Source organism: Quercus suber, unplaced genomic scaffold, assembly GCF_002906115.3.
Source record: "Quercus suber isolate HL8 unplaced genomic scaffold, Cork oak 2.0 scaffold_175, whole genome shotgun sequence".
NCBI classification, from domain to species: domain Eukaryota; kingdom Viridiplantae; phylum Streptophyta; class Magnoliopsida; order Fagales; family Fagaceae; genus Quercus; species Quercus suber.
The window spans coordinates 32,598-174,004 of NW_027069635.1; the positions used below are offsets into that span (position 1 = coordinate 32,598).

At 34.6% G+C, this 141,407-nt stretch overlaps 9 protein-coding genes and 3 long non-coding RNA genes across 14 annotated transcripts in view; 8 read left to right on the forward strand and 4 right to left on the reverse strand.

Moving 5' to 3' along the window:
* Positions 1 to 97: 97 nt before the first annotated feature.
* LOC112039101 (transcription factor bHLH78) lies at positions 98 to 2,303 on the forward strand. The gene is given in 4 exon segments (XM_065778171.1): positions 98 to 1,521; positions 1,524 to 1,766; positions 1,864 to 2,088; positions 2,189 to 2,303. Coding segments are annotated over 4 exon segments (1,206 nt in total). The 5' UTR covers positions 98 to 864; the 3' UTR covers positions 2,270 to 2,303.
* A 3,241-nt stretch (positions 2,304 to 5,544) lies between these two features.
* On the forward strand, positions 5,545 to 12,014 carry LOC136061545 (kinesin-like protein KIN-12B). The gene is given in 9 exon segments (XM_065778201.1): positions 5,545 to 5,642; positions 6,553 to 6,702; positions 6,790 to 6,919; positions 7,950 to 9,047; positions 9,140 to 9,238; positions 9,326 to 9,478; positions 9,545 to 9,793; positions 9,796 to 10,341; positions 11,539 to 12,014. Coding segments are annotated over 9 exon segments (2,784 nt in total). The 3' UTR covers positions 11,800 to 12,014.
* Positions 12,015 to 12,889: 875 nt separating this feature from the next.
* Positions 12,890 to 19,812, reverse strand: LOC112039104 (kinesin-like protein KIN-12B). Its single transcript, XM_065778172.1, has 9 exons — positions 19,247 to 19,812; positions 18,823 to 18,960; positions 18,650 to 18,733; positions 18,433 to 18,558; positions 18,277 to 18,336; positions 18,141 to 18,194; positions 17,965 to 18,057; positions 14,296 to 14,391; positions 12,890 to 13,192 (listed from the first exon to the last, which is right to left on the reverse strand). Exons 1-9 carry the CDS (start codon positions 19,544 to 19,546, stop codon positions 12,923 to 12,925), a joined length of 1,221 nt encoding a protein of 406 aa, XP_065634244.1. The 5' UTR covers positions 19,547 to 19,812; the 3' UTR covers positions 12,890 to 12,922.
* A 36,865-nt stretch (positions 19,813 to 56,677) lies between these two features.
* Positions 56,678 to 57,391, forward strand: LOC112039099 (cysteine proteinase inhibitor B). The gene has a single exon (XM_024071947.2). The coding sequence runs from the start codon at positions 56,861 to 56,863 to the stop codon at positions 57,299 to 57,301; it is 441 nt and encodes a 146-aa protein (XP_023927715.1). The 5' UTR covers positions 56,678 to 56,860; the 3' UTR covers positions 57,302 to 57,391.
* Positions 57,392 to 58,010: 619 nt separating this feature from the next.
* LOC112025241 (probable UDP-N-acetylglucosamine--peptide N-acetylglucosaminyltransferase SEC) lies at positions 58,011 to 60,608 on the reverse strand. The gene is made up of 5 exons (XM_065778173.1): positions 60,505 to 60,608; positions 60,139 to 60,355; positions 58,439 to 58,584; positions 58,182 to 58,280; positions 58,011 to 58,091 (listed from the first exon to the last, which is right to left on the reverse strand). The coding sequence occupies exons 2-5, from the start codon at positions 60,341 to 60,343 to the stop codon at positions 58,026 to 58,028; spliced, it is 516 nt and encodes a 171-aa protein (XP_065634245.1). The 5' UTR covers positions 60,344 to 60,355; positions 60,505 to 60,608; the 3' UTR covers positions 58,011 to 58,025.
* Positions 60,609 to 70,836: 10,228 nt separating this feature from the next.
* Positions 70,837 to 71,277, forward strand: LOC112025257 (cysteine proteinase inhibitor B-like). The gene has a single exon (XM_024057915.2). The coding sequence runs from the start codon at positions 70,837 to 70,839 to the stop codon at positions 71,275 to 71,277; it is 441 nt and encodes a 146-aa protein (XP_023913683.2).
* Positions 71,278 to 74,048: 2,771 nt separating this feature from the next.
* LOC136069526 (uncharacterized) lies at positions 74,049 to 74,964 on the reverse strand. The gene is made up of 2 exons (XR_010630740.1): positions 74,797 to 74,964; positions 74,049 to 74,647 (listed from the first exon to the last, which is right to left on the reverse strand). It is a non-coding gene; the product is annotated as an uncharacterized LOC136069526 (long non-coding RNA).
* A 14,898-nt stretch (positions 74,965 to 89,862) lies between these two features.
* On the forward strand, positions 89,863 to 93,434 carry LOC136069527 (uncharacterized). Of its 2 annotated transcripts, XR_010630741.1 has the most exons (5): positions 89,863 to 89,944; positions 90,133 to 90,183; positions 90,285 to 90,317; positions 90,425 to 90,526; positions 93,289 to 93,434. It is a non-coding gene; the product is annotated as an uncharacterized LOC136069527 (long non-coding RNA). The 2 variants fall into 2 exon arrangements; XR_010630742.1 differs by lacking the exon at positions 90,285 to 90,317.
* A 2,816-nt stretch (positions 93,435 to 96,250) lies between these two features.
* On the forward strand, positions 96,251 to 99,822 carry LOC136069528 (uncharacterized). Of its 2 annotated transcripts, XR_010630743.1 has the most exons (5): positions 96,251 to 96,332; positions 96,521 to 96,571; positions 96,673 to 96,705; positions 96,813 to 96,914; positions 99,677 to 99,822. It is a non-coding gene; the product is annotated as an uncharacterized LOC136069528 (long non-coding RNA). The 2 variants fall into 2 exon arrangements; XR_010630744.1 differs by lacking the exon at positions 96,673 to 96,705.
* Positions 99,823 to 104,488: 4,666 nt separating this feature from the next.
* On the forward strand, positions 104,489 to 112,884 carry LOC112025254 (eukaryotic translation initiation factor 3 subunit H). Its single transcript, XM_024057913.2, has 9 exons — positions 104,489 to 104,791; positions 104,889 to 104,992; positions 106,053 to 106,119; positions 109,531 to 109,664; positions 109,750 to 109,798; positions 110,144 to 110,215; positions 110,301 to 110,402; positions 110,479 to 110,546; positions 112,388 to 112,884. Exons 1-9 carry the CDS (start codon positions 104,567 to 104,569, stop codon positions 112,653 to 112,655), a joined length of 1,089 nt encoding a protein of 362 aa, XP_023913681.2. The 5' UTR covers positions 104,489 to 104,566; the 3' UTR covers positions 112,656 to 112,884.
* Positions 112,885 to 115,712: 2,828 nt separating this feature from the next.
* Positions 115,713 to 119,500, reverse strand: LOC112025255 (probably inactive leucine-rich repeat receptor-like protein kinase At3g28040). The gene is made up of 2 exons (XM_024057914.2): positions 117,707 to 119,500; positions 115,713 to 117,390 (listed from the first exon to the last, which is right to left on the reverse strand). The coding sequence occupies exons 1-2, from the start codon at positions 119,257 to 119,259 to the stop codon at positions 115,914 to 115,916; spliced, it is 3,030 nt and encodes a 1,009-aa protein (XP_023913682.1). The 5' UTR covers positions 119,260 to 119,500; the 3' UTR covers positions 115,713 to 115,913.
* Positions 119,501 to 140,707: 21,207 nt separating this feature from the next.
* Positions 140,708 to 141,407, forward strand: part of LOC112025242 (uncharacterized WD repeat-containing protein C2A9.03) — a gene marked incomplete in the record, with an annotated part of 5,753 nt that continues 5,053 nt past the window's right edge. Inside the window, 1 exon segment of the mRNA XM_065778174.1 lies at positions 140,708 to 140,991.

The window sequence follows — 141,407 nt, forward strand, 5'->3', positions numbered from 1 at the left end:
AAAAAAAAAAAAAAAAAAAACTCTTCTTCCTCATAGATCAATCATGGTTAACTAATAAAAGCGACAAAAAAAAAATCACTGATGATTAGCATTTAGCATCATTTTACAACAAACAGGGCCAGTGTTTTTTGGTATCAGAAGCAAGTTTACACCTTCCTATCCCTTTCCCTAAGTCCTTTTCTTCCCTTCCCGTCCCATCCCAACCCAAAAGAACAAACAACATAGAAAGATAAGACAACAGTGCAGAAAAAACCAAAGAAAAATGCAGTTTTTTTTTTCTTTCCTTCTTCATAGTTCTACTTCTACCTTTCATTTAGGCTCTGATGGCTGAGATACAAACAAGTGTGTAAAAATTTCAAAAAAAACAGAGGAGACATGAGCTAGTTTGACGTTTAAGGCCCGGCATTACAACCCTCTCCACCGTCTATTACGGAGTTTTAGGCAGAGATATTTGTAATAACAATCATATCGTACACTATAAAAAAAAAAGGTCAACAGACATTTCCTTGCTTTATCTATCTAGCTTCCGTTCACCTTTCCTCGTCTCTCTCTCTCTTCTCTCTCTCTCCCACACACACGCAAATACACAAAACACATCTCTTTCTTTTAGCCCTTTTTTTTTTTTTTTTTTTTTCTCTCTTTTACTCATTTGAGTGACATTCAAGACTGCAGTATCATCATTACATGTCCTTCGGCACCAATCTACTTTTCTCAACCTTTGCTTCCTTATATGTTATAGTACGAGACACCCCATTAAAGATTTCTCCAACAACATTTCTGGTTATTCTTTTTTCTGATTCTAATTCTTGATCTGGGTCTCCTCCGACTTGTGTGTTCCATTTTCTTGTCTAACTAGATTTTCTCATGGAAAAGGAGAACATGACACAACCCAATTGGGCTAGTTCCACTTTTGGCATGGAAATCCAACCCAATGAACTGAATTATGCCCCTGACCAACTTACCAACTGCTTTTTCAATCCCAATTGGGATAATTCAGTGGATCAGAGCGATCCCTTTGAGTCTGCCTTAAGCTCCATTGTGTCTTCCCCGGCAGCCTCCAATGCCGGTGCTATTCCTGGCGGTGGCGGCGATGGTCTAATGATCAGAGAACTAATTGGAAGACTAGGAAGCATATGCAACTCCGGAGATATTTCACCACAGAATTACATTGCAGGCCACAACAACAACAACAACAGTACTAACACTTCTTGTTATAGTACCCCTTTGAATTCCCCTCCCAAGCTCAACCTCTCAATGATGGACTCACAGATCAGAGGGAATCTGCCAATTCCCGGTAACCATCCAAGTTTGGCACCCTTTTCACCCGACCCTGGATTTGCAGAAAGGGCTGCAAGATTATCATGCTTTGTTAGCAACACAAGTTTTATGGGATTGAATGAGAATGAATTTCCTTATAGATTGATGCCAAGAGTGGAATCAGGCAAGCTGTCCAGAGCTGCCAGTAACCAGTCATTGAAGCTTGCTACTGGATCTCAGATGGGTGTTCAGAAAAACAACAGGAGCTCCCAAAGGAAGCAAATTTAGCTGCAGATAAGAAATTGAGTAGGTTATCAAGGTCTTCCACTCCTGAAAATGCTGAATTGGGTGATTCCAGGGAGGGATCTTCTGTGTCTGAACAGATCCCAGGTGGGGAAGTAAGTAACAAAGTTGACACTGAGACCAATGGCAGGAAAAGGAAATCCATTCCCAGGGGTAAAGCTAAAGAAACTCTCAGTCTCACGACTCCCTCAGCTAAAGATTCCAAGGTAATGCTTTTAATATAGAAGGTGGATTTTCATAGTCAAGATTCCTTTTTTTAATCTTGATAATTCATATTAGGAGTTTGAATCCATGGAATGGCAGGCTGCTCTGGACAACGACGAATCGAATGCAAAAAGAAGCAAACAGGACGAAAATGCTGGAAATGAGAAAGATACTGCAAAGGGAAAGGCGGAGCCAAAAACTGCAGGGGATGTGAATCAGAAACAAAACAAGGATAATTCAAAGCCTCCAGAGGCACCAAAGGACTACATCCATGTCAGAGCCCGGAGGGGCCAAGCTACAGATAGTCATAGTCTTGCCGAAAGAGTACGAACTATGACAGTGTTCTTTGATATTTGTTTTTAGTTTGCTGCATGATTAGATTCCCATTTTGACATGTACCTTTTTGTCATTCATTCTTGGTTAGGTACGAAGAGAGAAAATTAGTGAAAGGATGAAGTTCCTGCAGGATCTTGTTCCTGGTTGCAATAAGGTGGCTTTTTTTTAATATGCAAATTACAGCCTAAATTATACATGTTTAAAAAATTCTAGAAGAAACAAAAATATGAAATTGATCTAACTTGGAATAAAAATAAAAACTAGTAAAAGTTTCAACTTAATAATTATATATATATATATATATATTGTGAAATTTGTTTTATTAGCTGCATTTATAATATTTGATAGTAGGGATGAGAATATAAATGTAATTTTGTATGATCTGCTAGCCCATTCAAAGAAAAATATAATATGTATTGGTGTGACTTTTTACCCCTTTACTCTCTCTTTCAGCCAAAAGGTGAAGATTTTGGTCCCATAGAAATTAGAAAGTCCTTGCATCCAACCACAACCTCTTTTCATCATTTCACTAACCAATAGCAAGAACTTCACTCATTTCTTTTGATTTTCTTTACTTGTTTTCCTACAAGCCAAACACAGTACTTGGGAATATCATTACTATGATATAATTCTCAAGCAACCAATAAGATCAAAAGGTTGTTAGGTATCTGCCTGCATCTTTTCAGCATCAGATTGACGGTGACATTCTTGAAATTATTAGATTAACTAGTCTCATTATCAGTAAAATGACGACCACAAGTTGGAAGAAATTCTTCTAGACTTGGTAGTAAGAATGTGACTTTAATAAGTTCCCATTCGAATGGTAAACTAAAGTTATCTTTATGACAAAAGAGCATTGTGAAAGACAAGCCAATCAAAATTTTAACCAGATAGGGATGAAGGTGTTAATTTATTTTACCAGAAACTTCTAGCTTTGCATAGATAACAACCAAATGTATTTATTAATGTTTTTTTTTTTTTTTTCACAAAAATTTGATCCCAGTTTTTTTTAATTTAGAAAATCAAATAGAGATGAAGGTGTTTGCAAAGAAGGCCAAAGTGCCAGACCAGACACGTGGTCATAATATATATGAGACTGTGACTAGCAACTGACTTCTTCACTCACAAATTCACAAACTAGCACTTCTGTTTCCACAAGTAATGAAGAGAAATGGGGCCCAGTTAGGAAAGTGTGATTAGGAAAGAGTGATGGAATATGTTTGTTTTGTGGGTTAATGATCATTTTTGGGACTGGGTCCGATTACCAGGCTGTCACAGTTTCTTTTCTATCATCGCTCACTCTGCTACACCGGTCCCTTCCTTCCTTCTTCCTTTTTAACCTCAAGAAGAAGGGATTTTGCTTTAACTAATAAGTGGTTGGTGTAATAAGAAAATAGTAAGACCTTTGCTTTTGCTTTGGTGTGTGGTGAGAGAGAGAGAGTGTGAAGAACTATCATTTTGTTTCACCAACCCCATCAATCCCAAAATGCAAACCAACTTGTTATACGTCTCCACAATTTGAGCTTGTGTTTGGGAACCTGAAAACCAATTCATTCCAACCGAATTTACGTGTTCTTACTTCCTAATTTTCAAAGTATGTTTGGTAAGCATAGTCTTGGAGAAAAGTCTGCAGGTCTTAGCTAGCCTCCAGACATCTGATTTCATTTTTCCATATCACTTGGTTTTCTCTTCTGTGGGCCAGCCCTATGTTTTCATTTCAGTTCTTTTTAGTTGTTGTATTGTATGCTACTATTCTTTCTTCTCTCTTTACAATATATACATATATACATACACTGTTAAATTACCGATTATCTCAAAAGTTTAAACTGTTAAAAAATGATAAATTTAATCATTTAACCATAAGTCTAACACATATATATATATATATATGAAAGCAAATACTTGTTGACCATCAGTATGTACGGACACAATTGTGACAACAATTGAGATTTTTTTTTTTTTTTTTTTTTTTTTTTTTTTTTTTTTTCTTAAATGTCCAAGCGAGGGGTATTGGTAATTGTTGTATGCAAACCCCTCCTATGAGAAAGACAGTAGCCTTGCAGCCTTTTTTCTGTCTATTTCTGATCAAACTCCCTTCCTGTCTTCGTATCTTGTGTCAGTAGTTGGAAGCAGAATGAGACTGGATGTAAATGAAGGACAGGGGATATAGGTTTAATATGGCAAAGCACATGTTTAAGTTCACAGTTTGACGTCATTATTATCTATCCACCTTAAGAGTTATTTCAGTAATCCTGTTGTCTCCTAACCAGTGAGTGGAGTTTGATATTATCTTAATTAAATATTGCTGTATGTATACAAAGCCTTCAAAATTAACTATGATCCATTAGGTTTAATATGATGTAACACACGTTTAAGTTCTCAGTTTGATGTCATCATGATCAATCCACCTTAAGAGTTATTTCAGTAATTTTATTGTCTCATAACCGGTGAGTGGAATTTTATATAATCTTAATTAAATGATGAGGTTGACTTCTTTCCTTTTTTTTTTGTTGCTTATTGCTATTTAGGGTGGGGAATGTTTTCAAAAATAAAAATAAAACACTGGGGAAGGCAGCTGTACATAGAAAAGAAGCAAGTACATTATGTACAAGGTAAAAAGAAAAAAGAGAAAAATGCAACTCCTGAACTTTGGGTCAAAATCAAACTGACTCCGTGGTTTTCAAATTTGAAATTAGAAACATTGAACTTTGAGAAATACCTGAATTGATCCTTCTATCTGAATTTCCGTCTCACTACTGTTTCTTTATATTAAAAAATTCATTTAGAATATTTTCTAAGATATTTTTAAACTCAAATTTAAAAATGTTTCCTGGCATCCATTTACTCATAAAAATAAATTTCACATGACAATGCATGTGAACATCAAAGTACATTAAGTAAACTTGTTTTGAGAAAATTTGTAAAACAAAATAGATTTTATAAATTGAATGTCATAAGGGGCAAAACACTTCATATTAATTTTGATACCCCCTTGATTTTATTTATTTTAATTTGAGAGAAAACAAAACAAAACAAAATATAGTAAAAGAGGGAAATGAAAAACGATGAGAAGGGGACCAAAGGAGGTGGTGGAGGAGGGGAAAAGAAAAAAGATGAGAAGTGGACCAAGGAGGAGGTGGTGGAGAAGATAATGAGCTCTAGCTTAACTGGCATCTCCTTCCCTTAGAAGTGCTAGGTGGAGGGTGAGGTCATGGGTTCAAGACCCATCAAGTGCTTGTGTATCTTACCATTAAAAAAGAAAAAAGAAAAAAGAAAACAAGGAGCCCTTGTTAATGGCAAACTGGATTGAGATATCATTGCTCTGAACTTCAATTCCTCATTTCCATGTTTTTGTGGTTCATTAACTGAGGATACTCTGATTTTTGTGGTTATGATTGAGATTAAGATTGACGGTGAGGTTTCAGATTTGAGGGCTTGAAAATAATGACGGTCAAGATTGGAGCAGAGGTACTGAGGGGAGATGCAGGACATGTGGGAATTGAGGGAGAGCTTGAAGAGCATCTCTTCCTGAGCTGCTTGGAGTAGCTTTTCAACCTTCTTGTTATTGAAGAATTGTGTTAAGATAAAAGATGCCTTTTTCTTCTTCTTGATGGCTCTATATAAAACAATTGTGTCTAAATAAATTTTGGAACACGATATGACAAAACATTAATTGTAGCATTTATAAGGCGAAAGTGTGGACATTTTTATTTTGTTCTGAAGCTAATAGTTGTTAGATGTACCACAAAAACAAAGATTTTTTTATGCATGGAATTTCTGTCTTGTGAACTCAGTCATAATATAGATGTTTCAAAAAATGAATTTGACCGTCCTGCAAATTTGTAGCCAAAATATGACCAACTTCAAATATGGAATTTAACTCTTTCAAAACAATCAACCAATTTTTGTATCTATAAAAGAGGGCAAGAAAGAATAGGTGAAACTTTAAATATATTGTTGCAGATAAATTAAGAATTTTGGTTAGTCATTCATCAGAAAAAAAAAAGTAGTCAATATTGCTATGCATATAGCTACTTACACAAAAAGATATGCATATGGCTGTTTTTTGAACTTTTTGAGAATACCACTACCTGACCGCATCTGAGCATACAATTTAGATAATTTTCCTATAGTCACTGCCCAGGCAGGGCTTTTACCAGCATTGTTGACTTCTATTTTTTTAGTTTTTGATTGTACAAGCCAGCATCATCCCATCATATTTGCTAATGATATTGCCACATTTATTTTGTCCGAATTAATGTTTACTCATGACTTTGTTCACTTCTACTATTATATCCTCATGTTGAGCTTCCAGGGAAGAGAGAGAGGAAGGAAGGGGGGGGGGGGGGGGCGGGAGGTGCTTGATGCATTTAGGTTCATTTGTTAATGAGGACTTGTGTGAAAAGAAGCAACTTTTAGTTTTGTTATAATTAGGTTCACTTACTGGTGCAGGAATTTGATAAACATTCTTGCTGAAGTTTCTCAGACGGGAAAGCAGAGGCATATCCCCTATAGAGACTCCAGGCTAACATTTTTGTTGCAGGAGTCTCTTGGGGGAAATGCCAAATTAGCAATGGTCTGTGCTATTTCTCCAGCACAAAGGTAATATTGCTGACCTATTCTTCCCTTGCAGCACCCTTGTTTCTTCTTCTTTTGTGAAATTGAAGTTCACATGCCTCAATATTGCAGCTGTAAGAGTGAAACTTTTAGCACATTGAGATTTGCACAGCGTGCCAAGGCTATTAAGAATAAAGCAGTAGTTAATGAAGTCATGGAGGAAAATGTGAATCACTTGCGTGAAGTGATACGACAACTAAGGGTATATACTTATTCATCTATTTCTATTTCTACTTCTAAATATAAAATTGGATTGTGTACTCTCCAAAATACCCCTAACATACACTTATCATTAATCCTACCCAAAAATAAGAAATGAGATCAAATAACTAAAAACAATTTCACTTCAATATGCATATACCTTTTCTTTTGTGTCATTTTGTTCTCACAAATATGAAGCAACCTTCAAAACACCAACTAGAGGTACTGATACTACTCTCTCTTGCTTTATACATTATATTTAGGTTTAGTTTTGGATTAAATTAGCTCTTCCCACATGGTTGGATATTATTGAGATGGAAATATGGGGGACTTTTGATTGGAGATAGGGATGCTGAAAGGCTAACTTTTATAGCAAATCCATTTAGAGGTCCTTAAGGATTTAATTCTACTTATTTAAATGCTTATGGATTAGGTTAAGCCTACGCACTTTTTTGTGATTGCGTGCATTGATTATTACCTGGACATGGTCCTGCCGCAAATATAAAACCTTGATTTTCTTATTCTATGTATTTCTCTCTTAGTTTTTGTTCTAGAATACCAAGTACTGGCATGTGGAGCCTGCGTGGAACTATTATCATTTATAAGACCAATATCTAATGACTCAAGTGGCATGTCAAACTCATGTAAGATTCACACAGAACATGGTTTTGCTTGCATCTATCGAATCTTATGGGATTCTCACAGCTCATACTTCACAAAATCAGTTGCACAAACTTCATTAAGTTCATATTATGCTCCCCTAATACATGCACATTCACCACATTGTTCTGTATTCATAGCAATTTGGTTGGATGTAATTTTGCAGTTTACTTTTTGATACCCCTATTAGTTTTGGGACTTGAATGGACCAATGCATAAACCCTGAATTGGGATGAAAGGAAAAATATGACAAAGAAAAACAAAAGAGCCTTTGAGCACACATGGGAGGCTGTAGTAATTAATTCTTTTGTGTTTCTCCAATACTCAAAATTAAACATGTGCAGTACATGACTTTGTGTTTGAATCAACAGGATGAACTACATAGGGTTAAGGCAAAAGGCTACAATCCCCATGATTCAGATGGAGGTCATTCAGCGGCATGGATTCGTAGAAGTATGAATCTACTAAAGTCTAGCCTCAGTTGTCCGATAACATTACGTCATGTTGATGATGATGGTGATGAGGAGATGGAAATAGATGAGGAAGCTGTTGAGATTCTCTGTGGGCGAGTGGATAGGCAAATAGCCAGCAGTGATGCTAACAATACAATTGATGTGAGCAAAGAAGAAACAGTAAATTCAGTTTCACAACAGGTTGAGTTTGAAGATTTAAGTGGATGTATCAAGGACCAAATTTCTGAGGATATAGATGTTAAAATGGAAGAAGGAGCATCTGAACAGGATGGCATCATGATTGTTGATTGTGTGGAACCTGTAAATGTGAGGGATAATTCTGTGTGCACTGTCTCTGAACCTCTAAATGGAGTTTCTGCTACCATTTCCAGTGCAGATGCACAGAATGATTTGTCAAATGGATCATTGAATTGTGTGTCTCCTTCTAGCCTCAGCATAGTTCCATCTAATGTATCTCCAGTACTTAAGTCTCCAATTCCAAGTGTTTCACCCAGAATTAGCAGCAGCAGGAAAAGCTTGAGGACTTCATCGATGTTAACTGCTTCCCAAAAAGATCTCGAGGATGACAATAAGTTAGGCCTAGATGCTTCTAATATATCTTTCAAGAAATCTGTGAGAAGCAGCTCCTCTAGTGCTCTGTGTACTCAAAAAAGTAAGAACTTTCTTACACCAACTGCACATTTGGAAGCAAGTATCCGCCAGGGCCTTGAAATTATTGATAGTCAGCGACAAAGTTCAGCACTAAGGCGGTCATCATTCAGATTTCCATTCAAACCTGAAGAATCCAAGCCATTTTTACCCGTTGACAAAGTTGATGTGGGTGTGCAAACCTTTCCTGGTGATATATCAGAAGAAAATTCAGTCATATTTACATGTAGTAGTTGCAAGAATAGAATGCAGCTAGAGGTCAAAGAGGCTTATGACAGTTCAAACCTACAGATAGTACCTGTAGATGGTTCAGAGTCTGCTGACAAATTGAAGAATCACGTTCCCAAAGTAAGTCTAGGGAGAGCAGGGTTTCCAAATATTATTCTGGAATCTTCATATGCATGAGTTGGTTGACCCCCTCTTTTTTCCTTTCCAAACAGGCAGTGGAGAAGGTTTTGGCAGGAGCTATCAGGAGAGAAATGGCACTAGAAGATTTCTGTGCAAAGCAAACTTCTGAGATTGTGCAGCTTAACCGTTTGGTAGGTTTCTTTCAAGTTTTGCCAATACCCAACTATAAGCTTTAGTTTCTTCTGGTGATGCATGACCTCTTCATTTGTCATTTACAGGTGCAACAATACAAGCATGAGAGGGAATGCAATGCCATAATAGCACAGACAAGGGAGGATAAAATTCTTCGCCTCGAGAACCTTATGGATGGTGTTTTACCCACTGAGGAGTTCATGGAGGAAGAGCTAGCATCCCTCACACATGAGCATAAGGTAAAAATTTATTCTCAAAGTTCATTATTCAGTATATTGTGCGTATATCTTACATATCATCTTCAGATTTTAAAGGAGAAATATGAGAATCATCCTGAAGTTTTAAGAACAAAAATCGAGTTAAAAAGAGCTCAAGATGAGCTGGAACATTATCGAAATTTCTTCGATATGGGTGAGAGGGAAGTGTTGTTGGAAGAGATTGAAGATTTGAGAAGCCAGCTACAATATTACATAGACTCTTCATCCACTGCGTCTCGAAAGCAAAGTCCCATACTGCAGTTGACTTATCCATGTGAGCCCAATTCTGCTCCCCCCCTCTTAGTGCGGAGTCAACCGAAGAGAGTGCTGAGGCAAAACTTGAACGGGAAAGAAGTCGTTGGACTGAAGCGGAGAGCAGATGGATTTCTCTTTCTGAAGAATTGAGAGTTGAACTTGAAGCTAGCAGATCTCTAGCCGAAAAGAGAAAGCAAGAACTGGAAACTGAGAGGAAATGTGCTGAAGAGCTAAATGAAGCAATGCAGATGGCCATGGAGGGGCACGCACGCATGCTGGAAGCATATGCAGATTTGGAAGAGAAGCATATTCAGTTGCTTGCAAGGCATAGGAAGATTCAAGAAGGAACAGAGGATGTCAAGAAAGCAGCTGCTAAAGCAGGAGTTAGGGGAGCTGAGTCCAAGTTCATAAATGCCCTTGCTGCAGAAATTTCAGCATTAAGGGTAGAAAAAGAAAAAGAAAGGAGATATCTTAGGGATGAGAACAAAGGACTTCAGGCTCAATTGAGAGACACTGCAGAGGCTGTGCAGGCTGCAGGAGAATTGCTTGCACGGCTAAAAGAATCAGAAGAGGCTGTTGCTGCTTCCCAGGTGAGTTTGTGTAGCTTTTCATTTTTTTTGATACTTTATTACTTTGTCTATTTTTTTATATTAATGTTGAATAAAGTATGTATAGATGCAAAAAAATTTCTCTATAAATGTTTATATGCAATGAGTGTATATATGACTTGGTAATATCCATATCATTGTGCAAACAAAGCATTTATTTGTTTTTATTTGGTAAGCTACCATGTACTCAATCAAACCCCCGTTTGCACCCTCCACCACACTAATACTTACAACCTGAAATTGTTTGTATTGGTAGGTTACACATATACCCAATGGGTTTAACTTTTGAACCCTTGAACCCCCAACCTTACTCTCATCTCTGTTCTGAAGTGGGGAGATGGCATTTGAGTTAGAGCTAATTGGCATAGCACAATGAATGCATTCCCTTTCATGAAAATTTCTATACAATATCTGGGTGAAAGACCATGTAATGATATATGCTTATAGGGTCAAGCACTTCTGTTCAAAATATTGAAACATTCTGCAATCATCAGTGTATTTTCCTCTTCTTCAAAGCTCCATTATTTTGCCTTTCATGTTCTAATAATCTCCTCATGTTGTTTGTTCCCTCTCTCCATCTCATTACTGTTTGGCCAGTAGCATATGGATCCACTCATGCTATCTTTTCTGTACAATAATTTTCTCAATCCAACAGTTACAGTTCAGCTCTCTCAAGCTCATGTTGACCAATAGCTTATGGATCCACTCCTTATACCATCTTTTCTGTACACTTATTTTCTTAATTAATCAGTGACATTTTCTCTCACTTACTCTCTCTGCATTTTACATATGTGCCCTCGTGCATGTTTTTCTTTTTCAACTTTCCCTTTCCATTCTGTAATAAAATTTTATGAATTTGTAAACTTTGTTTAAACACAGAGTTCAGAATTTTACAAGTTTTTTTTTTTTGGTGCTGGGGTTTTACTCAAAAGTAGAGCTGCAAACTCTTGGACTTTAGCTCTATGCTTATTGCTTTATGCTTTAAGAAAACTCTAGGACTCCTGCTCGTGAATTCATATTTGTCATTTCTGCTTATTGCTTTGGATTTGAATGTCTTCATATTTTTGTCTTGGCTTTCTACTTTCCCTAAGTTGGAATTTCCTAAACTCTCTGTGAGTGAAATGAGATTTTTAGTGTGATAAATAAGATTTTACCCTGAATCTTATTAAAAATATGCAGAAGCGAACTATGGAGGCAGAGCAAGAAACTGAGAGGGCCTACAAACAGATTGATAAATTGAAGAAAAATCATGAAAAGGAAATAAGCGCTCTCAATGAGCTCCTTGCGAATTCTCATTTACATAAGGAAGCAAGACAACAACCAGTTTATGATGAGGCATTTGAAGAATATGCATGCGATCATGGTGGTGAAGACGGTGAGTTGCCAAAACTCACAGAAACCTCATCATGGTTCTCTGGTTATGATCGATGCAACATATAGAATGCCTAAAAGTGTAGTTGGTAAAGTTTCTGTTATATAAGTGTACTAACAGTTTCTGTTATATAGCTCCAAAGTCATAGCATAATTTTACTGGTCATCTAGTTGGTAAAGTTTGTGCCAATTTGATTACCAATGTATGTGTTCTCTTATTGACCTTTTCAATTCAGATTCCTGAGTTCATAAGATGTGAATGAATGGTTATATTCTTTTATTCATGCCTACTTGCAGTACAAATTATTTTAACCCTTTTCTTGGTCTCTTGTCCTTATATCCTTCCTGTTCTATCCCACCTGTTGCTTTCTTTGCTTTTGCTGATTGCCAAATCCGTTCACCCTTCATCTTTTTGGCTACGAAATGAGACACGCACATGCAGGTTTTTCATACATTATGCTATGGGTTTTTTTTTAATCCATTTTACTCGCATTCTAAAATGTGGGCTAACCATAATAATTCCAAATTCATAATTGTGGTGGTGTTGATGAATGGAGATGTTATAGCTCGAATGGTTGGATAGGGTGGGACCCAATCTCAGGGACAATGGACCTGTAGGAAGATCTCAAAAATAATAGTAACAAAGTGTTGAAGCTTTAGATTTTATTAATTTGTTTGGTTTGCGTGTCAAGAGGATAGGGGGCAATCGTGAAGTGTATGTCCATGGTTCCTTGGTGTCATACGGAAGGCGGAAACAGAAACTTTACAAGTACTTTACTTAGTAGCCTCCTGATATAGCAGTCTAGTAGTAGTGTATGTCAGGTCAATAGGTCATGGAGACCATTAAACAAGAAGCTTGTGCCATTGTCTTCTCTGATATGTATCTATCCCTACCAGTGGACCATTTCTATTCAAAATGCCAGTTTAACTGGGGATGGATAGATACCAGTAGTAGTGGCTTTTCAAACCCAGCCATTAAATGCCCAATTGGAATTTTGAGAGAGAAGCTGAAACAAGTTAGTTATCGCAATTTAATAAAGGAAAATGGGTTTGAAGGTGACATCTAGGTAAAACCAAGTACCATTTCATTGTAGAGCAGTGATGGGTTGCTCATAAGTGTGTGTGAGGTGTGCAAATAACTGAAACCGTGAGTGTGAGTCGGGTTTCTTTCCGGTTCCAAAATGAGGCAAACCTAATCAATCATAGTTAATTTTGAAGAATTTGTATGTACGGCAATATTGACCAATTGGTAAACTACACCAAAAATGCACCTTTGAATGAAAAACAATAAATGAAAGAGAAATGTTTGACCATACCCAAGTTGTGAAAGTGATCTATTAATATTCCCAGCTTCCTTTAAACGATCCCCTGCTGCACCAGTTAACTTTTGTCGCTCTGAACCAGCTAGATCAACAAGATTTATTCTGCTTGTTTTGCAGGTGCTTAAACCATCTGCCTTGCTCTGCAAAAAGGATGGTTTAATTTAAAATCCCTCCAGCAACTATTCAGGACAGGAACAATAAAGAAACAGAGGCATTTACAGTTTGCATTTTTTGTTAAAGCATCCAATCCAAAATCTAAAATTGTAAGGAAGTGGGTAAAAATATATATTGATTGGGATAAAACGTAACACACCCCCTTGCAGGCAGGCCTGCCTAACAACCAACACCAAATTATGGATATCACAGACAAAAGACATCCTCATTAAGGGTTTCACATGATTTTTTATTTTTATTTTTGGTAAGGTAAAATTTTCCACACAAATTGATACCAATGACATCTCGATCTAACTATGCTCTGATAGCATCTTTTTTGATAAATTAGGCTCTGATAGGATCTTAAAAACAATCCAACCCCAAAGACTGAAGCTGTTTGAAAATGGACCAACCATGTATATGTAGCTCAGTAGCACCAAACATTGTTCTGCAGAATTTTATACCATTCTAATTAGCAAGTTCATTATCAAATACTCAAGTCAATAACTTCACAAAATTCCTTCTCAGTAAGCTAGGAAAATCCTGTGTTTTTTTTCTTTTCTTTTTTATTTTATAAATCTATAACAGAATAAAGTCTGACTCATACTTTAAAAATAGCAATTAATGACCCAATCATCTATGGTTCCAGACACAGGACAAACCAAAACGATACACAATAAAATTGAAAAACAGAAAATAGTGATAGAGAACCTGGGAGTCAGCACGAAGTAAGGGAAAACTGTTTAGATCAACACTTAGAGTTGAATGGAGTTGGCACCATTCAACACTTACAGGGACAATTTCAATAGAAATTTATTCATAAAAATAGTCCCTCCTTCATTGGAGTAAATTCTAACTGACCCTATTTCTAAATTGCTTATTACAAAAATACCCTTGAATTTAAATCAATAATAAACCTAATTAAATACAAGGGCCTAAAATAAAATACAATTAGCCAATAAACATGCAATTGATTCCAAAATTAAACAAGACCAAATAAAAATTTATTTGAGCTTCCCAAATCAGTTCTCATACATTTTTTTTTTTTTGGATAAGTACACATCAGTTCTCAAACATGAATAGTCTTTACCTTGCATCGGGATTCAACAACACAAGTAAAAACAGTATGTGAGCGGGAACTCTCTGCATTAATACTAGTTGCACCTGTCCTCCTGTTTGACAAACCCTGCATTATTTATTCAGTAGTTATAAATATGATGCTTGAAGAAAAATAAACAAATCACAAAATATAAACCATTTTATCTAAATAACAATGCTGAAAAATAGGAAATAAATTGGACCATCTTTGACATTAAATGGATCAAGTTATCAAATGTATGAGCTGTTAGCTTGAAAATATTCTTTCTAAATAACAATACATTTTTTAATTAATCTTGCTAATGGAAAGCCTTATGTGTACACCTCATAAACAAGGAAAGAATCCAGATATGAGATATTTTCTTCATGTTAGCCTTACCTTATCTTTATCTTTATCTCATCTATTAAATAGAGCTTATGGCTTAACATGCTTGAGCCCTACACCTCAACATTCCAGCACTGAGATGCTTGGGGCCTAGGCCACTTTAAGTTTTTAAATGTTCAATACCTCAAAGTGAAGAAGAAAGGTGTGTTTTTAAGAATGACAGCCTTACAATCAAACCTGTGAAATTCCTTTGCCTTTTGGGCTAAAAATTATACAATATGTATATATATATAAAACTTTTAATGCTCACTACCACTTGTTATTGTTAATTAACATAAATCTAAAGTATTAAGCTTCTTAACATAAAGCTGCAGCAACATTCTGAATTACCTAGTTAAGCTTCCTAACATAATGCTGCGGCAACATTCTGCATCAATGCAATCCCTTAATTGAGGATAAGAACGTTGAATTACCTTATTCAGTTAGGTCCTTCCCTTTTTTATTGTTAATAGGTAATTTAGGGAGCAAAGCTAGAAGTTAAAGGCAGTATTTATCCATTCAAAACTTGATCCTGAGCCTAGATAGCAACCACCACCATGATTGAAGTTAATATGGGAAGCATCAATACCAATACAAGATACACAGAGAAATGGAAATTCTTGAAAACCAGGATACATACACACACGCGCACACACACAAGTAAGGTCAGGTATCCAAGAGTAGTGTGTGTGTATTAAAAACCTTTGGATGCCTAGCCTCACTTGTGAGAGGAGGAAGTGTTCATTGGCAAAAATAGGATATATGATAATCAATTAATTAATCTAAATTTTCAGGCATATTTCATGTTATCAAATTTTAAAATAAATAACGAGCATCGAAACCTTCAAAAAAATATAACATTTTCAAAATACGCAAATGCACTTAGCCTAAAATATACTTCATCTCTAATTGACCCTCGATTATAAAACTAAGTGTCAGCCAGGTAAAACTAGTGTTAGTAAATGTGTCAAGCGCACAACCCTCTTGGAGCCTAGGTGCAAAGTGCAATAATGTACCTGATTGAAATGAAGTGCACATTGTTTTAAACATAATATATACTAATTTCTAATAAAAAGATATATAATTATAATTAAAAAAAAATAAGTTAAGAAACTCAAAATAGTAATGTATTTTGCTAATTAGCTTAAATGGATAGTACAACTGCACAATTTATGAGTTCATATTTTATATAATTTATTCAATTTCTTAAAAATGATATAAGTAAAATTGAAAACAAGTATTAAAGAACAACAATATAATAATAATCTACTCAGAAAGTTTAAATATAACATTTTGTATAATTTTCTTGTACTTTAAAAAACATAACCCAAATAGCTAATGATCAAATGAAAATAATCCAAAATGCAAAGACCACAAGAATAGTAAATCATACTTGTTTATGTATTTCGATATGTAAACAAAACATTGTTTGTGTAATACAACACCTTAATAATAATGTTTTTTTAATAAACCAATGTCCATGTCATTTAGGAGTTAATTTTAATGGTTCATACTTTTTTTTTTAGCAAAGAAATAAAAAAGTGCACCAAACATGCAGGGCTGTTAAGAAGCAAAGTCAAGCCAAATATTAAAAGTTCAAGCTTGTTCATTTAATTTTTTTTACAAACAAAATTTTATGTTCAAGCTTGTCTCATTCTCTTGTCAAGCAAGCTCGAGCTTGTTTGCAAGCTTCTTGATTAACTTATTTTTTTCTTATATACAGTGAAACCATAACTAAAATGTTTTACCTCTTCACAATTCCATGAACTTTTACAACAAATAGACTATTTATATCGTCAATAAGCTACAAATAATAATTTAATATCACATGAACCTATTAACAAACTTATACAATCCAATTTCAAGCCTATATAAATACATTTTCAAACAAGTATACATATAAAAATATAATATTATATTATATATAGTCAAATCAAGCCCTCATGTTCACAAGCTTGTTCATGACACATTCTTATATTTGAGCTTGGTTTGTTTAATAATCAAGCATAAACTTAAGGCTTGAACTTGACTTATTTTCTAAACAAACGAACATAAACAAGATTTTTCCCAAGCTAAGCTTGAGTTGTTCATAAACAACTTGGTTCATTTACAACCCTTTCGTGCATTTTGCTTATTCAAAAAGTGCTAGAAAAGCATGCTTCATTAAATGAGCTTCGCTTCGACCAAGCAAAGCTTTAAACCTTAAGGCTTTGATCTATAAGCTTTAAGCGCGCTTTTAATAAAACTAGACTCTAAAAACAGACTCTATTATCTCCCATTTGCATCACAAACTCCTTCAAAGCTCAAGCACAGATGCAACAAAACCCATCAACCCCCATGAGCAGAAAAGCATGATTGGTTGTGAGTAGGTATTAGATCAATGTGTGCGTGTGTATGTGAGAGAGAGAGAGAGAGAGAGAGAGACTGCTGAATAACTAGACAAGGATTTCGACTCTTTCAAAGCGAGTCCAACTAGTTTTTCCCCCCAATTTGAGCAACTCCAGCATCAAGATCGTATCAAGATTTTGAGCAACTCCAGCTTCAAGATTGCATCAAGACAGTGTCTTGACTGTGTCCACAACACATCTAGACTGAATCCAAAATTTAAAATATTTTTTTTAGTCTCCAGCCATATCCGAGGAGAATCCATGTCCAATACGTATCATACACCAACATGCCAAGGGTAATGTCATATCCATACTTCCTGATGCAATTTCTTTCACTTCTTTTTTGATTCATTGAGAAACAGAACTTGCGTTTGTTATTGCCACTCCTTGAATTTCTATTTCTAATGGAGAAATTCATACAATCGAAAATTAATATAAAAAATATTACTCTTGAAGAAGTTTCAAACCATAATTCCTATAAAAAAAATGTTTGAAAAGTTGAAATATCATATGAATAAAAAGGTTTCAACAATTTGACAGTCTAAAAATACTGCTCTTTATTGTAGCAATAATAAAATATAGAGTAACCTATCCTCACACAAAAGTTCAACCCTTTGAGATGTTTTCCATGTAACTGAACATGAATTATCCAATAAAAACTACTGGCTGAGAATCAAGTATCAGTATCTATATTTATCAAATTAACAAAATGAAATTATTTTATTTCATTTGCAAAGCACGTGTGTATGATCAAATGTTTCATTCTCAACAAACAGTTAGGAACAGGACTCTAAATACACTGCTCAAAAAATTCTCTTCTGTGTATACTCACAGTAAAGTCACAAACACCATAACACAAATATGTATTCATGCTATGCCTACAGTAGAAAAAGTATAACAAAGAGCAAACCTTTATCAAGAGCCTCGTCACATCCTTCATTGTACCTACATACTCCTCTGTGAGATTTTCAACATAGACGCCAGATTTGACATCTTCTCTTATCTGGGAGAATGAAAGAAAAGACCTAAGAAGACCAGCTTTGTAGCATAAAAATGATAGGTGAAATATTTATGAGTTCCTTCTACCTGGAGATTTCTTTGATTTGGATCCAACAAATCTGTGATTTGTTCATTGTAAATCTGCAATAAATTGAAAAGTCAAGTGGCATATCCTATAAGCAGGTCCAGTATACCAAAAGGAACCAGTTTATAATCACCCAACCTCAAGAAAAGAACAGTGACATTGATAGTTAAGTTTTTCCTCAGCGCGCTTGATTTGCTCCTATTATAAAAACACAAAAGCACAATTAGGACTATAGTTCAATACTGTGATATACGCTTCAATGGGCTCAATAAATAAGAGAATCAATCAGCTCACCTCATTTATGCGGGCAAATAGTCTCTCAAAAACACGAGGGGTTAACCCTCCTTGATCACTGGATAAGTTTTCTTCCAACAAGGCATTGGCCGGACCCCAAATGGTATAAGTCTTTCCGCTTCCCGTCTAACAAAATTAAGACATAGAGAAAATATTAATAGCATCATTATACATAACACAAAATCCGAAAGAGAAACAAAAGCAATCTAAAAGATACCTGTCCATAAGCAAATACAGAACTATTGAATCCAGCCATACAATTTTCGATAAGAGGTGCTCCTACAAGTTGGAAGATATCTTCCTGCAAATAAGATAACATTTATTCAGCAGTCAAATACCATCAATCATTTAATTCAAACCTGAAAACAATCATATCAATAAGGATCGTGCCTGTGTTGCTTCAACATCAGCAACTGAGTCGAATGTGAAAGTTTGTCCATTAATCAATAACGAATCACCAGAAATCTTCTGAACTATCAAATCACCTTCATCCCGATCCTTGTGTGGTGGACGCATTCGGACTACCACCTAAACATGTTCAACAAAGATCCTCCAGAAATCAGTGAAAATAGTAATGCTATATTCAGCTAATGAAAAAATGTTAGTAAATTCGAAGACATGAAAATCTATAAAGCTCATTCTCATTCTATAACTATTTCTCATCAACAGGAAAAGAAAAAAACAATGGTCATAAAACACAATAAATGATTTCCTCTCTTTTCCTTCGATTTCTAAGCAGCCAAACATAAGTTCAGTAAAAATGAGATTCAAAATTTCTAAGGAAAACCCTAGGGTTCACGATTGGGAGGAGTACCTGAACGCCGGAATCAGAAGCTGAGTTCTCAGTCCCGGACTCAAAGCTGAGCTTCCTTTTGTGAGAATTTGAAGGAGGTGGCCTCGGCGGCAATGGACTCTTCAATTTGGCCGCCATAGCCGGCGATGGCTTGGATTCGGAGGGGATGGAGGTCAGATCGAACGGCGGCGCATTCTCCTTTGCCGATTTAGACTTCCGAGACGGGCGTGGCTTGGCGGAGCTAGGGCTCGGCGACGACGCTGGATCGGCGGAATTTGCCTCCCTCAAGATCGCGTTTCTCGGTAGCATGAAGTGCTTCATCGCGAACACAGATCTCACAGAGAGAAAAAGAACTTTCTAGAGAGAGAGAGAGAGATAATGTGTGTGGAAATGAGAGAGAGTAGGGTTTGGTAGGACAAGGAAGCGAAAGAGAAGGATGGGAGAGATAGATAGATGTAGCCGTTGAAGGAAGAGGGAGAGAGAATTTGAATTTAGGGGAATTGTGAGAAAAGCACGTGTGTAGGGTCTTTTTTATTTACATTTATTTTTTGGTTGAGAGAGAGAGAGATAATAAAACAAATCAAACAAAGTTTTTTGAATTCGTGTTGGATCTGGAGTGGAGCGTTGCGAATTGCGATGGACTTTGGAGGAACCCGTTACGAATAAGTAAGGTAGAAATGCCCTTCATTGATTGCTGGAATGCTTACGTGGACGGCCCAGATTCTAAATGCACTTTTGGTCCGTAATTTTTAGTTACGCCAAAAGCTAAGAATCATGTCTATTTTTGTTCCTGTCATGTGCAAGTAAATGATGACGTGGTTAATATAAAAAATATATATTAATTTTTAAAAAATATTATGTCAGTATTTAAATAAATAAAAAATTACAAAAAAATTAAAAACAAAATTCTGAATTTATAATTTTTTTAAATTTAATTAAGACAGTTAAATTGATTTTTTTATTCCTTCCTTTTTTCGGAAGAACTTATTCATTTTTTTTGTGTTCTTCCCCCTACCTGTACAGGAAATCCAATAAAAATTATAAGATGTGGAAAAAAAAAAAGTAAAAATATAGTAGGTTTCTCTCAAGAGATTAAATGGAAAAAAAAATATTTAATATAGCAAAAATTTTGAGTTATTTATTTTGGGTTATTTTATTCTATTGAAATAACCTAACAATGCCACTAAAAGTTAAAATAAAATAACCTGATCATATCACCATGTCTTAAAAAATAATTTATCTTTTAATTAACCCTCACTTTTTGATATAATTTATTCTCTTTCTTCTTTAATTTGTTAATCATGTCTTTTAAATTTTTGTTTTGAAGAGATTCTTGAAAGAAAGAAAAAAAAAAAATTCCTTGTCGTTTAATGTATATTAAAAACAGGTCTCAAACATCTTTTAATTCGTTGTATTTTTTTTTTAATTTCCATTTAACGTTTTGAGAAAAACCTTTGATTTTTTTATGTAGTTCATTCTCTTTCTTTCTTTTATTTTTCACATCTTATAATTTTTATTGTAATTCTTGTATAGGTAGGCGATTTTGGTCTTGAAGTTTAAGTTGGAAATGAAAAGTTAGGTTAGTTTTGTATTCATATTTTATAATTTGTGATTTTGGCATTGACCAATGGGCTAAAATATTAGATTTTCGTCAACTTTGACCAAGTTTAACCAAGTTTAACCTAAGGTTGACTCTCGATGGCACCAAAAACTCTAATTTTGATTCAACTATCAGAATGGGTTGGAACCAGTGTCATTGCAAAGATTATTGAATTCTTTTTCCAACGACTATTCATGGGTCAAAATCGGAGTTAAAATGGTTGAGATATCTTGAAAATTGTGTTTGATGCAATATTTCGCTTCTTGAGGCCATAACTTCTGATCCAGCCGTTGGAATTTCAATTTTTTAAGTGTTCTGAAAACTAGACATCCATAACTTTCTAGAGACACCAAGATCAGCTTAATCGAAGTTCAGGAAGGCCTTCAAATGAGCAACCAAAGTTGGGACTGAAAAGCTTGAAAATGACGAAATAGTTGACATCAACCAAGCGGCCCTTAAAGGGCCACCAGGCACTTTTTTGCTTATAGAAGGCCTAAAACATCCTCATAATTGGCAGATCTTGATGGGGATGAATTTCGAGGTCTTGGGGTATCTTCTCTGGGCAATTATATCTCTCTTTTTTCTACATTTCTCTCCTAAAAACTTTTGATCTTTCACTTTTCTACACATCAAGAGGTAGTGTTCTTGCTCTCATCTTCCTCTCCTTAGTCTTTGTACCTTGGATTTGAGATTTCGAGCTGTAAATGTAGCTTTTTTGCTAATATCTACACCCATTTAATTTTCTTGCATGTTTATTGTTTTATCTTGCTTCTTAACATGTTTTATTGCTTTCTAGCATGTTTCCTCACTTTGATGATGCTGGTCTAACTTTCTTGGGCTAGGATATGTCTAAATACCTTGTTTTTGCTTAGATCTACATGTTTAGGTGCTCTATGCCTTGTTTCCATGCTTTTTGCCATGCTTGTGCTTAGATCTATGTGTTTATGTGCTCATTGCCATGTTTATGTGTTTAGATTTACATGTTGGACGCTATGTCTAGTGTTTGGCTATGTCTCTATCTCTATGTCTCTTGTTATGCCTTTTTCTTGTGGTGTAGGCCTACATCCTTACACCTAGGACTTTAACAAAGGGTTTGGATCATTTCTTTTATGCATGTATATGCTTGCTTGCTTTTATGTTTTTGATCCATGTTGTCTAACTAGATCTAGGCTCTTGCCATGCTTTGTTCCTTTCGTAGTTTTGTGCTTGTTGGCCTTTGGGACCACTTGCTTGTTTGGTAACATCCACCCTCTTGTGGCTTGTTTGGATGTAACCATTTGTGAGAATGTATCTCCATGATGTTGGTTTGCTCGATGTATACCCTCTTCCACCCCGTGTGATGATCTACTTACATTGCTTGCTCTGTACCATCCCGTTTGGCTCTCTTTGTTTCTTTGCATCTTTGCACATTTGCCTATATGTTCATGGATGCATCTTTATGTGTGCTTCTTAATGTCATCAAGCTTAGTTCCTACAATCTCATGCGGGTTCACACCCGTCCTTGATACACGAGACCCTAAGTCCCTTTTAGGAACTTTGCTTAATGGCACATGTATCATCCATACTCCAATCTCATTGAACTATGGACGCTAGATCCAAACCTACATTTTGTCATCTAAGGACACCCCCTTTGTTTGATAACATGCTTGTTTGCCCTCGTTTGGCTCTCTTTATTAGCTTGTCCTTTCACATGCTTTCTTTCAAGTTGTTTCCTTGCATGTCTGCTAGTTTCATGTTTCTTTTGTTATTGCATATGCACACTTGTAGCTAGGATGCTTGGAGCAAGGATGCAAGCATGCCTGTTTATGGATGATCATGCACTTTGTATGATGGACTCTCGTGCTTAAGAGAGCGACCCTTTCGTAATCATGGTTGCTCTTGACCTTTTAGTGTGGGTGTGCGCTAAAGGCGACTACTGTAGGTGCATATTCACGCTACATTGTGGACATGATCATTGTGGTGTGATTGTCTCAATCCATGTCAGCTAAGTGATTTTGGTTTCCACGTATATGTGACATGCATCAATGTGTTTGATGCTTTGGTGAGCTTTGGCTTGCCCTAGTACGAACACACTAACGCGTGCCATATACACAGGCTCAAAACCCTGTCGGTGCACCATAGCGCACCAAACGCGAAACTCTGCCGAAATTTTTACCGTGAAAATGGAGCACCTTCATTGCCATATTTTCACAGCGAAAGCTTGTTAAGAATAGTGTTTTGTGCGCTATGACGCACCCAGGGCGAAGCACTATTGGATTTCCGACACAAAATAAGGCAAAATGTTGTCAGATTTTTGTCGAGGAAATTTGGCAATGATTCCAAAATATATTAGTGAAGCATTGATTAAGACCACACTCTTTCCAAATCCAAACCTTAAAGCCCAATTCCATTGAAGCCCCAAAAGCTAATGACAATAGCTCATTTTTAATTACCAATGTCCGAAAATTAAGGCTTTACCAAAACACAAGATTGTCTACGAATAGGCATTGTGAAGTGCCTAACACCTTCCCCACATGTAATCATACTTCTGAACTCAAAAATCAAGATTTTTTATCTGTTCATATTAGATTAGGAAAAATGACCATTTTCTTAACTTAGGATTGGTAATAAAATCAAATAGAATCAAGTGACAAATCACACCTTAGAAAAAACTCAATAATTAGTGACGACTTCACTTACCTTTGGTAACCCGATTAAAATTACCCAATTCAGTCAAAAGCTGCCCTTAGGGAGGCACACAATCGTCGCCGTGATGGGTGGTCGACTGCCGCTTGGCATTGACAATAGATTGTTATTGGTTTTAATGTGGGCCCACCATTGACATAACTTCTTTATCCACAAATAACAACCTACCACTTAGAATTTGTTGTGAAAATATTATGGACGGAGAATTATTAATTTTTATCCCAAAATGTACACCATTACCATCTCAACCCCAAATATACACACACACAAATATATGGATTTTTTAGCGAAATTCCAATTATGGTGGCTAGTTCAATTATGAATGCTTATAGTTGGAATTAATGTGCACCCCATAAGCATTCACATCAAGAATGCTAAAAATGGTAAAAATCCAATTTAACAACCAACATACAAAAATACCTACTGCATCAAAGCTGTCAAGTGCTAAAAATTTTGACACTCAGTTAAAGTGGGTTGCCTTCTTTAGTAGCTCATTGTAACTGAATGTTATAATAAGATTATATAAATTTATTTTTCCAATGCGTGCCTCTTTCTTTTCTATCAGGTTTGCCTCTCTCTCTCTCTCTCTCTTTCTCTCTCTCTCTCCGTCATCCTTCCCTTTCTTTTTTTTTTTTCTTTTTTTTTTCTTCTTCTTCTATTATGGTCGAAAGGTTTGAAATGTTGGATTTTGGGTTTGAAAGGTTGGGTTTTGGATTTTGTGGTGATTATTGGTTTGATTTTAGCTTGTGGGCTGCAATGGTTCGACGAGTGTGGATCTGGGTTGATTTTGTGGGTCTCGATGGTTTCAATTGTGGCTAATGGGTCTCTGGTTGTGATGTGGGTTTGGGTTTGAAATGTGGGTTTCAATTTGTACCATGTGTGGTGGTTGTGGCTAGTTTGGCTATAGTGGGTGGTGGTTGTGTAGCGGGTGGGTTTCGTTTTTTCTAGGATGTGCGGTGGGTGATAGGTGGTGGCTACGGTGGCTGTGCAGTGGATAGGTGGTTGTGGCTTGTGGGTGACAGTGGTGGTATGGTGGTGGTGGCTAGTGGTGATCGTGAGTGGTGAGTATTGAGTTTGTTGGTTGTTTTTGCTTTTGCTTGGGATAAGAGAGACAGAGAAAGGGAGAAAAAGATGCAGATTTTAATATAAAAGAATAAAAAAGAATCTTTTAATTAAGTGGTAAAAAAAAATAAAACTTTTAATCATGGTTGTATTATAAAGTGATGTGTTAAAATAAATAAAGTAGTCTTTTGAATTGTTAGAAGCTAAAAAATTTAAAATCTTTGATGTGAATGATTTAAATGATGCATTATTAAATCATAAGTACTAAAGACGTTTTCTTTTTTATTTTATAATTTGATAGTTACATGTTTTATTTATTTATTTTTTAAATTCAAAACAACGTTAGAAACTTTGAATCTACACGGGATACAGTTCAACAGAAACTTAGGGAGTAACGTCAACTTCCAAGTTCTCCTCAAATTAGCAGTGACCATTTTTGCCCGTACATCAAAGGTAAAATTCATGCACTTGAACATATTTTTCCTCATAAATGGCATGTACCAATCAATGTAAAATAATAAAACTGCAAACTGAAAATTTTATTAATAAATTTTAATTAATGTTACTTAAGTTACCTAATGTTCTCTCATCAAAATTAGCACAAGCAATATATATATTGTTAACAAAAAAAATCCAATAGTCTATTAACCACATTTAACCCACACTCTCATTCGATCGAGAATAAGCATGAGTATGAGGAACTGTAATGATAATAAAAATTGTGCTTTGTTCTTCATGGGGTTGCTCATGATATCCACATTGCTTGTGTTCCCATACTACATGCGGCTTGATCAACCTATTGAATTATTATTATTGTTTTTAGCCATCCCTATCTCCATCTTCTTTTATTACCTCATTTTAGTTGTGTTTATATGGTGATCGATGCACTGACTAATGCGCAGTGCAATTATGCTTTCTTAATTTGAATGTAGCACATTGCTGAAGAGACCTTATCTCATCAACTAGCTAGTAGTCCATGTACAAATAGCCCAAAATCTCTTTCATCTTCTTTGGAGCAAAAATTACTTAAATGTGTTTGGAATACAAGGTCTTTTATTTTTATCTGGCACGTTGCTGTAAATAATTCAACTAGATGTCTACATTATATATATATATATATATATATATTCACATTTGAGGGTTGCTGTTTAATGAGATTACATGCAAACAAGAGAGAGAAAGAGAGAGTCATTCATAGCCATATGCAAATTATTCATACAAATTAATACCCACAAATTATTCTTAGTAAAGATGAGATGGGTAAACCAAACAACTAATCAAAAAATATATATATATATATATATCAATTGTGCATGAACATGTTGATTAAAGCATGTAAATCATTCATTTTAATCTAGATCCTAACCTAAACATGCATGTCTATACCCATTTATAAATATCAAATCATACTCACCACATTATTCATAAAAACATGTATTATTTAAGCAAATAAGAACATGATAAGAAAGAAAATTGAGAAAGGAGGTAAAGATTATATACCTAAGAGCTTGATTGGGATGATGGGTATTTAATTGAGAATTTTCCAGTGTGTTTGGAAGAGTTATGTGATGATTTTCATGGTTTTTGGTTGATATTTTCGAGTGGGGAGTGGTGCTGGTTTTATAGATGAACAGTAACTACCTTGCCCACATAAACAGTGAGCATCTTAGGCCGTGCTCGAGGTTATGCTAAGCACGAGCTTTGGCTCCAATTTTCCCACTTTCTTACGCAAATTTATCCCCATTTTTTTACAGTTTCAATGTACTAACTTTGTTCACTTAGTTGGAGGCCTTGTCGAACTCTCATTTGTTCATTCTTGGTATCATTGGAAAGTTTGTGCTACATACTTTCTAAATGTTTTAACTTTTCATAGTTTGATGTAGTGTGAAAAAAGTTATTCAATCCGGAAGTATGGTGGTTTACATAGGAAAATCTTCAAAGTTGATTTTTGTCATTCTTACGTGACCGATATCTAACAATCTAGAGAATCAGAGATGATCTTGAGATGCATTTTTCTCAAGATGCATGTAGATAATCACTTGTAGTTTACAAAAGTAACAAATCTTTGTACCAATTTTTGTGAGTTATGATAAATTTGTATGCAAAGAGGGCCAAAAAACTGGTTTTATCAATTTTGTTGTGAATTTCTCATAATTTTTCCTATTTTTGAGAACTTATGTTTTGACCTTTCTAAGCTCCATTTGGTTCAAATGAGATGTCATTAGGAGTCCAAATCTTCTGTCCCACTTTTCCTGTTCCACTCTATACACCACCAATAAATACTTACCACATGTTCATCTAATTAATTAAATATTATCATTATTGACTTATTAATTCTACAGTTATTAATTAATAGTATCACGTGGCAAGTATTTATTGGTGGAGTATAGAGTGGAGCAGGAAAAGTGGGACAGAAGATTTGGACTCTGTCATTAGAAAGAAATAGCTCACCTTGTACCCAGTGTTGCCAAAAGCACACTTAAAACTCAAAGCTCAAGGCCCAAGGTCTGAGCAATTAGCACTTTGCTTCGTTGTAGCAAAACTAATTAAATAAAGCGCGTCTCAGGCATCTTTTTTTCTTTTAAAAAAAATGCCTTTTGAAGAAGCAAAAAAGCATGCTTAGGTGCGCTGTTTTATTTTTTGCCAAAATGTATTTATAATTAAGGTTAACTTCTTGATGTCTATTATCTAAAGATACCCACTTTTAGCCTATTGTTTCAAATTTGCTAAGCTAGAAGCTAGGGGAAGTGATACTAAAATCAAGCTTTTGTCCTTAAAATTCCACTTTGGTACTTTCATAAATTATTTTCCCAGGTGAAATTTTTGAGATTTGAGCCTACGAATTTCAAATTCATCAAGAAAATTTTCCAATGATACCTTATTCATGCTTGTGGACATTGTCAGAAAATTACTCCCTTTCCAGGAAAAACCCCCCACAATTCCACATTTGGGTTGTTTCTTACCTTTTTATTATTTGAAGCACCACTTGGTTCTTTTTTTTGCTTGTCAACATGTGATGATGTGTGCGTATTTGTGACACTGGCCGGGTGATGTGTGTGCAAGTGAATCTTTTTACTAACTTATTTTTATGGAGTCACCACCAACCATTGGTTTATTCTAGCTGTAATTGGTTACATGTTGTCTAATTCATTTTAATTACCTAACTAAAGGCCATCCTAAGCCAATTAAGGTATAAAAAGTCTTGGGTCAAAGATTGTTCGACTTGAAAGCTTGATTATATGTGGGAAAGGTCTTAGGCACTCCGCATCGCACATTTAAAGGACATTGCCTTATTTTAATTTAATCTCCACAATTCACATTTTGAAAAATAATTTGAATACTTAGATTTTGTGTTTTGAAGGAAGATTTTTGTACAATAATGTATATACGTGACACGTGTGAGTATAATATTTACCAATAGAAAACATTGTGATATTATTTACAAAAGAATATGTACAAACAACAAGAGTGAAAAGAGTTTAAAGAAAAAAAATATTGTAAATAGCAAGAATGTAAAGAACATAAGAACAAGAATATAAAAAGTCTTATTAAATACATCTTGCGTAAATTAATTGAATATATATCCATAGTGTATTTACTAAGAAAAGAAAGAACTTTATGGCTTGTTTGGAAGTTTAGAGAGGAAGAAGAGTAGAGGGGAGTAGAGGGAAGGGGAGTAGTGGGGAGGAGAGTAGAGGAGAATTGAGAATGATTCACCTCCACCTTATTTGGATGTTTTTAAAATTAGTAAGGGGGAAGGGAGTAATTAGCCATTCCCCTTGTGTAATTTTGTTAATATAATAAGGGTAAATTAGGTAATTTACTTGGTCAATAGTTTATGTAATCTACTCCCCCTCCAAATCTCTCCAATTTGGGGGAATTAAAATTGGGGGGTTAGAGGGAGTCCAAACCCCTCCAAACTCCTCCAAACCCCTCCCCCTCATTCTTTAAAAAACTTCCAAACAAGGTAATTGCATTACTCTCCCTCCCTCTACTCTACTCCCCCTCCTTTTTTAAACATCCAAACATGCCATTAGTTGCTTGGATAGAAATCTAGGCTATCAAAGTTATAGAAATGGGTAAGGTGCATAGATACGATTTAGGAGGTTAATTAGGGCTAAAATCTGGGCTGGGATTTTTAGAAAAGGAAATTTTTTTTGGAACCTAGCCTAAGTTGGAAAATACGAAGGAAGTTTTTTGGGGTATAGTGGATGCTTTTACAAATGGGAAAAGGGCGGATATTTAAAGGGGACTGAGGTGGGATTTAGGCTCATTCCCAACATGAGCAAGGTGCATGGTGGGGAGGAATCCTAAATTCTATCTCTTTCTTCCACAAGCTTCTAAAACATTCTACCCCTTTCTAGGCCCCTTTTTTCCTCTTTGAGACCTATTTTGAGCAGCTATTTACAGGTCTTTTAGAAATCGCATTTCTTCATTCTTGATATACCTGGAAAGTTCTAGATGTATAATATCCAGTGGTTCTAGCCCTGTTCAATCTGGAGCAGCGGTCGCAGAGATATTTCATTTTCACCCCGGAAGAGAGGTGACGTAGTGTGGAAATTTAGGAAACTGATTTTTCGCCTATTTTGTGAGTGCAATATCTCCCAATCTATAGATGATATTTTCGAGCCATATTTTCAATGATGTAGACAATTGATCATACTTCAAGAAATTTTAGACTTTTTTCATCAATTGTGACCGAATTAGTTCATTTTAGACACCTTAAAAATCAGCTTTTGACCTGAAAAATAATACTTTGTGCATTTCTTTCCAACTTTGTGAACTTTCTTTATGGTCTTGCCAACCTTCGTTTTGGTCAAGTAAGATGTTGTTGGAAAGGTTGTGATGTCTGTTTTCTAAAGATTCTTTCTTTATTGTCCAAACTTTCCGATTTAGCATGTTGGAAGCCTCGGAAAATGGTGGAAAAACCCACGTTTTAATATAAAGTTCCCAATTTAATATATTTTTGTAAATTCTTTTTATTCAAGTGAGGTTTTTTTGGGCATCAAAGCATGTTAAATCAAAGTTCATCGTGACACCTTTCAATGAGTCCTCACTCAAGCAACTTGGTGATCATTTGATTATAATTTAATCGAAATTAAATTACAATCACAAGTCACAAATATGGCCAAGGCTTTTTAATGACAGTTTTTTTGTTGTTGTTTTGTTTCGATATCTTAACTGTGATCTAACTTGTGAACTGTCATTTTAAAGGATAATTTATGATTTTAAGATGAGCACAAATTCATCATAATCGGATGATTGCACTTTTAGTCAAACTCTGATTAAGTCTTGTCTAAGGTTGATCAAAATTAGTCAAAAATGGTACTTTTGGAAATTTAAACTCTTGGACCATCAAAATGATTTACCTAACATTCAATTAGAAAATAAAATTATTTCTTGTTATTTTTTCCATGTTAAGCCTTTTAAGATTTATTTATTTTAGCACGCAAATCAATGATGAACAAAATATAGTAGTATATATCAACAACTCCAACCCAAGCTCATTAGATCTTCATTGAATTATGACTAAACTATGATCTAGTTTTATGTCACTCTCTCTCAAAAATGGCTAACTAGCAATGTTGAATTCAATTATATTTAATATGAGCTAGGATTTATCAAGATTGAATGGTCAGATTTTTTTGTCAACCTCTCAATCAAACTTTGATTGATTGTGGTCAAACTTGGTCAAGCTTAGGAAAAGTATTTTGAGAGTTGTTTTGGAGTAATATGGTGTAATTCGGTAGTGGGATGAAACTTCTATTCTGTTTGATGGTTGGTCAACGTGATAAAAGTTTGATCAACAATGAGAATTTTGGCTCTTAAATCATGAAATTGGTGTATCCAACATCTGATCAAGATGAATTACTTCAACCCTTGTGATTCCCTTGGCCTCTTATCTCTGTTTTGTGATACAACGTACATGTTCCGAATCCAAAGGAAATTGGAATTAGCATGATGACGGCCGTCTCAATGTGGAAAATTACTAAACTATGAATGCTAAACCCGTTGTGACCCCTGCCATGCAAACTATAAATAAATATATATATATATATATAAACGCCCCATGATCGATCGCCCAAGTTTTAAGTGTGTGATCGATCCCTCAGGCAGGCATATATTTTATACATCGAAATCCGAGATAGATCTCCCATTTTCTTGTTAACGTCATTATTAAGATGGAAGAGTATGGGTGTGGTGCTGTTTCGATAGGTTGTGGCGGCTAGCGCTGTCGCAGTGCTTTTCTTTAATTTTCCCATTGGTATTGGCATTGGTTCCTGTTCACCCATGCACCTTGTGCTCTTAAGACACGTATCCACAACTAACAAAATTCTATCAGGCCAAAACAAGATCGTTTATCATACGCTGCCGTTCTTAATTCTATTACATGCAAGGCTAGTACTGATGATGCATGAACACCAAAGAGTCTGTTGCTCATATTGATTTAGTTAATTTGCTGCAGATCGTTTTTACTTTTTATTGCTGCTACAACGTACACCCTTTTCATCATGCGCGCGGCTTTACATTAATTGAGGAGTCTCCAAGTGGTTCTAAAGCCATCTTACTGATATTTACATCTGCTTAATATTTAAGTTACATAAATATCAGCATGATCATGAAACCAAGTGGCTTTACACTAATTGAGTCTCCAGGTGGTTGTGATTCTTTAGAGAATGTCCTAAAATATTCCTCATCTTACTCATTAAAAAAAAAAAACTATTTTATCTATTTTAGCATATTATTTCACAACACATCCTACATCGATCACATATCTTATTTTTCACATCACAACCAACACTATTCATTTATTTATTAATTTCTCTCTCTCTCTCTCTCTCTCTCTCTCTGAAACCAACGATCCCGCGAAGGTGGTCCTGTTGATTCAATCCAGTGGTCTGGTCTGGTCTGGTTGTCCAATCTAGTGTTCTAATTAAGTGGTCCAGTGAAGAGAAAAGCATGAGAGAGAGAGAGAGAGAAGAGAAAGTGAGAGAGGCAGGGGCCGGGGAGAGGAGAGAGAAGCAGAGACTTGAGAGAGAGAGAGTATATGAGGAGAGAAAAAATTAATAAAAAAGAGTCAGAACTGCTAAAGTAAGTTCTAAAAATAGAGTTTTACTATAGCAGTTATGTAAATTTTTTTAAATATAAGAATCCAAACGTAAGGTGTTTTTTGGTGTTTGAGGTTCCAAAATAGTAACCATTTGTGCAAAGTTTTTTTTATCTAAAAAAGGAGAAATGTAAACTTCTACACTCTTGGTACCCATTGTGCCATTACTTCTAACTTCTAAGTAAGAGCTTCTAAAGTAAGTTCTAAAAGTAGAGTTTTACTGTAGCGGTTATGTAATTTTTTAAATATAAGAATCCAGAGGTAGGGTGTTTTTTTGGGTGTTTCGGGCTCTAAAATAACAATTTGTGCAACGTATGAGGAGAAATGTAAAATCTGGCACTCTTGGTACCCATTGCCATTACCTCTAACATTAGTCAAAGGGATCCAACATCCTCCCTTTAGAGGTGAAGAGTTAGTTTAAGAATCAACCACTATACCACACCTAACCTTATGGTTAGCATTGGAAGTTAAAATTATTTATTCTTAAAAATTTCAAAATATATATGAGATGGGTTCAAGTTATACCTGGTGTAAAGAGTTACACCTTTTTTAAGCCGTAGATTTATGAGAGATCTAACGGATAAAAATAAAACATCATTATCTATTACAACATTAAATACTTACCTAATTAATAGTCTCCTCATTATCTCTCTCATCATTAAATATTTCTTATCTCTTTTTCTTTGCAATTTCTCCTACGTTTCTACGTTCCAAAAAAAAAAAATCATTCACATTAGCGACTAAAATGAAGTAAGACATATAAATTTTGAAACTTTTAAAATTAAGAGAGAAAATTTTAACGTATGTTTTTTTTCATTAAGCCATTCAAGGAGAGGTAGGGTAGATACTTGTGTCATAGCTAAAGGACATGCTCAGTACATAGTGCCATCTCCACCATAATCCTTTGTTTTTGACCAATTAAATAAATAAAAAAAGGAAAAGGAAAAATGGAAAAGAATTAGTAATAATTAAATGTATATGTTTCAGTAAAAATATAGGTTCCATATATTTCACTAAACGCAAAGATATTATTGAAGCACTATGGTGATTTGGTGTCACAAACACAGTCTTCATGATACATAGGATAAAATGTACATGCAATTGAAGTAAATGAACATTAGCTATCAAAAGAATTTGGCAAAAGTCCATTCAAATTCAATAATTGCATATAATATTTATACTGAATCTTCTGCAAAAACATAGGGATTTAAACAAAGACCTGTGATAGAAGAAGGGAATTGCATCGGCATCACATTTTTTCTAAAAACAAAACATAGGTTATGTTTTGCTTCATTTCAGTTGCTTCATCCCTGAATAAAAATGTAGAGAGAAAAGGTAATATTTATAAACTATATGTCTTGCTTCATTTTAGTTGCTTCATCCCTGAATAAAAACGTAGAGGAGAAATTGCAAAAAAATGAAAAGAAAGACTTAATAAGGAGAGAGAAAAAGAGACATAAGAAATATTTAATGAGGAGAAAGATAATGAGGAGACTATTAATTAGATAAGTATTTAATGTTGTAATAGATAATGGTGTTTTGTTTTTATCCGTTGGATCTCTCATAAATCTATGGCTTAAAAAAGGTGTAACTCTTATGGAGTTACACCAGGTGTCCGTGAGGGTCACACCTGAAACCAAAGCGGACAATTCCTTCTTGGGGTAGATTAATCATTCCTCTCACAAAAGACATCATTGCCTTATAAGCATTGAGCCTAAGGAATGGTGTACCAATCATGTGTGAACAAATCCGTGAGGGTCACACCTGGACTCAAAGCGAACAATTCCTTCTTGGGGCAGATTCGTTCCTCTCATAGATACGTTAAAAAAAAGTTTTTGAGTACAAATCAAGATTTAATATTTTAAAAAAACAATAAATGAAATTAATTTTTAAAAGTGGGTAACCTTTATTAAAAAAGTATGCACTAAAATTTAAATAATTTTCAAATATATTGCTTGAGTTAAAATATATATAGTTAATCCTTTAAGTAAATGGCATAATTGCATAAACACAAAAAAAAAAAAAAAAAAAAAAAAAAAAAAAAAAAAAATTTTTTTTTTTTTTTTTTTTTTTTTTTTTTTTTTTTTTTTTTTTTAAGGTAGGAATTTTTTAAGTTATTTTAATAGGTGGTGTGGCAAAGTAAGAGATATGATGTAAAGTGTATATAGAGTGATGTGTTGAAATAGATAAAGTAATTTTTTGTTGTGTAAAAATAAATATTTTTTAGCATATATAGTTGATGATACTCTTACAACTAATTGGTTGTTTCCTAGAAGGTAAAGTCTGGTGCCTTACTTAAACTTATGGGGCGTTATTTTTTTTCAACTAAAATTTTAGCAATACTTTGCATTTTGGTCTTTCCTTATTCCTTATGCTTTATCAAGATGCAAGTGATTGGAAATTTTAATGTAAGACCACTTGTACAATTATCAAGAGTTAGAGCAGGTAACTGTTGAAGCCATTGAAGCTTTTGTTGCTAATGCAGCAGTCCAGTTTGCCAAGGATCTTATCATTCACAATCTTGAAATTGAAGGGGACTCAATATTGGTCATCTCGGTCTTGTGAGACAACAGAACATCCTTTGCTTTGCATGGACATTTTATAGAAGAGACAAAAATCTTGTCAAGATCTTTACGATGGTTTAATTTTAAGTATGTTAAGAGGGGGGACAACTGTTTAGCCCATGCCTTTGCTAGAAGAGTTATTTCATCTTTAGGTTTAGATATTTGGGTAGAAGAGCTCCCATCTAATTTGTTATTCTTAGTTTTTATAATTTTTTTTGAGCACTCATATTTTTTTTATTTACTGATATATATATATGTATATGTATATTTATTTATTTATTACAAGAAATTAATTAGAATGATAGTTTCTTCAAATGATTTTTATTGGTATATAGCTTTGTTATTTATGAATCGAATGATTGCATGTTATATATGTTGGACATCTAGTGTATCTCACAAGTTCCTTTCGCATTGTGAGTGTTCAATGAAGTTATAATTCAAAGTTAAAATTTAAATGTTTAAAAGGTTTTTTAAGTTTCAATAAGAGTAAAAATTATTTCATAACATGTGAATAAAGATAATAATAATTGTGGATAAAACTTAAAGATATTTCAACTACTAAATAATATAAAAATATCTAAACAAAACTTATTGTTTTAAAAAAAAACTATAAAATCAAACTAAATTAAGAAATTTCTCTAAAATTTCATAAAATTACATCTTCATCCTAGAGGTCTTATAATTTTTTTTTTTTTTTACTTTGATAATGAGCTCAAGCTTTAGCTCTTGTTCAAAGTAAAATTAAATAAACTATTAGACATATTAGCTCAATGTAATAGGCTCAAGCTCACCTACTATGTGTGCAAGACAAATCTCCTACTTGTACTAGTAGTCTAGGGTTTAGTCACCTATATATATACTTATGTTATGGTTTATTGTTACACAGCTGTTGTACTATACTTTTACATATATTAAAGATGTAGTCCTTTAGAGTTTCCTCCATAGACGTAAGCCATTAGGCTGGATCACGTAACTCTCATGTTCTCGGTGTTCCTATTCTATACTTCCTCTTCTGCATCTACTCTAACATATACAATATGGTATACACATCACGTTGCTAATATATTTAACATCAACAACACTGAAATTTTGATATTCAACTTAACTCGTTTTGTTTTCAACCCTACTTTGTTTGAGTTGCTTTTGCTATCCATGAAGGAGGCAAGTTGTTTTATCTTTGTTGATTCATAGCTTCCCACCATTTATTTATTAATTTACTTTTGATATATATGATAAGTTTGAACTTATGACATTGACTTCAATTATGATTCAATTTTATTATCAAACCAAGACACTAATTAGTTTTTTGTGTAAATTGAATTTGAATTTAGGTCTTTCATATAATGACAACAACAACAACCAAAAAAAAAAAAAAAATCAATTAAGCTAACTAGGATGCACACCATTTATTGATTTCTAGATGTTTATTTTTAGTTAGCGCTAAATTATGTAGAAGTTCTTCACTATGGAAGTTATTTTTAGTTTTTAGATAATTTTTGTTAGAAATTGTTTTATAAAAATGCCTGTTTCTAGAGAGTTAATTATACATTTGAATTGGGGATTTGGTGTTAGTGGGTTTGCTCACATTCCCATCCATTTAGGAAAAAGAAATGTTATATTCATAACATTTTCATAACAAATCATAAGTAATAGATTGTTATTGGCTATTACGAGTAGGTAAAAAAGTAATTTAAGTTGTGAATTTAAATTAAAACCAATAATAACATACCACCTATGATTTGTCACGAATATATTGTAAAATATTGTGGACGTAGCACTTCTCTTAAAGAAAACACTGATAACCATTTTGGAAAATTGATGAAAAAAAAGTAACCTCAACATGAAGAGTTGGGGCTTCTATACAAACCTATCCAAGTCCACATTGTTTATTTTGTGAGCCCCAAACGTATCGAGGGCCTAAAATGTTTACCTATATGAACTAGGTTTCCAGACAGGACAAGAGAAAGAAAAAGGCTTGAATCAACGCCTTTTTATGTTTTTTTTTTTTTTTAATTTTTAAATGAATTCACTATTATTCATAAACCTAAGCAAGTTTTGTCCTAAAAATAAAATAAGGCAAATTACAACTTATCCACCTGTGATTTGACCGAAATTTAAGTTGTTTACCTGAGATTTGACCAAAATTTAAGTTGCCTACTTGTGGTTTGAAATCTCATGATGCAAGTGTTCCGTTGTATTCTTTTTTTTTTTAATCTTATTTGATCTTGTATTTTTATATTTTTGGTGGAGAGAGACATAAAAGTGGCACAAAATTACATATTTAGCCTTGTTATTAACAAAGTTGGGTTACGAAATTCTAACTAAGCTAACCTTGGGTGGGTAAAATGTCAAATTTCAAACCACAAGTAAACAACTTAAATTTCGGCCAAACCACAGGTAGGTAAGTTGTAATTTGCCCAATAAATAAGTGCATGACTTGTACAACTAACAAAGCAGTATTTTTATTTAATTGGTGATAAGAATTGTATTCCTATAATGCAAAAATAGTTGATCCTCCATGTTCACGACAATTTTGGAAAGGTGAAGAAACAACCTGCAAAGGTCGGCTATTTAAAATCCAATTGGATTTGGGCTCTTTGATTTTTACGCTTAATAATTCATTTGGCACAAAATTAAAAATTAAATAAGGCATGTGACGTAAAATTGAGAATCCAATTAAAATCTAATTAGATTCTTTTTGAACTTTATTTATTAGTGTGTGTGTGTGTGTGTGTGTGTGTGTGTGTGTGTGAGTGTGTACATATACTAGTATTATGCCCGTACGATGCACGGCTTAATAAATGATAGATCACAATCTGAATGACCCCTTGTGATTAACCCTAATTAATTAATTTAGCCAAGTAATTAATTAATCAATTAATCATGCAATTTTATGGAAGTACAAACAAATCACCAATCAACTAAACATGCAGCGAAAAATAAATAACACAGTGATTTGTTTATGAATGGGGAAAACCCTAATGGAAAAAACCCCACCGGGTGATTTTCAGGTCACCACTCCCGAAACTCCACTATTATCAAATCAAGCGGTTATAAGTAAAGGAATTCTAAGTACCTTACAAGCCTACAGTTGAACCCTTACCCCAATACCCAATTGGACTTGATCTGTAGTGACAGTCTCCACCTTTGATGCACGACTCCCAAGTACGTGACTAACCAATGCGCGGATCCAAGTACGCGACTTCAGAACACCAACTGAGGAAGAATGGTTGGCTGCAAAGTTCTTCAGATCATCCTTTATAATGAATAGCAGGAAGATGCTTGGTTACAAAACCCTATGGTGCAAATACACAGCAACTTCTTGATGGAAGATGAACTAGGTCAAGAACTTCGTCTGTTGATCACAATTTGCTTAAACAGAGATTACTCAATGTTAATGCAACTTGTGTCACCCAAAACGGCTCTTAAAATAATCCTTTTATATGTTTAGGGTTAGAAGAAAAGAAAGCCCAAAAACATATTCACAGATCCCAAGAAAATCAGATTGGAAATCTGACTTTTTAAATCTCGAGAGATAGCAGGTGTCGAGGTAGCTGTCGAGCAGGTGTCGAGCTTTAAAAACTGTGCACTTCAGCTTGCTTTCTCTTGGACAGACTTGATGACTTCAACACTTGACCTTGAAATATTGTTTCTTGAAGTATTAAAAACACCTAGAACTACCCAATTACAAGCAGAGTGCGTTTTGTCAAAGGATTAGCCAATTTACATAACTAAGTGACATATGTTCTTAAACAAGTTAAAACATATATGTCCTAACAATCTCTCCCTTTGGCAATCCGTGACAAAACCACAACAAACAAATGAGCATATGAGAGAAGTCATAAATCACTCAACTCATACTCACTTGTTGAATACAATAAAATCTATCCTAACACAAACTCTTGAAAAATTTTGCAAGAAGAGAGCTTATGATAAGTAGACTTTGACAACCTGTATTTCTGAAACACTTTAAACAAAACTCATCAAGGCATCTTGTGTGAAACAGAAATAAATAAATTGCATACAAGTATAAAGAACATGTGTATTAAGATAGAAAAGAAACAACAAATGAAGAGAGAGGTGAAAGAAACATACATCAACATATATAAGAGATAAAATAAGTACAATGTATGTAAAAATGGTCAAAAGACCTCATATACAAGACCAATGTATCTAAGAGATAAGAAAAAAAAATACATATAGCCTCACTACATCCCTCAAAAAAAATGACAACACTCCCCCTATCAAAAATGTCTTATACTAACTCTCCCCCTAAGATGACTACTCTCATAGCCCAAAACTACTCTCCCTTTTTGTCACGAGTGACAAAGGGTAGAGTGTCATGTAGACATCTCATCGGCAGAGCTAGCATCCCCATCATCATCGTCATCATCATCCTCATCATCCTCAGAATCTGACGATGCTGGAGTAGATGATGAAGGAGTAGCCTCTGGAGCAAATCCACCTATGATCGCCTGCCGTCGTGCAATACGACCCACACGAACATTCACCTGATACAACTCAACAGAGAGTGTATCAAGACGAGTGTCTATGCGCTGCAGCTGCGCCATAATATCACCAAGGGATACATCGCTCGAAGAGGAAGAAGGAGCAGATGTAGATGGAGCGGATCTGGATGGCGCTGAACGGGAGGGAAGAGTGGCACCTGGCTGTCTCGACCTGAACTGCGCCTCACTACATTTTACGGTAGCGGCATCTATGGCAGAGATGTGTGTGAAGTGGTCGGACACAGGAAAGGGAACGGAAAAATGGCGTAGAATCCGCGTGATAGCAGAAGGAAAGATGAGCTTATCACGGGATGCCGAATCAAGATAGACCTCTATGATAGACCGGATGAAGTGAGAAGGGAAGTCTATGGTAAGATGCTCAAGCAAAGAAAGCAAAAATCGAGCACGAGGCTCTGTGATAGAGTTATAGTGAGAAAGAGGATGGAGAACAAAAGTCATCACCATGTTAATAAATCTAGGACCTTTAGCAAAAGGCCTACATGATGTAAACTGAGGCTCACCCTAATCAGCAGGGCGCTCACAAAAAGCAGAGATGAGCTCATCTTTGGACACAGTCCTCAGACGCTCACAAGAGGGGTAATCTGGAAACTCTATCGTAGGTACCCTGAGTACATCCGCAACAAGTTGCTGTGTGACAGGAATGTGCATACCTCGAACGCGAGTAACAAAATGAGGTACTGAAAGATCAATCCCGTGCATGTTGGAGTAGAACTCCTGTATCAGCACGAGAGGGCAAGTGACCGGGATGTCACACAGTGACCCCTATCCCCTACTGTTAATGACAGAGGGAAGGTCAGTATCGGCGAAGTCCGCCAGAATAACTTGGCGTTCCGAATGAACACCTCGTTTAGAAAAGTTCTCCGAAAATGCCTTATGAGCATCTCCATCACGGAACCGAATGTTAAATGGAGTAGTATCTGAAGAAGTAGAAGCTCCAGAACGCAGAGGGTTCCGAGCAGGAGTAGATTTACATTTGGGTGCCATAGACACTACTAACGTAAAAGAATGAGAAAAAGATAGAAAGGGAGACAATCAGAAAAGTCCCAACACAGTTCAAATATAACAAATATGTTGAACAACAAGTACGTATGCATGGGAATGCATGAGCATGTGACATGCAAAGAAAAAAAACATCATGGGCTCAGCCCAATCCAATCCTAGCAGCACACAAACATAAAGCACACATCTAAATGCATGTAAATATTGTTATAATGCAAATGAAATGCAATGTATGACATTTTGAAATCATTTAAGTACAAACCCAACCCAAAATTCGAAGAAAAACTCATCAATTTTGAAAAACCCCAAAAATTTTCAAAAAAAATCCCAAAACCTAGGTTTCAAAACATGAAATGCATGAAAAGGAAGGGAAAAGTGATCTTACCAAGAGATTTGAGCAAGAAATGAGCAAGATCCAAGTGGGGTTGAAGATTTGAGTGAGAAAAACAAGTTTAGGAGATGAAAAGCCACTGACAGATCGATAGAGATCGAGAGAAATGAGTGAAAATCGCGATCTGCTCTTAAATAGGCACCTCAGTAATTCTCGACAGCTGAGGTGTCGAGAGGTATCGAGGAAGCTGTCGAGGAAGGTATCGAGGAAAAATGCCTTCGACATATGCAGGTATCGAGAGGTATCGAGGTACAAGGCCAAATGCATATTCAAGAAGCTCGATCGATCGACAAGGTATCGAGAAGCTGTCGAGAAGACAGAAGAAATCTCGATCGATCCACAAGGTATCGAGACAGGTGTCGAGAAAGAAGACTCAAACAGCATAAGTGAATCTCGATCGATCCATCAGGTGTCGAGAAACTATCGAGGGGACAGAGACTTTCTCGATCGATCCATCAGGTGTCGAAGAGGTGTCAAGATTGCGATAAGAAACAACTTGAGAAGCTTGACAGATGATCAGGTATCGAGGAGGTATCGAGGTAGGTGTCGAGCGAGCAGTAAAAGGCAGATTTTCGAGAAAGGAAAACACAAACATGAATGCAATCCAACACACATCTCAACCAAAGATCCACTCAACATATAAACCTCTCAAAAACATCTCTCAACAATAAAATAAGCACAAGGATCATGCAAAACACACACACACACACTAAACAAGTCTAACCAATTTTATATTTCAAAAACAAGTTATGACAGTATAGTGAGTATACATTAGCACATGTAAAATCTTTGTGATGGCCAAATCACATTGTACCTGCACATGTATCAAAAGTAGCAAAGAATATTGCGTGTAGTGTGTGAAAAACATCGCAAGATTGCATATATGTATAAATGTTATGACGATCTGAGATATGAGAAAATAAATTTTAACTCACACACAATCATAACTGTTTGATGGGGACTATCACCTTCGAGGTACATCCTATAACTCCCACATCTCCTAGAATACACGCTTGCAACCTTATATAAAGTATTTTTAATCTTTTTGCTTTTTATTTTCTTTGCATGTTTTCTTTTATTTTAGCATATCATACATGGGTATATAAAAGAGAGAAAAGAAATACCTAAGATGTTAAGCATTTGACATCGCACTTTTGCTATGTCGAAGCATACGAATGTCTTTGACACTGCACTTTTGCTATGCCGAAGCATACAGGTGTCATATTATGATTGGCGGGCAACAGTGGTGAGATGGTTATTTATGCCTTTCTTTTAGGATTTTCTAGTCCTACCCGTCAAACAGAGTGATATGAGTGTTAAGGTTTAAGAGATAACCTAATCTTACTCATCACAAACAAAAGCCACATAGCTCACTTGCTTAGTTGTGCATAGAGATGCTCATCTAAGCTACAAGAGATACAAAGTTTAGAAAATTTTGTTTCATTGGCCATCCAAGGTACACAAGTACCAAAGTACATATAACACAAACTATTTTTGTATTTTTCTGATTTTTCTTTTTTTTTTAATTTTTAAAACAAAAATAAAATAAACAAAACTGAAAGTAAACACATAAAATATGTTAAACAAAAAAAATGCAAAAACTAGATGCATATGCATGAAGAAGAGGGGCAAGAGAAGGATATCAATCCATGGAGATGACACCAATGTTTTGACGAAGAAATTCAAAACGTTTGCTATCAAGGGGTTTGGTAAACAGGTCAGCCTTCTGATCATCAGTGTGAATAAATTCAAGAGTGAGAGTACCATTTTTGACAAGCTCCCTAATGAAGTGATGTCGAATTTCTATGTGTTTGGTTCGAGAATGTTGAACCGGGTTCTTAAAGAGATTAATGGCACTGGTATTGTCACAATAGATAGTGAGATGCTCTTGACTAATACCATAATCATGAAGGAGTTTTTGCATCCAGAGGAGTTGTGTGCAGCAACTACCAGCAGCAATGTATTCAGCTTCCGCAGTGGATAATGAGATGGAGTTCTGCTTTTTGCTCATCCAAGAGACAAGATTGTTACCCACATAAAAACAACCCCCCGAAGTACTCTTTCTATCATCAGCATTACCAGCCCAATCAGCATCAGAGTACCCAGCTAAGACACCATTAGTGTCCTTGCTATACCACACACCAAACTCATGCTGCAAAGTTCTTCAGATCATCCTTTCTGATGAATAGCAGGAAGATGCTTGGTTACAAAACCCTATGGTGCAAATACACAGCAACTTCTTGATGGAAGATGAACTAGGTCAAGAACTTCGTTTGTTGATCACAATTTGCTTAAACAGAGATTGCTCAATGATAATGCAACTTGTGTCACCCAAAACGGCTCTTAAAATAATCCTTTTATATGTTTAGGGTTAGAAGAAAAGAAGGCCCAAAAACATATTCATGGATCCCAAGAAAATCAGATTGGAAATCTGACTTTTTAAATCTCAACAGATAGCAGGTGTCGAGGTAGCTATCGAGAGGTGTCGAGCTTTAAAAATTCTGCACTTCAACTTGCTTTCTCTTGGACAGACTTGATGACTTCAATACTTGACCTTGAAACATTGTTTCTTGAAGTATTAAAAATACCTAGAACTACCCAATTACAAGCAAAGTGCGTTTTGTCAAAGGATTAGCCAATTTACATAACTAAGTGACATATGTTCTTAAACAAGTTAAAACATATATGTCCTAACAGTAACAAATTGCAAGAGTTTAAGAGTGTACAAACCAGAACAGGGATTGCATCGACAAATCGCAGGTCTTCACAGTGGCAGCCACCGCCTAGTTCAGTTTATAAGATAAACTTCGATGGCGCTCTCTTCATGAAGGAATAGCGGGCTGGCATAGGGGTAGTTATTCGAAATAAGTACGAACTCACCATGGCTTCATCCTCTCAACAGATCCCCTTCCCAGGTACAATGGTTGAAGTAGAGGCATTGGCAGCAAGGAAGGCGCTGAAATTAGCTCTTGACTGTGATCTAGATAGAGTAATTCTTGAGGGTGATTGTGAGATTCTTATGAAGACACTACAGATTGACTTTAAGTCCCTAGCACAGTTTGGGAAGATTGTGAAAGATATAAGAGTTTATGCTTCTATGTTTCGAGATGTAAGTTTCTTGCAAGTACGTAGGAATTGTAATTTGGTTGCTCATTCGTTAGCAAGAAGAGCAATTCTTTCACCTCAATATTTAGTCTGGATAGAGGATGTTCCACCAGACGAATTTGTATTTCAGGCTGATTTAAGGAGCCTACCTTAATAAAAGTCCCTGAACTCTTTCTCAAAAAAAAAAAAAAGAAAATCAAATTGTGGACTAACACGAAATGAGCTAAACAGAGTTGCAGAACTCAAGCACCCAGTTTTCAGCAGTGAACCCGACCCCCACCACCGCGAAACATAGCCCTCCAAAACACTCAGCATTAGAGCCAAACTCAAATTAAAGAGAAATGTTATGTCTGTAACATTTTCGCAATACTTTCACAACAAAATTTAAATAAAAAGTTGCTACGTACTATTATTGGTAGGTAAAAAAATAATAATTTCAATGGTAGATTCAAATTAAATCCATTCCCAAAACTCAAAGACTGATAATCCGGTCCCCTGATTTTTGTTTGGATCTTGCTCGAGAAGCTTTTTCAGAGGGACAATATTGTTCTTCAATTTACAGAGGTAATTCCCGGCCAAAGCCTCATCAATCGACCTAATCATTCAGCTTGTCATGGTATGTTACGGCAAGAACAACCCCAGTTGTAAGATATTTCCCTGTCGACTTCTGAGGACATAGTGCCCCAGTTTGATTGATCAGAAGGAATTCAACCAATGCTCAAGAAGTGAAATTTTCACCTGTTGAGTGGGGTAGTAATGGGGCTTCTAAGACTGGACGCTAAAAACTCAGCCATTCAATGTTATTGCAATTGGAAATCAAGACTGCACTATAACTGTTTGGTCCACTGCAAGTCCCCGTCCTCTCTTTTTGACCAAGCATTTCTTCTCTTAAAAGTTTTGTGGATTTATCTTGGTATGTTAGTAATTCCCACAAAGTGTGGAACTATTATATATGTTAGGTTTACATTTTTATTAATTGATTCTTCTTCTCTCTTTGTTCTTCCTCTTTTTAATTTTCCATTCTCTCTTTTTGGAAATTGGTGTTCTTGATTTTTTTAAACCCTAACTTTTTAATCTTTGTTTCTCTTTCTTTCTTTCTTTTTTCTTTTTTCCTTTTTTTCTATTTTTAACTGTAAAAGTAGTGAGATGGATTGCGGAACTTTAACTGAGCTAACTTTAAGAGTTTGTTTGGAAGTTTATAAGGGAATGAAATTGAATGATCATTAAGTGAATAAAGTGACAATTTTAAAACCGCGGGTGGCAAAGTGATACTCAACTTAACCACAGGTACAAAAATTATAATTAACCCTATTTTTTATTTTGAGAGAAAGACTAATTACAATAAACATTCATAAATATATTAATTAGAGTAAAAATTAAAACGAAACCTTATTTATTTTTATTGATATGCTAACTGGCACTATCTAATATTTTAAATGGAGATATTCAAAATTCAAATTTAAAATTCCTGTTTCCATAACTATCCTTTTTTTTAAAAATTCTTTTATTTTTTAAATATCTAAATTTTTAAGAATAAATATTTTTGCTTCCAATGCTAACCATAAAGCAAAGAGTAGTCTAGTAGTTGGTTCTTAGACTAATGACTCATCTTTGGGAGGATGTTCGCTCCCTTGTATTTTAAAAACCAAGCCAAGCTCACATTGTCAAATCATAGAAAGCCTATAAACTTAGATTTAGCATTATTTAGCCAAAAGGCTCACATGTTGAAATAGCTTTCCCACCAACTATTAGAGCATCCACATCCGGATTTCATATCTTATTTTATTTTACCATCCTAAAAAGCTACTTTATCAATTATACCATACAATTTTACAATACACCCTGCATCAAAAAAAAAAAAAAAAACCCAGGCATCAAACCCACTGACCCAAAACTCACTCCAACAGAGCCACAAACACCCACCCCATCGTTAGCCCACCAGCCATAACTACCTCCACCACCTTCGCCGTCAGCCCACCAGCCACAACCACAAACCCCAGTAGCTAAACTAAAAAAAAAAATCCAACGCCAACACAGCGCCACCAACATAGCACAGCCACCACTACCAAACCCACAGCTACCATAAAACAAACCCACAAAACACCACAAAACAAACCCACAACCACAAATCACAAATCAAACCCACGCCAATCAAATCACAAATCAAGCCCAAACACCAAAACCACACACTAATCTCAACCTTGTGGCATCCTTGTTGTTGCGTGAGAGAGGCTAAGCATGAGAGAGGCTGAGCGTGAGATGGAGTGAAAAGTTAAATGGGGCTTGAATGGACTGGCTTGAGATTTTCGAACCCACAAACATTTGAGAACCCTTGAGAGTTCCGACGAAGCTTTGTTTGAGATTTGATTTGAGAGATCGACAGAGCTTCACTTGAGAGGGGCTTGAACGGACTGTGAGGGGAGAAGAGAGCAAAAACAGAGAGAGGGGACTGTAGCGCTATTAAAATACATTATTCGTTGGATGGCATAGCGCTACAGTGCAATCTCACATATGAGATCGCACTGCAGTGCTATGCCAAAAAAATTTGGCATTCAGCATTAATAGCAATCCAGTTGCTAGAGCAATTTGGGCCCAAATGCCAAATATATTTTACAATTTGGCATTTGAGAAGCCAAATGCTGATGCTCTTAGTGTGCTACCCTATTAATATATATATGTGTGTGTGTGTGTGTGTGTGTGTGTGTGTGTGTGTGTGTGTGTGTTTATTAAGCCTTTTTGGGCCAGAGAGAAATTGTCACACAAGAGATGTGTGTGGGAGGAATAGAGGCAACCATACACTCTTTATCTTGCAAGTCTTGTGAGACAGAGATAAGGTTTAATAAGGGTTTGAGCTTTCTTGAGAGTGTTAAAGGCCGTTGGTTGGAGATTTCTAGTATCATTGTATAAAATGATGTGAAAACTGTGGTTTAAAAAGTGTTGTGAAAACAAGTGTTTACAATATTCATAAAGTAAAAAATGTGTTTGGTACCAAGTTTCAAATAACATATTTCAGTGTGTGAAAAAATATAATTGTGTGTAATCATACACATATATATATATATATATAATATTTTTTTTTTTTTAAAACTAACAAGTAGGTCCCCTGGTTGGAATTGAAGAAGGAAGATTTATGTGTTGTCTAATCAAGTAGGCCCCATGGTTTTTAATATATTTACAAAAGTGTCATTACGAAACGTTATTTGAAAACTAAAAGCTGATAAAAAAATTTTTCTAAATTCAGTGTTTAAACATCCTAAAATGGCAACATAACTCAAACATTCCTAAAAAACATTATTACCAAATGTGTTTTTTTTTAAGATCCACAATTTTTAGTGTTTAAACACTAAAAACTGTTGTTTGGAATCACATACCAAATAGGCCCTTATTGTGGCATTGTCATATCTCCCTATTTTTATTATGAAATTTCTCCATGTCGATGTCGATACTGCATTTTGTACTCCTTATGACTCGGGCTCCCATTCCCTAATGATACTGAATTCTAAGACCCAAGGTTGGTTTAGGACCCAATCAGATGTTAAATTGACTTAAGAAACATTAAAATGGAAAATTATAACTTTCAATGAGCAAAAAAATTCTATTTTTAGAAAAGTAAAGTCAAGGAAACTGTTAGGTTTTAAAGACTTAGGATTTCATGTATTTAGAACTCTAATGTGTATTGTTGGCAAACCATGATCAAAACAGGTTGTTTAGTCTTGTTTAGGCTTGCTAAAGTTGTGTCTTTTATGTAAAGTTGGAATCGAGTGGATGCAGAAGTGTTGGTGACTTTCGGCTTGTCTCGATTGATCGAAGCTTAGACTCGATCAATCGAATATCAGGCAGAATGTTTTTTCTGCAGAATTCCAGTTCAGCCCAAACTCTACTTAAATGTCTTGGGGTTCGAGTAAAACACTCCTATATATAAGGGAAACCCTAAAACGTTTTTGAGAGCTTTTAGTGAGATTAAAGTGCCGTGTGTGCCTCTTTTTGTATTTAAGGTTTTGTACCCAAAAGCTCTCTAAAGGTTGTTGCTCATATTGCTGTTTGTGTGAATCTCTTATGAGATCTGTGATGAGCTTTCCTTCACACAAGTTTAGGATTATCAAGAGGAGATTTCTTCAAGAAGTTGATGATCATTCAGTTGCTGCACTAAGGAGCTTAAAGATACGCAAGCATGGGTTCTTGTACTTGTTGGAGAATTCAAGAAAGAAGGAGTTCGTGGTCTCGAAGCTTGCACATGGTCGTGTTAGTAAGTTTCTACTAGTGGGTAGCAATAGAATGTTAGTGGTCTAAATTTTATTGTAAATCTTCAATTCTTTCTATAGTGGATTCAAGTTTACCTTGAGGATAGCTAGGTTAAATCCTCTCTAGATTTTTTACCGGTTTAGTTTTCTTAGGTGATCATATTTTTGTGTTATTTATATTTTTGCTGCTATACTTGATATAATTGTTTGATTGTGATAACCTAGATCTAAAATTTGGACTAAGTAATCACTTGGCTAATTTACTAGGTTAATCCAATTGTGTTTTAAGGGGTCTAAAAAACATACAGAAACCCTCACTATGCACATGCAAGAATTGGCCTGCGCATGCAGCTTTCTACATGCGCACATAGGCACGATCTTGTGCACGCATAGCGGATTCTAGAAACATAAATAAGGCAAGTTTTCTGCATTAATTCTGAGGATTGGAACGAATCCCACATCACCTTAAAGTCGTTCCAAACTCCTATTTTCACACTATAAGTAGCCTTACGCGGTATATTTTTGAAAAATAGAGAAATCCCACAGGAAAACACTAAGATTCACTAGAAATAGTGAATCAAAGAGGGGGGGTTTTCACAAAACATCCTCAAGTCAATTTTCTTTTGATTAGAGCATTTTCTGGCCTTGATCTTTGAGTTTAAGATTACTAATCACCTTTTTATTGAATTGTGAATAGATTTGATTAAGGAGAATGATAAAAAAAATAAAGCTTGAAGAGCTTTTGTTTGAGGTATTTAGTCTAAACTTTTCTTTTCTTTTTTGCACTTTAATGTTTCTGTTACCTTAGTTTCTTTGTTGTGATATGTGTTAATATGTTTATGTAGACTAGGTTTATGTAGTTGTATGCTTTAAAAACATGTTAGGTTGTTAGAATTCATGTTTTGAAACCTTGCTCTATTTGCTGTGTTTCTAGAGTTTTTAGGCAGAAACCCACGTGCGCATAATCTTGCCTACACGTGCAGGCTTGATTATGCGCATGCAGGGTTATTTATGCATGCACATGAACTAGCCTTGAAACACTAATTTTATTTTATCCGATATATATATATATATATATTGATATTGTTTGCTTTCATATGCAACACTCTTGCCTTAGATTTTTTTTCATATGTTCATGCTTTTAAGCTTCTGTTTCACATGTTTAATTATTTGTTTGCCTCTCACATGCTAGAATTAAGGTCTTATTTTTATGCCATGAACATGCATTCACATGCTTATGCATGATGCCATAAGTGCTAAGTTGCAGCAAAGTAAGTGAGGTAAGTCATGCATTAGTATGAACATGCATTTCTATGTTGTTTAATGCTTGATTTTATGCTTAAGAGTTGGAATACATGTTATGACCTATGTTTCATTGCCATGCCTATCTTTCTACCTTGTTTTTGTTGTTGCCTTGTTTAGGATGATATGTTATACCATGATTAGATGCATGCTAGGATAATGTGACATGTATGCTAGATGTGTGTTAGGGTTTATGATGTGAGATAGGAGCATGTTAGGGTTTGTGATTTGATGAGATGCCATGATGACATGACATGTATGCTAGATATTAGGGTATGTCATGATAGATGAATGATAGGCTTTGGTTGCCAAGCATGATAGATGTATGGTTAGGGATGATTGATGACATGTTGTGTACTTAGATGTATGCTACAATGTGTGTAATATAGATGCAATATTGAGTGTGCCTTTAATAGAGTTAAAACATAAGATACAATGAGAGAAAGCCAACTTTAGGGTTGAGCAGTTTTGCATGCCTAACACCTTCCCAAGAGTGTACCATAACTCTGAACCCATATCTTTGGTGGTAACATCAATAGTCTTTCCTCGAAAGGACGCTATGGTTCCTAAACCATTGCAAAAACTAGGTGGCGACTCGACATTCCGTTGTGTCCACAATCGTCGCCTGTGGATGAAGGCAATTTGCCAAACCACAAAAATTTTAGTGTTCTTTATGTGTGCTTGTTATTTATTTTATTGTTTTTACTGTTATTGATTTGAGTCGTGAGGTGTTATTCGCATAACAAGTGGTATCAAAGTAAGGTTATGATTCAATCTTTTGGGTACAGTAAAGATGTCAAGCACAAATTATGACAAAGAGAAGTTTTGTAGTAGGGGAAATTTTTCTCCTAGGCTAACCAAGGAGTTCATAAGGCCTTGTTTGGTTGGGACAAGAAACTTGAAAAGATGAAGGATGAAGAATTGGTAGAAACGGATAAGAATGCAACTAGTGCAATTCATCTTAACCTAGGTGATGAGGTTATTCACAACATCCTAGAAGCAAAGACAGTAAAGGAAATTTGGAATAAATTAGAAGGTCTCTATATAAGAAAGAATTTGACAAAAAGTTGTAAGTGAAGATGCAACCTTATAGTTTTCATATGAACAAAGATTCAGATCAGTTGGAGTATCACAACACATTTAACATGTTCAAAACCCAATTGTCAAGTTTTGGGGTAAATTATGAGGACGAAAATAAATCGTTACTCTTATTAGCATCACTCCCTACAACTTTTCATCATCTAGTGACTACGTTGATGTATGGGAAAAAGACTTGGAGATGACTAGTGCTCTCACCACACATAAATATGAACAAAGATGGTATTAGTTCTTAGGATGATGGACTTATTGTAAATTAGAATTAAGCAATCGCAGTAGAAGCAAGTCAAGAGGAAGGAACTCCAATAGGAACAGATCCCAATCCAGATCACGTGCAAAACAAAGATATAGAGTGCTATTATTGTCACAAAAAAGGGCACTACAAAAATTGATGTAAAGATTTGAAAGACATCTAGAGGAGAAGAAGAATGGAAAAAAGCCCTTAGAATGAGCTAGTGTTGTTGAAGAAAAATCAAATGATGGTGAAGTTGGTACAAATCTACTTCCAGTTTCATTAGGTAGCAATGTTCAACACTGATAACATTATGACATATGCGACTTGGCCATATTGGTGAACATGGTATGTTGGAGTTACACCAAAGAAATTCATTTAAAGGAGTGAAGACATGCAAGCTAGGCTACTACAAGCATTATGTCTATAGGAAGCAACATAGAGTTAGTTTTAAGATACACTCTCATACAAGTAAGGTCTTTTGGACTACTTTTATTCAGATGTTTAGGGTTCAGTTTTAGTTTCTTCTCGTAGAGGTGTTCAATAGTTCATCAATTTAATTGATGACTACTCTAGGAAGGCATGGATTTATTCTAAGAAGCATAAATCTGATGTGTCTGACATATTTTAAAAGTGGAAAGCACGAATTGAAGATCAGACTAGCAGGAAAATAAAATACTTTAGAATTAATAGATACTGGGCTAGAGTATAGATATTAAGAATTCTTCAAATTCTATGTATCAGAAGCTACTACTCACCACTTCACAGTCAATGGAACTCCACAGCAAAATAGGGTTACAAAGATAATGAACAAAACCTCGGCAAAAAGAACTAGGTACGTGAGATTGAATGTAGGGTTGCCTAAGGTGTTCAAGGAAGAGATTGTTAACATAGCGAGCTTCATGATCAATAGGAATCCATCATCAAACATTGAATTCAAGATTCAAGAAGAGGTTTGGTCAAGTAGGGTAGTTGATTACTCAAGTCAAAAAATCATTGGTTGACTAGCTTATGTGCAAGTGCAAAGTGGAGAATGTTCTAAAATGGATTCAAAGTCAAGAAAAATGCATAGTTATTGGTTTTGGAAAAGATGTTAAAGGCTATAGATTTTAGGATCCAATCTCAAAGAAGACAGTGAATAGTTGAGGTGGAGTCTAACGAGAATAGTTCTCCTAGTGATAAAAGTGTTGATGAGATTTATTCACAACAACAACAGTAAAAAGAGCCTTATTCAATTACTAGAGGTAGAGATAAGTGGGTTCACAAAGCACCATAGAGCTAGATATGGCTTTGAAGATATGATTAGCTTTACTCTCGTAACCAGCAGTGAAGATCCATTATCTTACAGGAATGCTACAAACAAAAAGACAATGAAAAATGAGACATTACAGGGAAATAAGACTTGGGAATTAGTAAAATTTCCTAAATGAAAAATGGCTATTGACTACAAGTGGGTATACTGCAAGAAAGAAGCATTGTTAGAAAAATAAGGTGAAAAATCCAAGGCGCAGTTAGTTGCTAAGGGTTACTTACAGAGAAAGGGAATTGATTATAATGAGAATGTCTCTAATATTTTGATGAAGCTAGTTCCAACAAATAAGTTCAAGCATTGCTTGGACTTGGTTGGCGTTTGCAGCTTGTGATAACCCTTAAGGGATAAAGAAGAGGTGATAGAGGAGTTTTGATCGTGTAGCTTGATTAATTCAAGCCAAGGTGAAGATTTGTTGACGTAGGCCCTTGTGGCATGAATTTCCAAGCCCAAGTCAATCAAACAAAATCCAAATACAAGTTGAAATAGCTTTCCCCACTGACTATTAGTGTGCTACCCTATTAATATGTGTGCGTGTGTGTTTTTTATTAAGCATTTTAGTGCTAGAGAGAAATTGTTGTGCAAGAGATGTGTGCAAAAAGAATAGAGGCATCCACATACTCTCAATCTTTCAAGTTTTGTGAGAGACTGTTAAACTATAATCAGGGTTTGGGTTTCTTGAGAGTGTTCTTATTGACCTATCGTACCCTTCTATTTTTATAGTGAAATTTCTCCCTGTCGCTATCTGTAGTATGGCAAACCATGTAAATTTGGAGTTCTTTGTGTATACTTGTTATTTATTTCTATCGCTTTTGTTACTATTGATATGAGTCTTGGAGTGATATTCGCACAACAATAGTGCATACTTTTGTATCTTCACCTTACTCTTACTCTTCTTTGCCTACAACACAATATATACTAAAAGAATTGATATATATCTTGTACTTCCCTTATATCAATTACCATTTCGATCAACTTCTCCCATAATGATAACTATGCTACATAGTTTTGTTATAGTACCGTTCACCTTATTACCAAACATTTCACCACAAATATCACACTTTGAAAATCATAATTTCATTTGTAGCATGCCCCAGTTTTTAGATTAAACTACATGGTAGATAGAAAGTTCTCAAATGATGAAAATTAATCTATGAAGCAAATAAAAGAGTAAATGTTGGCATAGGATAGGAGACAAAGGTGGAATGTTGACATGCTTCAAATTCAAACCATTGAACGAACCAGGGATGGAGCTAGGACTCCGAGTTAGGGGGGGCTGAAGTATAAAAAGAAATTATTATGAAACTCCAATTTTTTTTTTTTTTTTTGATTGAATATTATGAAACTCCAATTAGTATTAATAAATCAAGGTAGTCAATTTGACTAAAGAAACAAAATATTTCTATACTAGTTGATACCAGTGTGTCGTTTTGGAATTACCACTACTTTAATATATATATATATATATATATTTATTGCACATTATATAATATCAATATATTAACCTAATATATGGTAATATAAAAATATATTATACTTGAACTAGAATTATATTATCTTTCAGTAATTATGGACCAATTTACTTTAGTTTTCCCACCCACTGACCCACCTAGACAAGTTTTTTGTTTTTGTTTTCATCTGATTTATTCTCCTCCACCAATTCCTTATCTTCTAGACCTTTCTCTTTCTTCTCTTTTTTTTCTCTACCTTTACCATATCCACACAATTAATCATTTTTATTTCTCCCTTCCAAGGTTTTCAAACAGAGACCTTACTGGGAGGTCGAACCGTGAAAACCGAGAACCGGATTGAAATTCGGTTTTTTAAGCATAGAGAACTGTGCATATGTGGCAATTCCATGAACCCCTAAAACCGGGGTTGGACTGCACAAACCAGTGGCAAGAACCGTGCGGTCCAACCCCTTAGCAATTTTTTTTTTTTTTTTTATAAAAACAACTTAACACAATTTTATTCAACTTAATTAAATTATCCATTCATACAAGGAATAAAAAAAAAATTATAATTAAAATCTTTCAAAGATACTCAACTTTACTTCAAAAATTAATCATAAATTTTAATGTTTTCATGGTTATTATTTTATTTTATTAACTTTCTTATTTAATTATTAAATATATGCTTGAAAATCATTAAACTTCCCTCACATATATAGATATATTAGTCAATTTTGCTAGTTTTATAAATTTAATATCTATATTTAGGCTTTAATTAATTATGACATCATCACGATTCAACCCCGGTTCAACCTCGGTTCAACCTCAAAAATCTTAAACCTCTCCCTTTTATGGTTCAATGAACGGTCCGAGTCTGAGAACCTTGCTCCCCTCTCCTTCTTCAGCTTGTTTCTCTATCTTCGTTTCATCTTCTTCATTTTTTTTTTTTGTCCACTGTAAACCTCTCTCTCTCTCTCTCTCTCTCTCTCTCTCTCTCTCTCTCTCTCTCTCTCAAGTGTCCTTCAAACTTCAATTATGCACGTATCTATATGCTCAATCTGCTATTGTGTATTGTTGTAACGACACTACCTCTTTGCCTTTCTTCTCTTCTTCTCAATTCAGTGTCTCTCACTCTCTCTCAGTAAGAGATTTTTATTTTATTTTTAGCGAAAAGCACATTTTAGTCCCTACATTTTTAGGCTATTCTCATTTTAGTCCCTACATTTTATTTTTACCGCTTTTGGTCCCTATCCTGAAAACGCTTCTCGTTTTGGTCCCTGCCATTACATCATAAATGGAAAAGGTTGACATGGCAAATGGTAGAATAAATAATACTAAATTAATGTCCACGTAGCCTAAATTAATAATAAAACATGCCACATCATCATTTAAATTGAAAAATTAATTTATTAATTTTAACTAAATAAAAAAAATTAAAAACTAAAAAAATAGGAATTAAGATTTAAGTGTGTCTTGAACAAGAACAACAAGAACACAACCTCAGATCGAAGAACACAATCCCAGAAATTTAAAAAAAAAAAAAAATCAATTACTTGAATTTGAGAGTGCCAAATTACAGAAATACAACCTAAAAAAAGAAACGAAATCTAGATCTAGAGGCAAGATCTACAACAACCACCACAACTAACTAAGTACACAAATCTAATCATAATCTCATGATTCTTAATCGTCGAACCCATAGAGAGTCCTTCCTTGCCTCTTCAAGGCATAGACGACTTCCCGACTCTATCCTTCTCTTGATCTGCAACAGGATCGGCGATGTCAAGGCCTTGGGTCGGTGCTGTGTCGTTTCGCGCCGCTTCCACTCCCTCGTCCCTCAGGTTGACAACGTCGTCGTTCGAGTCGACTGCGTTATCTCCGACGATGACTCTTTGTCTTCTTCTCTTTCCGCCCCGGCTATCTCCTCCTCCTCCGACAAGTCTCACAACCCATTCTCGAACCTCTTCCGATTTGTGTTCAGCGGAATCATCAAGCCCTTTCAGCTCTTTACCCAATTCCTTAACCCTTCGATCCCCTTACGATGTGATCCCCAGGATTTTTTGCTTCAGCTCCACCATTGCTAGGTGGGTTGATATGGAGGGAGATCTTGTGTTTTGCTTTGTGGCTTTTGGATTGAATTTGGGTTCTTGGCTTCTGTTGCTGTTGTTGGGATGACATTTTGAGAGAGAGAGAGAAAGGGAGAGAGAGAGAGAGGCGTTGTTGGTGTTGTTACATTTGAAATCTGGGTGTTGTTTTTTTGAGTGAGTTTGAGCGAAGGAAAGAAAGTGTGTGTATGTGGGTGTTTTTTTCTTTCTTTCTATTTAGAATTGTGTTCCTGGTTTTTTTTTTTTTTTTTAATTTTTGGGTTTTTGTTCTTGGATTTGAGTTTATATTCTTGTTGTTCTTGTTCAAGACACACTTAGATTTCAATTCATATTATTTTTAGTTTTTAATTCTGTTTTTAATTTTTTTTTATTTAGTTAAAATTAATAAATTAGTTTTTTAATTTAAATGCTGACGTGGCATTTTTTATTATTAATTTAGGCCACGTGTACATTAATTTAGTATTATTTATTCTGTCGTTTGCCACATCAACCTTTTCCATTTCTGATGTAATGGCAGAGACCAAAACGAGAAGCGTTTTTCAGGATAGGGACTAAAAGTAGTAAAAATAAAATGTAGAGACTAAAATGTGCTTTTCGCCTTTATTTTTTCCTTTGGGAATTTGATGGAAGGGTTGAAACTTTAAATTTATAGATTAGTTTTGTTTCAAAAATTTTAAAGGGTTGGGCTTTTTTTTTTTTTTGGTAAAATTGGTAGATTGGGCTTAATTATTTTTGTAACTTTGCTATTAGTGATTTTGTTGTTGGGCTTATTTTTTTGGAGCTTGCTATTTTTAAGGGAGCCTAAGTGTAATTTTATTGGACAAAAATACTAAATTAGTACCTATATATATATATATATACTTTTTTTTCCAAATTTTAGGGGGGGCCATTGCCCCCCCAAGCCATAGCATGGCTCCGTCCCTGGAACGAACCACAAATTCTGATATATAATTAATAAAAATGAAGAAAGAAAACTCAAAATTACTAATTGCAAACTAAAGCAGCCATTGAATGAACTAAAAATTCTAATTAAAATCCAACTCATGCGTGTGTCAAATTCTCATCATGTATGAGTATTAATCAAAGTATTTGCCCTTTATAAAATATTTATTCAATTAATTGAATTAAAAGCCAATTATATCCATGGAGTATCCAATTCTTAATTTATGATATGATAATTACAATATAATGGGTAAAAAGCCGTTCGAAGACGAAGAGTGCGCGCGCAGTAGTGCTGGTGCAGCAGAGGAAGAGCCGCATTTCAAAATGCAAATTAGCAAAAGCTTGGCAGCTTGCTACACAGTACACATATGCAGCCATCAACGTGGCACTGCCAAATTTACGTGGTGACCTTATGCGTGCTGAAATGTCAATTCCTCCTATTCACAAATATTACGTAACGACAAACAAAACAAAACCCAAGGTGATAAGAAATTAAAGAAATCCCCAAAACACAGACAATTCCAAGGACAAAACCGGGAAAACAAATTCCCGGCCCCCACTCCAAAAAGCAGGGCCAGAAAATGGAATCCCATTCCCATCATCTTAGATGAGATAAGAGTGTCATCGTCGTTTTCTTCTGTGTTTCAACTACGCGGCACGCCGTTCGTGTTGCATGCCCCTTTACCTTTATGATTGAATTACGTGTCCAAATATCCATTCTCTCATTTATATATATATATATATATAGTCTATACAAACCAAACCCTCTTCATTTCCATCCTCATCCTCAACCAAACCAACCAAAAAAAAACACTAAATAAGGGCTTTGAAGTTCAAACCATTTCCATCCTCATCCTCAACCAAACCAACCAAAAAAAAACACTAAATAAGGGCTTTGAAGTTCAAACTATTATGGCGATAATAAGATCACAAACAGTGACATTGGCAACAATAACGCTAACCCTTTTGATCTCTCTTCAGCTGTGTGTGTGTTATAGAGGAAAGGTGGGAGCAAAGACAGAAATAAGCGACGTGAAGACAAACGAGGAGGCGCAAGAACTAGGGAGGTTCTCAGTGGAAGAGTACAACAGGAGCTTAAGAAGGCAAAGACGACAGAGGCAGTACAAGATGATGAGTATTGACGACAATATTGGAGGAGAGCTAAGGTTCATGGAGGTGGTAGAGGCACAGAGGCAAGTAGTGTCCGGGTTGAAGTACTACCTCACAATCTCAGCCACGCAAAATGGGGTTTCGAAGATGTTTGAGTCTGAGGTTGTGGTTAAGCCCTGGGTTCGATCTAAGGAGTTGCTTAACTTTGGGCCTTCCAACTCTAATATTAAGGTTTATAACTAGGTGCCTGCCTGATGCATCATGGAGGTTTTTTTATTATGATAAGGTCCAGGAGGTGCTGTTGTTTTAATTATCTAAGTTTTTTTTTTTTTTTTTTTAGAAAGCTGGTTAACCAACATACAGTAACCACAAGAAACATTACAAATAAATAAAATGATTACTACTCTTTTGACAGATAATCATTGTTTAAAGAATAAACAGGGGAAAAATAGAAAGTTGAACAACTATATCAACAACATTTAGTTTTGGAAAAAGTTTACCTCCAAACTGGATTGGAGGAAATTTATCCAACCCACTACATCACAATTGATAAAACCATCCACATGTCCTTCTAGTCACATGGCCTATTTAATGAGTCATGTAACTTATTTAAATAATACATGCAGATAGTTTTATAAGTTGCCACATAATGTGTTGGAGGAGATTTCTCCAAACCGGATTGGAGAAAAAATTTGTCCTCTAGTTTTTATCATGATCCAAACTAAATACAGTAATGTTATGATTTTTGAACTGCAATCCTAACTACAGTTGATGTGATGTAGTAAATGGAAATCATTACATTTATCTTGATGTCAATGCTTGAGAAAGATTATATCTTAAGTGTAATCCACGATAAGGGGGGAATGTAGAGAAAGAAAAATAGAAATATAAATAACAAATTCCCAATCCTGCATGTTTTCAAACAGTAAGGAAAGAATTTAAAAATTGTACAACTAGATTGAAAGGTTTAGCTGTGACAAACCTCAATAGCAATCAGATAGTAGCGGATAGCAAAATCAATATTTCCTTTCTCCTGTTTGAAGAAAACACAAACATCATCCAATAGACTCTCCAGGGCTAAATACTTGAAGAGTTGCAAACATATAAGATGCTTGAAGTTTACCTTCCAAGCATTTGCCATGTTTCCGTAGCACTCAGCAAAACGGGGATCAATTTGAAGAGCTTCTTCATTTTTTGCAATGCACATATCAAAATCATGCAACTAATGCAAAATAAGGCAGATTCATCAGGATCAGATGTAGAAAAACACACTGTTAACCCATATAAAACCTTCTATTTGCAACATTATTTGGACAATGGAGAAGTAATAATTATACTATCTAAGAGAATAAGAGTCATTTTAAAAACTTTTCAAACAACCTGATAATGGATTGCACCCAAGAGAAGAAGATTATCAGTACGCTGAGGGTTTCTCTCATAAACAGCATTACAGTGTTCTAGTGCCTGCTTAAAATTTCCAGCTTTGTACATCTGATGAGCATGAGCAATGAGCATGCCTTCATCAACTGCAGCAGCATAAAAATAGAAAATATAAAAAAAGGTACCTTCAGCAACAATAAATATTAGAAATTTCTATGTCAATGCCATTCAAGGGGAGGGAAAAATTCCTTAAAGAACACAGAAGCTACATGAAAATGATTAATGCATTCCTTAGATAAACATAAAGGGCATAAAAGCAGAAAGTACCTTCAGAAACAATACATGTGAAAACTTTTTATTTTATGCCATCCAAGGGAGGGAACAGAATCCTCTCCATTTCCAATAAAATTGAGGGAGTCCATTTCACAGTTAAGATTTCATTTCCAGGATCTAATAGTGTATAGAGTGCCATGTCATTTAATTTTAAATGAAGTGATATAGATTGTAGACCTTTAGATTTATAATATTTAATCTGAGCAATGATATGGATCCATTTCAAATAGAGAGGATCCTTTTCCTCAAGGGAGGGAGGAAAAAGGGGGGAGAAACCCTTAAAGAAAACAGAAGCTACATATGTGTGTGTGTGTGTGTGTATTTTGATAAGTAAAAAACAAAAGCTACATAAAAATGATTAAGACACTGGAGAGAAATCCCTAGTAACTTTGTCTCTCCAAAATCTTTTGGCAAACTCTACAGCTCTTAGGTAAGCATAAAGGGCATAGAACCATATCATGTGAGTGGAATATATATATAACATTGATCTTTTATGCCCATGGTTGAAGGTACTATTGTAGAATGTTTCAAGTCCCAACGGCAGAAGCTCCCCCTGCCAAGAGCTTTGTAGCTCAACTAGCACCTCTTGGTGGTTCTAACAGAGAGATCGAAAGTTTAAATCCCCCCACCTCTCCATTGTATCTATCAAACTATCCAAAAAAAAAAAATGGCAGATGCTACCCCTCTTCGATAATATTGTTCACAAACAACATAGAAATATGCTAAAACTACAAAAGCAAAAGACAAGGAGATTACCAGGGCTTTCAAGCTCTAAACTCAAAAGAAACCAGGCACAATTTTAAAATGTTGTATATTCTAAGCCCTAAACTCAATTGCATTCGTCAGTGAGTAGAGCCTAATGTAAACTTCAATTAATTCGAGTAATCTTCATGCAGAATCACTGTAATAATGATGATATAGGGCCAATACTAACGTGAGGAACAATACAGATTGGCATTGGACCATTATTTGTAAAAATAAAACCTAAAACCATAATTAAGGGATGATAATACATTCCACATCATATTAATCACGCAAAGCTAATTATTACGCAGCCCGATTGCAGCAATAACAGCAGACGAATTTGCCCTAACAAAAATAATCAAACAAAACAAGCTCTTAAACCACTAATCCTCTCAAGTAACAAAACAAAATTATGAACCATGTTTTCCTGAAAATTTTCCCGCGAAACAAACAAAGTACAAAATTAAATATAAATTCAAAACAATTCCCTAATGATGAAATATTGAAATGAACAAAACAGACAAAGAACGTAGTTCAATTAAACCTCCTCCAAAGAACTTGTTGCATCCAAAACCCTAACTCAAAAACACTAGATACCAAAATTTGGAACGAAATTTTTTAACCTTCATGAGAGTCCAAGGCCTGAGAGTGCTTGAGATTGGGCAGAGAAGAAGAAGAAGACGACGAAGCAGCCAACGAGTCATCGTTGTACGGAGCCAATTGAAGCTTCTGTAGCTGTAATTGTTGTTGTTGAAGCAGTTGTTGTTGATGATGATGGTGGTGTTGGTGGTGGTGACTGAGCCGCGGATCGCCTTGCAGCGAAAGCATTGTTGCTATTTTCTGTTGTTTGGATCACAGGAAAATTACGAACATATTTTTTTTTTCTCTCGCGAGAAAATTCACTCTCCCTCGAGTCTTCTTTCTTCTTTGAATTTTGATTTCCAAACAATAAGAATGAGAAAAAGAGAGAGAGAAATAGAATTCCCTACCTTTCCGTCGAGCTCTCTCTCTCTCTCTCTCTCTCTCTCTGTGTGTGGGACAGTTAAACGTCGATCTTCTCTATAGAGTCATATTCTTCTACGGACCCCTTTCATGAATATCTCTGAAAAGCGAAACCAATTAGATCGTACCACGTCGAAAAAAAAAAAATTGAGGGTTTTTTTTTTTATTCTACACAGTAACCAATAAGATTCTTTTAGCTAAATATTGTTAAATCTGAAACTTATTTGTATTATAGGCACTGTTACAACTTATTTAAGAAATTGAGGAGAGATTTTGAATTTCGGCAACAATACTGCCAAAATTCTAACAAAAGTATGAGAGAGAAAGAGAAAAGTCTCGAAAGAGAAAAGGTTGAATTACGGCAATAGTATTGCCGTAATTCATTCTGCCCAAATTTCCTGACCGAATGTGTGAGAAGTGCATGAGAAATACTCGGAACGTGAGTGCCCAAAAGAAAGTAATTGTGGCAATGGTATTGCCAAAAATGGGAGGGAAAAAAAATGAATGCCAAAATCTGAGGAGGAATTAAAAAAATACAATGTGCTACGTACGCAATATTTTTACAACATTTTCATAATAAATAATAGATGATTAGTTATTATTAGTTCAAATTTAAATTTAACATTGAAATTACTATTTTAATCCAACAATAACAATAAGTAACAACTTGATATTTAGAATTTGTTGTAAAAATATTGTAAAAATTGTGTGCACATATCATTTCTAAAAAAAAAAAAAAAAGGTGGTTTACAATATTTTTACAACAAATTCTAAGTGGCAGGTTGTTACTTATTGTTATTATTGGATTAAAATAGTAATCTCAATGTTAAATTTAAATTTGAACTAATAATAACTAGTCATCTATGATTTATTGTGAAAATATTGTAAAAATATTGTGTACATAGCACATTGTATTTTTTTTAATTCCTCCCCAGATTTTGGCATTCATTTTTTTTCCCGGGAATACCATTGCCATAATTATTTTCTTTTGGGCACTCACGCTCCGAGCACTTCTCACACATTCGATCAAGAAATTTGGGCAAAACGAATTACGGCAATACCATTGCCGTAAGTCAACCTTTTTTCTCTCCATGCTTTTTCTCTTTCTCTCTCATACTTTTGTTGGAATTTCGGCAACACTGTTGCCAAAATTCAATCTCTCTCCTCAATTTTTTAAATAAGTTGTAATAGTCTGTAACGCAAATAAGTTTCAGATTTAGCAATATTTAGCCAAAAGACTCCATAGTAGTATGTATTATTTAATTTATTTTCAAAGGACGTGGACGTGGGCGTGTGTAACACTGGATTGGTTTTATGATATTATTCTAGAAACAATTGTGGGATTCTTTTCTTAACCGTGTGTGATGTGTCCTTTGTTTACGCTAAAAGCGCACGCGGCTACGCGACACGTGGTGAAAGAGAAAAAAAAAAAACACTAGAAGTTGATGGTTGGTATCGGTAGATGTAGATGTTGAGTTTAGTTGATTTGGTTAATGCGCACTTTGAATGATTTTAGAATGCTATCCGGGCTAAAAAGGGCCTAAACGGTTACGCAGTATTTGTTTCTATGTAAAATATTTGTAAAAGAAAAATATTTTACATGTAAAATATTTATAAGAAAATATTTTTATTTTACAGTATTTGGTAGTGTATATGAAAATATTGTGTAAAATATTTTTCAATGTTTGGCACAATGTAAAATGAAAAAAAAAAGGTAACAATTTGAAATTATATTGAGACATCACCAATGGCTAAAATTCAGTGTTTAATAACCATGGAAAATGGCATCTATTGAATTTCAAGTGTTCTAGTTTTATCTTCATACACACATCATCTGCTCAATTACATATCCAGGTATTGAACATGAGTCAAAGAATGTACTAGATGAATCTACTCGATGAATCATTGATAACAACAAAGATTCAATATATCGAAATATCAATATATGAACATGTCAAAGAATGTGGTAGATGAATCAATATATAACAACAAAGATTCAAGACCACAACTGGCACACTTAGTTTTCGGCCCTATGCAGATATCTAGTGAGTTCACTTGTTGTAATAATCATGACTAATATAGCTACATAGGGAGTTCAGCAGAGCAAAACATCATTTTGCCTTCTTCTAGTAGCAAAATGTCCATTCGGGTCATGGAACATGTCCACAGTACTAAATTGAAGCAAAAAATTCTGTAAAGCATTTGAGACATCAGCGACCATGCTTTCTCTTTTTCTGGCCCTTGCCAATAGAAAAAGAACCAACTGCATGCCGTGAATTAACAAAATGAAAGAACATGCAAAATATTTCTCAACTAATACAGCAAAACCTGCAAAAATATAGATGGAAAAAATATAACATTATCATAATACTAATGAATCCAAAATATAACATTATTCCATAGTAACTCCAAAACATGTCAATTAGTGTTGCATAACCATGCATAAGCACACTTACAATAACAAAACCCAAATACCATGACAATATAGCTAACATTAACACACAATCTTCCAAAATATGGAATTGTTCCATAATTATTAATAACCTAAAGAATACCATGGTACCATTAACATGTTTTACACAATGTATCTAGCAACTTCAAGTTAAGTTTTGTTGAAAAATTTTTCCAACCAAAGCTTTCTCATCCTATCATTTTTAGCCATAAAGGCCCTTCCTGCCTTTTCATCATTAACCAAATGATCAAAAGCTTCATCAAGCATGTCTTCTTCAAAGCCCTCGACAGTCATCACTACTTTATGAAGCTCATTTGTATTAACTGGGCCATGACTCAGAGCTGTAACAGCTACTGCAATCTGTTTGAGTTGTTCAGTCATCTCACTAAAAGGACTATCTTCATTCATAGCTGCATAAGTTCTTTTTCTATGGCTCCTTCCCTTAGATGAAGTTCCATTGGAAGCTTCAGGTGCATCTTTTGGCAACATATTAGAGTCACCTTCAAATTCTGGATTTTGGATGTCATTCTGTGGGGTCTCATTTTCAACCAATGGAGAACATTCACACCATTGCTTTGAAAAGCCACCAGTTGCCATGTCCTTAACAACAACAATATAGTCATCTTATCATAGTGTTCAATTTTTTTATTTAAATAAGGTGCATGAGCGGGATGTGCCTATTCAAAGAAATATGACAATGTCAATAAATTAGATGATTTAATATAATAAATGTATAAATCATTATTGATCCTCACAAAAAAAAAAAATGAAGCTCATTTATATAAATTTCATACCAGCACTTCAGCATCATAAGTTTGCTTGTCACATGTGATCATTTTCAAATTATCATCTCAACCTAAATGAGTTTCCACTCTTTTCTAATCGTACGAAGACAGTTATGCACATGTGATGCATGACACTCTACGTTAAACTTCACACCAATTTCTTTTGCCACTTGTCAAGGGATTGAGGCTTATATTTGTTTGAGGGCTTGTTGCCTTGTTTAGCCTCAACAACTAACATTTTAAACAGCATGTCACACATTGGTTGTGTCCACCTAAGTTGAGATCCTGTTCTTTCCCCTTGTTCTTGGACATTACTATTGCCAAAAGGACAATCTAATGAATCACAACCATTATAATAATAACAATATAAAACATTATTACAAAAATAAAAACTGAAACTATGGAACAAAAAATTCATCATCCAAAAACAATGCAAAGCCATGTTGACTTAAACTTGAGGAACCAAATAACAATTTTAACTATTTCACCACAAAAATATTCAATTATTACATTTTAAAAAGTGTACAATATATCCACTTATGCTCTGTTAGCAACCAAATACAAAGCCAAATAAAGTTAACAGCACATAATCATATAAAGCTTGAATACATCATGTTGGTGCAAATACAATAATAATGGAAATAACACAACAAGAAACTGAATAATACTTCTGAATATTATTAGTATAAGGAAAGGAATTACATAACACAATTTGGACTGAGGCGCGGCACTCACTCTCTTTAAGGAGATTCAAGCCCTTGGTTGGCTAAGCTTCGTAACCGGTGTGAACCTTCTTTGACTTGTCTCCCCTAAGATACAACAGCCCAACAAGTGTCATATGGCTAGAACAACCTCTACACAAAACGTTCAAGCCCAAAACTCCACTAGAAATAATATCCTTCCTTGCCAAGAATCTCTTTATTTATTTATTTATTTTTGTTGTAGTAACATGGATTGGGTTTGAATAAGTCTATTTATAGGCTCAATGGGCCTCACGAAATTATTACCCAATTTATTCTGATTAATTAAGTCCATTATTCTAATGTAGTGGGTGTTACAAGAAGATTAATGTAGTGAATGAAAATGCCCAAACGGATAGTCCATTAAGTGGGTTAATGGCTCTTCATTGTCCATAATAAAAATGGAGTATTAACTCGAGCCATTTACTCATCAACAGATATGGTAATTACTCTGAATGGGCTGTCAAGTAGGAGGATCCAAAAGGTTGATTCATTTACAATTTTAATACCTCCACTCTTCACCTCCCTCTTGCGCACGTATCTAACACAATATCTGAAACAATACATTTTAGCCCATTAATCACCACAATTAAAAAGAATAAAATAGCTTCTCTCCTTTTCAATGTGGGATTAAACATTTTCACTAACTCCTCATCTTCCATATTCACTCCCACATCTTTATGTTTATGTTATAATATTTATTCATTTTAATTACTTAATATTAAAATACTCCAACAATCCCCCACTCATTTTAATATTAAAATTTTTAGTTAAAGAGAGATTACCAGGCAAAGACGGGTCACTATGCATCATGAAGGTGTGTTCTGCATTGAACCTTCACTTAGGAAAACAACGATCTCAACTCCAAAGTCGTAGTGGTCTCCGACTTGAATTATGACTGCTTTAGGGAAATTAAGTGTTACTGCTTACACATAATAACCCAGGTGTTGACATGAGCTTTTATAGCTAGAACTTTACGGCCGTGTGCTGATCCCGGTTTCATGAGTGTATTTGAGATTAAGTCCAAATCTCATAGGGAGCGGCCCCATCCCCACACTCACATAGGTGAAATTTTGTCAAGGGTGCTCCTGTAATTCTAACACCCCACTCATACGAGCTACAAATTTCATTAAGAGTTTTTTAACTCATCCTTTCCACATTACAGGATAAATGCACTTACATCATAGGGATGAACAATTAAAAAATTATTTACAAAATAAATAATTAAAAATAAATAAATTGTGCATTTCTTACGACCATCGTATGATTCATTTTTCCCATTGAACCCAATTCTCAAGATCTCTGGTCCTTAGGTTAGGTATCCTTATACATGGCTCATGATTCTATGGACTTTAGTCTCATCCCTCTCGATGTATTCCAGACTCTATCTTTTGCCAAGGCATTGGTAAATGGATCAGCAAGATTATCATTAGATTTAATATAATCTACAGTTATGATGCCACCACTCAAATAAGATCGCATGGTACTGTGCTTTCTTTTTATAGGTCTGGATTTACCCTTGTAGTAACGGTTTTTAACTCTACCAATTGTGGCAATGCTATCACAATGAATTAATATAGGTGGGATTGGCTTTTCCCACAGTGGAATTTCATATAACAAATCTCTAAACTAATTTACCTTTTCACTAGTTGAAGCTAATGCTATTAATTCAACTTCCATTGTTGAATTAGCAATTATTATTTGCTTTTTAGATTTCCAACAAATAGCACCACTACCTAAGGTAAAAATATAACTAGTGGTAGAGAGAGAATCACCTGACAAACTATTCCAATCGGCATCACTAAAACCTTCAATCACAGCAGGATACTTTTTTATAAAATAAGCCATAGTTTTTTGTACCAATTAAATATCTCATGACTCACTCAATAGTTAGCCAATGATCTTTACTAAACTTGCTAGTAAATCTGCTAAACACTCCTACTGCATATGCAATCTCAGGTCTAGTACAATCAGTAGCATAACGCAAACTACCAATGATATTAGCATAATCATTTTGATTAAAAATTTCATCATCATTATTCATAGGAAATAAATGAACACTAGAATCAAAAGGAGTAGCTACACTTTTGTGATCATGAAAATTATATTTTCTTAATATTTTCTCAACATAATGTGATTGATCAAGATATATTCCATCATATGTTTTTTATAATTTTCATGCCCAAAATAAAATTAGCCTCACCAAGATCTTTTATATCAAAATGGCTTTTAAGCATATTTTTTGTCTCATTTATAACATGCATATTTGAGCCAAAAATCAATATATCATCCACATAGAGGCTAATAATGACATGTAAATTATTCCATGATTTAGAATAAATACATTTATCACATTCATTTGATTTATAACTATTCTCAATCATGCAAGAATCAAACTTTTCATGCCATTACTTAGGTGCTTGTTTTAAGTCAAATAGGGATTTAGTTAGCTTATATACCTTGCTTTCTTGTCCAGACTCTACAAAATCTTCAGGTTGATCCATATAAATCTCTTCCTCTAGGTCCCCATTTAGAAAAGTAGTTTTTACATCCATTTGATGAATTTTCAAATTAAAAATTGCAGCAATAGCAATTAACAATCTAATAGATGTAATTCTTGTTACTGGAGAAAAAGTATCAAAGAAATCAAGATCAGTTTTTTGTTTAAAGCCTTTTGCGACAAGTCTAGCTTTAAACTTATCTATTGACCTATCCGGTTTCAACTTTTTTCTAAGGACCTATTTACAACCTATGGTCTTACAACCCGATAGAAAATCTACTAATTTTCAAGTTCTATTAGAAATTAGAGATTTTATCTCATCATTTACAGCCTCTTTCTAAAATATAGTATCAGGTGACGTTAAAACCTCTTCTAATTTTGAGGATTTTCCTCAATGTTAAAAACATAATAGTCAGGACTAAAATCCTTTTCAACTCTAGCTCTTTTACTCCTTCTAGGTTCCATTTCAAAATTTTCTTGATTTTGTAAATGTGAAGTAGAAGAACTAGGTTGTGAGAAAATATTTTCTTTACCCTCACTATTTTTCAATTTAAAAGGAAATTTTTCTTCATGAAAAATTGCATCACCAAATTCAAAAATTATTTTATTTTCAAGATCAAAAAATCTATAGGCTGCACTATTAATCACATAACCAAGAAAAGCACAGGTAGTAACTTTTATTCCTAATTTAGGCATTTTAGGGTCAGTAAGCCTTACATAAGCAAGACAACCCCATACTCTCAAATATCCTAAATTTGGTTTATGTCCTTTCCACATCTCAAAAGGTGTGGTGTGTGACTTTTTATGTAGCACCCTATTCAAAACATGACCTGTAATTAAAATAGTTTCACTCCAAAAATGTAAAGGTGCACCAGATTCAATTAACATGGCATTTTTTAAATCAATTAAAGTTTTATTTTTTCTTTCAGCCACACCATTAGAAGCGGTGAATATGGTGCAGTAGTTTCTTGAATAATTCCCAAAAACTGAACAATTGAGTTGAATGCACTTGATTCATACTCACGGCCTCTATCACTTCTTATTCTTTTTATTTTTCTACCGAATTGATTTTCAACTTCTTTTAAAAAATCTTGAAATTTTTCAAAAGCATTACTTTTATTTTTGAACAAATAAGTAGTTGTATATTTTGAGAAATCATCAATAAAAGTGATAATATATCTATTTTCTCCACGAGTTAAAATTCCCTCAAATTCACATAAATCGGAGTGAATTAACTCAAGCAATTTGGTATTTCTTACAAAATTTTTATAAGGCCTTTTTGTAATCTTAGCTTGACTACAAGTTTCACATTTTTCAAAATCTTTTGACAGTCTTGAAATTAATCCTAAACTACTCATGATTCCCATATATCTACCATTTATATGACACAAACAAGCATGCCAAAAATTAATAGAAGAAAGCATATAAACTGAACTGGTAGATGCTTTATTATTCTCAACATTCAATTTAAATATTCCATCACAAGCATAACCCATGCCCACAAATAATCTATTTTTAGTGATTACATAATTATCAGATTCCATAGTTTGCTTGAAGCCAGCCTTGTTAAGCAAAAAAGTTGACATCAAATTCTTCCTCATGGACAGAGTGTAAAGAACATCTTTCAATGTTAGCACACGTCTAGAAATGAATTTCAATTCAACCTTACCACTCCCAAGAACCTCGGTTTTGCTAAAGTCACCAAGCATAACAGTTTTTTCTTTTTCAAAAGAAGTGTACAATTTGAACCAATTTTTGTCATAGCAGACGTGCCTATTAGCACCAGAATCTGCCTACTACCCTTCAATATATTGCACCATATTGATGTCAGTAATCATAGCCACTAAAGACTTTTCAGTTACGTTAGCCTGCGAGACAGATTCACATTTCCAAAATTTGCAAAATTGAGCAATATGCCCACTTTTGCCACAAACAAAACAGGATCTATTAAATTGATCTTGTGAAGGGGGTTCTTGGTTCTTATTATAATTTTTATTCGAGTTTCCCATTCCTTGAGATTTATTATTATTTTTAAAGGCTCTTTTTAAGCTTCAATTAACTATTTCTAGGAAAATGATTTTTGGGCATATGATTATTGGTTGAAATAAGCTTTATATTTGTGGTGGAATTACCATTGCTCTCTTGTGTCATGAGTGTATCTTGTCCTCTAGCCTCCTTCTCCACACAGATGCGTGTGATCAAAGTCTCTAAGGATGCTTCTTTTTGTTTGTGCCGCAAAATCTTTTGGAACTCCTTCCAAGATTATGGTAGTTTGTCAATTATGCCAGCTACTACCAAATTGTCTCTAATTTTTATGCTTTCGGATCTCAATTCTGCAACGAGCATTTGGAAGTCTTGTGCTTGATCCACCACCGATTTTCCATCTACCATTTGGTAATGGAAAAATCTGATAGCAGTATACTCCTTTGCACCTGCCTCCTCGGTATCATACTTGTTTTTTTAAATCTTTCCAAATTTTCTTAGCAGAATTGTAAGTTGTATCATAATAATCATAGAAATAATTAGCAAGACAATTCAATAGATAAGAGCGACAATTATACTCATCTTTTGTAAACTTATCTATTTTTTCTTGATGGAGAATATGTTCTTCGTCACTCATCTCATCGGTAGGAATTTTTGATGGATTCTTGTCAGTGAGGATGTAGGAGGCTTTGAGAAGACTCAAGTAGAAGAGGACATTTCCTTTCTACCTTTTGAAGTGGGTTCCTTTAAAATGAAAGAGCTTGTTAAGATCTCCAACAGGCTCATTTGGTTTCTCTTGTATAGGCTCCATGTGATGAATCTCCTTAAAATTGTTGGTGCAAATATAATAATAATGGAAATAACACAACGAGAAACTGAATAATACTTTTGAATATTATTAGTATAAGGAAAGGAATTACACAACACAATTTGGACTGAGGCGCGACACTCGCTCTCTTTAAGGAGATTCAAGCTCTTGGTTGGCTAAACTTCGTAACCGGTGCAGACATTCTCTGACTTATCTCCCCTAAAATACAACAGCCCAACAAGTGTCGTATGGCTAAACTTCACCTCCCCTTTGCGCACATATCTAGCCCAATATTTGAGACAATACATTTTAGCCCATTAATTACCACAATTAAAAAAAATAAAATAGCCGCTCTCCTTTTCAATGTAGGATTAAACATTTTTACTAACTCCTTATCTTCCATATTCACTCTCACATCTTTATGTTTATGTTATAATATTTATTCATTTTAATTACTTAATATTAAAATGCTCCAACACATCATCAACAAATAACTCCAAATAGCTTAGACTGAATAAATTTATGCATGTCTCCTAATTACGTAGTCAGCCCACATTGCTTGACATATCTCATCCCTCTTATTATTCCATTCTCTACTTTCCACTATAGCTTCGCGTTGGCATATCTTTGTCTCACATGTTCCAACTTTCATAATTGGGTCATTAGAAACAACCTCCATGATGTGATTGTGAATAACACCACATGCTAAAACTACATCCACTTGTGTATTAAAAGACCAAAATGGTTCTGCATCCAAGACACGAAAACATTTTTTTATAACTCCAAACCCTCGCTCAATGGTAGTTCGCAACAAAGAATGATGAAGGTTGAATAATTCTTTTGCATTTTCAAGTGGATGATCACTNTATATATATATATATATATAGTCTATACAAACCAAACCCTCTTCATTTCCATCCTCATCCTCAACCAAACCAACCAAAAAAAAACACTAAATAAGGGCTTTGAAGTTCAAACCATTTCCATCCTCATCCTCAACCAAACCAACCAAAAAAAAACACTAAATAAGGGCTTTGAAGTTCAAACTATTATGGCGATAATAAGATCACAAACAGTGACATTGGCAACAATAACGCTAACCCTTTTGATCTCTCTTCAGCTGTGTGTGTGTTATAGAGGAAAGGTGGGAGCAAAGACAGAAATAAGCGACGTGAAGACAAACGAGGAGGCGCAAGAACTAGGGAGGTTCTCAGTGGAAGAGTACAACAGGAGCTTAAGAAGGCAAAGACGACAGAGGCAGTACAAGATGATGAGTATTGACGACAATATTGGAGGAGAGCTAAGGTTCATGGAGGTGGTAGAGGCACAGAGGCAAGTAGTGTCCGGGTTGAAGTACTACCTCACAATCTCAGCCACGCAAAATGGGGTTTCGAAGATGTTTGAGTCTGAGGTTGTGGTTAAGCCCTGGGTTCGATCTAAGGAGTTGCTTAACTTTGGGCCTTCCAACTCTAATATTAAGGTTTATAACTAGGTGCCTGCCTGATGCATCATGGAGGTTTTTTTATTATGATAAGGTCCAGGAGGTGCTGTTGTTTTAATTATCTAAGTTTTTTTTTTTTTTTTTTTAATATTAACCTTTTCCTTACATGTGTTGGGAATATGGTGTAGGCGTGTGTAATATAGCATTGCACATGTAATGTAATCAATAAATTAGTGACATAATAAATAAAAGGTTTAATTAAAGTAGTGGTTATATTTATTCAAAAAATTAAATTAAATTAAATTAATAAAAAGTAGGGGCTATCTTCTTCTTTATATATAATATATATATATATGGGTTGTGTTCAAGTTACGCTTAATGTAACTCTAAGTAATGATACACCACCCAATAACTTGTTATAAAATTCATATTTTGAAAATTACACTGTTGAATTACATGTTCTATATATTCTTAACAATTATGCAAATTTTCATGTCAATTGGAAGTTATTTACTATTTGATCCATAAACTCATCTTTTATGTATTATTTTAAATTACAAAAATTTGAATTTAAAAAATTGATTGATGATATGGCTATTAATTTTTTATCAATGAAGAATATAAGAAAGATAATGTAATCTAATGATAGATTTTCAAAATTTGCATCAAATTAAAAAATATTGAGTGGTGTAACATTGCTTAAAGTTACTCCAGATATAATTTGAAATGCGGCTCTTCCTCTATTGCACCAGAGGAAGATAACCAATATTTACTCCAAGCATTTCAAAAAGCAAACTAGTATGTAATATCTTACCTCTAAATTATTAAGAGATTAGTGTGAGACGGTGAAAGTGTGCGCTTAAGATTTTAATTTTAATTTGATGTGTTCATTACATTCAAATTTTAAATCCTCCAAATTATCAAAAAGATTTGTCAATAATATGTCTTGTGTACCTTTTGATATTTACAAAACATCAAGAGTCTCCCTCCTCTCTATGTTGTAACTATAATCGAATTATCAAAAATATTGAATTTGTTAAGATGGAAATTCAGATGCATGCTTTGGTCGAATCTGATCCCATGCCTTACTTTTTGGTAGATGAAAAGCATACTTCTTGTCATTTACAATGAACCAATCAATAAAATAAAAGTATGCAGTAACGGTAAAAAAATGGGTCTAGAATCTAGACTCTTTCAAGAGGAAGAGGAATTTGAAGATGAAGAAGAAGAGAGAGAAATCTCTTCTAAAAAAGAGTAGTGGAAACAGTGTTTTCCTTCCATGAATTTTTATGGGATGGCAAGATTGTTTGAAAATGTAATAGAATGATATGAATGATTTGAAGATTCCTAAAAAATCATACTGTAGAAGATTTGGTGGTCTTAACCTCAAGCTTTGTTTTGGAAAAATTGCTCGGAAAAATGGAAAAGGTTGAGAGAATAAAAAATTTTAATTTTTCACCATGCATGTTTTGTTAGTGCATTGGCATCGAGTGTTTAAAACTCCCAAATTTTTATTTTAGCCCCTAAAACAACAAAAAAACAAGCAACAACTAGGTTGCTATTCTTAAAAATATTTAGACATCTACTCCAATAGAGTCCTAATATAACAATTATTGTAGCAACTTCTAGCAACTTCTATCTCTTTTAATTCGTTTTCATTCTTTTACTCTTCTTTTGTCTCTTCTCCCTATCTGGTCTGTCTGTCTCTCTCTCTCTCTCTCTCTCCCCTACTCTAGTCTCTTTTCTTTCTGTCGCCTTTGTGCTCTCTCTCTCTCTGGTCTCTTCTCTTCTCTCTCTAGTCTCTTTTCTCTCTCTCACCTCTGTCCCTCGTCATCTGACTCTCTCTTCTCTCCCTCTTTGTCTATCTGATCTGCATGTTGTAGTTGGGCCTTCTCATTTAACTCTCTCCTTTCCCCTCTCTCTTTGATTTTGGAGGTAGTGGTTGATTGTTATGTGGTGGTGGCGACTTCGATTGTTGTGGTGGTTGTTTTAGTTTCAATTGGTGGTGGTGGTTGAGTTTGGGCATTTAGGTTGATGCGGGTTTGGATGGTGGGCGATGCTTGAACTTTATTTGGGTATGGTTTGGGGTGGTGGCAATGGATGGGTTGTTCAGTGTTTGGGTGGTGGTGGTTGAGAGAGAGAGAGAGAGATTGGTTAGTTTTATATTATTTTATTTAAGTAATTTATATTATTTTAATACATTTTATGTTAAAATACCTAGTAACTTTGTCTCTCCAAAATCTTTTGGCAAACTCTACAGCTCTTAGGTAAGCATAAAGGGCATAGAACCATATCATGTGAGTGGAATATATATATAACATTGATCTTTTATGCCCATGGTTGAAGGTACTATTGTAGAATGTTTCAAGTCCCAACGGCAGAAGCTCCCCCTGCCAAGAGCTTTGTAGCTCAACTAGCACCTCTTGGTGGTTCTAACAGAGAGATCGAAAGTTTAAATCCCCCCACCTCTCCATTGTATCTATCAAACTATCCAAAAAAAAAAAATGGCAGATGCTACCCCTCTTCGATAATATTGTTCACAAACAACATAGAAATATGCTAAAACTACAAAAGCAAAAGACAAGGAGATTACCAGGGCTTTCAAGCTCTAAACTCAAAAGAAACCAGGCACAATTTTAAAATGTTGTATATTCTAAGCCCTAAACTCAATTGCATTCGTCAGTGAGTAGAGCCTAATGTAAACTTCAATTAATTCGAGTAATCTTCATGCAGAATCACTGTAATAATGATGATATAGGGCCAATACTAACGTGAGGAACAATACAGATTGGCATTGGACCATTATTTGTAAAAATAAAACCTAAAACCATAATTAAGGGATGATAATACATTCCACATCATATTAATCACGCAAAGCTAATTATTACGCAGCCCGATTGCAGCAATAACAGCAGACGAATTTGCCCTAACAAAAATAATCAAACAAAACAAGCTCTTAAACCACTAATCCTCTCAAGTAACAAAACAAAATTATGAACCATGTTTTCCTGAAAATTTTCCCGCGAAACAAACAAAGTACAAAATTAAATATAAATTCAAAACAATTCCCTAATGATGAAATATTGAAATGAACAAAACAGACAAAGAACGTAGTTCAATTAAACCTCCTCCAAAGAACTTGTTGCATCCAAAACCCTAACTCAAAAACACTAGATACCAAAATTTGGAACGAAATTTTTTAACCTTCATGAGAGTCCAAGGCCTGAGAGTGCTTGAGATTGGGCAGAGAAGAAGAAGAAGACGACGAAGCAGCCAACGAGTCATCGTTGTACGGAGCCAATTGAAGCTTCTGTAGCTGTAATTGTTGTTGTTGAAGCAGTTGTTGTTGATGATGATGGTGGTGTTGGTGGTGGTGACTGAGCCGCGGATCGCCTTGCAGCGAAAGCATTGTTGCTATTTTCTGTTGTTTGGATCACAGGAAAATTACGAACATATTTTTTTTTTCTCTCGCGAGAAAATTCACTCTCCCTCGAGTCTTCTTTCTTCTTTGAATTTTGATTTCCAAACAATAAGAATGAGAAAAAGAGAGAGAGAAATAGAATTCCCTACCTTTCCGTCGAGCTCTCTCTCTCTCTCTCTCTCTCTCTCTGTGTGTGGGACAGTTAAACGTCGATCTTCTCTATAGAGTCATATTCTTCTACGGACCCCTTTCATGAATATCTCTGAAAAGCGAAACCAATTAGATCGTACCACGTCGAAAAAAAAAAAATTGAGGGTTTTTTTTTTTATTCTACACAGTAACCAATAAGATTCTTTTAGCTAAATATTGTTAAATCTGAAACTTATTTGTATTATAGGCACTGTTACAACTTATTTAAGAAATTGAGGAGAGATTTTGAATTTCGGCAACAATACTGCCAAAATTCTAACAAAAGTATGAGAGAGAAAGAGAAAAGTCTCGAAAGAGAAAAGGTTGAATTACGGCAATAGTATTGCCGTAATTCATTCTGCCCAAATTTCCTGACCGAATGTGTGAGAAGTGCATGAGAAATACTCGGAACGTGAGTGCCCAAAAGAAAGTAATTGTGGCAATGGTATTGCCAAAAATGGGAGGGAAAAAAAATGAATGCCAAAATCTGAGGAGGAATTAAAAAAATACAATGTGCTACGTACGCAATATTTTTACAACATTTTCATAATAAATAATAGATGATTAGTTATTATTAGTTCAAATTTAAATTTAACATTGAAATTACTATTTTAATCCAACAATAACAATAAGTAACAACTTGATATTTAGAATTTGTTGTAAAAATATTGTAAAAATTGTGTGCACATATCATTTCTAAAAAAAAAAAAAAAAGGTGGTTTACAATATTTTTACAACAAATTCTAAGTGGCAGGTTGTTACTTATTGTTATTATTGGATTAAAATAGTAATCTCAATGTTAAATTTAAATTTGAACTAATAATAACTAGTCATCTATGATTTATTGTGAAAATATTGTAAAAATATTGTGTACATAGCACATTGTATTTTTTTTAATTCCTCCCCAGATTTTGGCATTCATTTTTTTTCCCGGGAATACCATTGCCATAATTATTTTCTTTTGGGCACTCACGCTCCGAGCACTTCTCACACATTCGATCAAGAAATTTGGGCAAAACGAATTACGGCAATACCATTGCCGTAAGTCAACCTTTTTTCTCTCCATGCTTTTTCTCTTTCTCTCTCATACTTTTGTTGGAATTTCGGCAACACTGTTGCCAAAATTCAATCTCTCTCCTCAATTTTTTAAATAAGTTGTAATAGTCTGTAACGCAAATAAGTTTCAGATTTAGCAATATTTAGCCAAAAGACTCCATAGTAGTATGTATTATTTAATTTATTTTCAAAGGACGTGGACGTGGGCGTGTGTAACACTGGATTGGTTTTATGATATTATTCTAGAAACAATTGTGGGATTCTTTTCTTAACCGTGTGTGATGTGTCCTTTGTTTACGCTAAAAGCGCACGCGGCTACGCGACACGTGGTGAAAGAGAAAAAAAAAAAACACTAGAAGTTGATGGTTGGTATCGGTAGATGTAGATGTTGAGTTTAGTTGATTTGGTTAATGCGCACTTTGAATGATTTTAGAATGCTATCCGGGCTAAAAAGGGCCTAAACGGTTACGCAGTATTTGTTTCTATGTAAAATATTTGTAAAAGAAAAATATTTTACATGTAAAATATTTATAAGAAAATATTTTTATTTTACAGTATTTGGTAGTGTATATGAAAATATTGTGTAAAATATTTTTCAATGTTTGGCACAATGTAAAATGAAAAAAAAAAGGTAACAATTTGAAATTATATTGAGACATCACCAATGGCTAAAATTCAGTGTTTAATAACCATGGAAAATGGCATCTATTGAATTTCAAGTGTTCTAGTTTTATCTTCATACACACATCATCTGCTCAATTACATATCCAGGTATTGAACATGAGTCAAAGAATGTACTAGATGAATCTACTCGATGAATCATTGATAACAACAAAGATTCAATATATCGAAATATCAATATATGAACATGTCAAAGAATGTGGTAGATGAATCAATATATAACAACAAAGATTCAAGACCACAACTGGCACACTTAGTTTTCGGCCCTATGCAGATATCTAGTGAGTTCACTTGTTGTAATAATCATGACTAATATAGCTACATAGGGAGTTCAGCAGAGCAAAACATCATTTTGCCTTCTTCTAGTAGCAAAATGTCCATTCGGGTCATGGAACATGTCCACAGTACTAAATTGAAGCAAAAAATTCTGTAAAGCATTTGAGACATCAGCGACCATGCTTTCTCTTTTTCTGGCCCTTGCCAATAGAAAAAGAACCAACTGCATGCCGTGAATTAACAAAATGAAAGAACATGCAAAATATTTCTCAACTAATACAGCAAAACCTGCAAAAATATAGATGGAAAAAATATAACATTATCATAATACTAATGAATCCAAAATATAACATTATTCCATAGTAACTCCAAAACATGTCAATTAGTGTTGCATAACCATGCATAAGCACACTTACAATAACAAAACCCAAATACCATGACAATATAGCTAACATTAACACACAATCTTCCAAAATATGGAATTGTTCCATAATTATTAATAACCTAAAGAATACCATGGTACCATTAACATGTTTTACACAATGTATCTAGCAACTTCAAGTTAAGTTTTGTTGAAAAATTTTTCCAACCAAAGCTTTCTCATCCTATCATTTTTAGCCATAAAGGCCCTTCCTGCCTTTTCATCATTAACCAAATGATCAAAAGCTTCATCAAGCATGTCTTCTTCAAAGCCCTCGACAGTCATCACTACTTTATGAAGCTCATTTGTATTAACTGGGCCATGACTCAGAGCTGTAACAGCTACTGCAATCTGTTTGAGTTGTTCAGTCATCTCACTAAAAGGACTATCTTCATTCATAGCTGCATAAGTTCTTTTTCTATGGCTCCTTCCCTTAGATGAAGTTCCATTGGAAGCTTCAGGTGCATCTTTTGGCAACATATTAGAGTCACCTTCAAATTCTGGATTTTGGATGTCATTCTGTGGGGTCTCATTTTCAACCAATGGAGAACATTCACACCATTGCTTTGAAAAGCCACCAGTTGCCATGTCCTTAACAACAACAATATAGTCATCTTATCATAGTGTTCAATTTTTTTATTTAAATAAGGTGCATGAGCGGGATGTGCCTATTCAAAGAAATATGACAATGTCAATAAATTAGATGATTTAATATAATAAATGTATAAATCATTATTGATCCTCACAAAAAAAAAAAATGAAGCTCATTTATATAAATTTCATACCAGCACTTCAGCATCATAAGTTTGCTTGTCACATGTGATCATTTTCAAATTATCATCTCAACCTAAATGAGTTTCCACTCTTTTCTAATCGTACGAAGACAGTTATGCACATGTGATGCATGACACTCTACGTTAAACTTCACACCAATTTCTTTTGCCACTTGTCAAGGGATTGAGGCTTATATTTGTTTGAGGGCTTGTTGCCTTGTTTAGCCTCAACAACTAACATTTTAAACAGCATGTCACACATTGGTTGTGTCCACCTAAGTTGAGATCCTGTTCTTTCCCCTTGTTCTTGGACATTACTATTGCCAAAAGGACAATCTAATGAATCACAACCATTATAATAATAACAATATAAAACATTATTACAAAAATAAAAACTGAAACTATGGAACAAAAAATTCATCATCCAAAAACAATGCAAAGCCATGTTGACTTAAACTTGAGGAACCAAATAACAATTTTAACTATTTCACCACAAAAATATTCAATTATTACATTTTAAAAAGTGTACAATATATCCACTTATGCTCTGTTAGCAACCAAATACAAAGCCAAATAAAGTTAACAGCACATAATCATATAAAGCTTGAATACATCATGTTGGTGCAAATACAATAATAATGGAAATAACACAACAAGAAACTGAATAATACTTCTGAATATTATTAGTATAAGGAAAGGAATTACATAACACAATTTGGACTGAGGCGCGGCACTCACTCTCTTTAAGGAGATTCAAGCCCTTGGTTGGCTAAGCTTCGTAACCGGTGTGAACCTTCTTTGACTTGTCTCCCCTAAGATACAACAGCCCAACAAGTGTCATATGGCTAGAACAACCTCTACACAAAACGTTCAAGCCCAAAACTCCACTAGAAATAATATCCTTCCTTGCCAAGAATCTCTTTATTTATTTATTTATTTTTGTTGTAGTAACATGGATTGGGTTTGAATAAGTCTATTTATAGGCTCAATGGGCCTCACGAAATTATTACCCAATTTATTCTGATTAATTAAGTCCATTATTCTAATGTAGTGGGTGTTACAAGAAGATTAATGTAGTGAATGAAAATGCCCAAACGGATAGTCCATTAAGTGGGTTAATGGCTCTTCATTGTCCATAATAAAAATGGAGTATTAACTCGAGCCATTTACTCATCAACAGATATGGTAATTACTCTGAATGGGCTGTCAAGTAGGAGGATCCAAAAGGTTGATTCATTTACAATTTTAATACCTCCACTCTTCACCTCCCTCTTGCGCACGTATCTAACACAATATCTGAAACAATACATTTTAGCCCATTAATCACCACAATTAAAAAGAATAAAATAGCTTCTCTCCTTTTCAATGTGGGATTAAACATTTTCACTAACTCCTCATCTTCCATATTCACTCCCACATCTTTATGTTTATGTTATAATATTTATTCATTTTAATTACTTAATATTAAAATACTCCAACAATCCCCCACTCATTTTAATATTAAAATTTTTAGTTAAAGAGAGATTACCAGGCAAAGACGGGTCACTATGCATCATGAAGGTGTGTTCTGCATTGAACCTTCACTTAGGAAAACAACGATCTCAACTCCAAAGTCGTAGTGGTCTCCGACTTGAATTATGACTGCTTTAGGGAAATTAAGTGTTACTGCTTACACATAATAACCCAGGTGTTGACATGAGCTTTTATAGCTAGAACTTTACGGCCGTGTGCTGATCCCGGTTTCATGAGTGTATTTGAGATTAAGTCCAAATCTCATAGGGAGCGGCCCCATCCCCACACTCACATAGGTGAAATTTTGTCAAGGGTGCTCCTGTAATTCTAACACCCCACTCATACGAGCTACAAATTTCATTAAGAGTTTTTTAACTCATCCTTTCCACATTACAGGATAAATGCACTTACATCATAGGGATGAACAATTAAAAAATTATTTACAAAATAAATAATTAAAAATAAATAAATTGTGCATTTCTTACGACCATCGTATGATTCATTTTTCCCATTGAACCCAATTCTCAAGATCTCTGGTCCTTAGGTTAGGTATCCTTATACATGGCTCATGATTCTATGGACTTTAGTCTCATCCCTCTCGATGTATTCCAGACTCTATCTTTTGCCAAGGCATTGGTAAATGGATCAGCAAGATTATCATTAGATTTAATATAATCTACAGTTATGATGCCACCACTCAAATAAGATCGCATGGTACTGTGCTTTCTTTTTATAGGTCTGGATTTACCCTTGTAGTAACGGTTTTTAACTCTACCAATTGTGGCAATGCTATCACAATGAATTAATATAGGTGGGATTGGCTTTTCCCACAGTGGAATTTCATATAACAAATCTCTAAACTAATTTACCTTTTCACTAGTTGAAGCTAATGCTATTAATTCAACTTCCATTGTTGAATTAGCAATTATTATTTGCTTTTTAGATTTCCAACAAATAGCACCACTACCTAAGGTAAAAATATAACTAGTGGTAGAGAGAGAATCACCTGACAAACTATTCCAATCGGCATCACTAAAACCTTCAATCACAGCAGGATACTTTTTTATAAAATAAGCCATAGTTTTTTGTACCAATTAAATATCTCATGACTCACTCAATAGTTAGCCAATGATCTTTACTAAACTTGCTAGTAAATCTGCTAAACACTCCTACTGCATATGCAATCTCAGGTCTAGTACAATCAGTAGCATAACGCAAACTACCAATGATATTAGCATAATCATTTTGATTAAAAATTTCATCATCATTATTCATAGGAAATAAATGAACACTAGAATCAAAAGGAGTAGCTACACTTTTGTGATCATGAAAATTATATTTTCTTAATATTTTCTCAACATAATGTGATTGATCAAGATATATTCCATCATATGTTTTTTATAATTTTCATGCCCAAAATAAAATTAGCCTCACCAAGATCTTTTATATCAAAATGGCTTTTAAGCATATTTTTTGTCTCATTTATAACATGCATATTTGAGCCAAAAATCAATATATCATCCACATAGAGGCTAATAATGACATGTAAATTATTCCATGATTTAGAATAAATACATTTATCACATTCATTTGATTTATAACTATTCTCAATCATGCAAGAATCAAACTTTTCATGCCATTACTTAGGTGCTTGTTTTAAGTCAAATAGGGATTTAGTTAGCTTATATACCTTGCTTTCTTGTCCAGACTCTACAAAATCTTCAGGTTGATCCATATAAATCTCTTCCTCTAGGTCCCCATTTAGAAAAGTAGTTTTTACATCCATTTGATGAATTTTCAAATTAAAAATTGCAGCAATAGCAATTAACAATCTAATAGATGTAATTCTTGTTACTGGAGAAAAAGTATCAAAGAAATCAAGATCAGTTTTTTGTTTAAAGCCTTTTGCGACAAGTCTAGCTTTAAACTTATCTATTGACCTATCCGGTTTCAACTTTTTTCTAAGGACCTATTTACAACCTATGGTCTTACAACCCGATAGAAAATCTACTAATTTTCAAGTTCTATTAGAAATTAGAGATTTTATCTCATCATTTACAGCCTCTTTCTAAAATATAGTATCAGGTGACGTTAAAACCTCTTCTAATTTTGAGGATTTTCCTCAATGTTAAAAACATAATAGTCAGGACTAAAATCCTTTTCAACTCTAGCTCTTTTACTCCTTCTAGGTTCCATTTCAAAATTTTCTTGATTTTGTAAATGTGAAGTAGAAGAACTAGGTTGTGAGAAAATATTTTCTTTACCCTCACTATTTTTCAATTTAAAAGGAAATTTTTCTTCATGAAAAATTGCATCACCAAATTCAAAAATTATTTTATTTTCAAGATCAAAAAATCTATAGGCTGCACTATTAATCACATAACCAAGAAAAGCACAGGTAGTAACTTTTATTCCTAATTTAGGCATTTTAGGGTCAGTAAGCCTTACATAAGCAAGACAACCCCATACTCTCAAATATCCTAAATTTGGTTTATGTCCTTTCCACATCTCAAAAGGTGTGGTGTGTGACTTTTTATGTAGCACCCTATTCAAAACATGACCTGTAATTAAAATAGTTTCACTCCAAAAATGTAAAGGTGCACCAGATTCAATTAACATGGCATTTTTTAAATCAATTAAAGTTTTATTTTTTCTTTCAGCCACACCATTAGAAGCGGTGAATATGGTGCAGTAGTTTCTTGAATAATTCCCAAAAACTGAACAATTGAGTTGAATGCACTTGATTCATACTCACGGCCTCTATCACTTCTTATTCTTTTTATTTTTCTACCGAATTGATTTTCAACTTCTTTTAAAAAATCTTGAAATTTTTCAAAAGCATTACTTTTATTTTTGAACAAATAAGTAGTTGTATATTTTGAGAAATCATCAATAAAAGTGATAATATATCTATTTTCTCCACGAGTTAAAATTCCCTCAAATTCACATAAATCGGAGTGAATTAACTCAAGCAATTTGGTATTTCTTACAAAATTTTTATAAGGCCTTTTTGTAATCTTAGCTTGACTACAAGTTTCACATTTTTCAAAATCTTTTGACAGTCTTGAAATTAATCCTAAACTACTCATGATTCCCATATATCTACCATTTATATGACACAAACAAGCATGCCAAAAATTAATAGAAGAAAGCATATAAACTGAACTGGTAGATGCTTTATTATTCTCAACATTCAATTTAAATATTCCATCACAAGCATAACCCATGCCCACAAATAATCTATTTTTAGTGATTACATAATTATCAGATTCCATAGTTTGCTTGAAGCCAGCCTTGTTAAGCAAAAAAGTTGACATCAAATTCTTCCTCATGGACAGAGTGTAAAGAACATCTTTCAATGTTAGCACACGTCTAGAAATGAATTTCAATTCAACCTTACCACTCCCAAGAACCTCGGTTTTGCTAAAGTCACCAAGCATAACAGTTTTTTCTTTTTCAAAAGAAGTGTACAATTTGAACCAATTTTTGTCATAGCAGACGTGCCTATTAGCACCAGAATCTGCCTACTACCCTTCAATATATTGCACCATATTGATGTCAGTAATCATAGCCACTAAAGACTTTTCAGTTACGTTAGCCTGCGAGACAGATTCACATTTCCAAAATTTGCAAAATTGAGCAATATGCCCACTTTTGCCACAAACAAAACAGGATCTATTAAATTGATCTTGTGAAGGGGGTTCTTGGTTCTTATTATAATTTTTATTCGAGTTTCCCATTCCTTGAGATTTATTATTATTTTTAAAGGCTCTTTTTAAGCTTCAATTAACTATTTCTAGGAAAATGATTTTTGGGCATATGATTATTGGTTGAAATAAGCTTTATATTTGTGGTGGAATTACCATTGCTCTCTTGTGTCATGAGTGTATCTTGTCCTCTAGCCTCCTTCTCCACACAGATGCGTGTGATCAAAGTCTCTAAGGATGCTTCTTTTTGTTTGTGCCGCAAAATCTTTTGGAACTCCTTCCAAGATTATGGTAGTTTGTCAATTATGCCAGCTACTACCAAATTGTCTCTAATTTTTATGCTTTCGGATCTCAATTCTGCAACGAGCATTTGGAAGTCTTGTGCTTGATCCACCACCGATTTTCCATCTACCATTTGGTAATGGAAAAATCTGATAGCAGTATACTCCTTTGCACCTGCCTCCTCGGTATCATACTTGTTTTTTTAAATCTTTCCAAATTTTCTTAGCAGAATTGTAAGTTGTATCATAATAATCATAGAAATAATTAGCAAGACAATTCAATAGATAAGAGCGACAATTATACTCATCTTTTGTAAACTTATCTATTTTTTCTTGATGGAGAATATGTTCTTCGTCACTCATCTCATCGGTAGGAATTTTTGATGGATTCTTGTCAGTGAGGATGTAGGAGGCTTTGAGAAGACTCAAGTAGAAGAGGACATTTCCTTTCTACCTTTTGAAGTGGGTTCCTTTAAAATGAAAGAGCTTGTTAAGATCTCCAACAGGCTCATTTGGTTTCTCTTGTATAGGCTCCATGTGATGAATCTCCTTAAAATTGTTGGTGCAAATATAATAATAATGGAAATAACACAACGAGAAACTGAATAATACTTTTGAATATTATTAGTATAAGGAAAGGAATTACACAACACAATTTGGACTGAGGCGCGACACTCGCTCTCTTTAAGGAGATTCAAGCTCTTGGTTGGCTAAACTTCGTAACCGGTGCAGACATTCTCTGACTTATCTCCCCTAAAATACAACAGCCCAACAAGTGTCGTATGGCTAAACTTCACCTCCCCTTTGCGCACATATCTAGCCCAATATTTGAGACAATACATTTTAGCCCATTAATTACCACAATTAAAAAAAATAAAATAGCCGCTCTCCTTTTCAATGTAGGATTAAACATTTTTACTAACTCCTTATCTTCCATATTCACTCTCACATCTTTATGTTTATGTTATAATATTTATTCATTTTAATTACTTAATATTAAAATGCTCCAACACATCATCAACAAATAACTCCAAATAGCTTAGACTGAATAAATTTATGCATGTCTCCTAATTACGTAGTCAGCCCACATTGCTTGACATATCTCATCCCTCTTATTATTCCATTCTCTACTTTCCACTATAGCTTCGCGTTGGCATATCTTTGTCTCACATGTTCCAACTTTCATAATTGGGTCATTAGAAACAACCTCCATGATGTGATTGTGAATAACACCACATGCTAAAACTACATCCACTTGTGTATTAAAAGACCAAAATGGTTCTGCATCCAAGACACGAAAACATTTTTTTATAACTCCAAACCCTCGCTCAATGGTAGTTCGCAACAAAGAATGATGAAGGTTGAATAATTCTTTTGCATTTTCAAGTGGATGATCACTAAACTCTTTCAAATGACATCGAACACTTCGATAAGGAGACAAGATTCCAAGTCTATTTCCATTACCAGCATCACCAAGATAATATTTACCTACAAATTATGAATCAATTTTTTTAAAAAAAAAAATTCTAGCATAAAACCAAACATAAAGGCTAATTATCTATATAATACCTTCTGGAATTTTAAGTCCCTTTGGTCTACTAAGTGTATCATTTAAAATATGAGAATCATGAGCACTGCCTTCCCAACCAACTAACATATAGGTGAATCTTAAAGTCAAGCGAAACTGCAGCTAACACATTTTGTGTTGTCCCCCCCTTTCGACCATGACACCTTCCTTGGATTTCAATTAGAACAGATGCACAGACATGAGTTTCATCAATTGCTTCCACACAATCTTAATGATGACCAATATTAAGTAATGTCATTTGGTAAAAGATTTCTAATATAGTTATTTAAGTTTTGTAAAAATACACGTGAGTAAAAAAAGTGTGAAAATATGTGTTGTGGTGTTTAAACAATAATTTTCGTTGTTTAAACACTGTTACTAAACAAGGCCTTAATCTCCCCCAATATTCTCACCATAATTCTTATCTTCTTTTTGTGAATGATAAATGTTGTCTTTACAACTTTTTTACAATAAATTTTAAGCAATAAATTATTATTTGTGGCAAAAATAATAATAATTTCAATAATTTGCTCAAATTAGAAAGAGTAACAACTTACTAGTACCATTTAAGATTTGTTGTCAAAATATTGTGGACACATAACTTCTTTTTGTAAATTATCCTAAATTATAGGTAAAACTTTCAAAATTAAAGAAAAGTGTTACATACACAACATTTTACAACAAATCATAAGTAATAACTAGTTACTGGTTCTGATTTGAATACACAACTTAAATTACTTTTTTGTCCACCTGTAACACTCAATAACAATCTACAACTTTGAATTTATTGTGAAAATATTGTAGACGTACTATTTCTCAAAATTAAAATGTAATTTTTTTTTATTACTACTTTTTTATCATCAAGTAACTAAGATAATTTTTTTTTTTTTGAGAATAAATAAATAAGGTACTTATTATTATCAAAATCCATACTAATCTCAATTATAACTATAGTGAGATTTAGAGCAGTAGTATCTGAGTATCTAAAAGATACTCATTTTACACTCTAAAAATCTATTTTATTTATTTTAATATATCATTTAACAATTCACCCAGGATCTTATCTTTTATTTTAACCTACAACGCATTAAAATAATATAAAACTAACTCATCTATCTCTCTTCTCTCCCATCTCTCTTCCTCACTAAATTTGTCTCTCTTCCTTTTTGTCTCTCCCTCTCTCTCAACTGCCTACCAAGCTACCACCAAACCCAAACTCAGAACCACCACCAGCTGAAACCTAGAACAATCCATTAACCACAACTAACCAAAATTGAAACCACCAACAACAACAACCAAAGCAACCACCACAACCAGCCACAATCGTGACCACCACGCCACAATCAACAACCACTAGCAAAACTCATTAAACCCACAACCACTAAAACCCATTATCCTCACAACCACTGTCGTAATCTGTCATAACTACCACAAACCCACAAAGTCAATCAAGTGGCATAACCATCACAACTACCACCATTAGAATCCACTATAACTACCACAAACCCACAAAGTCAACCAAGCAAAACCTTTCATGGTCTCCTCCATAACCACTATGATCTCCAACACAACAAGCGCACCAATCTCCAGAGAGAGAAGAAATAGAGAATAAATACATATAAAAAATTCACTTAAACTTGCTACAGTAACTTCTTATAAGAAGTTATTGTAGCAAAGTGTTAAAAATATATATATATATATATATATTAACACCTGGGCAAAGAAGGTTTTTGGTGTTTGTGGGTTCTAAAATAGAAATTTGGGGGTTTTACACCCCTAATGCTAATACTCTTACAACCATCCATATATTTGCTAAGGAATAAACCTAGTAACACAATTTTTTCCACAACTTGCTGAAGTTGTAGATTGTGAGTAATGGAAATAAGGCATATTAATAATATATCCTTTTGAAAGTAATTGTTTACCACTTACAACATGCACTTAAGCAAGTTGTTAAAAATAAGTTGTATCCAAAGCAAAGTTGTTTGCCAAGAGCTTTGTACTTCAATGGCATAGCTTGGTTTAGGGTTCAAGTTCCCACACACCACGTATTATAATTTTGTAACAAATGAATTTAAATGGGAAAAAAAACTATCTCTATATTTTTTTCAATAAAAGTAGTGTCATCTGAAAATTGTCATATATTAATAACAAGAAAAATAAAGTATTTCATTATGTACAACAAGGGTGAAGCCAAGGGGGCAAGGGAGTGCAATTGCCCCCCTCCCGCCCAAGGTACCGGTTTTAACAACAATTATATTTTTTCTATAAAAAAATAGATTTCAATTTTTGTATTAATTTTCTATATTCAAAATTTCTTTATTAAAAACAATTGTCAATTCTCATCGTCTAGTCAAAAATACATTTTAATTTTCCTCCTTTTTGTTTGGTTTGGGAGTAGAAATGTGGAATGATAGAAAAAGTGAGTTTGTATAAATTTACGCATACATCCTTATTAAAAAATGATGCCTAATTAAAACCAAAAAAACGGATAAACAACTAACAAATATCAATCAGCTAAATTTATTTATTTTTTAAAAAAATCATGTCTAGAAAAAAAAATCTAAAAAAAAAACAAAAACCAAAAAACACAAAAGAAAGCAAAAGAAAAAAAAAAAGAGCATGGATGTGTAGGAAGCCTGCCAAAAAGAAAAAAAGAAAAAAAGAAGAAGAGACAACGTGAAAAAGAAAAAGAAAAAAAAAAAAAAAAAAAAAAGCAGCATGGACAAGCCCATGTGCAATTACACATGGGCATTTTTGTCCAAAAATGATGTCCTAAAAAAGAAGAAGAGACAACGTGAAAAAGAAAAAGAAAAAAAAAAAAAAAAAAAAGAGCAGCATGGACAAGCCCATGTGCAATTACACATGGGCATTTTTGTCCAAAAATGATGTCCAATTTTTATCTTCAGTTTTCTCTCTATTTTGGAGAGAAAACTTTTTGGTGTGCCCGGAGAGAAAAATACCTAGGTCCCACAATTTATATTCCTTCCTCCCCACCCAACCAAACATACTCAAAAAAGTTTTCCTTCCTATTTTCTCTCCAAAGTTTTCCATCTACCATATTCCACCTCCAAACAAACACACCCTAAAACTCACTCACCCTTTCCTTCCTCCAAAATCAAAACCAAAACTCAGATTCTCCCACCGCCGTGCCGCCACCATGGATCACCGATATTGCATCTTTTGGTTTTCCTCTCTATATTATGCAACTTATTCTCTACCTGTTATTCTTTTCAATTGAAAATCAAACTCCATACCTAATGCCTAGGTACGCTTGCTTTCCTCTTTCTCTTTTCTCTGAATTTAAGTTTTTCAATTGAAACCAAACAAAGAAAAGGCAGCCTACTTAGGCTGTGTTTGTTTCGTGTAAAATGTTTTCCGGAAAATATGTATTTTCCGGAAATGCTATTTTCCGAAAAAGGAAAATATTTTGAAGTGTTTGGGTGAATTATGAAAATTATTGTGGAAAATATTTTCATGTGTTTGGATGTGTTAGGAAAATGCTATTTTCCGGAAAATTTTTCACATTTTCCGGCAACAACAACAACACCAAGAACAACAACAAAAAAAAATTCCGGCAATAACAACAACAAATTCCGGCTCTGGCGACAACAACAACACCAACAACAACAATAACAAAAAATTTCGGCAATCACAACAACAAATTCCGGCTCCGGCGACAACAACAACACCAACAACAACAAAAAAATTCCGGCGATCGAAGGCGACAACAACAACAATCAAACTTTAAACAAACAAAAGTCTGGGTCTGGGTCGAACACTTTGGGCTTTGGGTTCGTGGGTCGCCGGCAGAGGTGAGCTCGAGCGGAGGCGAGATCGAGCGAAGGCGACGCGGTGCTTGGTGTGGATCGGAGCTCGGATCGAAGGCGATCGCCGGCGATCGAAGGCGAGATCGAGCAAAGGCGACGAGCTCGAGCGAAGGCGACGCGGTGCTTGGTGTGGATCGGAGCTCGGATCGAAGGCGATCGCCGGCGATCGAAGGCGAGATCGAGCAAAGGCGATGAGCTCGAGCGAAGGCGACGCGGTGCTTGGTGTGGATCGGAGCTCGGATCGAAGGCGATCGAAGGCGAGATCGAGCGAAGGCGATGTGGTGCTTGGACCGGATCGGACGTCTGAACTTGCTGCTGTGCTTGGAGCTTGGAGCTTGGATCGGATCGGAGTACTGCTGTGTGAGAGAGAGCTTGGAGATGTGTTGCTGTGTAAGAGAGAGCTTGGAGAATTGAGAGAGTTTTTTTCCGGAAATTGATTGAAGGTAAAATGGAAGGTGAAATGCATTTCCACCAGTTGAGGGCTTATTTTCGGTCAAAGGGTAAATTGATTTCCGTTGACCCAATTTTCCTAGTCAGCCAAACACATCAATTTTACGGAAATTGATTTCCGGAAGTAGTTTGAAGTTGAAACAAACACAGCCTTAATGATGAAAACAAAGGAAATATTTCTCTCTCTCTCTCTCTCTCTCTCTCTTTAATTTGGAAATATGATTTAGGTTTTGGTATTGTGGTTTGATTGGTTTTGATTTAGGAAGAACAGATGCTTGACATTGATTTGTAAAGCCTTTGCTTTTTTTAACTAGGGTTATTTTAGGCAGTGTACCGATGGTTATTTTTCTTTCATTTTTTAAATTCCTCAGTTTAAATTATTTAATAAATTTACCATCTTTGGCTCATATATTTGTTTCATGTTGACCTTTGGTTTTTGCAGTTCAATCTTTAGTTGCTTATTTTGGATTCTCATATATTATGTTGGTTGCTGTATTTTCAATTGCTTATTTTGGATTCTCATGTATTATGTTTGTTCCTTCCCCTAAGCCTAGGTACGCTTGCTTTCCTAGATATTTACTCCTTCCAAGTACAACATTAATTGGTTTCATAGTATTGTTTGTTACATATTTACATGTCCAAAGCTGAATTCAAGAAAATCCTGTGGGTTTGTATTTAAAATACAATACGATTTCAATAATTCAAAACCTAACCCAAGCTAATTCTTGCATTGTTGCAACAGAGACTAGCTTTGGAATTGATAAACCTTCTATTGGAATTTCAAAAAGTGGAGGTATGTTAAATTTTGATTACCATATGTTAAATTGTTTTTTTATCTAATAATATGTCTTATAGTTAGTAATTTATTTGAATCATCGAACCCTATATGCTCAGGCAGACATCTGTATGACAAAATGCCTAAAAGAGGTATTGTTTCATGTTTGAAATTTCACCTCAGTATCAGAGAATGTAGCTAACCAGTGCCTATAATCTCCCTTTGATTTGTTTCATTTATTTCTCTTTTATTTTCTCAGGGCTCAAACTCAGACCCTATCCTCTCTCTCTAATCTCAGCCAAATCCATCACCACTATCAATCACCACTCTAAACTTGCTTCGGTCTCTGATGTTGCATAAGGTAATGTTTTGTATTCAATTCTTTATTATAAAATATTTTTTCAAATTTAGTCAATGTTTTGAGACTTAGACCAGTTCTTTTCTTAGTGCTATTTGATTACAATTTAGATGTCATGGAGTGAAACTTAATTTGTGTTGATAAAATTGTTGATCGGTCGATTACAATTATGCCTGATGCTCTATTCATTCTCTAACATAACAAATGCTGTAAACTATACTTATCAAAGTTGCGTCATTGAATTTATGGTTGCAGGGCTTCTTAGTTGGTGTTCTTTAAATTGTGGTTAGCCTATGATAGGAAACTTGATGGGATCTAGAATATGAATGATTAATTTTTGGGTTTGTGGTTTAGTATCCCACAAAATTTTCCTGCCAAAATTAAATGCAAATTGGATTTTGGTTTTTGGGTTTTTATGTGGTCTTTTAATATTGTGAGTGATTCCAAGCATATACAACCTACATAAAAGATCAACCTCGAGCAGCCTGTTGAGGTAAAAACAAAAATCTATGTTGTTAGGGGCATAACCACATAAATAAATTGCTATACTTGTTATGTTTGTTTTCATATTTAGTGTCATAGTTATGTTTTTCTTTTTTCTTTTTTATCCTTTTTTTGAGAAAGAAGCTAAATAATATTATTAAAAAAGATTGGCTAAATCAGCTTGAAATACATAAAAAAGTTGTGGTGAAACATCCTCCATCCACACTAAAATTTTGGAATATTAATAGCGTATCTAGCCAAACTATGAGCAACATAGTTCAGTTTTGCTATATTGGTAGTTCTAGCAATAATAAGTTGTGTAATGTGTTTTTTACTTTTTTTGGTACCCTTGCAACTTCTTGAAACATACAAATATATATGCATTATTTAATCACACATCCCTGCATTGTGCAATGCTTAAGGCCAAAATTTGTGACTTTTTAAAAATTAATGGCAAATATAGTAGGCAAGATCACCATTGAGCAATTGTAGGCAATGAGAGTTTTAGTAGGGATGGCATTAACAGAACAAGATCCTTGGTCCCTTTGTAAGTGTTTGTTTCCAATTAATTTGTTTCTTCTATTTGATTTGTATATTTTTGGGATATGCTTTTGGTGTTATTGAAATTGTTTTGGATATTAGGAATTGGAATTGTCTTGGATCTTGATAAAAGTTTTTAGGAGTTGAGATTGTTAAATTAGCTTCACCATCCCATTTCAGTTTTCAATTTACTCTTCTATCGTACTTTTAGAAATCTATGCATATAGGACATAAATAAGAAAACTATAAAGTCAGTACTATTATTCAAATGATTATTCAAAATGAAAATGGCATTGACCTTTTTCTAAAGCCAAGAATTTTATAGGTTTAATCATTATTGTTAGAGATAGTCGTGGTTCTCCTATATAGCCCATAGTGAATTAATTCCTTGCCAAGACCCATTGTGGATGGTTGCTACAACTCTGTTGAGAGCATCACATTTGCTGGCATTAATTCACTTGCAGGAACCACGCTTTAAGGAGATTTTAGATGTGTTAAAACATATTCATGCTTTTGTGTATTATGCAGAAAATGTATATTATAGGACAATTTCTAAACAGTATAATAAGTTAGACAATGCTTTAGCCAATCATGCCAAGGAGTTGAGGAACCTATACACTTGGAATATTTTCAATAAAATTCTATCAATTTTGATTAATAATAACAATAATAAACTATTTAGTTTAATTCAGTTTTGTCATTTCTAAAAAATAAAGGTAGAATATATAACCCAATGAGAGATTTTATTCCTCAATTTTCTTCTTTCTAAACCCTAGAACTTGCACCTTTTATGGTTTCTAGACCTCTCCCTTCCCTTTAAAAGACCCAGTTCTTGCTTTAACTCTCTATTTGTAAATTTTGTCATTCCAACCATAACATCATTAACTACAATGTCTCAAGTCTAGCCTTTGTTTAGTATGAACATGTGACTGTAAAGTGACTGTTTTTATTTTTATTTTTTATTTTTATTGTTTATCTCTCTACAGTTTTGATTATAAATACATTTCCCTTTTATTTTTATTGTTTATTTCTCCCCCAATGTTTTTTCCCTTTCAACTCACACCCTTTTAATTTTCATTATTAAATACCCATTTATTTACATATCATCTACATCTTTATTTATTTATTTAGGGTTGTTTTTTAGTTTGGAAGACCACACAAATTTTGACTTCTTCTTTTTTTTGGATTGTTTTTTTTGTTTGGAAGATTGCACAAATTTTGACAACACTACCAAGCCAAAAAGCCTTTGTGAACTGCACTCAAGCATGCCTTTAGTTTTGGTTTGGCATAAAATTGAAACAAATGCCATAAATATCTAGATTTTTTTCTTTTGTATTCTTAATGTTTGAATAAAACCATAAAGTACAATTTAAACATGTTTCACATAAGCTTTTGAGATCTCAAGTCATGTTGTATTTATATATGGCAAAAGATAGTACCATTTTCCACCTTAGCACAATTCGTACTAGTATTTTATTTATAACTTGGATATATTGAAGTTTTTTTGTGTGTGAATAATCTATTTTGTTATTTATTTCTGAATCTCATGATGAAAACCAATGGAATATTTATTTTCATGAAGATTATAGAAATGTTGAACTTTTTTAATAATTCAATAGTTGGGGTGGAGTTATTATGAAATTTATTGACATTAAGAGTGTTTGGTTTTACATTGTAAATCTTTGATGAATTGGTATAATTTGGTGTTATACTTGATACTAATTTGGTGAAAAATTAAGTAGCTTGAAGAAGTTGAGAAAAGAGAAGAGCCTAAGAAAGGGAGGAAATACATTCTTGAAAAGCATTGGATAAAGCTTGAAGATGTAAGCACAATTGTATATTTATTCTATTTACTGGTTCTTTTGCAATACTTATTAAACCAAATGTAAGAGCATATTATGGTTATTGTAATATATTACTTCATAATATTTGTATTTATCTCATTTTTAATATTACTTCATAATATTACATATTTCATCTTATATTATAGCCAATTTAACTTTCAATAATTGAAATTTGAGAAATGTTTAAACCTAAACATATTAAAATTTGATTTAAAACAATCCCGTGCATTGCACGAATTAGCGACTAGTTCCAATAGAATTTCATTCTTGCATGTACGTTGTGTATGACCAACGTTTTGCTTAAAGTGCATCACAACATTTTGTACAACATCACAGTGTACATGCACATGAGATTCTGCATTTGAATAGACATGGTTAAGAGTAATTATGGTCAAGGATGTCATAAAGATCTTGTACCCCAAGTTCCAACAACCCAAGTTCTAGTAAGCCTAATCTAATGGTAAGGTTGTCCTATATGTCTTTTCTTGAAGTCCAGTAGCAAAGCCCAATATTTTGAATGTTTTTTTCCCTCCAATAAGATCATTAATGAGTTATTATTCCCAAAGAAGTTAGATAGCATTTACTTAGTAATTCCTAGGGAATAATCGTAATTTTTGTTTAAGTTCTCATAGGCAAACCAATCATTTATTTTGTTTTTAGTTTCTATGAGTCTTATTTGACTTTGTTTCGAAAAATTTAATGCTTTGTTTCCTATTTTCATCCTCCCAAACTTAGAGGTTTTTTCTAAGCTTTCATATAAGCTATTTGGTTGGAATAAATAACTAGAGTATATTTTGAGACTATATAGCTTTTGTGCTTTAGAAGACAAATTTCTTCAAAATTAGCTCCTACTCTTGGGTGGATTCCTTTGTGTGGTGGTTTTTTAATCTCTTTGGGTGATAATAATTTGTATCTCATTGAGTGGTGAACTATTTAATCGCTTTTATTATTGAGTCTTTGATCAAATCCATCTTCCAAAATTATATTCTAGCCATCCCTCACTCTCCTTATTGGATTAGTTTAGGTATTCCTTTAGGAATCCAAAGTCAAATCTTTTTATTGTTGTAATTTCTTCCTCTACGGGCATGTAGTACCTCATGAGTTTGATGATCATTGTCATAAGGAAATGTATCATGCCCTTAGCTTTTTGATAAGATAACTGTGCTTTTGTTATTCATAGCACCAGCACATACCCTAACATACACAAAACCCTCTATTTATAGTGCTACCTCATCTAATAGAACTAGAAAAGTTTTACTTAAAGCATTTATCATAACCTAAGAATCCATAAAAAGAATTTAAAGAGAATTTGATACCTGGCTCAGCAAAAACCAACTAGCAATTGAAAAATATTTGGTCAAACACTTTTTTTTTAGTAATGCTATGGCTACAATTTTTTTACAAATCGTTGAGATGACAAATTTTTATTGGGCCCAATACTGACATTACTTTTTTATTTACTAATAACTATGCAATATATCAGTTAGCGGTAAAAATTTTTGTAGCTCTAACATATCTGCATATAGTTATATTCTATACTATATATAAGAAGAGCAAAACTTAAGTACAGTAGCTTAGATACAGTCCCTTAGGTTTCCTATTTAAAATTTTGACACATGTCCAATATAATAAACACAGTAAACGGCGTTAAAACTAAATATTTTTTTTTCTTCCTTCATCCTTCTTTTTCCTGCTCCAACAAATGTCTTCCCTTCCAAACCCAAAACCTTTCTCTTCCAAACCACCCATGACCCTTCTCTTCCAAACCCAAAACCCATATTTCCTTCTTCCTTCTTTTTCCTGTACCTGCAAATGGCTTCTCTTCCAAACCCAAAACCTTTCTCTTCCAAACCCAAAACCCAAAAAAGAAAAAAAAAAATCTCACATCTCTCTCTCTCTCTCTCTCTCTCTCTCTCTCTCTGTGTGAGCTCGAGCGGAGGCGAGATCGAGCGAAGGCGACGCGGTGCTTGGTGTGGATCGGAGCTCGGATCGAAGGCGATCGCCGGCGATCGAAGGCGAGATCGAGCAAAGGCGACGAGCTCGAGCGAAGGCGACGCGGTGCTTGGTGTGGATCGGAGCTCGGATCGAAGGCGATCGCCGGCGATCGAAGGCGAGATCGAGCAAAGGCGATGAGCTCGAGCGAAGGCGACGCGGTGCTTGGTGTGGATCGGAGCTCGGATCGAAGGCGATCGAAGGCGAGATCGAGCGAAGGCGATGTGGTGCTTGGACCGGATCGGACGTCTGAACTTGCTGCTGTGCTTGGAGCTTGGAGCTTGGATCGGATCGGAGTACTGCTGTGTGAGAGAGAGCTTGGAGATGTGTTGCTGTGTAAGAGAGAGCTTGGAGAATTGAGAGAGTTTTTTTCCGGAAATTGATTGAAGGTAAAATGGAAGGTGAAATGCATTTCCACCAGTTGAGGGCTTATTTTCGGTCAAAGGGTAAATTGATTTCCGTTGACCCAATTTTCCTAGTCAGCCAAACACATCAATTTTACGGAAATTGATTTCCGGAAGTAGTTTGAAGTTGAAACAAACACAGCCTTAATGATGAAAACAAAGGAAATATTTCTCTCTCTCTCTCTCTCTCTCTCTCTTTAATTTGGAAATATGATTTAGGTTTTGGTATTGTGGTTTGATTGGTTTTGATTTAGGAAGAACAGATGCTTGACATTGATTTGTAAAGCCTTTGCTTTTTTTAACTAGGGTTATTTTAGGCAGTGTACCGATGGTTATTTTTCTTTCATTTTTTAAATTCCTCAGTTTAAATTATTTAATAAATTTACCATCTTTGGCTCATATATTTGTTTCATGTTGACCTTTGGTTTTTGCAGTTCAATCTTTAGTTGCTTATTTTGGATTCTCATATATTATGTTGGTTGCTGTATTTTCAATTGCTTATTTTGGATTCTCATGTATTATGTTTGTTCCTTCCCCTAAGCCTAGGTACGCTTGCTTTCCTAGATATTTACTCCTTCCAAGTACAACATTAATTGGTTTCATAGTATTGTTTGTTACATATTTACATGTCCAAAGCTGAATTCAAGAAAATCCTGTGGGTTTGTATTTAAAATACAATACGATTTCAATAATTCAAAACCTAACCCAAGCTAATTCTTGCATTGTTGCAACAGAGACTAGCTTTGGAATTGATAAACCTTCTATTGGAATTTCAAAAAGTGGAGGTATGTTAAATTTTGATTACCATATGTTAAATTGTTTTTTTATCTAATAATATGTCTTATAGTTAGTAATTTATTTGAATCATCGAACCCTATATGCTCAGGCAGACATCTGTATGACAAAATGCCTAAAAGAGGTATTGTTTCATGTTTGAAATTTCACCTCAGTATCAGAGAATGTAGCTAACCAGTGCCTATAATCTCCCTTTGATTTGTTTCATTTATTTCTCTTTTATTTTCTCAGGGCTCAAACTCAGACCCTATCCTCTCTCTCTAATCTCAGCCAAATCCATCACCACTATCAATCACCACTCTAAACTTGCTTCGGTCTCTGATGTTGCATAAGGTAATGTTTTGTATTCAATTCTTTATTATAAAATATTTTTTCAAATTTAGTCAATGTTTTGAGACTTAGACCAGTTCTTTTCTTAGTGCTATTTGATTACAATTTAGATGTCATGGAGTGAAACTTAATTTGTGTTGATAAAATTGTTGATCGGTCGATTACAATTATGCCTGATGCTCTATTCATTCTCTAACATAACAAATGCTGTAAACTATACTTATCAAAGTTGCGTCATTGAATTTATGGTTGCAGGGCTTCTTAGTTGGTGTTCTTTAAATTGTGGTTAGCCTATGATAGGAAACTTGATGGGATCTAGAATATGAATGATTAATTTTTGGGTTTGTGGTTTAGTATCCCACAAAATTTTCCTGCCAAAATTAAATGCAAATTGGATTTTGGTTTTTGGGTTTTTATGTGGTCTTTTAATATTGTGAGTGATTCCAAGCATATACAACCTACATAAAAGATCAACCTCGAGCAGCCTGTTGAGGTAAAAACAAAAATCTATGTTGTTAGGGGCATAACCACATAAATAAATTGCTATACTTGTTATGTTTGTTTTCATATTTAGTGTCATAGTTATGTTTTTCTTTTTTCTTTTTTATCCTTTTTTTGAGAAAGAAGCTAAATAATATTATTAAAAAAGATTGGCTAAATCAGCTTGAAATACATAAAAAAGTTGTGGTGAAACATCCTCCATCCACACTAAAATTTTGGAATATTAATAGCGTATCTAGCCAAACTATGAGCAACATAGTTCAGTTTTGCTATATTGGTAGTTCTAGCAATAATAAGTTGTGTAATGTGTTTTTTACTTTTTTTGGTACCCTTGCAACTTCTTGAAACATACAAATATATATGCATTATTTAATCACACATCCCTGCATTGTGCAATGCTTAAGGCCAAAATTTGTGACTTTTTAAAAATTAATGGCAAATATAGTAGGCAAGATCACCATTGAGCAATTGTAGGCAATGAGAGTTTTAGTAGGGATGGCATTAACAGAACAAGATCCTTGGTCCCTTTGTAAGTGTTTGTTTCCAATTAATTTGTTTCTTCTCTTTGATTTGTATATTTTTGGGATATGCTTTTGGTGTTATTGAAATTGTTTTGGATATTAGGAATTGGAATTGTCTTGGATCTTGATAAAAGTTTTTAGGAGTTGAGATTGTTAAATTAGCTTCACCATCCCATTTCAGTTTTCAATTTACTCTTCTATCGTACTTTTAGAAATCTATGCATATAGGACATAAATAAGAAAACTATAAAGTCAGTACTATTATTCAAATGATTATTCAAAATGAAAATGGCATTGACCTTTTTCTAAAGCCAAGAATTTTATAGGTTTAATCATTATTGTTAGAGATAGTCGTGGTTCTCCTATATAGCCCATAGTGAATTAATTCCTTGCCAAGACCCATTGTGGATGGTTGCTACAACTCTGTTGAGAGCATCACATTTGCTGGCATTAATTCACTTGCAGGAACCACGCTTTAAGGAGATTTTAGATGTGTTAAAACATATTCATGCTTTTGTGTATTATGCAGAAAATGTATATTATAGGACAATTTCTAAACAGTATAATAAGTTAGACAATGCTTTAGCCAATCATGCCAAGGAGTTGAGGAACCTATACACTTGGAATATTTTCAATAAAATTCTATCAATTTTGATTAATAATAACAATAATAAACTATTTAGTTTAATTCAGTTTTGTCATTTCTAAAAAATAAAGGTAGAATATATAACCCAATGAGAGATTTTATTCCTCAATTTTCTTCTTTCTAAACCCTAGAACTTGCACCTTTTATGGTTTCTAGACCTCTCCCTTCCCTTTAAAAGACCCAGTTCTTGCTTTAACTCTCTATTTGTAAATTTTGTCATTCCAACCATAACATCATTAACTACAATGTCTCAAGTCTAGCCTTTGTTTAGTATGAACATGTGACTGTAAAGTGACTGTTTTTATTTTTATTTTTTATTTTTATTGTTTATCTCTCTACAGTTTTGATTATAAATACATTTCCCTTTTATTTTTATTGTTTATTTCTCCCCCAATGTTTTTTCCCTTTCAACTCACACCCTTTTAATTTTCATTATTAAATACCCATTTATTTACATATCATCTACATCTTTATTTATTTATTTAGGGTTGTTTTTTAGTTTGGAAGACCACACAAATTTTGACTTCTTCTTTTTTTTGGATTGTTTTTTTTGTTTGGAAGATTGCACAAATTTTGACAACACTACCAAGCCAAAAAGCCTTTGTGAACTGCACTCAAGCATGCCTTTAGTTTTGGTTTGGCATAAAATTGAAACAAATGCCATAAATATCTAGATTTTTTTCTTTTGTATTCTTAATGTTTGAATAAAACCATAAAGTACAATTTAAACATGTTTCACATAAGCTTTTGAGATCTCAAGTCATGTTGTATTTATATATGGCAAAAGATAGTACCATTTTCCACCTTAGCACAATTCGTACTAGTATTTTATTTATAACTTGGATATATTGAAGTTTTTTTGTGTGTGAATAATCTATTTTGTTATTTATTTCTGAATCTCATGATGAAAACCAATGGAATATTTATTTTCATGAAGATTATAGAAATGTTGAACTTTTTTAATAATTCAATAGTTGGGGTGGAGTTATTATGAAATTTATTGACATTAAGAGTGTTTGGTTTTACATTGTAAATCTTTGATGAATTGGTATAATTTGGTGTTATACTTGATACTAATTTGGTGAAAAATTAAGTAGCTTGAAGAAGTTGAGAAAAGAGAAGAGCCTAAGAAAGGGAGGAAATACATTCTTGAAAAGCATTGGATAAAGCTTGAAGATGTAAGCACAATTGTATATTTATTCTATTTACTGGTTCTTTTGCAATACTTATTAAACCAAATGTAAGAGCATATTATGGTTATTGTAATATATTACTTCATAATATTTGTATTTATCTCATTTTTAATATTACTTCATAATATTACATATTTCATCTTATATTATAGCCAATTTAACTTTCAATAATTGAAATTTGAGAAATGTTTAAACCTAAACATATTAAAATTTGATTTAAAACAATCCCGTGCATTGCACGAATTAGCGACTAGTTCCAATAGAATTTCATTCTTGCATGTACGTTGTGTATGACCAACGTTTTGCTTAAAGTGCATCACAACATTTTGTACAACATCACAGTGTACATGCACATGAGATTCTGCATTTGAATAGACATGGTTAAGAGTAATTATGGTCAAGGATGTCATAAAGATCTTGTACCCCAAGTTCCAACAACCCAAGTTCTAGTAAGCCTAATCTAATGGTAAGGTTGTCCTATATGTCTTTTCTTGAAGTCCAGTAGCAAAGCCCAATATTTTGAATGTTTTTTTCCCTCCAATAAGATCATTAATGAGTTATTATTCCCAAAGAAGTTAGATAGCATTTACTTAGTAATTCCTAGGGAATAATCGTAATTTTTGTTTAAGTTCTCATAGGCAAACCAATCATTTATTTTGTTTTTAGTTTCTATGAGTCTTATTTGACTTTGTTTCGAAAAATTTAATGCTTTGTTTCCTATTTTCATCCTCCCAAACTTAGAGGTTTTTTCTAAGCTTTCATATAAGCTATTTGGTTGGAATAAATAACTAGAGTATATTTTGAGACTATATAGCTTTTGTGCTTTAGAAGACAAATTTCTTCAAAATTAGCTCCTACTCTTGGGTGGATTCCTTTGTGTGGTGGTTTTTTAATCTCTTTGGGTGATAATAATTTGTATCTCATTGAGTGGTGAACTATTTAATCGCTTTTATTATTGAGTCTTTGATCAAATCCATCTTCCAAAATTATATTCTAGCCATCCCTCACTCTCCTTATTGGATTAGTTTAGGTATTCCTTTAGGAATCCAAAGTCAAATCTTTTTATTGTTGTAATTTCTTCCTCTACGGGCATGTAGTACCTCATGAGTTTGATGATCATTGTCATAAGGAAATGTATCATGCCCTTAGCTTTTTGATAAGATAACTGTGCTTTTGTTATTCATAGCACCAGCACATACCCTAACATACACAAAACCCTCTATTTATAGTGCTACCTCATCTAATAGAACTAGAAAAGTTTTACTTAAAGCATTTATCATAACCTAAGAATCCATAAAAAGAATTTAAAGAGAATTTGATACCTGGCTCAGCAAAAACCAACTAGCAATTGAAAAATATTTGGTCAAACACTTTTTTTTTAGTAATGCTATGGCTACAATTTTTTTACAAATCGTTGAGATGACAAATTTTTATTGGGCCCAATACTGACATTACTTTTTTATTTACTAATAACTATGCAATATATCAGTTAGCGGTAAAAATTTTTGTAGCTCTAACATATCTGCATATAGTTATATTCTATACTATATATAAGAAGAGCAAAACTTAAGTACAGTAGCTTAGATACAGTCCCTTAGGTTTCCTATTTAAAATTTTGACACATGTCCAATATAATAAACACAGTAAACGGCGTTAAAACTAAATATTTTTTTTTCTTCCTTCATCCTTCTTTTTCCTGCTCCAACAAATGTCTTCCCTTCCAAACCCAAAACCTTTCTCTTCCAAACCACCCATGACCCTTCTCTTCCAAACCCAAAACCCATATTTCCTTCTTCCTTCTTTTTCCTGTACCTGCAAATGGCTTCTCTTCCAAACCCAAAACCTTTCTCTTCCAAACCCAAAACCCAAAAAAGAAAAAAAAAAATCTCACATCTCTCTCTCTCTCTCTCTCTCTCTCTCTGTGTGTGTGTGTGTGTGTGTGTGTGTGTGTGTTTGTTTGTTTTGGATCCACTAATGGTTTGATAGGAGGGTCTATGAAGGTGTTGATTATGTCGTCTAATGCATTGAAAATCAGTGTTGGCACTGATGGCTCTACTTTTCTCTTTGTTGATTGTAAAGAATTTGAAGATGATGATCTTATGGAGGATGGGGTTTGGGATGTTGTTTTTAGAGGTGGGGTGGTTGAAGTGGAAATGGGTTGTGTAGTTTTTGTTGTTGGGGTTTGTTGGGGCTTTTCTGATCTATGATTCTTTCTTTTCTGATCTATGACTCTTTCTTCTTTTCTGATCTATGATTCTTTCTTTTCTGATCTATGATTTTTTTCTTCTTTTCTAATCTATGATTCTGTGGAATCTGAATGGATCAGATCTAATTGGATCTGATCGTAGCTCTGATCGTAGCTTCAAGTTCAGGTGCCGTTTTTTGTTTAAAACCTAGTAGATCTAGCTTTTATTTTTTGATCTTTCCTGTTTGGTTATTGAGAAAATGAGGAAGAAGAGTCCCTTTTTGTGGTTTGAAACCCAGTAGAAAATGAGGCAACTGGAGATTTGAAGCTGTGGGATCTTGCATACAGGAAAAAAAAAGGAAGAAGGAAAAAGGAAAAAAATTTAAGCCGTGGGTTAATGCCGTTTGTTTAGGATGTCAAATTGGACAGATGTCAAAATTTTAGATAGGGAACCTAAGATACTGTACCTAGGGTACTGTACCTAAGTTTTGCCAATATAAGAATATATTTATATTTTATACTATATATAAGATGATTCCCCTCTTTCAACTAGACTTTTACGTGATTCAAAAATACCCTCATTAATGAATGATAACTTCATTTAAAAATAGGGTCATAAATGTTAAATAATAAATTTTATTTTGAATTCAAAAAGAGAATTCCTAAAATTAATGATTTTTTAATCTTCACATTCAAAAAAGAAATTACAATTACTACTTATTTCTAAAGTTGATCATTTTTCTTTGTTTGAAAAATAAAATAATATATTTCTAAGAGCACTCATAGCAGTGGAGGCATATTGCTATATTGCTAAAATTTAGCTCCTCCAACACTAAAATCATGCTCCAGCAGTGGAGCTAAATCTAAAAAATTTAGCTTCATTGCTATAGTGCACATCTATAGATAGATGTGTACTGTTCATGAGAGCTAAAAAAAAAAAAAAATTATTTTATTCTACTTCCTGATTAAAATAATGCCACTTGCTCTCTCTCTCACTCTGTGTCTCTCTCTCAGCTTTCAGTCCTCTCACGCCGCCACCCCCCTGACCCACGTCGCCGACCCATGCCTTCACAGACCTAGCTCCGACCACGGCAACCCCTACCATCACCACCACCACCACCACCACATCAGTCACAAATCCAACCATACCCACACTTATCAAACCCACTACCACCAATATCAATCACCACCTCCACCACGGCAACCCCTACCACCACCACCACCACATTAGTCACAAACCCAACCACACCTATACTCATCAAACCCACCACTAACAGGAAAAAAGAAGAAGAAGCAAACATCGACAAAACCCACGGCCAAAACATCACCAAAACCCATGGCGGCAGATCGGAAGAGAAAGATGAAAGATCTGGCGGTTTTTGAATTTGACATCGTCAGCGGCTTTGCTAGATATCGGCAGCAGCGGCTTTGACTTCTTCTAGTTTTTTGGGTTCGGTTAGGGGGAGAAGTGCAAAGCATGGATTTGGTAGCATGGGTTTTTGGGTTCAATCAGAGGGAAAAGGATCCTGGAGTGGTGATGGCTTGGTCGAGGGAAGGGGAGCAACATGGGAGAAGAAGGCAAGGGAGCTGGCAGCGTGTTGAGTCTAAACCAGAAAAGAAAAGGTGAACCAGAAAAGAAAAAGAAGAAAGGCAGCATGTGTGAATGAGAAAGAGTAGAGGGACTTGACACGTGTGGGTGGGATCAAATTGATATATATATATATATATATATATTTTTTTTTTTAAGAATAAATTGTATATATATAATTTGGGGTTAAAACAAAATATTATTTTTACACTAGATGAATATTTACTTGCTATTATGATTATTGAGAAATTGTTTTAGTAAAAAAAAAATGTATAAGTATAATTTGGGGTTTAAAAAATCACTTGTTAACACTAGACGATTATTTGCTATCATGTGGCGGCGGCGGCGGCGGAGGAGTCAATAGCAGCGGTGGCATTGGTGGCGATAGTGGCAGTGGTAGCGATTGCGATGGCGGTGAAAGAGTCGGTGGCAGTGGCAGTAGTGGCAGCAGTGGCAGTTGCGGTTGCGGGTGGTTGTGATTGTTGTTTATTGTAGTGAATATATTATTTTATTGTAGTAAATATATTATTTTATTGTGATGTTTATATTATTTTATTATGTTAAAAGTTAAAATAGATCTACTGCTGCAACATGTGTATAGGTAAAATAGATAAAGTAACTTTTGATGGAGCTAAATAGCTAAATTTTTAACTCCACAGTTGTGAATACTCTAATAATGTTAAAGACACAATATTTTTATAACAAATCTTAGACGACTAAAAAGGTAATGTTAGGAGTTGGACGCATCACTCTATCTTGTGTTTGGTTCTGTGCATTTGGGCGCATCTATCTTCCCAAGAGAGAGCCCAAATTAGTTTTCTATAATTTATGGGTTTAACCCAGAACAGAACCGTGTACATTTAGTGCAATTCCCAGCCCATGAGTGAACGAACACGTTTAGCCCAATAACCATAATAAGAAAAAAACGTAGCTTCGTTGGTTGTCATATATCTATCCCTAACTAGGGCTTTACCAACGGCAGAGAGAGAGCGAGAGAGAGAGAGAGAGAGAGAGATTCAGAATGGCAAACACAAATACTACTACTACTACAATGGCAAGGTCGTTCCTCCAAGTGGCGGCAACAGAGGAGGTAGCTTCACCTCTGCGTGTAGTACAGATAGAAGGGTTGGTAATATTGAAGATAATAAAGCACTGCAAGGAGTTCTCACCTGCTTTAGTTACCGGTCAGCTTCTGGGACTCGATGTCGGCAGCGTTCTTGAACTTACCAACTGTTTCCCCTTTCCGGTAACCACCAAATCCCTTCCTAATTCTCGATTGATTGATTTGTTTAATTTCTTTTGGTTTTTAATCTTCTTCTTATTCTTTTTAATGCATAAAAAAGATCAGGGAAGAGGATGAGGAAAACGAAGCTGAAGGTGCTAATTACCAGCTGGATATGATGAAGTGTTTGAGGGAGGTTAATGTTGACAATAACACCGTTGGATGGTATCTCTTTTCTTTATTCTTGACATTACTTTACTGCTACTACTTCTCCTTTTTATATGATTAAAAATAAATCAACTCTTAATTTAAGACACTAAATGGACGGTTTTTATTTCCATTTTCTAAATGGGATGAGTTTGGAATTGGGATGTTATTCCTATATAGGAGTGTATTTAATTTGGTTTAGAGCCAGAGGATTTGGGTTTGGAAACCTGACCTGTTTTTGTTGCCATTCCTATTTGGAAGGGGTGAAAGTGAAATTGATACTGATACTATTGAGGGTGCTATTGGATTTAAATTTTAAGTATTAGTTTTAACACAAATGAATTAATAAATGGTCCACCCACCATTTCACCACTACACTTTTGCACACCAAACATTATACTTATGTCCATCTCCAACCATTATACTAAACATCCCCCAAATATTTCCCCGGCCCCAATACTCCTTCAAAGACTCATCCGTGGTTATTCTCGACGACATTCATTGTCCACTGTCCCCACTCTTCACCATTTTTTAAACAAATAACACGTCTCCATAGCTGGCCCCCTTCCTCCTCAAAATTTCATCCAATCAATAACTGATATTTCTCTTTTTGCCTGAATACAATAAAACCTTTGCTTTTCTTCTTTTGGCTGTGACAATGATTACATATTTCCTCATGTTATGTTCTTACCTCAGTCACTAAAGGTGGCCCTCAAAGTTAATTGAAGCCGTTGGATTGCAGAGTTTTACACAAGTGGCAGCGTGCTTCTCAACAAAGAGCTGCTTTTTTATAACATATAATTTTAGTGGGGCTTTCAGTGTGAAGAATTTTCAATCTTTTAGTAGTGTCTGAATTTTACTGATAAAATATTATAATTTTTTTTAAGGGATAAACTATGATAAGGGGTAGTTCCACATATAAACAGACATTCATTATATATAAGTATGTTTGCAAACAAGTGTCATATTTGTGCATATGTATGCAACGAGTTGATAGAAGGCATGGAGATATTGGTTCAATTCATGCTCTTATACTCCTTCGCTCTATATGGTGAATAACTTCTCTCTGATTTTACAGGTACCAATCAACATTGTTAGGTTCATTTCAAACGGTTGAATTGATTGAGACCTTCATGAATTACCAGGTAATTGTTATATATCACTGTTCTATGTATCAAGTACATGCCATTTTCACATAGTGTACTCCCAGGTGTATGATTCTTGTATGATTTTGCCCTTGAAGTTTGTGTCTTTATCTGAATACATTTTTGTTTAATGAAGAGCTACAAAATGGTTGTCTTTGATTCTGAAATAAACAGTTTTCCATCATCTGAGAGAAAGAAGAAATAGTGCCATTGTGCGTTAATTTTTGCATCATCTGGGGGAGAGAACTAATAGTGCCATTGTGAGTTATCAAGGATTATCATATAATCATCTTATTTGTAACGACTGAAGGAAAAGCACTAGCCACATTTGCATTATTCTCCAAAAGGACCAGTCTAATTACAATTGAGCCATTGAGGTTTTGTATTTATTTATGAGCCCAAATCAACCTAGGATTTGCCTGATGTGGGACTTAGCACACATCCACACAACATACACTCAACTAATTCAAAATCAATTGGGTGAATCACATTATTGGCATAATAGCCTAATAGGTGGGTAATCAACATCCATTGACACTGCACTAGATTATGCACTACACCTTTTTATTGTTTTCATTTTTAGATGGTGCATTGGCAATTGACTATATATCAAAACGGGAAAGAAGGAAAAAAAATGCTAAACTACAATTTTAAACCCTATATGTTTTTTGTTGTTTCAATTTTTCTCCTATTTTTTTAATTTTCAATTTTGGCATTCAATTTTCAAAATCAAGGTCCCTCATTATTACTTGTGTCAATTTTGTCTCCCAACTTTCAAAATCAAGTAAAACTCGTTCTTCAACTTTCAAAATCAACTGAATTTTATCCTTCGAAGTTGACATGACTAAGGATAAAATTAACTTGATATAAATAATTGCAGGTTGAAATTGACATTATTAATACTTTGGGGACGAAATTGACACAACTAAATGTACAAGGACAAAATGGAAATTACCCCATTGTTGAAGAACTAAAAGTGTTTTTTGGCCCAAAAAAAAAAAAAATGGTAACCAAAAATGAAATTCTTTAATATAATTTTTCTAGATGATCGTTTATTTATGGAGACTGATGGATTTTAATTAATTAAATTTTGTTCAATGAGAGTTTATTTCTAAAATGTATTTAGGCCATTTGTTTTTATTAGGTTAATGGGTTTTTGATAATTGGATTATTAAGGTGCTTGTTTGTTTGTTTTTTCTCTCCAGTCCTGTCTGTTGGATTAGTGAGTTAAATTTCCAAGCCAATGAAAAAAGAGCTCTGATATTAAGGGCGTAAATAACTTGTGTTTTGATTAGCTTATTTCTATTAACTTATTAAGCTTATTTACTTATGTACAGGTTTACAAAGTTTCATTTTTTCTAACTTAACTTTCAGAAAATAAGCACATAAGCTAACTAACTGTTCTAGGATAGGTGACCTTCTAGGAAATCCTCGTTTTGCACCCCTTTCTGATGCAGGACTGTTAAGGAAGTTCAGTACTATACTAGGTTTCTTGATGAATTCATGAATAAAGAGTGATGTTTAAGATCCTTTACTTATCAAAAAAAAAAAAAAAAGAGTGATGTTTAAGAGTTTAGGTTAGAAGAGAATGAATGTGGATGGCTGTTTAGGGCTGAAATGGGGATAAACAAAAATAACATAAATAAAACACTAGGCAATCACACCTAGGTCTTCCTAAGCTTCACACCTAGGGTTCCTTGGCATCACACCTCGGAGAAGTTTGCATCGCACAAACAAAACTTAAAAATAAGTTGCTGAATTTTATTAATCAATCACAATATTTTGCTATAACATGACCACAAAAGAGCCTTTATATAGAGGCTATAGTTGTCCTTTTCCTAGTAGAACTTGGACCTAGGAAGCGTGGGTGCGGAATCCGGTTCGGGTGTGGGTGTGGGTGCAGTGTGGCGACTCTGCAATTTTTGAAAAAGTAGGGTGCAGGTGCGGCGGGATACGTTTATTAAGAAATTATTAAATAAATTTTTATTTATATTTTCTATATATTATTAAGCATATTTTTTTATATAATGGTAAACATATATCAATTTAAGAGAGGTTACCGGCTTTTATATATATATATATATTAAAAAAATTATATATCTTGAAACAAATTTTCTAAATGATAGTAATTAATTATCAAAGTAACCACAAAGATGCAAATAATAGGATAATTATTCCTTTTTTTATTATTATTATTTATATACTATTAAATAGAGTGCATTTGTAGGTTTGTACTTTCCAAGAATTTTCCATTTTCCAATTTTGCTTTTTCACTTCAACCCACGTGACTCCCTAGTCCCTGCCCCTACTAATTCCTTTATTTCTATTAACTATCTCACCTAACACCACTTCAATCTCACCATTTCAAAGTTCAAACCCACACCGAGAAGTGTGCCTCTTTCCTGGAACCCATTTATTCTTGTTCTTCTTCTGATTTAAGGCTCGGAACCCACTTCTTCTTTTTCTTGATTTCACTGTGCCTCTCTCTCTCTCTCAATGTTCATTGTTTTGTTTTGGATTTTTTTTTTGCTTATATTTGATGCCATGGGGTAGAATAGAATTAGTGAAACTCAAGAAGGGAAAAAAATAATGAACATTGAGAGAATCGGAACACTTTTTTTTTTTTTTTTTCTCTGAAACACTTATTTCAGCCTGTTTCGGACTGAATCGGACCATATCAGGCCGAATCAGAAAACGAGAAAAAAAAAAGGATTCGCCACGGATGTGCGTGCAGTCGCATCGATGGCTGCACGGTGCATCCATGTGTGTTGGACGCGGGTGCAGCACCCTAGAGCTGCACCTGTGCTTCCCAAACTTGACTCTAAATAACCTATTCCTAGAATCAATAGGAATACTAATAATAATTAAATAAAAGACTTAAAAATACACAAACATAAAATACGACTTATGAGCCTTTGGTACGGCCAAGGACAGCCCATTCCAGATTTCTAGAAATTACCAAATTGCCCTTATTTTAATAGAACTTAATTAAAACTGATTCAGTAGCTTCTCAACCTAAAAGACTTAATACTAATAACTAAAATGACCTATCAAAGGTGCTAAGAAGGTCCGACATCAAAACTAGACCACAATTCTTGAATCTTTGTATATTTAATATTCTTTTTCCTTGAGCTCTTCCTTGTCTTCATCACTTTCTTTACTTATACTTATCCAGGGGGAAAAAAAAAAACTGATCTAGATTTGCCATGTATTTAAGTCTTAGACAATAACTTGAATGAATTGCATAATTCAGTCTTTGGGTTAGAGTTTTGTTGGTGAAAATTTTCTAATTTACATTTTTGTTCGTCCAAATATGTTGTGGACTTTATTCCTTATAAGCTTGACTCTCTTTTTCTTAGTATATTTGTCATAGATAAATGATTCTTATTAAGAAGTTAAATGTGGTTGCAGGAGAATATTAGACGCTGTGTGTGCATAATCTATGATCCATCAAGGTCCAATCAAGGTGTCTTAGCTCTCAAGGCCTTGAAGCTTTCTGATTCATTCATGGAGCTTTACCGCAGTAACAATTTCACCGGAGAGAAGTATGAGATTTTTTCTGCATGAAGTTACTGAATGAAATTGAATTATTAGATGGAATCTCATTTCTTAAATCTTTCTGTATGATAGGTTGAGGGAGAAAAACTTGTCTTGGGTGGATATATTTGAAGAAATACCTGTAAGCATCTTGAGTTTCACCGTTTATTTATTATTTTTTTGGAAGAATAATATGTTTTTGTATTTTGATTTCTATGTTTATGCGCATGCATTCAATTATTTTGTGCAAGTATTTGAATGTTTCACATGATAGCCAGTTTATGTGCTTCATTTTTGTGATGGACTTTTATAGTCCTTTGAGGACTATTGAAGTCCTCCACATTTTTTATGATATCTGATGGTGGATGATTTGGGATTTTTATTTTTGTTTTTTATGTGTGGATGATTTATTTGAAGGAACTTATTTAGATAGAAACTTTAGTTTCCATTACGTCTTGATGTTTACACTGCTGCTTGCACTAAACAGATCAAAGTTTCAAATTCTGCCCTTATCAGTGCCTTTATGACGGAGCTAGAAGCAGATACACCCGTTACCCAGGTAACATATGATCTATTTCTGGAAATTTTTTGAGTTCTAGAAAAATCATCTCCCTGTTCTAATTTTACTCTGATTGCTCTTTTAGTGTGATTATGATCGTCTACAATTATCTAGCAACCCATTTCTGGAGAGGAATATGGAATTTCTGATTGAATGCATGGATGATTTGTCAATGGAACAGCAAAAGGTCTGAATTCTCTTTCTCCAAGGTTCTATAGTTATGCTTTGTGGCTTGCTTATCCTGATAGTGTGGTCTCTTCCAGTTCCAATTCTACTATAGGAGCTTGTCGCGTCAGCAATCCCAGCAGCAAGCCTGGCTTCAAAAGAGAAGGTAACTTATTAGCATATATCGGACTGGATAATACTTTGCTATGATCTTTCATGTGTCCTAGTACCTCAAGGGGGTAGCACAATTTATTGGGGACCATGCCTCATGAAGTGGAGGTCACTAGTTCAAATCTCCCTTTATCCCTCCCCCTTGGGCCAAAACATATCAGAAGAAAAAAGCACATGTCATGGATTTGGAACTCTGATTGGTACAAATTCTGGTAGTTGTTTTACAGTGCTAAGATTTATTTTTAGAGCCTCATACTGATATGTTAGTGACAGGCTCACAGGCTTTAGAGAAGCCCAACCCTATTCTAAGTTTCTAACAATCAGCATTTAGTTGACAATTTATCTGACTTACCATTAAACCCATTCCCTGGTCGAGTAGGTCCCACAGTCCTTTCAACCAGATTTTCATCTGTAGGGCCCATTGTCTGGTGCAATGGAAAACATCTTGGGCTGCCAATTTCAAGTGAATGAGTTCAAGTCTTCAGAGTGATCTCTTAGAACCACCCATCTCAAAACCCCAATTAAGTAGAACCAGCACTGGTTAATGACCTTTTTAAACAGTATAAGTTCATGGGTTTTATATTAGATAAAAATGAGCCCCCTGTTTCTCTAAATAGGAACATTACTTACAAGAAAGCAAACTTCCTTTCAAAGAAGAAATAATTATTTGATTTAGAGTCCATTTGGGATTTGCTTATTTTGCTGAAACTGAAAACTTTGTGCTAAAAGTAATATTGATGAAGGTAAAAGTTAACTGAAATAGTACAACGAGACTCATGAATAGTATCAAAAAGTGCAGTGGGACTCATGAATAGTAGTAAAAATAAGCTGAATAGTAAAGTACGTTGGCAAAAATAATCTTTGCCAAACGGACACTTAAACTCATACTCCATTGTCAAACCTGACTGTCTTGTTAATGATGTAAAATTTATAAGGTTAAAATACAAAATTGACTCTCTAACTTTTTTCAGATTTCATTTCAGTTCTCTAACTTTGCTTTCGTTCATTTTAGTCTTCTAAGTTTTAGATTTATTCAATTAAGGCTATTTCATTAACTTTTATTAAAATTTTTTGAAAAAAAAAAAATCTGGAAAATATTTTTCAGTCGTTAATTGAATTTTTTTAATTTAAAAAATTTGAAGAAAAATTTATAAAATTGAAAAATTAACCACAACATATAATAAAAGTTGATGGAAAAGTCTTAATTGAATAAACTTGAAAGTTAGAGTACTGAAATGAATAAAAATAAAGTTAGAGAATTGAAATGAAATTTGAAGAAACTTAGAGAATCAATTTTGTATTTTACCCAATTTATTATTTATATTGCATTGGAGATTGATATGGGTTAAAATTTCCTTTAGCGTGAGGTCTAGCTCTTTTGGGTTCACATTTTGTAAAACATAATTCAAGTTTGTATTTCAAATGTAGCCAAAAATAAGTTTATTTGCAGATTGTCATTAAGATTTAGAAAATAAATCTGAAGCCTTGACTTAGGAAAGGAAGCTTTTGGGAGCTAATGGCATCTAGGTGATGCCCCAGCAAATGGGCTTTCTTATGCATAGATATGTGCGAAGGATATTTGTTGTTAGAAGCGTGAGATTAGAGATTTTGATTTACAAGAGAAACCTGTTTTATTGTGTAGTAAATTTGGACAATGAGAGGCTGTATGGTTGATGAGAGTTCTGTTATGCATGTTATGGTTATTCATGAGGTGTTCTTTTTGGACTTTCTATCTGTTACTCTGGGAGGGTAAACCACAAACCAAGGAGCAATTCTAATATACAAAATGATATAGAAAAAAACTATATGTATTTGATTCCGCTGTGTGTTTTACAGGGCGGAGAATGCAGCAAGAAAAGCTGCTGGAGAAGAGCCTTTACCTGAGGAGGACCCTGCAAATCCCATCTTCAAGCCAGTCCCTGAGCCATCACGATTGGATAGCTTTCTCATAACGAATCAAATGGCTAACTACTGCAACCAAATTAACGGGTATGTTATAAATCTTAAAAACATGAATAGATTTTCCTTTTGTGCCTCTTCCTTAAAACAAGGAAGCTTAAGAATAATTTTTGTCACAAGTTTCAACTTTTTCCATTTTGATTAATTGCCTGTGTAGATTCCGATTAACTGTTAACTTTTTAGTTATATGTGAATGAGTAGACATTTTCTAACTCAAATTATACGCATGGCATGAACCCTTTTGAACTTTTGTTAATGGCATGGAATTCTGATTGTCTTGCTATTAACCTGACTTCTGCCCCTTATACTGTTTTTTTTTTTTTTTTTTTTTTTTTTTTTTTTTTTTTTTTTTTTTTTTTTTTTTTTTTTAGTGAGCTTGTGAACCAAAAGCCATAGAAGTTATTTATCATCAATAAGCACCACTTGTCACAATTTGTCCACCACAAAACTTGTGCCAATAATTCACGTGACCCAATCAAAAAACAAAAAATAGAATAGACAACCCAAATTCAACTTGATCACGAGATTTGCCCTGTTGCTAGGTATTGTTGACGGTTGATACGTAACGATTTCCATGTTCCTTTGTTTATGGGCTACCTTTTTCATCTCCAAATCCTTTTTTTTTTTTTTTTTACTTTTTCACGTCAAACCAACAACAGAAGAATGTGCAATGATGCTTCTTTAACCCAGAAGGCCAAAATTTGATGCTTCTATTGCTTAATGCATTGCTGCCACGGGGCGTATAAGCCACTAAATTAAAATACATGCTCCCAAAATATCATAACCCCCACATCAATGGAGCTTGCTTAGCTAGAGTGAAAATATTGAAAGAAGAATTCTCCCAGATATATAGTACAGTATATCATAAATTGCTGATTATTATAGCATAAGAAATAACTTTTGATGAATAATTAAATTATATTTGTTATCTATTCAAAAATAGTAATATTATAAATAATATAAAAAGTTTTCTTTAAAAAAAAAAAAAAAAGAGTTCACGTGTTTGAATTCAAAAATGAAATTCAATCCGTGACTTCCAACATCAGTTGACCCCATATTTGTTCTGTAATAATTATGCCACGGAATGTCTTACAATTCTCTCTTTCTGTCAGGATTCATAACCATCAAAACTTGAGGATTTGATTATAGAATGTCACGATTAGTATTAAGCAAAAATTGTCATTGGGCTGAATACAAAGGAAATTATTGAACGTCATTTGTACAATTAAGTTATCGAGTTGAGCCTTACTGGCTCAAGTTTGACTAGTCTATTTAATAAGCTCCACAATTAAGTTTGAGCTTAGCAAACAAATATAAGCATGCTCTCTAGAACTGAATTTCAATGTAACACATTTTTACTACCCCAACACAATCTTTTAAGTATGAGTGCGAAGCTTCACGCTATCAGTTAAAGACTGCCAACCAGATTCACCTTGTTACTTCGAGTTCTTGGCTCAGGACCTGAAGTGAGGTAAAAGATTCTAGAACGAAAATAACTAAAAAGCATATCTAATCTTCTACACGGGTTTGGACAGGCACAATGTGCCCAGGAATCAATTCTAACAGCAGAAAAAACCTTGGCATATCCGGCAAATGATTACACTCTCCAATCTCCATATAGAGCTGGACCCATAAGCTGTGTGTTTACTACACATGCCTAACAGCAACAGCAAGGGCCAACCAATATGGCCAACTATTAAGACAGTTCAGAAAACACCCCTACAATATTACACCAAATGACCAAAAGATTATTCAACATAAATAAATACACCAAACCTTAAGTCATCATTCTCCGCCAAACCATTTCACTAAACCTGAGTAGAAAAGAGGGGATTGTAATTATCATTTCAAGATAAAACCTCCAAAATTACATCGTCAGTTGCATTGAGAATCTTTCCATATTTTAATATTACTATTCAGAAATGAAATCAGTAGAAAACAAATACAATGCTACACCACATCATCTTCAAATAAGGATACCAACTACCAAAAATTGTTCTTCCTACTTCAACAAACATTCCAAAAAGTGCACAAGGCACTAAAAAGTGTACTTCACTAGTGACAATAAATCAATTCTCATGCAACGCCTTCATCAAATGCAATCTACTGAAGTTCTGCCCCGCAACCCTGCAAAATTGTAGTCCACAGATAAAGCATCAATAAACGCCAAAAATCATTGGTCCAGTGCAGAAGCCAGCAAAGATTTACCAATCACAGACGTAACAGAAAACTGAGACAGAGGGATAAGGCCAAAAAAAAGATATCACGGGCCAAATTCTAGTTTTCTTAGCATTATAATGAGGGAGAAACCACAAACAAAAATGGGTTTGTCATATTAATATTCTTTTACTTTGAATTAATCGCAAATAATCATTTCTTGAAACACTGCATTTTGCCTTAAATATAATCAACCAAATAGAATGAAAAATTATGGCTTGCTCACTCCCCCCAACATAAATCCAAGACTACAGTTTAGTATCACGTCAAATGCACTTAACACATTGCAAAGATCATGACANCTATGGCTTTTGGTTCACAAGCTCACTTGAAATTCTTTTTTTTTTTTTTTGTGGGGGTGGGGGTGGGGATGGCGGGTGGTCTTGTCCCATTCACGAAATGGATTGTAGTTCAGATGTTTTGTGCACTCACACCTTCTTTTCCTTCATAGTTGAGACTTGACTTGAGATGCTTCTTTGAGGTTTGGGATGGCTATTTCTCAAACAAGACGTGATGTTGTAGAATGTAGGGTACCAATGAACACCTTCAGATTAGTAAAATTTAACCTTCAGTATGAAATGAATTCATTTCAAAATGAGAATGAATCTTTTCCCAAAAGTTCACGGCGCAACTTGTGAAAACGAGTGTTTAGCTAGGTCTTGTTATTAAGGCCAAGTCTATTATGCATTTCTATTATATATTTTCCATAATAAAATTTTTCGACTTACAAAACAAATCTTTAGATACAATTCACATTGAAATAGCAAAATCAGTCCAATTTTTATTTAGAAATTGACATTATATGATTTTCATAAGTAAATGCATCTGAAGTGAGAATTCGAATAGACATAACTATCATTTGTATAGTTGCATCACACTTAAAAAAAAATAAAAAAGGTATATTTCCGTCGAAGTTTGGAGATAGATAAATGAATAATGAAAGAAAAAAATTCCCATTAAAAAAAAAAAAAATGAAAGAACAAAATGATTGATAACTCAATTTTGACATTGAACATGGTTACAATAAAGTACAGGAAATTGCCAATAAGTAGTAGAGCATTCTTATCAAATGAAAAAGAAGAAAAATAAGAAAGACTCAAAACAATGAGGAAACCTTTTTGTTGTTCTAGCTAGTTAAGAGAAGAAAAGAGATGTTACAGTGCTTGAAATTGAATGGATGATGATATTAGTATAACTCCATTCTCTGTGGAACTGGGGTCTTAATGACTTGCAGTATTTGCACCACTTCTGTCATTGAGGGCCTGCTAGAAGGTATCTGAGAGGTGCAAACCAGAGCCAATTTGAGAACTGGCAAGACCTCATCTTCCTGGTACTCACTCATGCTGTGATCAACACACTCCAACACATTCCCTTGCTCAAGCAACACCCTCACATGGTCACTCAATATCACAACATTGTCTTCTCCATATTCCACAGGTCTTCTACCTGTCACAAGCTCAAATATCATCATTCCAAAGCCATAAACATCACATTTTTCATTAACCCTTAAGCTCTGGCATGCTAGTTCTGGTGCCACATAACCAAGTGCACTCTGAAATCTGTTACTTATTATGTGCTTCTCAAGCTTTGTTAGAAGCCGGGCCAGTCCAAAATCTGATATTCTTGGGTTGTAATTCTCATCAAGCAAGATGTTGCTTGGTTTTAGGTTGTAGTGAATGATGGGTGGACGGAAAGAATGATGCAAGTGTGCAAGTCCCTTTGCTGTTCCAAGCAGGATTTTGAACCTGTTGGCCCAAGAAATAGATGGGGTTGAAGGAAGCCTTTCGTGTAGTTTGGCTTGTAAGCTGCCATTGGGTGCATACTCGGTTACCAGCAGCTTTGTTTGAGGAGTCCAGTAGTATCCCATCAGTGCTATCAGATTCGGGTGCTTTGCTTTTCCTAGGATTTTAACTTCTCGATCAAAGTCCTCGGGATATTGGATTATATTTGAGGTAGCAAGCTTTTTAATTGCCACTATTCCACCTTGTGCTCCAAATGAGGCCTTGTAAACTGTTCCAAAGACTCCACTGCCAATCTCAGAGGCCTTGTTAAGTAGAGATTCTGGATTGCTAATCCAGTCAGGGGATGACCCTGAATCAAACATAATGAGCTTCCCTACAGGTGGGCTTGCTGAGCGGGAAGAGCTTGAGCACATGCTTTCCAAGGCATTGTCCACAAATGTGAGCCTTTGCCGGGCGGACACATTTAGTAAGGTGATAACAATCACCCCAATTGCGATTATTATTGCTGCTGAAATAGCTACAATAGCAGAAACACTAAGGAACTTGTGGTGACCGAGTTGTGTGGACTTGGAAGATCTGTCTCTTTGTTTATGGTCACCCATTTGATTCCCGTAGGCATTGGGGTCAAGGACTAGAGGCTTTGGAACATTCATCTTACATGGTCCCTTCAACAAGGGTGAGCAAATACCCAAGTTTCCCTGCAAGGAACTTCCATCCAGGCTTTGAAATATACCCCCAACAGGAAGCCTGCCTGTGAGCCTGTTATAAGATATATTTACAGCAAGTAGATTTTCCAATCTTCCAAGTTCTTGGGGTATCTCTCCACTCAGCTCATTGAACTCCAAATTTAAAATCTTCAGCCTTTTCAACTCAGAAGCAGACACTGGAATCGAACCACTCAAATTATTGTGTGACAAGCTCCTGCATAAAAGTAATCACAGTTGGCATATAAAAATCAAATCACAAAATTTAGTTACTTAGGTGTTGCAGTTTAGGTTTCCAAATTGAATCCAATCACGTGGTTGTATTGCCCAATGTAGCAAAAACAGTGCTACCTTTTCCAAGGGTAATGAAATTTAACCATATGATTCATTAATCATTGCTACCACACGATTGAATTTAATTGAGGAACCTATAGTGCAGCTGCTAAGTAAGGATATCTTAGTTTTAGCCCAAACCAAATTAATATGCATTGCATGCACAAATTAGAATTCATAACATAAACTATGAGACTTACAGTAAGTAGAGAGATGTACAATTCCCAATATCTTCAGGAATGGGGCCCGTCAATGTATTGCCATCCAATTGAAGAATTCCCAAACTTCCTGAGTCACATATGTCCTCAGGGATTGGACCGAATAAGGCGTTGTTACGAAGATCTAAGATGGTTAAGTTCTGAAAGAATCCGAGCTCTGGGGGCACCATGGATTGTAGTTTGTTCCATGATATATTCAAGTATGTCAAGCTAGAGAAGAGACCCATTTCTGCAGGCATACTTCCTGTAAGGTTGTTCCTTGACAGATCCAATGTCCGTAGAGATTCAAAGAGCCTACTCGAACCATGTGGGATTGAGCCCATTAATGCGTTTTGTGAAAAGTCTACTTCCTCCAATCCCAGATCAAACAGACCCTCCGGTATCATACCATGAAAATTGTTAGACCTCAAGTTGATAACAGACAAGTGAGTACAATCAACCAGTGACATTGGAATGTTTCCACTAAGCTTGTTATCAGACAAACTCAAATAGTTTAGTGATTTCAAGTAACCCATTGAAGACGGGAGGCTCCCAATGAGACCATTGTTGGAAAAGTCTATATATTGCAGACTGCTCATGTTAGATATCCACTGAGGGAAAGAACCTGTGAACATGTTATTTGAAGCCCTGAAAAAGGTCAAAGAGTTCAGCCTTTGCAGTGAATCTGGCAGTGGTTCTGTGAATTGATTATCACCTAAATCCAACCTATTCAAATGAAGACATAGTCCTATATCAAAGGGTAGTGGTCCTGAGAAGTGATTACCCTCTAAAAGGAGCTCCTTTAAGTTATGGATGGCTGAGATTCCTGCTGGTACAGACCCGGATAGTGCATTGTTGGAAATATCCAAAATCCGAAGCCTTTTCAATGACCCAAACCAGGAAGCAAAATCTAGGTTCCCAGTGAAACTGTTTTTGGAGAGATTAAGGTAATTCAAAAAGGAGCAACTAGAGAGTGTACTTGGAAGTGACCCCTCAAGCATATTCTCTGCTAAAGACAGGTAGCGCATAGAGACACAGTTTTGAAACAGATTATCAGGGACAGGTCCAGTGAATGAGTTCTTAGAAAGATCAAGAAATCGAATAGAACTCATATTCACAAGTGAACTGGGAATATTGCCTGAAAGACTATTGTGACTAAGATTAAGTCTTTCAAGGCCAGAAGTGAGAGTAAGTTGGGGACTAATGGTACCAGAAAAATTGTTACGTGAGAGTGAGAGTACCTTCAAGTGTTGTAACTTCTCGAGCCCTCTTCCAATTTTGCCGGATAAGCCTAAGCCATCAAGTGAAACCTCGGAAACACGACTGGTGACAGGGTTGCACTGAATGTATTCCCAGGAGCAAGGGGAATCATCGTCTTCGTTCCATGAATCGAGATACGAAGAAGGGTCATGAAGGTCTGACTTGAAGACAATAAGGCCTAAAACATCGTCGTTGAGTTGGACAGGGACCCCCATCCCCATGCAATATTGTTGCAAAGAAGAAATAGCAGCAGCAAGAAGTAGCAAATGGAGAAAACCCATCAAAGTTATCATCATTGTTGTTGTTGTTGTTCTCTTTTGATGAACTCTCTCTTTTCTCTCAGTTTCTTTGATAAGATATGGCTATGGCTATGGCTATGGCTAGGCCAAGAGAACATAGCCTTCTATCTTGAGGATTCGTACAGTACTGGAAAGAGAAAACGACGTTACTATATGGTCACGAGAGAGAGATAGAGAGACTATTAACCAAATTGGAATTAGAGATAGTCTTTGTAAAATGCCAAAACTGCCAATAAGTCAAGTAAAGAAACAGGAGGAGAATTAGAAATAGAATGATATGAAACGCTGAGATGAGAGTCCGAGACAAAAGGGAAACAGTTGGTCCAACATAGCACCGCTCCATGACAATTTTCCCAGCGAATTCCTCGCCTTTTTCTTTTGTCGCTTCCTTTGCAGCTAATCTTGCTGCCCTTTTTTGAATTATGAATATCTGAATGCACTTTCTGATTCTTTTACCTTACTTCCACTTCCACAGTATATATATTTTGGTTGGTAAATACTAAATACTCAATACAGCCTTAGTTTTATGATATGCTAGCATAAATATTTGTCTATATTACACATACTGCCATTCATATCCAGCAACGTAAAAACAAAAATTCTTTCGCGGCATTTTTTTTTTTTTTTTAAATGAAACAAATAAATTTTTTGTTTTACAGTGTCTGTGGTTTAGATTTTTAGGGAAATGAGGCTCCTTTAGATCTGCCAAACTTGTTAAAAGATACTGTAAGAAAGTCTCATATTAGAGAACTGATATTTATATTGCTCTCCTATGCTTAAAATTGAATATATATATATATATATAAATACAATATAACTTGAGAATTGATATTTAAATAACTATTTTAAACTATATCTAGAATTATAATATTTGACTATTATGGATTTTTTAAATGAAATAAATATCCTGGATGCATGGTTAAGTATCTTATTTGGATGAAAAATATAATATTTTATTTTTTAAACTTTTATTCTATGTTGATAATTTTAAGAAAAAAAATTAAGAGCTTAATTTAAGTGTCACATCAGTTATTCTTGCAGCTACATAATATGCAAGAATTGACATTTGTTGTTTCACGAGATTTAATATATTCACGTTTGTAATTCTTGAGTATTTTACAAGCAACCAAAGTTTTCACAAATTTTTGAGAATTAACAGTTCTTATACCAAATTTTTTATGTCAAGAACACGTGCTAAATTCAAAAGCACAATAACATATTGATGTATTCAATAGTCTAATAATCATTTTATTTTATTTTTTATAATTTGAATTTTATAATAGAAAAATGGAGATTTGAACTCTAGGAAGTAGAACTAATTGAGTTACAAAACTCTTAATTAGCATAACTTAATAATACTCAGTAACTAATACTAAATTTTTTTTAAGTACCACATTTTTTTTTACATACATGAAGAACATTTTTTTTTTCTTTTTCCTATTTGATATTTTTTCCAAGTATTTTCTTTATGATTATAAGTAACTAGTAAGTTACCTGTGTGATGCAAAAATAATGTTGTAATATTTTATGTAAGATAGTTTTTGAGAATGTTGTTTATATATTATAGTATAATTGTTATAGAGTTTAATTAGTTAGTTCATCATAAGAAGTAACAATTATAAATTGTACGCATACATCTATTATAATTATTTAGTTTAAGTAATAAGGAAAAAAAAAAAAACTTTGGAAGAATATTGTAAAATAAAACTTGATATAAAATGTGTATTTCTCTTTCTCCTTAATTCTAAAAAAAAAATATAAATCTTAGACATCCACAATTAATCACATCCTTTACAAAACCCATAAGTTCACAACCGCAAACCTTAACAACAAAATTGTGATTGCCACTAGGTAGGTGTATTTTTCTTTCTCATACAGGTTAGGATTAAATGAAACAACAATATTAGAATTAGGTAGGTGTCGTTGAAAGATTGAAGGTAAATGACACTGTTTTTGGTCCATGTGTATTTGACATGGAATAACATGAAGAGCTATAATTAGGTGTATATATATAAAGGGGTAGAAGTACAAGAGGTGAAAATTATGAATTAAAATGCAAAAAGTTTTGTGTGTATAAATGAGGGGTGAAAAGTCTTGAAACATTAAACCAAAGAATACAAAGATTATTTAATTTTAAATTAGAAAAGTCTTGAAACATTAATTCAAATGAAACAAAAAGTCAAAATTTAATTTATTCTTATCTCTGACGTGGCACTTGAGAATATTTCAATTCTCTATGAGATCTTTGCTTTTATTTTTATATATATATATATTGATGATGACAACCCCTACATCCATTTAAACAAACTAAGACAAACCAGAGAATCTAAAACAAGGGGTTACCTTCTCAGAGAAATAGTTGGGAGAAAGAGAGAGAGTATTTAAAATCATGTTTCAGTGCCCATTTACAAAGCTTATGAGCTTTCAACAACCTAGCTAGCAAATTTCAAAATTTTTCCTAGTGAAGTTTAGTTTAGAGCTGTGTGAGCTATGTCTTCTATCAGCATGTTATTTCCTAGTTTATAGCTTCATCCTTTTTCTTCATTAATGCCTGAACCACAATATGAGCATCACCTTCGATTCATGATACTCATTACTTTACTAACTGTTTCTTCCTTCACTTCAAGGATAGCAAGTAGAAGTAGAACATTTTGGAATTAATTGCTTCAACCTAAGCTTTACAACTTCACCATTTGAATTCCACATGCATGATTCCCACAATTCTTCCTTTTCTACTCCTGATGGTAGCATCAACGTTGATCTTCATCCTTTTCTACTTCTGCAGATCGTTAACTATTAATCGGATATGGAGTGTTGGAGATAGTTTTCAACATCTCTTTCTCCAATTAATTTCAAAGTTCAACTCTAGTAATAGTCTTCTAGAAATCATACAAAATTAGAGGCGCCACCAACAAATTCTTGTTTTTAATTCTCCATACCATCTTGAAGAAGAAGATCACCTGTGGGAATCCTAATTAACCTTAAGAAAACTTTTATAGACTCTATCTATCTTAAACCCTTTGTGCAGGAAAGGTGTTATATATGCACCTCATAACATTTGCCTAACGGGGTTACACTACTGCTATCATTATCAATTTGGCTATTCTAGCTAATAGTTTTATTAATACTACATAAAATCAAGGAGGATCTGTCCTGTAGGGATTTGGCTAGCTAGAAGCATGTGACGTCTCATATCCTAAATATATAATAAAAAGTGTCTACAAACCATCATAATAGCTAGGTTTGGGGATTCATCAATTTTATATCGAGGGACACCCTATCTCTTTGACAATGGTTATTCGATCTATTGTTATCATTTTCATTTTGGGTACGTGTGGCTATTTTAAGGATGATGGGATTTATTGCTTTAGGATATTATTTGGACAACATCAATCATTCTCCTATCATTTCAATGTGTTTGGATTTGGCATAGGCAGAGCCTTAATTAGTTGAGTCATGGTTTGGGGTTTAAATGATTTAAAAAGTGTGTAACGCTTACCCTTGTATAGATGATTTTTAGGAGAGAGTTACTAGGTTTGTACCAGAGACAGTTGAGGTGAGTGATCTTTAAATTAATATTGATCTTACTTTATGTAGCAATGAAAATTATAAAAACTAGCCGCGAACCTGCATGTTGCGCATGATAATTATTTTTATGGTGGTTGTATTAATTTTTTTTTTACAATTTAAACTAATCTAATAATGAGTAATGTATTTCGTAATTATATTTTTATTTATTATAGGAAGAATAATAAATGTAATATAAAAACAATCCAAAACACCAAAAAAAACTTAAACTTAAACAAATTAATAAAACTTAACAATGACTAATTGAACCAATATTATGATAAAATTTTGTTTTTGATAATCTATTAAGGTTATTTTCTTTGTAGAAATTATAATTTCGGCCACCCAAAACATATTATCAAATAAAAAATTATTAGCAAAATCTAAGAATTAAATTTCTATACATGCATTGTTATAAAATAATAATAATTAAAATAAAATTGCAAAAGTTAAAATTTGCCACCTATCCGATTATTTTCATTTGGCTAACCTTTACTTTTCTTTAAATAAATGGCATTATAGAGTACCTTGCCCACCACAAAGGATTAGTAATAAACAAAAATTAGTAAAGTCTTATAGTTTAACATTTAAATTGAGCACTATAAAAAATCATGCTATGTAACAGAATAAATAACAAATTATCCAAATCATGCTATGTAATAAAATAATATTATATTTTTATATGCTATATTTAATTTTTTAGAATGCAATAGGATAACATTTAACAATAAAAGAGAATAAAAAAAAAAAAACAACAACAACAACAATTTAAAAAAAAAAAAAAAACTAAAAACTAAATCGCACTAACCCAAAATAGAGTTTTAAAGAATATAAAAAATTATCAACCTAAAGTAGAGATGCAAGAAAAATAAAAAAATCCACCAAAAAATTTAGAGAGAGAGAGAGAGAGAGAGAGAGAGAGAGAGAGAGAGAGGGGAACTTTTTTTTGGTGAGGGAAAACTATGCCTAGAATAGAAGAGATAATGACAAATTTATAGTAAGAGTGTGTCAATAAGAAGAGACAAAAATAAAGGAAGATAAAGGGAAAGAGGAAGAATGATATTAATGTAGAGGTTAGTGGGGAGATAAAAAGGTAAGGGAGGAAGAAAAATTGAAGAAGTAGTAGGGAGATGAAATGGTAAGGGAGAGAGAAAGGTTAGAGAAGTGTATTATTAAAAAATAAATGTTAAAAAAATTATAGAAGAATTGGAAAAAAAAAAAATCCTAAAGCTTGAAAGGCTTCAATGTTTGTTTGTTTGTTTTTTTTTTTTTTTTTTTAATTTTTTTAAGCTGAAAAGGCTCACACAAAACTTTAAAACTAAACTGAAAAGGTTTTGGGTTGGGCTTGATAGTGGAACTAAATAAATAAGAGGTGGGCTGGATTAATTAAATAGATTTATTATAGGATGATAGTGGAAGTAAATAAGTAAGTAGTGGGCTGGATTTATTATAGGGTGATAGTGGAAGATTTATTATAGGGTGATAGTGGAAGTAAATAAACATGAAGTGGACTTCATTTATAAGGCTGAAAATTGTAAAACCATTTTAAAATTGTAAGACAAATTATATTATTAAAAAAAAAATGACGTGAGAGTTGATGTGGCACAACGTGAGAGCAGCAGCATTAAACGCTACGCTTCAACTTTTAGTAATATATAGATTGGAAAAAAAAAATCCTAAAGCTTGAAAGGTTTCAATGTTTGTTTGTTTGTTTTTTTTTTTTTTTTTTTTTGTTTTTATTTTAAATTTTTTTTTTAAGCTGAAAAGGCTCACACAAAACTTTAAAACTAAACTGAAAAGGTTTTGAGTTGGGTTTGATAGTGGAACTAAATAAATAAGAGGTGGACTGGATTTATTATAGGATGATAGTGGAAGTAAATAAGTAAGTAGTGGGCTGGATTTATTATAGGGTGATAGTGGAAGATTTATTATAGGGTGATAGTGGAAGTAAATAAATATGTAGTGGGCTTCATTTATAAGGCTGAAAATTGTAAAAACCATTTTAAAATTGTAAGACAAATTATATTATTTAAAAAAAAAATGACGTAAAAGCTGATGTGGCGCAACGTGAGAGCAGCAGCATTAAACGCTACGCTTCAACTTTTAGTAATATATAGATATAGATGATAAGGGGATTGTGGAGAAAAGAGTAACTAACTATTGAAATACATTGCCTTACCAACTTGATAGTCCTTTTTTTTAATATGCCTAAATAATTTCAATACAAACTTCAGGAAATTCCATTCTACCGTATCATCATATATATACTTTTTGCCTATTAATTTTAAAACCCAACCAACCTTTCGAGGATTTGCAATATTAAAAATGCATGATTTCCTTTCCTAGGCAACCCACTCTCAGAGTTTGCCTCTCTAATGATGAGAAACTTAAAAATCACCCATGATAAAATGGCGTTATTTGGGTTGGCGCCAATGATAACTCTCCTCTTACCATAAAAGGTTGCTTATTAATGATTTTTTTTTAGAGTGTTTCAAACTATAACATTCACTCTTGATGATACCCCTTTATTATCAAAACAAGACACTAATAAGTTTTTAGTATAGGTAGAGATTGAATTTCAGATCTCAATATATATATATATATATATGGAAAATGAAAAATTTATAAAATTAGGATTTGATTTGTCACAAGAGAAACTCTAGGTTTTTCCCTTTTTTTTTTCATTAAAAAGAAAGAAAACAAAAATTAGGAGCATGTGATTGATGAAATGAAGAAAAGATATTAAAGGGGTTCCCAGTAAGGTTTTGATAATGTCATCAAGAGGTCGAATGTGAACTTTCTACATACCTAATACTCAAGCATCGAGGAACCGAGATAACATCACCAAGCCTTAGGTGTAGGAAAATGCAACATCGTTTTGGGCATAAACGAAATTTTTTAATAAAATATTTCATTTCTTAATTAAAAGAAATTTTGGAAGGATTTTTTATTTATTTCTTTTTTTTTTTTTTGGTAGAAGAAGGATTTTTTATTATTAGAACTAACTCATAACTCTTGCATATGCAAGGGTGCACTACACACACATACAATATTTATATGTAATAAGTAATAGGTGGTATACATTCATTATATTACAATGAAAGACTATAAATTCAAATTGAATCTTTTTTACTTTTCTAAGTTTAGATACATGAATTTGCATGTAAACATAATTGACACATATTTAAAGTATAATTGGAATTACACTTGGCATCAAATAATAAGACAATTAAAATGAAACTTGGCACAAAATTGGAGTGCCGTTAGAATCTAACTAAGTTCTTACCATGCAAGTCAAATTTCATTCAAGACGAATATTATTTACTATTCGATCAATAAACTTATTTTTTATACTAAGAACTTGAAATTTATATATTTGATTAATGACATAGCTATTAATTTTTAATCTTCATGAAAATTTTCAAGCATGGAGGATATAATAAGACCATACAATCCAATGGTTATATTTTCAAAATTCACATCCAATAAAAAGATATAGGAGGAGTTTGAACAATTTCTCTCCAAACTAGTTTGGAGAGAATCCTTTTCCTTTTTCTAATGACAATAAATAGAAGAGTAAGTTACATTGACAACAATTGCAAATTTAGAGGATGAATTGACAAAATTAGAACTTTAGAGACCTAGGAAAATTATCTCAAAGTTAAATGTTGTATAATGAACTTTGTTGATGCTCATTTTAGAAGCCTAATAGCAAGAAGAAGCCCAACAATATAGGCAGAAAATAGTTAGTGGATTGATAGAAAAATCATTAAACCGAATGGTAGGAACAGCGAATCATGGGCCCATAAAGTAAATAAATGGGCCTTAAGGAAAGCAAATGGGCCAAAAAAGAGACCAGAGAAAGAAGTAGTAAACTTATGGGTATTATGTGATGTAGAAAAGTAAAAATGGGCCACAGCAGGCCTGAGGTAATGAAATAAGAAAGTAAGGGGTTGATGGAAAGCCTATGAGCCCTAAGGATGAAGGATACGGTAATTGGGCCAGAGAAGCCCAAAAGAGTTAGTGAAAGCCCATGGGAATGCAGAATTAGAAAATGGGCCAAGGATACCCAAGGAAAGCAAATGTGCCAAGGATGCCTAAGAAGAAAGAAATGGAACAAAGGAGCCCACAAGCAATGTAATGGGTCAAGGATGCCCAAGAAGAAAGAAATGGGACAAAGGAGCCCACAAGCAATGTAATGGGTCAAGAAAGCCTAAAGTCGCATGGGTATAAATCTAATGACCATACTGAGTCATTGAGAGAGGAACATGCAGCAGGCCCAAAAAAGGCCAGCAAGCATGGGCCAAATAACACCAAGGCAAGAATGGCAGGGTGGTATGGCAAGAAAGGTAACAAGATTATGGAAGGAGCAAAAAATGAGCTAAAGAGAGGAAAACTCACAATCAAGCAAGGCCCAGCCCTTGAAAGGAGCAAACCAATAAAGAAGGGAAAATAAGAAAACAGTTCACGCCATAAGAGGTCAAAGATGAGCGACAGAATACACAAATGAACCTCTAGACCATGGCAAACGTGTGAGTAGCGGACAAGCTTTGAACGTACACGGAAGTGGGGCATGAGCAAGGCTCAGGCATTACCAACCTGTATCCAGCCAATACAGGAATGGTGGGTCATGGGTTAGAGGTAAGAGAGGGTATGGTCTGGTGGTGGGAAGAAGGGAAAGCCTATTCTGGAGTTTCCGCTTAGATTCTTTTGGGAGAGATGTCCTGCTGGGATGACATACCACCTAAAAGAAGGAAGGATGAGTTGGAGCCTCTAGGTGCATAAGGGATAGTAAGAGAGAATACTCACACTGTGGTGGATAAGAATGCCACAGTGAACAAGCAAATAAAACAGTCTTCTTTGTCTGGTAATGGGAAGTGGCATAGCCAGCACAAGTAAGTGGTGGTGAGTGGGTAGTCAGGAAGAACACCCTAAACCAGACAAAAGTAGTTAAATGTTAAAATGGTAAAAACCAGTCATAGCAGGTGGTATATAAAGGTTCCTTGTTGTGCACAGTAACATCATTACAACAGTAGCAATCACGAGGAGAAAATCATAGCACCACCTTCACCATAACACTACACGAGTAAGCGCTAAGAAAGAAAGAATAGGAGTGGGGAAAGAATCAAAATAACAAAACGGAGAGAAAAGAGAAAGAAGAGAAATAGAGAGTGTAGAATGGTAGGCATGCACCAATAGGCTAATCCTTTCTCTCCCTCTAAAAATCTACTCTCTATTGAGAATAAAGAATTTGTTTGGGCATAAGCCATTCAAGTCCGTTCCCTTAAAGTGGATAATTTCTACAACAGGATTCCCCTGCAAGGTTATCCATGTTGAGGAAGTGGTTCCCTCCTTGGTATTAGTCCTGTAGCACAATTGAACATGGCAAACTAACATTTTCCTTTTGATTTCGCTATTTATCGAAATTATTTCCATTTTTGCCTTTGCAATTTCACTTATAACATGTTTCTTATATTGTTCTTTTCCTACTGTACTTAAGGATTCTTTATTTATTTTGTCTAACGGGAAGCAAATTGCCTTTATTGTCACACTGTATGTGTCTGCCATAACTTTTCTGTAACAGTTTCGCTTGCCATGGGCATGTGACCAAAGTTTTGGCAAACGGGGCATAGTTTGTGTACAAGCCAGACCAAAGTGAGTTGCAATTGGATTGGTCTCAACTCTCTTATCCAGAACACTTGGATTTTAGTACAACAGGAGGCAGTCCAGACCAAAATCACAAAAGGTCCACCACAAACTTTAGCCTAAAATTTGAATGGATTAAATCCCAACATTTATTTACCCATATTGTAAAAGTAATTAGTTAACATCAATAACATTTTTACAATTTACAAAAACAAAAGTGATGAGATAGAAGAGAATATGCATTACTTTGAAAACTAAAATAAATCATTATCGTTATTGAAAACTAAAATAAATCATTATGTTTCATTTGTTAAGTAATTAAGAAGAAGGAAATGAGTAAATGGGGGTCTTATAAGTGGGCAGCCAAAAAATTTTCAGGGAGTTGGTGGGTTGAGTTAGGTTGGATAGTCAAATATATATATATATATATTTATTTATTTATAGTGAGTTGGGTTGGGTGTGAGTCAGCAGATTTACAAATTCACATAACCCTACTGTACCCACCTATATTTAATATATATTTAAAAATATAATTTTATTATTTACTCTCTTTTTTTTTTTCTTTTTTTTTTAATTTTTATCAACTGAGTTGATACAGAATTATTTAACATCTTACTAAGTAAATGAAATTTCATTTGATTTGATAATTTGCACATCCCAATGTATGAAGTGCTTGGGGGTCTAGGGGGGAAAAGGTTCGAGCTGCGGAGTTAGCAGCATGTTGTAATTAATTCTCAAAAAAAAAAAATTGATAATTTGTGTATGGTGGTGCTATTACTTAGAATTTTCATATGGTAGATGCAGCAAATAAAACCATTTGGTTTGATTATTTTGTGTTTATTTGAACTTTGAAGTACTAATAAAATAGTTTGTGTTATTTTGGTGTTGTTCTCAGGTTTACTAAAGTTATAAATTTGTTCTTATTTGTGCTGGTAATGTTCTAATGCTCAATAAAAAAACAAATTGTCTAGCCCATGGGTTCAACTTGATATAGGTGGGATTTTTTTTTTTCTTTTTTTTTCATTCTAACCATAGTGGGTTGAATTGAAAAAAACTCTCAACCAGACCCATGCACATCCCCTAAGTGTAACCACTGCATACACCCAAAAACATTCAAAGGTAGCTTTGGCAGTTTTACCTTGATTTATGTTTTAAACTAACATAATTTTTTATTTATCATGTTAAGCCTACCCTTCTACCATCTATGAATTCGACCAACAAAAACACCTTAAATTAAACTAAACATAATAATGGTGTTGCATAAATAATAATAATAATAATAATAATATTGGGTTGATATAGAATATAACAAAATGTCAGACACCTAGAGAATGAGTGAAACAAATAATTTGGCAAAAGATGATAGTAATAGAACCCCTCTAATTTAATTTCATATAAAGACATATAATGTGACAGAAAATGAATTTGAATGGGGCCAGTGTAACATGGTTTGGGTGTGAAATTCAGCGGCAGTATTCAGAAGATCCAAATCTGGTTCACGGGGCCGCCTTTGGTGTTTTTTGAATAATATTGTATCTTATTCTTATTCTTGACAAGCGAGGCAGTAACTATTGTCTGCTAGTAAAATCATGTTGCATCGCTTTCTCCTTTTTATTGGAAAACTGGTCTTCCTGTGTCTTTCATCAATTCTGGTGTACTGTCCCAAAATTTCGACAGTCCCTTGTGCTTGTGGAACCCTTTCAAAATTGGATTAAGATACGGATGCAAGATTAAAGATTAAAAAACCTTAACTACTAAACTTTGATCCAATGGCAAGAGGTGGTGTTGTCAGACAAAGCAACTACCACAAGCCCCCTCCCACAATTCCATTTAGCCAATTTTCTGCTAGATGTGTGTATGCATACCACTTATTACTGAAAACTGAAAACACTGTAGTAAAATAATTTTTAAATATGTGAATAGTGCTATAAGGCTCAATTTTAAAGTTGTTTTTGCTTAAAAAAGTACTTGCTGATCGTGAACAGTGCACAGGACCCACTGAAAAATGTGGGACACAACTGAAAGGTACTTTCCACCACTATCCAAACATACACTAGATGAATCCCAACATTTATAGATAACTAGAATTTCATTTGAAATAATTTTTTTGTATGTTAAGATCTACCTATGATACTTATTTTGTTGTATAATATTTATGTTTATCCACGATATTGTTGAACAGTTTGAAACTTGATTTTTTAATTCATATTTTATTAAAAAAATTGTATAACATATTATAATATTTACTTTTAAAAGTACTTTATTTTTTAAACTGATTTAATGATTTTGAAATCTATAAATAAGAATTTAAAGTATAAAGTATTTTTATATCCTAAAATTACATAAATTGAAGAACCTCTCAAACACTTCTTCAATCACTCTATTCTCATAACCAAATATAGAGACATCAGTCTCAAACACCTAATTCATTATTTCAATGAAATTAAGAAAATCATTTGTAAGTATCAACATAAAGAAAACGTGATTAAACAAAGAGAAATTGGTTAAAAACACATTCATTTATCAAAATTTAATTACTTTTAGTTAGGCTTTCGAATCCTTTAAAAATAAGCAGAAAACACTTTAAAATTGATGATGCACAAAATCATCAGTGAGTTGATCATCGACACAAGCGCCAATTAAAGTACCTAAAGAATAGAAAGAAATAGAGAACCTACAAAAAGCACTAGTGGGATGTTGGCCAAAGACCCTCCAAAAGTTAAGTTAGTGATAGAAGAATCTCCAAAAACTCAGTAGTGCGAGAGCTAGGGATTTTCACATACCTTGGAGAAAAGGAGACTTGGTGCTTATATAGTGGTGTAGCTGACCAAGATCCCATGAACATAAGACCTTCCCTTGTGGGGAAGATATGGAATTGATGTTCTGAGATCTTAGGGCTTTATTTCCCATATTGGGAGGATACGAATATGTAGAAGGATCCTTGGACGTGGTGTTCGTTTGGGAATAGCTTATTTAGTTGAAACTATTTTTTTTTTTTTTCTGACAATACTATAGATAAAAGTAAATGTTAGCTAAATAGTACAGTAGGATACATGAATAGTACTAAAAAGTGCAGTGCGACCCATAAATAGTACCAAAAATAAGCTAAAATTTTCATCTTGTCCCGAACGGACACATGGTGTGCAAGTTCTTTCCATATAGGGAATCATGAGTGAAAAGTACACAAATGGAGTGGGACTAAGTATATATTTCATCGTTAGTATTAGTTAACCCGACGAGTAGATTCATACCTAATGACGAATATGGATGAAGGGTATAGACAATGTCATGTGGTCATCAGACTCGAAGGAGACGTTTTATCCCGAAGGACACCTTTGTCTTGAAGGGTGTATTTATTCGAAAGGGTATATTTGGCCCAACAAGTATATTGTTCCCAAATGGTATATTTGTCCTGACAGGTATATTGATCTCGAAAGGTATATTTGTCCCAACAGGTGTATTGATCCCAAAAGGTACCCTTGTCCCAAAGGGTATATTTATCTGGAAGGATATATTTGGCCCAACGGGTATATTGATCCCTAAGTGTATATTTGGCCCGATAGGTATATTGATCTTTAGGAATGGCCATGATGAAAGAGAATAAAAACAAAGGAGTGATGGACGAGGCAATTAAGCAGGGAGTGCAACCTCAAACTCGTCCATTGGCAGGTGAGAAATGAAAATATATATGGTCGAGGGTTGACTTGGGTGATCTCCCAAGTAGGCGCAGTAGGGAGAAGAAAAGCAAATCGTCCAAGCATCAAGACGTCCAGCCCACTCCTCTCGTCCCTGATCAAGAGCCTCCAATACAAATACTTAGCTCAAAGCCCAAGGACCTTACGTCTAAGAAGATCTCATCCACAGTTCATGTACCTTCCTCGTCCCAGCCTTTGAAAGAGGTTCCTTGGCAACTTCTTGAAAACGAGGACCTGGGTTGGGAGAGGTTTACAGCAGCAGTGACTGATGTGGACGTGACAGCCTATTACAACATGTCTTTGAAGGATTTTGAGCACTCTGGTGTTCATGATCTCTTTAAGGTAAGACATTTTTGTCTCGTCTTTATCAACCACCAAAATATATTTGTTTGGCTCTAACCAAATCCTAACCCTTGCAGGTAATGTCTAAGTTTATTGCTGCATCTAGGTAGGCAACTAATTTAGACAAGACAAGAGTGTTGCTGCAGAAGAGGATCAAAGACATGAAGGACAAGAACAAGAAATGGGCTGAGGTGGCTGCTAAAGCTATGGACGAGGCAAAGGAGCTGAGGAATATTAACGAAGAGCTTAGGAGTGACGTCCTTGACAAGGACACTTGTCTTGACGACCTCTAAAAGAGGAACAATGAGCTGAATGCCCTTCTTGAGAAGGCCAAAGAAGACGCAGTTGCAGAATTTCAGTCGTCCAAGAACTTTACTGATATACTGGACAGGAATTATGTAGCTGGATTTGAGGACTTCAGGCAAGACGCCATCGAGAATTTTCCTAACCTTGACTTCAGCTCTATAAAGCTCAATCTTGGTGCTGCCACAAGCTCCCTCGTCCAGGCAAGTTCTGAAGATGTTAATATTGAAGATGATGCTAGCACCTTACCTCCTCAAGACGAACCCAAGGATGATGCTCCTCCTACTTAGACGAGATTTTTAAGTTGTATTCTTTTTTCTTCTTTTTTTAAAATGTAACCCAAGTACATTAAGCCCGTCCACAGTTTTTAGGACGAGCTACTGAACATTATGAGGGTGTTTGGACATTGGTTGTCCACCCTTTTTCTATTATCGTATGGACGATTTTTTTCTGTTTACTTTTAATTTTTACTCGTCCATAGGACATGCATTTTCCTGTTATACTTAGAATTTTGCAAAGTATAACATCGTCTTTGTGTAATAGTGGTTGCCAGCATTACTCGTCCTTAAACTTAGCTGGTTCATCTTTTATGAAGATACAACCATTTACTCGTCCAAAAATTGAATTGTTTCAGCAGGCATTTTATCAAATGTGCTCATGCATTTCTTCATCCATGGGTTGGACGTGCATAACATTTTACCTCGTCCATGACATGGACGGATATTCTCTGAACTTCTTGTTATTTAGTGAAGCTAGTTTTTTTTTTTTTTTTTCGTCCTTTATTTAGACGAGGCTACTCTATTTTGCTTTTAGGAAAGCTTGACGTCAATTCTCCGCGTCCAGAGAATTTTCTCGTTTTGGGCTTTTTAGCCTTCTTATGAGTTGGTTCGAACAAAAGTAGTATGGAAATCAGAAATTTACACACATTATGTACATAGCATAAATATTGTTCACAGACGAGGCACATGCTCATGAGCTAGTGCCTTCTTAAAAGTTAAACAAATACAAGCAAATTCTTAATTTTGTTCATAACCACATCATAATAGTAATAAAATAACATCATAAAATAATACTAAAGATATGTAGATAAACAAGCTCCTTATATAGTTAAGCAAGCTCGTCCAGGGTAACGCTCGTCCAGGTGGGCACCACTGATAATACCTCCTTGGGTGTTCAACATTCCAAGGGTGTTCCAGTTTCCTCCTGTTCAGGGCCTCCAAGTAGTAGGATCCTTGTCTCTTCCAATTGATAACCCTGTAGGGTCCCTCCCAATTAGGTCATAATTTCTCATGAGCTAGGTTCTTGGTGGCTAAAGAAACTCTCATTAGGATGAGGTCGCTTATGTTGAATCGTCTTGGCTTCACCATTGTATCATATTGCCTAGCCATGAGGTTCTTGTATCTTGCTATCCTTTGTTCTGCATCCATCCTTACCTCGTCTATCAGATCGAGGTTTACACGAAGTTGTTCCTCGTTCTCTTTATCTTGATACATTGTCACCCTGTGGTTGGCTATGTGCACTTCCGTGGGTATAATTGCTTCACTCCCATAGGCTAACTTGAAAAGAGTTTTCCCTGTAGGGATTCTCACCATCGTTCTGTATGCCCAAAGGACACCAGGTGGCTCATCTAGCCATACTTCCTTTGCCCTATCAAGCTGAGTCTTGATGATTTTCAACAAGGATTGGTTTGCAACCTCAACTTGACCGTTGGCTTGAGGGTGGGTGGGAGAGGAATAATGATTTTGGATTCCAAAGTATTCACAGAAATCTCTAAAAAGGGCATTGTCAAATTGTCATCCGTTATCAGATACCAACACTTTGGGCACCCCAAACCTACATAGGATGTTTTTCCAGACAAAATTCTTCACATTCTACTACGTAATATTCGCTAAGGGTTCTACTTCCACCCACTTGGTGAAGTAGTCTATCCCTACCACTAAGAATTTCATCTGTCATATTCCAAGAGGAAAAGGACCTAAGATATCTAGGCCCCATTGAGCAAATGGCCATGGGGCCGTCATCGGGGTGAGATACTCTGATGGTTATTTGGGGATATTACTGAATCGTTGGCATTGGTCACATACTTTGACATAAACTTTTGCGTCAACTTGAACAGTTGGCCAATAGTACCCCGCACGAACGATCTTATAGATGAGTGATCTGGCTCCTGAATGATTTCCACAAGCTCCTTCATGAACTTACCTTATTACATAGTTCGCCTCGTCCGGACCTAGACACCTGAGATAAGGTTGAGAGAAACCTCTTTTGTACAAAACCTCGTCCATAAGGACATACCTGGCTACTCTAACCCTGAGTTTTCTGGCTTCATCTTTCCTTTGTGGAAGCTTTCTGTCCTTCAAGTACGATACTATTGGGGTCATCCAATTTTCTTCATTCTCTATTTGCTGCACTTTGGGAAGATCTATACTTGGGATGTACTGTACTTCATCAAACTCGTCCATAGCTATAATCGCTGAGGCTTCCTTCGCTAATGTGTCTGCTTCCACGTTTTCTTCCCTTGGGACTTCAACAAAATTAGCTTCTTTGAATTTCTTCACAAGCCGCAACACTTTCTAAGTAGTTCTTCATTCATTCTTCCTTTGCCTCATACGTCCCATTTATTTGACCTATTACCAACTGAGAATCTCCTAGGATGAGTATTGACTTTACTTCCACAGATTTAGTCAGCTCCAACCCTTTAGGAGGGCTTCATATTCAACTTCATTCTTGGTTGCTTGATATTGCAGACGGACCTTATGCTTCAATTTATCTCCTTCAGGGGATTGCAAAACCACTCCAATTCCTCCTGTATGTTGTGTGGACGAACCATCCACATGGATGACCCTTTTTTTTTCTGTCTTCCATTCCTTCTATATCATCGCAGCTTGGTGTGAACTCCACAATAAAGTCTGCTAAGGCCTGAGCCTTTATCGCATGCCTTGGTTGGTATCGGATGTCAAACTCACTAAGTTCGACGGCCCACTGGATTAACCGTCTTGCGGCTTCCAATTTGTTCATGGTTTTCTTGAGTGGATGGTCTGTCATGACATTAATTACATGGGCTTAGAAGTAGTGCCTTAGCTTCCTGGAAGCTGTGATAAGTGCAGAAGCTAGCTTTTCTATTAGTGGATATCGTCCTTCCGCTCCCCTTAATGCTCTGCTAGTATAGTATACTGGCTTTTATACTTTTCCTTCCTCTCTTATTAATGCTAAGCTCACGGCATACGGGGTCACTGCCAGGTATAAAAATAATTCTTCTCCCATTACAGACGGACTCAGCAGCGAAGCTGTAATGAGGTATGTCTTCAAGTCTTGGAAGGCTCTTTGACATTCGTCCGTCCACTCAAATGCTTTCCTTAGAATCTTAAAAAAGGGTAAACATTTGTCAGTAGCTTTAGAAATAAACCTGTTGAGGGCAGCAACTCGCTTGGTAAGAGACTGGACTTCTTTGATACTCTGCAGAGGCTTCATATCTAGAATTGCTTTAATTTTTTCCGAGTTTGCCTCGATCCCTCTATGCGAAACCATAAATCCAAGAAACTTTCCTGACGCTACCCCGAAAGCGCACTTGGTGGGATTCAACTTCATATTATACTGCCTGAGTGTATTAAAGGTCTCTTGCAGGTCGTCCAGATGCTTTCCCTCGTCCAGGCTTTTCACCAGCATGTCATCCACGTAGACTTCTACGTTTCGTCCAATTTGAGGACGGAACATGTGATTGACCAATCGTTGGTATGTTGCTCCAGTATTTTTCAAACTAAAGGGCATTACTTCATAACAAAACAAGCCTTGACTAGTAACAAAGGATGTTTTCTGCTGGTTGGCCTCGTCCATCCTTATTGGGTTGTATCCTGAGAAAGCATCCATAAAACTAAGTAATTTATGGCCTGCAGTGGAATCCACTAGTTGATCAATGCGCGGCAATGGATAGTTGTCCTTGGGGCAAGCCTTGTTTAGATCAATAAGATCTACACACATTCTTCACTTGCCGTTCACCTTTTTTACTATTACTACATTGGCCAGCCAATCTGGATAATATACTTCTGGTATAAACTTTGCCACCATCAACTTCTAAACCTCGTCTTTAACAGCATTATCTTTCTCAAGGGCAAACACCATTTTCTTTTGTAGCACTGGCTTAGAGGAAGGACATACGTTTAGACGGTGAGTGATGACACTAGGATCTATGCCTGGTATATACTCATGACTCCAAGCGAATACATCAGTGTTTTTCTTCAAAAACTGGACGAGGTCCTTCTTAATCTTCTCTTCTAGATCTGCTCTAATCCTGGTACACCTCTCAGGGTTACTCTCATCTAAAGAAATATCTTCTAACACTTTAGTGGGTTCAGCCACAATTCTCTTTTCTTCGATGCTCATCGTTTGCTGTTGCTCGTCCATGGCGAGCATGGCCAAATAACACTCCCTTACTACCAGCTGGTTTCCTTACACTTGTCCTAACCTGTACTCCGTAGGGAATTTAACTGACAAGTGGTAAGTGGATGTGACTGCTTTCCAACTATTTAAAGTTGGTCTTCCAATTATAGCATTGTAAGAGGATGAGCAATTTACCACAAGGAAATTTACATCTTTAGTTACCTGTTGCGGATATGCCCCCACTACTACTGGCAACGTAACGGTGCCAACAGGCTGTACCTTTATTCCTCCGAAACCCACTAAAGGCGAGTGTACTGGACGGAGTTGGTCTCATCCAACCCTCATTTGCTGAAAAGCTGGATAATACAGAATATCTGCTGAGCTTCCATTGTCTATCAATACTCTTCTGGTCGTATAATCAGCAATAACCAAGGTGATGACAATAGCATCGTCATGGGGGTGATGAATTCTCTCCGCATCCTCGTCCGTAAAAGTGATCGCCTGTTCGTCTGTGTTTCCCGTCCTGGTAGATTGTCCAGAGAGTTGAACATTCTAAACTACCTTCAGGTATGTCTTTCTTGACTTAGATGACTACGCTGTTGAACCACCTATAATTACTCTTATTTCTCCAAGTGGAGGTCGCGACGACTCTTCTACTTTCCCTTTCAACTTCTCGTTTTTGTGATCTCGTCCAAGGAAATTTCTCAATTTCCCTTTTCTAATGAGATTCTCAATTTGCTGTTTTAAATCGAAACATTCATCTGTGTCATGCCCATGGTCTCTATGGAAGCAACAATACTTGTTCCTGTTGCGCTTGTTAGGATCTCCGTTCAGTTTCTCTAGCCACTTCAAAGAAGGGTCGTCCTTGATTTGCATAAGGACTTGCTTTAGTGGTATGTTTAGCGGCGTATACTGTTGATTCCGCGTTGGACCTACCTTCTTATTGTCTCAGTCTTTCCTATCTTCTGTTCGTCCCTTATTTGGATGAGGACCTTGTTCGGAGTGGCGCTGAGCATTCACTTCCATTCTTTTCCTCTTCTTGGCAATAATTGCGTCTTCTGCATTCATGAAGTTCTGGGCCAAATGGATGAGTTCAGCCATAGCCTGGGGCTCTTGTTCGTAAAGCTTATGAATGAATAGATCAGAATTGATCCCATTGTGGAAGGCTGCTAACAGTAGCTTATCATCCATCTCATCTACCGCTAAGGCTTCTCTATTAAACCGAGTAATGAAGGACCGCAAGCTCTCATTTTCTCATTGTTCTATGGTTAATAGGTTAGACGAGGAATGTTTGTGCCTTTGTCCTCCAATGAAATTATTAACAAATAACTTGCTCAACTCTTCAAAGGTACTTACCGAATTTGGGGGTATCTTGCTGAACCACACTTGTGTGGGCCCTTTGAGGGTAGTGGGGAAGTCTCTACACATTATCTCATTTGGAACCCCTTGAAGATGCATAGTAGTCTTAAAGGTAGAAATATGGTCAAAGGGGTCACGCATCCCATCATATGAGTCTAACGAAGGCATCTTGGACTTTGGTGGCAAGGGATGGCCATTGATGGATGCCGTAAAGGAAGAATCAGTTCTGTGAACTAAATCTTCTACAGGATTTGTTCTCCTCATGTTCTCCCTCATCTCGTCCATAACCTTCCTCATCTGGTCCATTTCCTTCTCCAAATGTGGCACCCTTCTTGGTGCAGTACCCCTTGATTGGCTTTTTGGCTCTGCATTTATTCCATCTCCCTGGCTTTGTCCATGCTCTTCTCCATAGGCCTCATGTCGTTGCCTTCGGAGATTAATTTCTCTTCTCAATTCCTGGTTTTGGCGAGTTAACTCCGCCATGGCAGTGGCCAGCGACTACATATGTTGAACAAAAGATGGTTGCATGACAAGCGCCGATTGGTGGCCGCGACGGGGATTACTGGAAGCGTCTCTACTCTCTTGAGGGCCTGGACTAGTAGCCCTTGATCTTGTCCAAACCATTTCAACCCTTTGTCCGAGAAAGAAATTGCAGAACTTAACAAATGAAGTTCAATCGTGACAAATATTCTTTCCCACAGATGGCGCCAACTGATAATTCCTCAGAAATCAGTGGGTTGAAATTCTCGGGCGCTAATGATCAAGAGGGTGTTGGCGAATACTGAAAAAAACAAAGAAAGAAATCAGAGGAGACCGGTGGAGGCCAGCCAAAAAACCTCCGATGGCAAAGTCAGTATTTTGTGTAATTCCAAGTATGTTGGAAAAAAGAACTGGATCCCTTTACCTTCTCTTAGAATGCTTATATAGTGTGTATAAGCGGTTATTTCTTTTATGTAACTTCCCTCGTTGTTACGGAGTCCAGAAAGCTTGGAGATAACTTCCATAACTGCCATGAAAGTTACATTACTTGGCTCTATTTTCTTTAACCGTTGCTGGCAATGGTTCGTAGTGAATAGTCATGATCTTACCCAAGACTAGATTGTTCAAGACATGCTCTCCGGGACGAGATTGACTAGGACTCTACCAGGACGATCTCTTCCTGGACGAGCATCTTAACGGGCTTGCTCTGTTATGTGGACGAGCTTAATGGATGAACTTGGAGAGTTGTTGTCCCATCAATTAAGATACAAATTTGAAGAAAATTGGTTTATCTAAATTTTGTAACTCAACTAACACTGATTGGTATTTCCTATCTTTTATCTAAAGTTCAAATCTCTCATACTTGATTGTAAGTATCTGAAACAAGGGGGTGGTTTGAAAGAATTTTTTCCCACTATTTGTTTTGATGTTAATTTTTTTTTTTTTAATAGTCATTTAATTTTTTTAGAAAATAATTTTTTTTTAAAATTATCTCTTTATATATATATATATATATATTTGATAGTAATTAATGAGTTGAAAAATAATCTCCTAACTTCTCTTATTTAACTTGCTGTGAAATAGATTTTTTTTTTTTAAATAGTGAAAAATAATGTATAAAAAACAAGTCATATTTTTCCTTGTTACCAAATTGGAAAACTAAATTTAGATAAGGTATTTGATTAAAACAAATTTTATAAATAATAGAGTATGGTTATGTTTAAGCAGAGCGGATATGAATGCGCTTATTTAGTTTGCGTAAACGCACATTGAAACTGTATTTTTGCGTTTTGATAAAAAATAGTAGGTTCCGTGTACTATTTACAAGATCCACAAGTACGAAATTCAGCAAAAAAAAACTTTTAAAACTGGGTTCTACGACATTATTTACACATTTAAAAATTATTTCACTACAAAAATTATTAATTTTTAATAATAAATAGTATTCAAATAGACCTTACAATCTGAATATGTTTGAGTTTGAGCGATTCTAATCCGAGGCGACGTCCTTCCAATACAAAGAAAGAGGTGGGGAGTAAAAATAAAAACACATAGAATAGAAGTAGAAGCAGTAAAGGTAGAGTGCAGTGCAGCAGGAAGCGGCGTTGGCTGGTCCATAGTGCTTTTATTTTTTTAACTTTTTAGTTTATAGTTTAGAAAGGGAAGCGTTGCGTGCGTTTTGCCATCAAATCAGTTACATTCCCCCACACACTCACACACGTATATGTTTTATTATTTTTTTGCCGACAAATCCATCAAAACCAAAGCCCTTCTAATAATTATCATTATTACTTTACTGCTCAAACTCTTTTTCTCTTCCCTTCTCTTATTCCTCATCTCAATTCTCAATACTTGTTCTTCTTCTTCTTCTTCCACACCCTACCCTGCCACAACTACAAAATTGTTTGATTTTACTAACAAGAACCTCTTTTATTCTTACAGTTACATACCCAGAAGACGGGTTAGTCTCAGTTTCTCTTCTTTTTTAATTATTTACTCTCTCTCTCTCTGCTTTTCTTTTTCTTCTTTAGGGTTTTCTGGGAATTGGCTTTTTTTTTTTTGGGTGAAAATTTAAAAAAAAAAAAAAAAACTATGTTGACTGAATGAATTGATTGAAAAGGCTGAAACTTGTTTCCGGTGTTTTGTCTTTAGAAGTGTTGGGAAGTTCCTTTCGTTTAATCATATATATGTGCCCCACTTCACCTTCATTTCTACTCAATCTTCTTTTTCTTCTTCTTCTTTAAAAATTATAATTAAATTAAATAGTACTTGTAGTTACAAGTGTTGTTAAATATATATATATATATATATATATATATTTGGGTTTTTGTGGAAATTTTGGTTTATGGGGTCAGTTGTTGAAGAGTTGATGTTGCC

Bases quoted from the DNA above. Each gene is read 5' to 3' on its own strand.
- LOC112039104 (XM_065778172.1), bottom strand. From the start codon at position 19,546: ATGAAGCACTTCATGCTACCGAGAAACGCGATCTTGAGGGAGGCAAAT. The intron at 18,337-18,432 runs GTGAGCTGATTG...TTTTTATAATAG, and splicing joins TATTTGCCCGCATAAATGAG to GAGCAAATCAAGCGCGCTGA. The intron at 18,195-18,276 runs GTTGGGTGATTA...AATTTATTGCAG, and splicing joins GTCACTGTTCTTTTCTTGAG to ATTTACAATGAACAAATCAC.
- LOC112039099 (XM_024071947.2), top strand. From the start codon at position 56,861: ATGGCGATAATAAGATCACAAACAGTGACATTGGCAACAATAACGCTA.
- LOC112025241 (XM_065778173.1), bottom strand. From the start codon at position 60,343: ATGCTTTCGCTGCAAGGCGATCCGCGGCTCAGTCACCACCACCAACAC. The intron at 58,281-58,438 runs GTTGTTTGAAAA...ATTTTGCATTAG, and splicing joins TGGGTGCAATCCATTATCAG to TTGCATGATTTTGATATGTG. The intron at 58,092-58,181 runs GTAAACTTCAAG...TTCTTCAAACAG, and splicing joins ACATGGCAAATGCTTGGAAG to GAGAAAGGAAATATTGATTT.
- LOC112025257 (XM_024057915.2), top strand. From the start codon at position 70,837: ATGGCGATAATAAGATCACAAACAGTGACATTGGCAACAATAACGCTA.
- LOC112025254 (XM_024057913.2), top strand. From the start codon at position 104,567: ATGGCAAACACAAATACTACTACTACTACAATGGCAAGGTCGTTCCTC. The intron at 104,993-106,052 runs GTATCTCTTTTC...CTGATTTTACAG, and splicing joins GACAATAACACCGTTGGATG to GTACCAATCAACATTGTTAG. The intron at 109,665-109,749 runs GTATGAGATTTT...TCTGTATGATAG, and splicing joins AACAATTTCACCGGAGAGAA to GTTGAGGGAGAAAAACTTGT.
- LOC112025255 (XM_024057914.2), bottom strand. From the start codon at position 119,259: ATGATGATAACTTTGATGGGTTTTCTCCATTTGCTACTTCTTGCTGCT. The intron at 117,391-117,706 runs GTAAGTCTCATA...ACTTTTATGCAG, and splicing joins TGTACATCTCTCTACTTACT to GAGCTTGTCACACAATAATT.